The sequence below is a fragment of the Phyllostomus hastatus genome, unplaced genomic scaffold (assembly GCF_019186645.2).
Source record: "Phyllostomus hastatus isolate PE091 unplaced genomic scaffold, TTU_PhHast_1.1 phas_scaffold_78, whole genome shotgun sequence".
Lineage (NCBI taxonomy): Eukaryota > Metazoa > Chordata > Mammalia > Chiroptera > Phyllostomidae > Phyllostomus > Phyllostomus hastatus.
Genome location: NW_025334041.1, coordinates 91,078,633 through 91,222,811, shown reverse-complemented (window position 1 = coordinate 91,222,811; position 144,179 = coordinate 91,078,633). Strand labels below are relative to the sequence as shown.

Sequence of the window (144,179 nt, the reverse complement as noted above, 5' to 3'; positions counted from 1 at the left end):
TCTGACCTTTCTGGGTTACAGTAACTGCCCTCTGACAGCTGGGCCGGGCCCGTGGGAGGCACCCCAGGAGATCAGAGAAATCATTCAGGTCAAGATATTCATACCCTGTTCCCTTCCTCCCAGGTAACTGTGGGTTGACTGTGTCTCTCTTTCAAAAGCTACAGCTCCTCTGAGGGAGCCCTTTCCTATAACTATTGCTCTGGGTTTTATTACCTGGGCCTTCTCTTTAACTCTTAAGGCCTCGAAATCACACCATTGTTGCCAGTCCTAGACAAGGCACCATCCCGTTAGCTTCTCTTGACATTACCCTGCCTTTGGAAATATTCCCTTTGTTAAATGCTCCTCCCTCACCATGTTTAAGATTAAGACCTTGACTGACAGAATATCCCACCCATTTCTTCATTTTCTTTCAGCTTTCCAAGGTACTTCCATAAGCCTTTAATTTAAAAAAAATGATTTATTTTCAAAATTTTCAACTGCAGTTTACTTTCAGTATTATTTTGTATTGGCTTCAGGTGTACAGCAGAGTAGTTAGACAATCATGTACCTTACAAAGTGGTCCCCTTAATGTTTCATGTACCCACCTGGCACCACACATTATTATAATACCATTGTTGACGATATTCCCTATGCTGTGCTTTACATCCCTGTGACTATTCCGTAACTGCAGATTTGTACTTCTTAATCTCTTTATCTTTTCCACCCAGTTCCCCAGCATCCCTACCCTCTGGCAACACCACTTCGGTCTCTGCGTCTATGAATCCGTTTCAATTTTGTTTGTTTATTTTTTTCTTTAGATTCCACACTTAAGAGAAATACATGGTATTTGTCTCTGACTGACTTATTTCATGAGCATAATATCCTCTAGTTCCATCTATGCTGTCACAAATGGTAAGATTTCATTCCTTTTTATGACTGAGGAATATTCCATTGTATATATGAACCACATCTTTTTTATCGATTCATGTATTTACATGTATTAGGGGGTGCTTCCATATCTTGGCTATTGTAAATAACGCTGTAATGAACAAAAGAACATATGTTCTTTTGAATTAGTGTTTTGGATTTCTTCAGGTAAATACTCAGAAGTGGGATTGCTGCCATAAGGCAGTTTCATTTTTAATTCTTTGAGGACCTTATATACTGTTTTTTATAATTAACCCTTTAATTTTTAAAAGTGAACAAATGTGTCATCAACCAGGTTACCTTTGTACTAATATCAACTGGACTTTTATATAGGAGAAGATATAATTAGTAAAATGAACATATGGGAAATTATTCATTACCTAGCTCCATTTTTTTAATCAAAAGACAAATTAAGCAACAATAAACTTTTTTCTGTGAGTCAGTTTCCACTATGCTGGCAAAAATATAAAAGGTAATGAGATTACTAGTGCTGGTGAGGACACAGTGAGTCTGGCACACTCAGACTTTGTTAACAGATACAACCCTTGGAAACTATGCTAATTGATACAACTCTTGGAAAGCCAATCAGCAATATATTTTTAAAATCATTCACTGTTCATAATACCTTTTGACTCAATAATTCTTCTGCTGATAGTTCATCCAAAAGAAAAAATTAATAAAAATTAAAGGTCTATATTAATATTTAAGTTAATTGGATCATCATTTTATGGTTCTTTTGTCAAGACAATGATTATTTTATTTTCGACTGAAGAGCAGTGCAGACGCCTAATGAGGGTGTTATCCTCTAATCTGGCCTCCTTGCTGGGGAGTAGCACTACAAGCACTTACTTGTTCTGTGGCTGTAGGCACAGTAGTTTCTCAGAGAAAAATATGATTCTCTGTAAAATATGTACATGAGGTTGACTAAGGAGAGGACAATTGGCATGGAAACAGTACCAGAGCTTCCCTAACCACGTTCAACATTAACACACATTTCCCTGAGGTTGAAACAACTGAATGAACAATTATAGAGTTAAACCTTTATCTGCCATTAACTTCTTTTCAATACCAAAATATTTTCAGATTCTTTGCAGGAAAGTGCCTGTGACTTTTCTTTAAGGAACAGAATGATGAGGACACACATTTAAGGCCATTTATTCATTGGCTTTGTCTCCCTCTTGACTATCTGACTCCCTTGAAAGGGAACACTGTGTACATAATTGCTGGCACTGTTTTCCTTAGGAGTGTCAGGTCAAGGAAACCATGAAAGCTAGTCATCCACACTGATGTTTCGGAAAAGGTACACCATGGACTCCCCATTGTAGATTATTTGAATTGCCTCAGAAAGAATCAAACTGATATCACAGTCTTTATCCTGGGACATTGTAGCTTCTGCATCTCGTGAGGGACATTATTGGTCACCATCACCTTATCAATCAGACGAGGGCCTCTGCAGACAGGACACCATGAGTGGCCATGACATAGATCTCATAAGTACCTCTCTCTTTGAGGATCTCCACAGCTGCAACGAAACTTTCCACATCATCAATGTCATCCACCATGATTACTACGCTCCCACCGATGTGTCAGACTACAGTTGTTGGTGGCTTCTCTTTGGACATCATCAATGACAACTCCAGGCTGGGATGGACAGTAGCATTTCTGACCATTGGGGGAAAGTGATGCCCATCATCCATGTCCAGCACTGTACACTGAGCTTCTCCATGGGTTACAGCTAAACCCAGACAGAGTCTCTCAGAAGATGACTGGCCCTTTTTGCAGCATTAGGAGACTTAGCTACAATGACCACATTTCTGTAATTTAAATTTCTTCCTGGATACACTGAAGCAGGAAAGGTGAGGCTATAAGGTTATCCACAGAAAAGCTGAAAATGCCTTGAATTTTCTTTTGATGAAGATCCATAATGACAATGTGTTAAACCCACTTTCACCAGCATAGGTGCTAGGATCTTGCACACAATAGAAGCCATCTATCTCATCTTGCTTTGCTTGCAATGAATGAATCAATCATTCATTGGAATGAATGGTTCTAATAACATTTCTGGCACAGTCTTCAGTGTGTAAGCCATGATCAATAACTCTATCACAGCTGTATTCACATCTCTGGATATTGTCTGTATAATGAAAATATCTTGGCCATGAACAGACTTTTTTATCTCAATTCTTGTTTCTCCATTGGTCTCTTGATATAATGCAGACTTCCCAATTCAGCACCAAGGTGCAGTTCTGGAGGTCAGATGTTCTAAAATCAAGGTGTATTCAGGACTGCATTCAGGAGGCTCTGGGGGAGAATCCATTTCCTTGCCTTTTCCAGTTTCTAGAGGCCACTCGCATTCTTCGGCTCATGGTCCCCTCTCCCCTTGTTCAAAACCAGCAGCATAGCATCTTCAAATCTCTGCTTTGCTCTGATCTTCACTTCCATTGTCACATCTTTGCTAGATCATAATTTTAAATGAAGCAAACAACCACATTGGAAACAACTTAAATTTCCACTGATTAAAAAATTGTTGAGTAAATAAAATGATAAATAAGCAAATTAAGCTATAATGAGAGGAAATTCTTAGGGCATAAAGTTAAGTTCAAAAGCATTCAAATTGTAGTGATACTAAATGGAGCAATTTAAATACAAAGAATTGATTTTTTAAGATAATAGAAATATGGTTGATTATTTCTCTTTCTCACTTATTTTATCTATACAACTATTTTTAATAGAGTCAAAGGACACCTCACTAAGATAATAATAATATGTAACATAGCATAACATGTATACCATTATCTACCATTTTACACAGTATTACATTAGGCACTTATCTATAGCATGGAGGCAATGGAATCCTCATTTTATACATGAGGAAACTGAGGCTCTGAGAGGTTTAGTATGCTTGCTCAAGAACACAATGTAAAGAAGTAGGGCTGGAAGTCAGGCCCAAAGCCTGTGGCACAGGCTTGTCTGCCAGCTAGAAGATCTGCCAGGGAGAAGAGGATCCTGACTGAACCAATGCACACTTCTGGATGCCTTCCTCCCTGACATTCACAATACAGTTCATGGCTGTTCTGCTTCTCTGGCCATTCCTACTGAATTCCAGGCCTGGAATATGGGGTTTCCCATGGTTTTAGTCCTGGCTTTCCTCTTCTTCACACTTCATTCCTTGCAACACAGGGCATCCCAAGTTGTAAGCACCGTTTCTCTGTGGCTCTAGACTCCTTCATTCTCTTGCATTGGAAGCCTGCATTTCCAACAGCCTGGTAACCCCTCACATATGTGGCATCCCAATCAAAACATTCCCAAAGCCACCCAGGCTCCTATGTGATACCTGGGCCTACACCCAGGCTTGTGTGACACTCCCATGACTTTGTGACTGGCTGGTATCTTCCATTTGGACTGTGTGGCCTGGTCAGAGATACCCCCCCACCCTGTACATCCCACTGTTGGGGCAGCCAGGACTGTTCTCATCTTCCTGGAATGAGGGAAACTTCCTAATGTCCTGCCCACACCATTTCTCCAATAAAGACCTGTGCCCTCAGCAATGGCTCACCATGTGCTGTTGCTGAGATGTTTGCACAAAACAAAACAAAACAAAACAAAACAAAACAAAAGTGTCCAAGGCCAGAACATCCTCTTACCTCAAAATACTGACTCGTTCCCTAACTTCAACCTCCAATAGTTACACCTTCGTCCTCCTCAATAGGCCAGGCTTAAAACCTCTTTGAATTCCTCCCTGTTCTATGCCAGCCTCACATTCAATCACTTGCCAAGGCATGTAGATTCTTGCCTCACTTTGTTTATTTCATCCTTCCCATTTTTTATTCCCACTGCCTATATCCAAGAACTAGTCTCACTAACTTTTAAGTGGATTATCATAATTCTCACAATTAATCTGGACTCATAAATTCCCAACACTAATTTTTATACTACACACACACACACACACACACACACACACACACACACACACTTCCAGGCCAAACCCACACCTGTTGAATCTAGAAGTGCGATAAAGTCTAGAAAAGTTTTTTAATCCCAAGTGTTTCCGATATGTAGCCAAGTTGAGGAGCCCTGACCTAATGATTCCTTCCCTCTAGTTTTTTTCTTCAAGCACCCTCTTCCCCAAATCTTGGCCCAGGATATACATTGTTTTCAGAAATATTTCTACAGCATATGCTGATATTACTCTTTCTGAAGACCAGCAATGGCTCCCCACTGCCCCGGCAGCACCTTTCACAGCATATGAGTCCTTGCTAACAGGTATTATGAGAGGGGGAGGTCAGCCTGAATTAAGTTTAATCATCTCTTTAATGCATAACTCAGCTTTTAATATGCAATTGTAAGTGTGAGTTTTTGAGAGGGATATAGCATGTATAGTTTCCAAATTTATCTGACCATGAAACTCTCCTTTTATGAAACATCTTATTGTTTCAAGGTTCTAATGAAGCCTTTGGGAAAAGCCATCCTACAGGATAAATTCCAAACTCCTGAACCTGGCCTCAAGGTCCCCTGTAGTCAGCCCCCAGTCCATCTTTCCAGGCTCGTTCACACACAGGTGCCAACCACCCCACTCAGACTGAACTATTCTCTGTGGAAAAGGCTTTATTAAGAAAGCCAAACAGGAGTCCACTACTCTAGATTCTTGTCCTCTCAGTCCATAGGCCCATTTCTGTTTACCAACCTAAAATATATTTTCACATGATTTAAACTAGATCTTCGAGTGAAAGAAAAAATAAGTATAGGTTTCCCTTCTTTGCTAAAGAACAATGTCATTGATGCACACACACACAAGTTCACATGCACATTCACAGATGCACATATACTAAGGAAGTCTTGATTAGTTGGTGCTTCGAGGTATGAAGCTGACTTTTGTTCCTGGTGTTATTTGTTTACTAGTGAAATGTAGTGGATTGTTGGGAGGGGGGGAAACCTATAATATATATGACCAGGAGTACCCAGACAGAGTTCATCAAGTTAAATTCTCCCACTACATCTCTGCAGACAAATACCTTCTTGCTTTCTTTGATCACAGTGACCATTGAAAGAAACTCAAGGACTAAGAGAGAAATTTCAGAGACTTTTATTTTATTCTTTTGGTTAATCAATTCCTTGGGATGTTTGATAATTGATTTTCCTCAAACCCTAAGTGCAGTTACTTCTTGGGGCAACTGAGCCACTTTAGTTTAGAACCAGGACTCCTTAGGTAAGCACCCGACTCTGAAGAAATTGGGCAACATGAATAAGTAATTCAGTTGCATAAAATAGAAACCTGGCTCTAGTGGCTAAAAAAAATAGCTTATTTCCCTTGCTTGAAAATTGTGGAGGCAGCAACCCAGAGACAGCCATTCAAGGGTCCTCGATACCGTCAAGGACCAGATTCTTCTCAATTTTCTCCCCTGCCATCATTCACATGCAGCTTCTGCCCTCTCTATGTCCATGTTTCACTAAGAAAGGAGGAAGACTGAAGATCAAAAGGCATAGGCCAGCTTTTTATGGGGAAAACAGTGGCTTTTCTGAAAGCCTCATCATCTAGGCTTCCATTTAAATTTCATTGGTCAGAACTATGTTACATGATGACTTTCCTGAACAACAAGAAAGTCTGAGGGAATAGAGCTTTATAGCTGGCAAGTAGCCACTTACCCCAAAATAGGTTCTGTTTATAAGAACGAAGGGAGGAGTGGATAATAGGTAATCAGCTGGAAGTGTCTGACATAATAGAAACACAATCTACCTGCCCTGGCAGGCAGAGAGCCCTGATAGTTTCTATATGGATGTCACCCCCAAATCAGGCATCTAAACAAATGTCTGTGCTGTTTAACTGCCTATATTGCAATATATATATGCAATATGCAATATATTATGCAATATATATCACATAACTTTGAGAGTTCCTTTTATATATACAGCACTTAACAAATTGCTTACCAAGGGATTGCCCAATATCCCTGAGATCTCCTAGTTATTAAGCATTTAAAGCCAACTTTCAGCATATGAGATATAGATAATGATGTGTTCTGAAAACTGCAGTTGTCATAAAAACTGGTCTTGGAGAACTGCTTTTGCCCATGGACAAAAACACTGAAAGACATTTCAGTGATAAGTAGTTTAGAGAATCCCATTAACTCATGCCTTTCCACACAGCCTGAAGAGGGAAGGATTGTCTTCCTCAGCTTGCTGTTGCTGAATCCACCACCGTTTTTTAGTTGAAGCTTTTCCAAAAGAGTGCAGTGAGAGTTTACTATGTATTTAATGACTTGGATTTTAAAACCTGCACAGCTTCAGACCTGACCTTCCCAATGAGGCAGACAAAAGAAATGTTAACACCAAAAAAAAAAAACAGTGAAAAAGAACTAATCATTCCTTCCATAAAGGTGCAAGAGAAATAATCATTAAAGGCACAATCATTTTCCAAAAAACTTTATTGCTATTTCAGGCAAGGCTTTCCAGAGCTTTCCATGGTGTCGTGTGACAGCAACGCCAAGAGAACTGAGCTGGCATCCTTCCCCCGTGACTCAGGCCGGGTAGCGCTTTTCAACAGCACTTGCTAATCTTGTTAAATTGTAAGTGCCTCTTGGTTTTATGAGCCAGGCTCACTTTCTCTTCCAGCCCTCACTGACCTTGCTGTCTTCGTGTGGCTTGAGTGTCAACTCATGGAAGAAGTGTACAGTTAACTCTAGGACAACACCAGGCTGATGAATACGTGTAGGGCCTGCATCACAGGGGAGAGGCACAGGGACAAGGGCCCACCCATATCAAGTGCCCTTTGAATTCATTTCAGATCTGTCTATGACCAAATATCTTCTAGAGATTAGATTTTAGTGACTTGGATGTTGCCTTTTTGAAAAAGAGCTTGCCCTAGGGTTGGTTCGGCTATGTGGAGATACATCACACATGGGAATGGAAAAATGTATTTAGTTGGTCCAGCCACTCTGGACAGAAAGCTAGCAGTATCTATAAAACTATTAGATGTGCATATCCTATAATCCAGAAATGTCACCTCTAAATACTTAAGTGCTTTGATTTTTTCACAAGAACTTGCCTGGTTTTTCTGTTACACATAGCATTCTATGAAACAGTGCATTTTTTGATACCGAATCTTGGCAGAGACAAATGTCCTAGAAGTCAAGGTGGCTTCCAAAGGCAGTGTCTAAGGATGGAATGTAGGCATCTCGAAGTCCTGAAACAACCCACCTTTTGAGAGCTTTCTGCAATAAGGCTTATTTTCACTGGGTCCCATGCACTACGACCAGCTGAAAAGTGACTGCGGAAAGGCAGGTCAGAATTGGCAACAGGTCGTTAGGGTGCCTGAAGGGTTCCAAGGTACCTCCGCTCCCTTCTAGCATTGCTCTGCCCCCTTACTGCTAGATGGTGACCCTCCACGTTTATCCCTGCTTCTGCTTTCATAAGCCTGTCATGTTTAGGAAAAGAGTCTTCAATAGAATCCTAGAGTTCATAAAAAATTTGTTGGTCTCCCACTCCAAATACAAACCATTTACTCCAGGAAACCATTTACTCCAGGAAAATGAGCATGTGTTTCTCTGAAACCATGCTCATTTTCAAGAGGATGGCATTAAAGTATTCTACGTCCCAGATACATGAATACATTCTCTTCACATTCTTCCCATTTGGTTTAGTGTAATAAATCAGTTTGAGTATCTATTCTGAAATCTGCATCATGAGTTCTCTTGTAGTTGTAAATTAGATTCTAACATCTTCATATTTGCTTTGCTTTGTGAATTATGTAGAGTATTGTTATTCTATGGGTTTACAGGGCAAGTTTCTAAGACAGCTTTATGTGGTATGAATATGGGAAAATTGTGTTGAAATACCCATAAGAGAATGTGACAGAGTATGTGACAAGAGAAAGACCTGTTAACTTAAGGGTCAGTGACAATGACATAATCCCTTCAGTAGCAAGAATGACCTTTATTCAGATCCCAAGTAGAATCCTTTAATCCCTCTAGCTACAGGACGCATTTGGTCTGCTGGGAAGTTTACATGTCCTGTTGCTGAATTTTATCCCCGCTTACTATTTTTGCAGACAGCACTTCCTACCAAGGTTTTGTTTCAGCCTTTTGGACCATGTTTTCATATACAAATAAAGTAGTGCAGAATTAAAACAGAATTTCTCAACTGGACTCAAAGAGGGGATTTCACCAAACTCCAGAAAAGGAATGTCAAATCAGTGAATCCCGCTGGAGCTAAAGATCTTAAAGATAATGACTTCTCTTGCATGAGCTCTTCTAGACAAAAATAGAATTGCAAATGGGAAAATGTGTATTCGGAATCATCCAAAATAACACTCGTCATCCTTGGCCCTGGCCGGGAGCCTCAGTTGGTTGGAGCATGGTCCCACACACCAGATCAGTCAGGGCGCACACCTAGGGTACAGATTCGAGCCCCAGTTGGGCGCATAGGGAAGGCAAACTGCTCAATGTCTCTCTCTCACACGGATATTTCTCTCTTTCTCTCTCCCTTCCTTTCTCTAAAATCAATCAACATCCTCGTGTGAGGATTAAAAAAAGTTTTTTTTAAACTTGCTATCCTTGGATTTCCTCCTTACCTAAGCCTGGTCTTTAGAAACAAGAAGTCTAATTTTTAAAAAATATATAGTTCCCAAAATGGCGATGAAAAAATGCCCTGCTCTCACTGGGTTTCCTCCTTCCTCCCCACCTCTGTCCAAGTCCACATGTTTCTCCTTGAGGAGAAGCCCAGACCCCTACCGCTCACCTCCTTTGATGCCCTCCTGGTCTGTCGCAGTGTTGTACTCCCTTAGAGACCCTCTGAAGAGCGCCCAGGGCCCACCCTGCTCACACCTGCTGAAGCCTCCTTCCTTTACCCTTTTCCCAAGGTGCCACCTGCTTTGCCCTCGGGCCCTTTTATCTAGTATCTCACTCTTGTGACTTGCAGAGCACAGAACTGGTTGGCCTTTCCCTGTAGTCTTTCTTCCACCTACTCACTCCTTCCCTAAACTCCAAAGGGGACTTTCCTTCTTCCTATGCAGGAATTCAAGCCCAGTCATTGCCCCTCAGCATCTAGTCCTGATTCTTAAATTTTTACAAGCAGGGTTAATATTTGAAGGCAGTAGACAACCCCAAATTATCACCTCTTGATACTATTCTTAATAAATGCACCAATACGAAGTGAGACTTACACACACACTTGTACATACCACTTTCATAAGAACTAAATAAAAAACTAAAACACTAGGCCCTGGCTGGCGTAGCTCAGTGGATTGAGCGCGGGCTGTGAACCAAAGTGTCGCAGGTTCGATTCCCAGCCAGGGCACATGCCTGGGTTGCAGGCCATGACCCCCTGCAACCGCACATTGATGTCTCTCTCTCTCTCTCTGTCTCCCTCCCTTCCCTCTCTAGAAATAAATAAATAAAATATTAAAAAAAAACTAAAACACTAATGTGAGAGCACTTTACAATGTCAAAGTGCAATGCCAATATTGTTTTGTTATTATTATCAGGCTATCCTCAACTCTCCCTATGAAGCAATAGCTAACACAGCAAAGCTGACTAGTTAAGAGCTCTCATTCTGGAACCACACTGCCTGGGTCAAATCTCAGCTCTGCTATCTGACCTAGGACTGGCAAATTACCCAATTTCTCCATACACAGTTTTCTTGTCTGTTAAATGGGACCTATGAAAGGACCAGCCTCATAAGGTTGTCACAAGAGTTAAATGAGTTAGTATTTGAGTAGACACAGAGATGTGCTGCCCGGCTGCAGGGAGGATGGTCAGCAGGCAGACCACAGGTCTGGGCAACTCCAGTCTGTGTCAGCTGCAGAGAGCTACTCGGCCCGAGGAGGCCATGCCCTTCCTGGGGACACCTATAATTGGTGACTGAGCAAGGTGGGTGTATAAAGGTGGGCCATTCCGGTCTGATGCAGACACCCTGTCAAGCAGCACTTATCTCCGGCTTCCTGCCAGGTTGGCAGAGAGGCTTTGTGGAGCCGGTATTGCAGATCAACTTTTTCCTGCTTTCTCTCCCTTCTCTTCAAAGGCATTGTTAGTCCCTAATAAACACCCCAAGCTCTGTCTCAACTACTGCTTCCAGGGGACTTAACCTGAGAAGGCATTGTCAGGTATTCAGAGAAGTACCTGGAGCATAATGAACACTATGTAAGTGCTTGTTAAGTAAGATTAAAGAAGTAATCTAGAAAGACAGCACCATCATTGCTCATCCCTCTTAATGTTCAATATCAGGTTACTTCAAAGAGCCTCAGAGTCTACTAATCAGGACGGGGAAACAATAATACCACTAATACAGCTATTGTATTGCTATACTTGTGCTTTGGGCTTTTCCCCTCACCTTTATCTTTTCTGTGCTTATCTTACCAATTCAGTTTTAGCCACTTACAAGGGTATTTTCTAACATTTTAAATTTGGGTTCAACAACTTTGACTGTTGTCTAACATGAACTTACACATAACCCCTATAGCATCTACAATCCAGACTTCTCAGTTGTCACACGGCAACCCAAGGAGGACTGACTGTTCTCAGGCTGAGTGAAGGAGGGACATGAGTGGACTCCTCAACAGCTCTTCCTCCACAGATTTGTGGTTGTGCACTATTCATCAGTTCATTCATTTACTCACTCATTCGTTCAATCGGCAAGTCTTCACTTCTCACAGCCGGGAAGAAGAAAGGCAAGCTCCTCCTCTCAAGGCTCTTATCCGCTGGTGTGGAAAGGCCACACCAGGTAATAAACAGAACAATTTAAAATGGGGTAAATACTGTGGAGAAGATGGCTCCGCAGTAAAGAGCCCAAGCTAGGGCCTACATTAAAAAAGGCCTCTCGCAGGAGGTGGCATTTGAGTTAAGAATTTCAGGATGAAAAACCAGAAAAGTGCCTGGGGAACCATGGTCCAGGCAGGAGGAACAGCAAATGAAATGAGTGTGCTTGGCTGTTGGAAGAACACCAGGGTGGCCAGTCTTGGCTGAAGAGTAGTCAGCCAGGGAGGGTGTGGCTCCCAGATGAAGTTGGAGAGATAGGGCCAGATCCTGGAGGGCCTTAAAAGCCAGGAAAAGAAACTAGGGTTTCATCATAAATACAATGAGAACCACAAAATGATTTTAACAAAGGTTGACCTGACACAATTTATGTTTTTTAAAGATCACACTGACTAAACACAAGTTCAACATTGAAGAAGGGAACTGAATTACAATTTACTAAAAGATGTGGGCACTCACAGACCCCTGGGTGATATTCTATATTAACACTGTGTAAAAGTTTCTAAGGGCTTTTGGGTCAACCTGTGGATGTTTTATGAGTGGCTGTCAGGGCACTAAGGATGAACAACATTGTACATCAATAAAACCATCACTAGACCTGAAAAAACACTCTTTTTTGCTTGTACTCAGAAATTCTACCCATCCTCTCTTCTTAGTTGTAACTTCTCTAGAATAATTGTCAGCTATATCACTTTGGCTGGAAATGGGATGACACCCACTCTTTGATCTGTCCTGGCTGTGCCATCAAGCCTGTCAATGGTGACTAAAAAGAAAAGGGTGAATACCAGCCTCGTTAAAGACAGGAACTCCTGCCAAGGTAGGTAAAAAGGACATGTTAGTTTTTAATTTTCTCTTTTGGGTTGAGAACTGATTCACCAAACATAAGTATGGAGGAGAGTCCAGAGCTAATGGAAGGGTAGGCAGGAGGCTGAAGAGACAGAAGGGAAGCAGGTCAGCCTGCCCAGGAGAAAAGCTGGGATCACTGGGGAAAATGAGTCATTTGGGATCATGAAGTGCCATGCAACTGGTGTACGGGCCAGGAGTCCAGCTATGTGTGGGAAGATTCCAAACTGGTGTCAAAGACAACAACTATTAGCAGAGAAAGGTTTAAAGGATAGATATTAAATCTCTGCCTCAGTCATCTCAAAAAAAAAAAAAAAGACACGTTTCCTCTCTTCCCTTGAAGGAGCTTTCCCTGACATTAAATCGATGGGATTAAAAACAAGCACAGGCAACTACTTTGCTTCCTCTCCCCAAGTTACCTTTGTTTATTCCTGGTAATTAAAATGAGGATTGCCTTTTCCCTCTCTCCCCACTCTTCCCTGCTCTCTCTCTCTCTCTCTCTCACACACACACACACACACACGCACACCAGGCAATCTGAAGAAGTCACACCCAGCCAAAACCTCCTGAATTTATAGAATGCCAACTAATCCATAGGTTTGGAAGCAGCACTGAACCAAGCAAGACCAGAGTTGTGGATGAATGAAATGTAATAACTTTAATCAATATAGACTGCTATTTGAACTTATTCTGCAATTTAAAACATTTCTTTAACTCTTCATTTAATCTTTCTCTATGAGATAATCACTTGAACAATTCAGGTCTAAAATCAACACATATCAGATAAACTAAATTTAGACAGAAAATGTGGTCTCATTGGAGGTGAACTGGAACAAGCCTCTGAATTCAGAACATTTCATTTCTATTTTCTGGGCTATGTTGCATGTTGGTGAGGGAGCTCCTGGACCCATTCATTCTGAGTATTGTTAGATGGAAGAGATAGTGTACAGGGAGGAATATATAATATGAGATATTCCTTCAAAACTCATCTCTAAGAGGAGGGCAAATACTTTAAGTTCAAGTGTGTGTATGGTTGTGGTTGTTGTTGTTGTTGTTTTAAATAAAATAAATAAAGTCTGTTTTCTCTATCACTTTGGTTCATCAAATCTGGATGCCAAGTTTAAATCCCAGGTCTCTCAGGCTAGCGATCTGTGCAGAAGCGGCGTGGTGTTCATCCCGACTTTGACTTCGTGTAGTTCTCCTTTTGTCACCCAAACGTGATTCCTCTACAAGTCAAATTAGCACCTGGCAGCATGCCTCCCAAGTTTTGCTCTGTGTTAGTCAGGATTTCCACATGACTCTTACATCCGATCTTGATCTCTTTCTACCCAGCGAGTTTCCCTAAAACTACAAAACCAAGAAACCCTTTATGCCACTTAACAACAAGAAAATAAAGTCATGGAGGCAATAACAAGGAAAACTAAAAAGCAGCAAGTGAAAACAGAAATGTCATGGATAATGAGAAAAATGAAATTGGGCCTGGGGCACTGCCATCCAGACCTGTCGAATTCCTTATTGGCAAAAGGCGGGTGGAAGAACAGACCTGCCTCTTGGGATCCCTGAAAGGTGAGGCTGGGGAGAAGGCGCAGAAGAAACACATCTTGGCTCTCAGTAGATGCACAAAGCCCTGCTGGAAAGAACCTTAAAATATCTTTCATTCATGCCCCCAGTTCCGAAAGCTGGAAGCAGTGTCCCTTCTGTTACCCTGAGCTGAGCAGAATGCTCCCTGCTTCCCTGTCATCGTCATCGAGGGTTCTCGTTACCTTTTACAGGAGTGAGCTTTCTCCGGAGGGGGTGCACTCTGTCGATGTCTCAGACACGCTAATGGGCCCACAGTGACATCCCTGGGGCAGGAAGCAGCACATGCCTTTGAAGCCTTGAACTCCTCCCGGGAATAGGCTCATTATTCTTCAGCGTGGAGGTTTTCTGAAATCAATCCTTCCTGCGCTAAGTAATTAAAACACAAGCAGGAGGCTGATTCTAGTTTCCTCATAAATAAACCGAAAATAATGAAATGTTAGGAGCTGGCATTGACTGCCAAGTTTTATGGTTGTCCCCTAATTACTTTGCTACAACACAATTTGTGTGTATGTCCAACATAATGATTTGATAACCATGACCATTGTTCCTAAAATAATTAAGAACCTTAATCATGAATTGAAAGATAGGAAAATAACTTGATAAATGTTTACCCTCCTACCTAACTAGGTAAATAAAAGAGTGCTGAGTTTGTATATTTTGTGGCCTCCATGAATATTTATCACGAGCAGAGACTGGCCTGACAGAAACAATTACGGAAAGTTGGAAGCCTGGCTGGCCTGGAAAACCGTGCTGTGCCCTGTTCCTCAAAGTGTACTACAGCCACCCTTCGGGGTCTGGGCTGGGTGGCAAGTCAAACCACAGGATAAAGAAGGTAAACATTTGTGATGTTTTAATATTACTGTATTTATGGGTGTGGAGAGAACATTATGTTCTTACCAAAAATAAACACGGCAATGTTGTGGAACGGAATGCAAAATTCACACAAATTTTTGAATATTACAAAGGCATTATATCCACAGGTCCTCCTTCACTTCAGGAATTCTTTGTGGAACGTTGTGAAGTGCTCGTGTTGCGCCAGGAAACAATGACTTGCAAATAAAAAGGAAGGGGTTTTCTGATGTGCAAATTTCTACTCTAGATTAGACTGAATAAATTTCATGTCATATGTATAAATATGAATAATGAGAATAGCTGGTTCTATGCCCTCCCCCGCCCCCGACATTTGTTAATTTCTGAGGACTTTCTTGGTTGTCACACTGAAAAGGGGGATACTACTGGCATCTAGTGCTCAATATCCCATAATATACAGGACAGTCCCCACAATAAAGGATTTCCCAGCCTATAATGTCAGCATTGCTGAGTTTGAGAACCTCAGCTCTAGCCCATGTGTATGGGCTAGAAACACAGATAGAAAGCAAGTGGTCTGAAGGTCAAAGCCAAGCCTAGCGAATAAGGTCCCAGTGGAAGCCTAAGAAGACAGTGACAGTACAAGGGAAGGAGGCCCAAGTCTACCTGGACCAGTGCAGGAGACAAAAAGCAGCCTCTGGGAGCAGGGCTCAGCTGGTTGCCAGGTCAAGAGAAGAATAGGTTTACAATTCAGACCATGAACAGAGCTGCAATGTGGTCTTCAAAGACTTGCTTCTGTGGGTTTTCTGGAAGTTGCTGGTATGCATGTGGTCAGAGATATGCTGTCTCCTCCAGAAAGCTGACTTAGTCCTCCGAATGGGAGTGAATCCTTCTCTACCTACCAACCCCCAACCCCCAGTGCTAAGGCAATAGGTCTGAGGCCTTTATTATTTTACCCACCACTACCTTCTGCCTCAGTCGCCAGAGTGAACTGTAAGCTTCTCAAGGACAAGACTTGTGCATTTTTAAGTATCTCTTTTTTGGTCCATGGTATCATAGCCCACAGCAATGCTCATAGAATGGCTTCAGAATCAATGTCAGTGCTGTAGTCTCCTCCCCAAATAAGAAATTCTGCATGTGTACATTTGAATAAAACATTAAATAGGGAAGAAAAAGGTAGTGAACTACTCTTGCTATTTGGGAAAGTCGTTTGGCAAAGTCTATTTTGAAAAACCTGCTATGCTTCCTTTTTTATTGCTAGTCATCTGTTTGACGGCCTCCCCCCTTCTTTGGCCTTTTTAGCAGTTTCCAGTAGCAAGGCAGTGCATTGAAATTTTACTGTTGCATGTCATAAAAGGGTCACAATCTCAGTGATTGTTTTTAGACACAAAAGCCTGTAATTGAAGCACAGAGCAAAGTTTGTCTATCCATCACTGTACAACTAGGAATATGTTTTTAAGTTCTATAATTCATTAATTTGCTAATGACTTTTTCCCTGTAAAGGGTAGTTTGACTCCGCTTAGCTTTAATTTTAACAAAATATTCATTTAGGCTTTCTCCCTGCTCTCCATTTTCAAAATGAACCATTCCATAGATTGAGAAGAAATAGAGCATTTTTGGAATAAAAGGCAATTTTCCATGTTAAAATATTCTGGGCAGGTTTAGTACTTTTTATTCTACTCCTTATATTCCCAAAATGTAAGAAACTCATTGAAGCAATCTAAATATCTTTAAATCCCTTTACAAAATAAATCAAAGGGTTATTCTTCACCCCACAAAATCATTTATCAAAAGATTGAATCCAAGATTATTTTCATTCAGCAGCATCTACTCTCAAGTCCATTTAAATGTAGATGCTCCTTACACAGCTCTTCAGAAACTGGAAGGACTTCATCAGAGCCTAGAAGGAATGATGAACGAGCCCAACCCCTTAGCTGTGTGGTGAGGAAACTGAGGCTCAGAAGCCAACATGAACTTTCAAAGCTACCTAATGACAATAGCTAAGACTTACCAAGGGCCCTCGGCCTCTCACATCTTCACCACGTCCACCGTGTCGAAGCTGCCATTATATCTCACTTGAACTGGGCTGGAGCCTCTAAGGCCTGATCCTGCCCTGTCTCCTACACACCACCCTGCCCACAAAGGCAGGCCAGTCCACACAGCAGCCAGAGGGAGGCGTGCATATACGACAGAAGACAAACTGTGGCACTCCTTTGCTGAGAAACCTCCAGTGTCTGCCCAGCATTCCTGAGTAAAAGCTGGTCCTCACATGGTCTACACGGCCTATTCCATTTCCGATTACTTCCCAGCTGCACCCAACACTTTCTTCATACATTTCACCCCTAGGTCTTGGCCCTTGTAGTTCCCTCTGCCAGCAACTTCTTCCAGACTTCCAAATGACTCCCTCCCTCCCTTTAGGGATCTTCTCAAACGTCACTTTTCCATAGGTGGCCTCCCTGACCACCCTATGTCCTGTTGTCTAACTCTCTCTCCCACCTTACTTGCTTTACTCTTTTATCTAAAACCTTTTACCAGTTGACATATTATATATTTATTTATTGGCTACCTTTCCCCACTCAAATTTAAGCTCAACCAAAAATGTCCCAGATGGACCCCGAGTGCCTGGCACATGGCAGGCACTTAATATTTTTGTAGTAAGTGCTCACTACGTGTCAGGCACTACTCCAAGGAAGGTACAGGACCCAACTTAATCTCCCCAACAAGTGAGATAAGCACTATCTTCACCACCTTCACTGTTGCTTCTGGCTCCAAGATGAAGAAACTGACTCACAGGGGAGTTTAGTAACTTGCCACAAATCACCTAGCTAGTCAATAGCAGAGCTAGGATTTGAATCCACGACACACACTCTTTAACCATCATGATGTACTGTGTCACTCTTAGCTTAGCTAATGACAACTTCAATGACACCTGGCTCTCAGAACTTGATATACCCCGAAGTACACTTTTAAAATTTCAGTAGTTTTCTATAGCTGCCCAATATTTTTTAAGTAATCAATTAAGTGTGATTTTGAGCTAAAATTGGTAAACAAGAGCAAAACTGTGAGCCACAACTGTGTAGCACTTCAGTGCCTAATTCAGAAAACACACAGATGACTGTGGCTTACAAGCGTGTGCAGGTAATTCTCCCTACTCTACTGAGATTACCACAATTAGCTCTGGTCCATAAAGGGAAAGCTAAGACACAAAAGCCGCAGTGATGTTCCAGGCCACACAGCCAGCAACAGTGGCTGGCAGGGCCCCTCTGGGATTGCAGTAGGTCACACGTGCTCTCTACTTATTAGTGTGAAACACCCTGATGATTCTACAAAATGGAATGTTTAAGCCAAGATGTCACCATTATGTATGTTGATACAGCTTTATCTGAGAAGTTACATAATCATCTTAATGTGGACCAGCCATAAGGGAATTTGTGCCTTGGAATAAAGAGGGGTGCACCTCCTGGAAATCACTCCACAAAGATTTTCAGTGACAAGTTTATTATCCTACACCGGGCAGGTCTCCTGTAAAAATCAGGGTCCAAACAGAGGCTCTTTGAGGACAGCCGCTGTGCCCAGTTAATTTTGGTAAGACTCAGCCAGATCCCTGCCTGAAAGAGCCTTCAGGGATCCCCAGGCTTGCCCATCCTTCCACAGGTGAGGGAGGTCTGCTCTGTATCTCATCCCCTGGGATATAAAAGTGCCCACCGTGAATCCCCTCTGCCTCTGGCTGTTGGGACAAATATTTACTTATGCAAACCTACAGACCTTTCATTATCCTTCTACCCTAGAGAGCTGAAAGGCTCTTTCCTCCCACTTTTTTTTGGGGGGGTCGGTTCTCTGAAAGAAATCTCGAGCTCTGGAATAACACCCACACCTCCAGTCTTCAATAGACCTCGGCCTCCACTGCCCCACGTGCCCCAGGATACAGCGGGAGAAGGAAGGGGGTTGGCTGTAAGGGAGGGGCGGGGATGTCACAAGCACCTGCCACCTGGTAAGCTCCCTCACTTCCCCATCCCCACCCACCCTCACTCCCAGGAGGTCTGACTTGGTCCTGGCACCCCCACGCACCCCTACCCGAACAGGCCCGTCCCTCCCGCCCCAGCCTCCTGCCAACGTCCAATGGCCGAGAGGCAGAGCAAGCTGAGCAAGCCGCGGCAGCCCAGCCGGGTCCCCGCCCTGTTCCCGGTTCCCAAGCTGGGCCCCTGCGGCCTTTAAATGCCGCCCAGGGCCGGCGCGGTGCAGCCCTTGCCACCCTTCTTCTTCGGGCAGCGACAGCAGCACCCTGAGGCAGAAGGCAGCCCGACTCTTCAGCTGCGGTCAGGGCGGCTGCGGCCACCTCCGACCTCCTGGCCCGCGCCGCCTCCAACTCCCCTCCCCCACCTCTCTGGCTTGCCTACGGGGTCGGCGTGGGGCCCAGGCGCGCGCCCGCGCGCGTCCGTGTGTGTGTGCGCGCGCGCGCGCCCGAGTCATTCTCGGACCCGCGCCCCCGCCCGGCGCAGGACTACCCCGGGATCTGTCGGCTCGCAGAGTCTCTAGTCCCCCGACACCCGGCCTCCAGCCGTGCAGTCCGCCGCGCTCTGCAAGAAGATGGCGGGATCGGTGGCCGACAGTGATGCCGTAGTGGTGAGTGTGGCTGGGAGCACGCGAGGCGCCCCCTTCCTGAGGTCCCCTAAGCCGCGCCGTCTGCTCCAGCCGAGCTGTGGCGGAGAGAAACTGAGGCCCAGCCTGGCGCCCCCACCGTGGGAAGGCGCTCCGGTACCTGTTAGCAAGAGCCCTTGTGCGCGGCCGGCGTGAGAGCGGGAGGGGTGCCCCGGGCTGAGCCGGGGGCACCGCTGGCGGCGAGGGTGTTTGGGGGCAGGACGGGGGTAACTAACAGCCTCTTTCGCGCCGTGCAGCCCCCAGCCAGGTGTGTGCACGTTGCACGTGTGTGGGTGCGCGTGCGTGAGTGTATTGGGGCGCGCGCCTCGCGTCCACCCGCGACTGGGGATTCCCCCTTGGAAATGGGTCCGCGCCTGCTGCTCCCCAGAGAAGTTGAGCGCGGCCGCTCTGCTCCAGCCACGTCCCGGAGAACGGGCCTGTGAGACTGCGGGTGCGAATGCGTTTGAGGTTGGAGAGGGGCCTGCCCTTCTTCTGTGCTGGGCTCAGGCTTCCCGGTGTGCCTCGACCTTGATTTTGAGCTAGATCTGAAGGGTCTGGATATCTTCAGAGGCTTAGCTACCAGTTGGAAAGGACGGGTTTTGTTCCGGGGGTTTATGCGATTATTCAATGGACAGTGAGGCGGCAGCATCTGCAGACGCTGCCAGTATTCTGTAAGGGTTGTTGGATTCTGGCAGATCTGTGTAGGTTCTTCCTGGCACTCTCCCATACTCCGCACCCCCACTCCCCAAAACAGGAGCCTTTGGAAAGACAATATGTGTGATTCTATTTTTAGAAACTAGATGGTGGACATTTAAACAACTCCTTGAGCTCTCCAGTTCAAGCCGACGTGTACTTCCCAAGACTGGTAAATCATTTTGTTCTGTGCTCTGTGTCTCTGCCTGCATCCTGTTCCTTTCTAATTGCATTTTCTAATGGGTCAGGACCTCAGGATCTGAGGGCTTGGCCCTTCTCTTACAGGCTGTAAAAGTCCTGTTTCCCTTTTCATCCTTTGCAGATAGTTCCGTTTTGTGGGCATATCAAAGGGGGCATGAGACCAGGCAAGAAGGTGTTAGTGATGGGCATCGTTGACCTCAACCCTGAGAGGTAAGGCAAAGCTATCAGGCAGTTACAAGGTTCTGCCCACTGCTATTTACTGCTCCTCCTCTTCCTCTCCCTGTGGCCAGTGTTGCTAGTTGGAAGTGCCAAGAAAGTACCATGTTCCCATGAAAAGAATGTGTATGAATCCCAGCCATCATTTCTCCAGACAGCTATTTATATCAGAGATTATAAATATAGGCCCACATCATTTTCTCTTTGACCCTTGGGGAGGCCAAAAGAATTTTTTTAAATGGTTTTTAAACATGATGCTTGGAGCGAGAACTATCAATATAAATGAGAACCAAATTTATAAGATATTATTTCCCCTGGTCAATTTTTGGGGTGTTTTTGAGAATTCTGAAATGGATTAAGATACAGATGTGTGGGTAGTTTGGGGTATTTGAATTCCAAATGTTATCATTTTCAACACCACCAGAGCCTCCTTCAAGTAACAAAATATTGTGACTGGTTTGATCCTAATCTTCTCCATAGCTAGTCGAACCTCCTGTGTAAAGAGTAGTGTCCAGTCAAAAGCTGACAAACCCGGAGAAGAGGGAGAAAATGTGGGACATTGGGTAATTGTTAAATGTTGTTATATTCAACCCTGAATAAATGAGATCTTTACTTACCAGCTTTGCCATCAGCTTGACCTGTGGTGACTCGGAAGATCCTCCAGCCGATGTGGCAATTGAACTCAAAGCTGTGTTCACAGACCGGCAGCTACTCAGAAATTCTTGTATAAATGGCGAAAGGGGTGAAGAACAGTCAGCAATCCCTTACTTTCCATTCATCCCCGACCAGCCATTCAGGGTGAGTACCTCGAGTGCTTCAGCTCCAACTACTGGCAGGGCAATGATGTTTTCCTCCTCTGACATGTGCCAAGAATACTTTAAGTAGCCAGAATTTTTGCATGTCCAGGAAATTTGTCACTCGATGGTGAAAAAAAGATCAAAAGACCTCTGTTGATATGAATCAATGTTTGCCATAGTAGCTCTTGCTCTGCTTAGCCAATACATTCAGTAAATAAATCCATATTTACATGTCCTGACTGTTAAGAATACCTTTCCATGTAACACTTACTGTAGGACTAGGCATATAATACGTATCTGTCTCAAAATAGCTGATTGGTTAATAAATATTAATCTTCCCCATTTTCCCCCTCAGCCTTTAGGTAGCACTAAGCCTTATGAGTTGTGACTTTTTAAAGAATGTGGTGGTTATCATTTCATTTTCTCAAGCCCTGGCCCTGTCTTTGTTTCCCCCTCTGGGCTAAGTAGCCTCAGTCTGTTTCATTGTCACAGACTATGTGGCTGACACATTTCTCCTGTGGGCCGGGATGAGTATAAATTTTCTCCCCACTATCTCCCAGGCTAGAAGCATAGCCCAAACTTCCCATCCAGTTAAGCTGCATCAGCACCTTCCTCTATGAAGGACAATACCAAGTAAGAGATGCAAGTCAGTAACGTGTTAATAAAGGATTTACTGAAATGTCAGACCAGGTGATGAAGTTGTCCACATTACTCCTGGTTAACAAAAATAACAATAATAACAACTCAGTTAAAAGCTCTGTGTTGCATATACTACTAATAAATCAGAACTACCTACTTGTTGCTATTCATCTAGAAATTTACAAGGGCCTTATGAAGAATTTTTTTTTCTTTCCATCTTACAGTCTGGGGGGAGGGGGAATAAGAATCCATGACTTTTCACATCAGTGATAGACTTGAGATTGTTGTCCTTCTAATCACAGTCTGGGGAAGGCACCCCTAGTCATTATCCCTTCCTCTAGGATGGTAATGGTCCCTTCAGCTCCTCTTGACTGTGACAGTTTCTTAATTATGAATTTTAATGCATAACTCATGAGCGTGAGTAGACAGAGCTGCTGACTGCCAAGAGGAATATAATGCTCCCCAACAACAAAACTGAAATGAAGTCAGCCCTTCTTGGTGATATAATTTTAGTAACAATATGAATTAAATGTGACTAATATCACATATGGAATCTCTCCTTGCATGGTGAATACCAATGCTTTTAATAAGTATACAGCACAGAACCAGTGATTAAACTCTATGGTGAATTACTTAATGAAAAGAGGAAGAAAAAGCTTTTACCATATGGAATCAGTATTTCTGTTTGGCTTAACAAAGCCTTGTTAATTACACATCCTTGCTCCAATGGTAATTACTGTGTAACCTGTCTGCTTTAGTGTTTATCAGGTTTGAGAGTCTACACTATTATTACATGCTACTAACAGGCACCAGTTCTGCATTGTGAGGGTCTCCTCTGAAGATGGGGTAGACTGTTCAGAGGGATGACAGTGGAGGCATTAAGTGCCATGTAAATAAAGCTGTGCTACCTTCACTTTTCTAGAGTACAAAGAGAAGGGAGAAATGTTCAAGCATAAGCAATTTTTAATTTTTAAAAGATACTGAATAGTGTAGAGCAATGGTTGACAAAGTGTTTTCCTCCTTCCAGCAAAAGCAGCATCCCCTTGGAACTTGGTGGAAATGTCGATTTTTAGATCTTACCCTAGACCTACTAAATTGAAAAATTTAGGGGCGGAGCCCAACAATCTGTGTTCTAACAAAGCCTCTGTATGATTCCACTGCACTGCACTGTGTGAGAACCACTGATGATGTTGCCTTTCTTCCTCTAAAACGAAGCACTGTTTGTTTGTTTTCCCCAGTGGGGCTCATTGAAATTGTGAACTGAGGTTATTATTTTATTTCTTCCAGGTGGAAATTCTCTGTGAGCACCCACGTTTCAGAGTGTTTGTGGATGGACATCAACTTTTTGATTTTTACCACCGCATTAACACGTTATCTGCAATTGACACCATAAAGATAAACGGGGACCTCCAGATCACTAAGCTCGGCTGATGTTTAAACCACCTCTATTTCATAAACAGGAACAGGTGCCACAACTCTGACTGTTGGTCTGGAAGAAGTGTCTTGGCAACATCTGGAGACTTAAAAAGGAAACAAAAACAAAAGGCAAGCTCTACTGTCTCTTCTTTGCAGTTTAAACCCAAAATGACTTCAGCCGAGGTTTGCCCTTAAGAAGCTGTTGGCGCACAGACACCGAGCCCTTATTCCCAGAACAAAGTAATACATTTATGCTGGATTTTATTCAGACTAAACTGAAGTGGATTTGTAATGATTTGTGATTTGGTAGCAAGTTATCTCTTCAAAGGAAGGTGATGCTTAGAAACAAAAGTGCTAAAGACAAAATAACAGCAAAAACGGCACGCCGAAGCCAACTCATTCTGCACTGAAGTGGAATTGCGTCGCACAACCAACATCTTAGTCAGGGTATTTACATGGAATGTAGGCTGTTCGAGGTTTGTTTGGTTGTCTGTTTTTGTTTTTTTGCATAGCATTATGTTAATTCAGAGTTTTAAAGCTTTCTCATATTTATTTATACTCAACATATGTATTAGAGAATGATTAATATCTCAAGAAGAACAAGTTAAGAACTTTTGAATGTACAAATATCTTAGGTCCCAGGGGGGAAACTACATATCACAGTCATGAAACAGGTGGATTTCTGCCTTAAAGAATTGGCTCATATCCTCCAGACCCCTGCACTTAGGATCTCTTGATATAAATTGCTGTAAGTGCTTTTGGGAAGACGTTCCAGAATTTTGGTAAAACTGCTTTTTGAGTTATTGATAATTAATGTAAAATTATATTTACATTGCTTTTTCTCCTTACTGTGAATTAGCACAGTATTGGCTTTTTAAAAATACTCTAGCTATTTTTCCCTAGATTTACATAATGTCTCCTTAAGTTGCTGTTAAACTAATTGACAACATATGAGAGGTGATTGCATAGACAATTTTTAAGTGACTATTATATAAACTTTTAAGGAGATAATATGAAAATGATACTGGAATGCAGTGTAAAGCGGAAGCAAATGACCCCAAATAACTTACTTGCAAATAATTTATATCAACTTACGCTGTTAGCTCATCATATCACTTTTATTACGTGACCCTCACCAGTATCCCTAAGCAATGCCTTTGCAGCTTCAGAGTAGAAGATGCTTCCTATTTTGTTGGTTGGCTCTGCTGAGATACTAGGATAAGACAGGCTCCAGATTAGGAAGTGAACTGATCAGTTTATCTGAAAGGTTAACCCCCAGAACTCCAGGTCTTTGAGTCCAGCGAACAGTGTGAACGCTCCCAGTTAAGCTGTAGGAGATTCCTGCACCTGTGAAACTGGTCAGACAACAGTGCCCCTCCAGTGGGAGCCTGCAGTGCTGTCAGTGTCATCAAGAGTCAAGGGATGGTAGTGGTCCTGGGTGCTAAACTCCAACGGCATTGGCCCTGGAGGGAAGGCCCCTTGGCATTGTTTTGGTCAGGTAGTGGGGGGAAGGGGAGAAAGGGGTGCTGGGGTGGGGGTGTATTTATGTATAATTTAGGTTTTGTTTGTACAGCATACCACGTCATATTATGACGTGTCCTTGCCCAGCTTTGCTTTTGAGTTTTTTTACACAACATGCAGAGGCACTGAAATGGCCATGTCATTTCACGTGTCGAGAATGTAGATAGTGTTTCAGTACCAAAGTCTAAGAAAAAGAAAACTAAAATTTCAAATTTTTTATAGGTGATATATTTGGATTCTTCTAACCTTTGAAACTGTCTAGCACAGTTCCATTGTGTTATATAAGAAGATACTTTACCCAAACAAGACTGGCTGAGCATTGAAAAGCTTTATGGACCAGCTGACTTAATCAGCCATATTCAGCCAAGAGGGCTGTTCTGTGGCTCCAGGTATTTTCAAGCCTGTGGTTAACTTCTCATGGCTCACAAAGCCAGTAGATTTTGAGGAGTGTTTGTAGAGAAACTTGGAGGGTATCTTGAAATGTATCTGTAGGGGTTTGATTCTACTTATGGTGGAAGACCCCCACAGGAGGTTTCCCTTGAGTGGCCATCCATTCCCACCCACTGCATAATTCAGCAGAAACTAGAGGAGTTGGAAGTGTAACTGATTGGAATTGACACTCTGTACTCTCCACCTATCAGCTAACCAGTTAGCAGCCAAGCCCTTAGGCAGCTTAGTGTAAAGAGGGCTGTTAACCCTTCATTTCTCTATGAGGTCAGTGGGAACCTCTTTGTTAAGCCTCTTGGAATTAATCTAAATGATGTGATAGTTTGATTCAGATATAGGTAAATTAGCAGGGGCCTAACCCAGCAATACTGATCATTAGCTATAAACTAGAGACAATGTTCAAATGATGTTCACACCTTCTCATTGGCATGTGAGGTCTACGGTGGGAATTCAGGATACAAAGTGCAATTTAAAGCTTCACAGGAAAGCATCTGGGTGTGTAAGGAGTTATTTCTGACCAGAGCCTTCTTTTGCAATGTGACCAAAACCAAGCAGTGTTATAATAGTCAGGCTCTGGGGGAATAAAAGGCAGGCTTTAGACAATCTATCCATTTCTGCATCAAAATTGGAGTGAATGTTTATATCTGCATAAAAGTCAATAGAAGTGACTTCTACTTCTGGGCTATCCCAGAATTGTCTTAAAGTTCTTTATTATTATTTTTTAAATTTGAAACCCCATTTCAAATCTTGCCACCTTCAGTTCAAAACCCTCTAACAGATCACTCATAGAATTGATGGTGATTTGTTAAAATGGCAAATCTTTTCATTTGTATTAAAAAGAAAATATCCAAAAAGAGGGAGGGAGCCCCACTGCCTTGAGAGAAACAGCCTTGGCATTTTCTGGCATTAATGTAGAGATGATGTTCCTCCGACGGATATTTTCAAAGAAACACTTTCTTATTTACTGTGTGGTGTAAAATGTGCATAATATGTTCTTACATTATTATGTCACTGCTGAAAGTTATTTGCACTATAATAAAGACATTTTTTACAAAATGGTTTCCATTTGATAACATGCTAAATTTGGCACCATTGTGACGTACTTCCCATAAACCATACATAGCAGTGTTTCCTACTGTCACACTCACCTTCCTACACCACGTGTTCCCATGTCCCACATTGATAAACTGGTTGAAGGAAAGGAGATTGTCTCAGGGCCGTGAGAGACCTCATGAGTTTATGCTGTGTGTACAGTGGATTCTTTTACTTTCTTTAAATTTTTTTCCTGTTGCTATTTATCCTCCTTAGGCCTCCCTTCCCCTGCCACAACCACCAAACTGTTGTTCATGTCCATGAGTCCTTCTTTTCTCTTGCTTCCTCCACCCCCTCACTTCCCCCTTAGCTGTCCTCTGGCCATCTATCTATGAGTCTGTCTGTGTTTTGCTTGTTAGTTCAGTTTGTTCATTAGATTCCACATATGAGTGAAATCATATGGTATTTGTGTTTCTCTGACTGGCTTATTTCACTTAGCATAATGTCTCCGGGTCCATCCATGGTATTGCAAAGGGTAAAAATTTTTTTCTTTTTTATGGCCAAGTAGTAGTCCATTGTATAAATGTCCCATAGTTGTTTTATCAATTCATCTGCTGATGGACATTTGGGCTGCTTACATATCTTGGTGACTGTAAATAACACTGTAACAAACAAACAGTGCTTACGTTCTTTCAAATTAGTGTCTTGAGTTTCTTCAGATACATTCCCAGAAGACGGATCACTGGGTGAGAAAGCGGATCTGTTTTTAATTTTTTGAAGCATCTCCATACTGCTTTCCACAGTGGTTGCATCAATCTGCATTCCCACCAACAGTACAAAAGTGTTCCCTTTTCTTCACATCCTCGCCAGCACTTGTTTGTTGATTTATTGATAATAGCCATTCTGAAAGGTGTGAGGTGATATCTCATTGTGGTTTTAATTTGCATATCTTTGATGATTAGTGACATTGAGCATCTTTTCATATATCAGCCATTTGAACGTCCTCTTTGGAGAAGTGTTTATTCAGAGCCTTTGCCCATTTTTTAATTGGATGGCTTTTTTGTGGTGTTGAGTTTTATAAGTTCTTTACAAATTTTGGGTATTAACCCCTTATGAGATGTATCAGTAAATATATTTTCCCATTCAGTGGGTTGTCTTTTTTTTGTTGATGTTTCCTTTGCTATGCAAAAACCTGTTAGTTTGATGTAGTCCCATTTGTTTATTTTTTCTTTTGTTTCCCTTGCCCAAGGACATATATCAGACAAAATATTGCTCTGAGCAATGTCCGAGGTTTTACTGCTAATGTTTTCTTCTAGGATTTTTGTGGTTTTGGATCTAAAATTTAAGTCTTTAATCCATTTTGAATGTATTCTTGTGTGTGGTGTAGAAAGGTAGTCGTCTAGTTTCCTTTTTCTGCACTTATCTGTCCAACTTTCCCAACACCATTTATTGAATATACTATCTTTAGCCTATGATGGATTCTTTTTAAACACAATTTCATACAGTAAATTCATTATTTGGGAGGAGGGTACAGTTTTATGAATTATTTTAACACATGCCTAGATTTATATAATTATCACTTCAATCAGGATACAGAATTGTTCCATCACCCCCCAAAATTCCCTGTAGTTAAACCTTTGTAGTTAAACTTGCCCTCCACTTCTAACCCTAATTAGGCAACCACTGATTCGTTCCCCTTTCCTTTAGTTTTGCCTTTTCCTGGATGTCATATAATAAGAGGATCCTACAGTATAATTTTTTCAGGTTACCTTTTTCCATTAGCATAATGGAGATTCATGTCGTGTGTATCAATAGTTTTTCCTTGTTATTACTGAGTAGTATTCCATTGTGTAGGTCTATCTGTTTTTTTTAACCTCTTTCCTATTAAGGATAGAATGGATTCTTAATAAATTATAAGATACAGTCCTAGTACAATATATTAAAGAGCTAGACTGCATTTTGCTTGCCTTCTTTTTCCTGTGGTTTTAATGATTAGGAAGGAAACTTTATCCCTTGGCCATTTTACCAACAAGTAAAACTATGGCTTATAAGTTTTCCTAGCTTCAGTGACAGGTGCGAAGCACAGAGATATTTACTCACATGCTGGACCTAGGGTCCTACTTACACCTTAATTAGTTTTATTAATCCCTTTAAAAAAATTTTTAAGTATGCCAAGATGTGAGGCGGGTCTCATAGCTTTTTCAGTTAAAAATAGGCAGGGAGAGACCAGTTAAGGTGGGGACAATTTGCTAAGGCTGTTGGGCAGAGATAGGAGAGATTCCCCTACCCCCAGCCTAGCTAGCTGGGAAGGTCCCTTGGGAGATATGACATTGGCGAGGAAAATAAATTTTCCTCCCACCTTCTAAGTTCTTGCTAGGTTAATAATCAAATTAACATGAAACAGATTAGCAGAAGAAAACATTTAAAATTTATTACACTCAGGGGTGCCATAGAATGAGACTGGAAGATGCATTGAACAGTTGAGGATTGTAAACCATTTTGGACAAAAGAGAAGGAGGCAGGGGTTTAGGATTTCAAGTGGGAAGCAGGTCATCTACAGGCAGAAAGAACAAACATGTAAATAAATTTTTGCTGGGCCACCCATGCTAATGGGACACCGAGGCAAGCTTAACAAACAGGATTTGCTAAATTCCTTTCTTTGCCGCGTTTAGTTTATATGATGAGTCTAAGTGATGCGCCCCTTCCTTTAAGCAGGTAATGGGAAGGGTCAACAATTCTGAGTCTTTTGTTTCTTAATAACGAGTTTAAAATCAATATCCCAAAAGGCCTATTTTGGAGGGGCAAAACTTCAGTGTCCCTTTCATGTTATACTTGTTTTATGGCATCATTTCCGATTACATGGTGTGGAAGATATCCATACTTGGAGGCTCCAAGTGCCTCAGACACTTTGGACCTTCGTTTATTGAATGAGCTATGTCAGTTGCTGTCATAGGCACCCGGATACATCAATGAGTAAAACAGAGAAGGGTCTCTGGTGGTTTAAACTTCTTTGTGCTCAAGAATCACCCAGAAAGTCTCCTTACAGAGCAGAAGTCCAGCCTTACTGTTAAATGGGACCCTGCTGCTCACCACCCATAGAAAAGCTCTGGAGGCAGAGGTCTGCTGAAAAAGAAGAATGGTCAGTTACTCAAAAGCTACACAATTTTAAAGAATGGCAGGCTTCTGCCTCAGAGCCCCTCCCCTCAGAACACCCAGAGAAAAATAACCCTGCCAACTCTCTGCCCTACCAATCCAAGTCTGTGCCCAGAGTTTGTTCTTCCATTTAAAAAAATATATATCATACTTTGGGAAACCGCAGGCAGCTGCTGCATGATCATCCAGGCAGCTTAGTTTGCTCCTAGTCTGCATGCGCCTCAGGTCCGTGCCACAACGTGAGCGAGGGGAATAAAGAGGCCATGTTTCTCCCTACCCCCACTTAAATCCCCTGACCCGAAATTCAGTGCACTCCAGAAGCGTCTAGCTCCCCAACCAATACCGTACTTTTCCCAGGAAGACTGGCGGGTCAGTACCTCCCCCTGCTGTCAAGTTCAGAAATGGGTAGGAGGCCTTTTCCTTTCCTCAATCACCTTCCTGCAGACGTTGTTCACGGCCCCCTCCCAGTGAATCTGTGCCGGATGCTAGGGAAATCTGTCATTCTGTGCCCTGCATTTCCTGCAACCCCTTTCTCACTCGGCCCCTCCTCTGCCCCATGGTCTGGCAGGTCGATACAGATCTATTTGTATCATCACCCCTGGAAGATTGTTTCAGCAGATCTAAAGTAGGTCTCAGAAATGTGTATTTTTAAGAAACATCCTGGATGGTGTGGGTTTTCTTGCATCTCAAATTAAGCAGCTCTGCCCTCAGGAACTCCATAAACATTTACTAAATCAAATTGTTCAATTGTGCAGGGTCAGAAAATTCTGATCTGTGGATATCTTTATATGAAAACTTTATTTCAACACTGGGCAGGCAGCACTGCCAAAAAAAATCATGCAACTGTCATTGTAATGTTAAAACTGTGTGTCATTATCCCTGATTTAACCTCCTCCTCTTCTGCCCCTGCCTCAAATATAAAATACTGTAGTCAGTGAAAATGCTTTTCAAACGAGTTTTGTAAAAATCCTCCTTGTCTGAGTTGATTTAGGACCTCAGCAGCATCCTGACACCTACTTTAACAGTGGATGCTCTGAGGAAGATTGAGGTTCTGGGGCAAGGCTGCTTCCTCTGGGGTCGCATTTCAATTAGTTATTCATGCCACGGAGAATCTCCAGAGTGGAGCCCAATTGTTCTATGAGGCAAATATACAAAGTAACTTGGAACTTGTAAAGAGGACAGAGGGCAAGTGGTAATGGCCCAAATGAGCTGTTCGTAGCATTTTGAAAATGAGTTTAAAGTCTTCCTTTCACAAGAAAATGCAGCTGAGTTTATACAGGATAGTGCATGCTTGCCTTGCTTCCTAATCACCATGTTAATTTTATAATGATTTTTCTCTAAAAATGTCTTCAAAGAGCAAAGAATTGCCTTGTAAGATACATGCTTTTTAAATTTCTTATTTATTGATTTTAGAGAGAGAGGAAGAGGAGGGAAAGAGAGAGAGAAACATCAATTTATTGTTCCACTTATTTATACATTCATTGTTTGATTCTTGTATGTGCCCTGACTAGATATCGAACCTGCAACCTTGGCGTATCAGGATGACACTTTAACCAACTGAGTTATCTGGCCAGGGCCAAGATATATACTTCACAATTAATTAAAGTAGATGCACATATCAGGTCTCGAAATAATGCTCAACCAAGAGAGGAGGGGAAGTAATACCCACCGATGCTTCCACGTGCTTTGATGCAGCCTCCCATCTCGCGGGGAAAGGCAGTGACTAGGTGAGCAAACGCAGAAGGTGAGGAGGGAGGTGTGGTTTGATAGGGCAACACAGACAGCCCCTAAATAATAGGTTCTGAGAGGCTGCAAGCAGGCCCCAGGCTGTGGGGATGATGCAGGGCTTGGGGGGCCTCCCAAGCTTTCATGAGGGACAACAATAACAAACATTCGCTGATACTCCAGCACCTCCCTTTCTGTAGCTAATCTGTCATTAATTCTAAAAAGGCAGTAGCAAATAATCAAAGCTTACCTAAACAGTTGGTTCAGCAAACGGAGGAAGAGAGACTTTTTTGTTTTTTGTGAGGATGAGAAATGGGAACGGGAACGAGATACCCGGCCTCAGGGATTTGGAGTGTGTGCTCAGGTGGGTGTTTGAAACCTCCAGCCGTAATTCCCCTCTGGTAGGAAATGGAAATAATGACACGTATGATGTGTTTGGAGAGCCAGGGGCGACAACAGGTGGTGCAGGAATAAAACATTTCTTACAACTGGTAAGGCCAGATGAAATAATCATGATACCAATTTCTATAGTAATCCTCTACAATTTTGTAAAGAAATATTATTAAAAGTGTTACACCCGAGACTGGGTCTAATCCATTGGAATATGATTTTTATGTAATTTCATTGAAATCTATTTTACTTAAAGTCTAGCCTATATTTTCAGTATATTAGGTAATATATAGAATGATCCTTGAAAATTGTACTTAGAAATTTTTTTCTCTGCATTATTATAGAGGTTCCAACATTGCAGAGCACAAGTTTCTCCTAATACAATAAAAATGATATTTAGTTCAGCATAAAACAATTTTTAATATTATTTTAAAAAGTGAGATATGCACAAGAAAGATATGCAAAAGGGATGAGAAACTTCTGAAAACAATTTTTTCCATGAGAATCTTCATGGAGTAATGTGGTCTGTTACCCTAAGATTCAAATTAACTATTCCTTTGTCCCATATTTTAAAATCCTCAAATAAAAAAAAAACCCATACACGATATGGGACATAAAACCACAGTCTCTTTACTTGAGATGGTTAGAAATAGACACACTCTCATAAGCTCTGATTAAAGTAAAAATTTGGGGTTACTTCACAATTTGGGATTTTTTAAAAGGCAACTATCAGGCAAATGATGTAAATTCCTGACTTGGAAGTCCCCTTGCAATCCTCAATCCTGAAGTTAAAATCCTCAGTAACTTCAAAATTAAGTAAATGATTTTAAAAATTTCACTGGCTAAGTTGAAAGGGCAAATATTGACCTTTTTATATAGTTTGTGCTCTTAAAGTATGTCTATATAGTTAGTTCATGTCCATAGTTACTCTCTCCTGTAGACGAATCACTTATAATTGATGCTAATGAAGCTAGATATGAATGGAACACCTTTTTATGAAGGCACAGTATTAGACACTTTAGATTATAAAAATAGGTAAATGCCATATGCCACCTGCCCTTCAAGGATTTATGATCTAACTGGAAAAACAGGTCATGTGTATGTAAAATATACATAAGGATCTAGGGCCAGACTTAAGTGGGCAGAACAATGCTTGTCACAGGAGTTCTAGAAGACAGAGCTGGTGCATCACTGGGGCGACCTGAGAGGGTGTCTGGGTTGAAAGGGCTTCAGATGAAGTTCCAAGGGCCTGAGTGCCATTTGCACCCTGTGCTGAAATACAACTCACCAATTAGTATACACCAGCTTCAAACTTGATCAATACTTCAAGTATGGTGTTTTCCAAAGCTCAGTGACAAAGTTGAAATCTGGCCTCCCAAAGAAAAAGTCCAAGGAGGAGTTTGGTGTTCTTTAATTACAACACAAATTGTCAGGGAGTAGGTCTCTGGGAGAGAGGAGACCCTTTCTTTTAAGAAGCTCCAAGCCACTCTTAGAAGAAAACAGGCAGTAAAATCTCTCTTAGCAATACTTTTTTCTCTGATATATCTCCTTGGGCAAGAGAAATTTTTAAAAAATAAACAAATGGGGCTACATCAAACAGGTTTTTGCAACACCAAAGAAAACCATCAACAAAATGAAAAGACAATGTACAGATTGGGAGAGGATATTTGGCAATGATACATTCGATAAAGAGTTAACATCTAAAACTTATAAAGAATTTATAAAACTCAACACCAAAAAATAAATCAATAAGCAATCCAGTTAAAAATGGACAAAATCTATGGGAGAACTGTAGTAGCATAATCAATAAAATATATTTTTAAAAAATGGACAGAATACCTGAATAGGCACTTCTCCATAAAAGACATACAGATGGAAAATCGACATATGAAAAGATGCTCAATGTCACTAATCATCAGAGAAATGCAAATTAAAACCACAATGAGATATCACCTCATACCTGTCAGAATGGCAATCACCAATAAATCAATAAACAAGAAGTGCTGGCAAGGATATGGAGAAAAGGGAACCCTAGTACATTATTGGTGAGAATGCAGACTGGTGCAGCCACTGTGGAAAACAGTATGGAATCTCCTCAAAAAATTAAAAATAAAACTGCCTTATGACTCAGTGATTCCACTTCTGGGTATATATCAAAAAAACCCAAACTATTAATTCAAAAGAACATGTGCACTTTTATGTTCATTGCAGCATAATTTACAATAGCCAAGATATGGAAGCAACCCAAGTACCCACCAATAAATGAGTGGACTAAAAAGTGGTGATACACAGATGTACTTGTCCATAAAAAAGAAATGTTGCCATTCGTGACAGCATGGGTGGACCTAGAGGGTATTGTTCTAAATGAAATAAGTTGGTCAGAGAAAGACAAATACCACATGATTTCACTTATATGAGAAATATAAAGAACAATGTAAACAAACAAACAAAACAGAAGCAGACTCAGATACAGAGAACAAACTGATGGTTGTAGAGGGGAGGGGCTGGGGGACTGGTGAGGTGAGGGGATTAAGAAGTACAAATTGGTAGTTACAAAACAGTCACAGAGATAACTACTGCATAGGGAATATAGTCAACAATACTGCAATGTGGTAACAATATTTCCAGGTGGGTACTAGAAATATTGGGTGAACAGTTTGTAAAGTATTTGATTGTCCAGCCACTATGCTGTCCACCCAAAACTGATACAAAATAATATTGACTATAAACTGTAATTGAAATTTTTAAAAAAAAAATCAGATGCAGGGAAAAAAATGAAGCCTTGAGCAAAGAAAAGACTGCTTCATGGAGTATCTGTGGGGAAATTGTAACATAAATACATTTAATGTACTCAACTTCAGCTTCACACTTCGCCACCAAAACACAAAACAAAACAAAACAAAACAAAACCACCAGGTAGAGAAAAAAACATGCAAAACTGTGAGCAGTTCCACCTGCTCTCCCACTGAGAGAGCGGGCAGCCTGAGAATAGGAATGTGATGCAGACGTGCCTTTAGCGGTCTTGTTTGTTGCCTGCGTCTCTCTTAGCTGGGCCCCTCTCTCCTGGCACTGTTAGGCCACTGTTTGTTGACAGTGTTGATTTTCTTGTGCATGGCTCCTAAGCACAAACCACATCCTTCTTCTGATGCTCAGACAAAGAAACAAAGTTCTGCCCCAACGCTGAATGAAAAACTGCAGTGTTGGATTTACTGAGAACTTGTCTCCAAAGTGACCCCCTTCCTCAGTGATTTTTCCAGGGAAATTTTAACATGAAGCTATTTTTGCCTTGTGCGCTGACTTTTGTGCCTAACCCATGTGTGTGTATCCCCCATGGGTAGTTTTCTTGTTTGTAATTAATGTTCAGCTCCTTGATAGCAAAATCTACGTTATGAGCTCTGGCCCTAGACACAGGGCTGTCCAATACACTGCGGTGTTGGAGAGGTTCTGTCACCTACGTGGTCCACTAGCCACATGCAGCTTTTAAGTACTTACAGTGTGGCTAGTACCAACTGAAGATCTAAATTTTAACTTTTTTAATTTTAATTAATTTAACTTTAAATAGCCACGTGTGGCCCATGGCTACCATATTAGACAGTGTAGGTCTAGAACATCAGACCCTCTTGGGCTTATGTTTGGTCTAGATCTTGAGGGAATATTGTAAGTAGCAGAAGCTCCTGTTTGAACTTAAGCCATGTTCACCCTGAATTTCAGGAAAGTCTAGGCACTTTCTGAAGGCTACTAAACACCTATTTATATGAGACCAAGGTGTCTCCGGGAAAGAACTCATCCTAGAGGAAGAAAAAATCCACAGAGCAGTCTGTTTCGGGAAGGCAGGCAAGCTCCTGAAGAAAGTGGTAACTCTGTGGTCAGTGCCACGTTGTCACTCACACTGTCCCAGGTCCAGCTGCACCTGAATTCTAGAACAAGGGATGGCAATAAACACGCTGCTTCCCTGTGAAGCCCCTTCCCTGGAGCATAGATGGGTAGGGTGGAGGTCACCTGGCCAGCATTCAGTCACGCATCCAGCCAACACTTCCCAGGCATCCCCCAAGTGCCAGGCATGGTGCTAGATGCTGGTAATGGTGCTGGCAGCTGCCACAGCGCCTGCCTGGGCCTCAGTCTTCAGCCACCTCTATTGGGCGGTGAGCAGTAACACTGATGTCACTGATGAGCATCAGGAGCACAGCTGTCCATTCTGAATTACAGTGATGATCAGAAGTCTTTGGTTATTTTTATGACTAACATCATTGTACTTATGTGTTCGTCTAACCTGTAAGTGATGGGTCTCCTTTGAACACCCTTGAGTTCACCTCAAGCCAGTCTTGAAGGAGGAGGCAATGCTTTGTCCTGTCCTCAAAAAGCCAACCCACTCCAGAAAGCATAGGGAGCAAGAGATTTCACCGGCTGTTTTGTGGGAAGAAGAGCATTTCACCACACCACTCAACAAAGGAATAAAAACCCCTGGCAGACATTTTTTTCTCCTCAAGTCCCTCTCCAACCCTGTCCTAGGCAGCTTCTAAAGCTCCCCAGCTCCCCTCCTTAGGGACACCTTTGAGGACTGTAACATCTTTCCCAGGGGCTTTTGAAAGCATTCACCCCACAGAAGCCATTTTCTCTACAGGGAAAATTCTGCCCCAGAGAAAAATAAGAATTCTCTATTTTTTTCATTTGTTAGTTTCTTTTACACCTTGCATCACTTCCAAAAGAACTCAAGCCATCAAAAAGTGAGGACATCAAGACAGGTGGGGAGAAGCAGCATGCCTGAGCCTCCTGGTTCTTTCTGTCCTCGAGACTCAGGTTTAACGTATCCTCTTTTGTTCCCCCAACAACTTCATTTTAGAGAAGGTGCCTCCTCCCTCTCAATGTCTGCTTGCTTAATGTCCACCTCTCTAGCTAGATGGTCATTTCCACCAGGGCAGGCACCTTGCTAACTTTGTTCACCCGCCTCGAACATGTAGCGTGGTGTTTGCCACACAAGAAATGGGTCGATGTTTGTTGGATGAGTAAGTGGTAGCCACGATGCTATATTAGTTATTTATTGCTTTGCAACAAATTATCCCAAAATTTAGAGGCTTAAAACAATGATAACTACATATTATCTCACACAGTTTCTATTGGTCAGGAATTTAGGAGCAGCTTTAGCCGAGCGGTTCTGACTCACAGACTCTCTTGATGTTACAGTTAAGCTGTCAACCAGGGCTACAGTCATTTGAAGGTTCGTTTGGAGCTCTGTAATTAGGGTGCCTGCTTTTTACTTGAGGGCAATCATCTTCTCTCTACTCAGAGATACTGTGCAAAGGGAAAGAGCATTACAGCACATAGATTGAGGTTCAATTCCTGCTGCTTGCCAGCTCTATGATCTCCCTGTCTAAGTTTTGGCCAATCTGAGCATTTTTTTCCTCTTCTGTAACATAAGGTTATAAAAATCTCCTTAGCAAGATTATTGTAAGGATAAGCAAAAGAAAGCCCATAAGGCACTTAGCAGCATGCCTGGTGTGAAATGAGAGTTCAGTAAATGGTTGCTGTTAGAACTACATCAGAGTGACTACACCCTCACCTGATATTTTATATTCTAGACCTCAGCTTAGCCACTCTGAATGCTGACCTGAATAGGAGAGCTTGTCAAGTTATCATGTTGCAGATGAGCAAAACAAGTCCAGAGAGCTTAGGTGACTTGTCCACAGTGTGACTTTGCTCCTCACTGCTTGTCAGGATCCTGGACAGGGCTCTCTGAGGAGACTCAGCGGGAACCAGCCTGCGAGGGTGAGGAGTGGCCTGAGACGGCAGTAGCCTATCAGGGCTCCCTGAGGTCATCCTGGGGTGAGCTTCGACTCCGGTTACTGTCTTGGTCGATTCTTCAGAGGAGGTGCTTGTGCCTGACCCACCTCTCAGCGATGATTTGAAGGGACTAATTAGTAGCTGGTAGAACAGCAGTGACAGGGCATCCTAATTCCAGCAAGCCACCTGAGTGTATCCAGCAGCTATCACCACATGGAAAACAACCATTTAGGCCTTAACAAGCTTGTAATTCTGGAGAGTCCTGGGAGCCTTACTCATTATCCCATCTTTTTGTTTGTGCTTTGGTTTTTTGTTTGTTTGTTTGTTTGTTTGGTTGGTTGGTTGGTTGTTATGGGTTTGCTTTTGTTTTGGAGTGGGTTTTTTTTAAAGGTTTTCCTCACTGGGCAGTCTCCTGCTTTAATTCATCATTCATACTGTCACATCCTACTTTTGGGGTCAATATTCAGTCATTTGCAAATGTGAGATTATGAGACTGTATTTGCCTGGTTTCAACCTCCCTTTAATTCAGCTAAATGGCTTCCACCATTAGCCCAAAGAGCACACACTTCTTTTTTTTTTAATTCATTCTAGAACCTATTACAACCTACCCAGGGCTCTAGAAGTTCTCCTTTTTTCTTCTCTCTTCTACAAAAAGCAACTCCCTGGTTAAGTGATGAACAAAGCACCTGACCCTTCTGAGGTGAGGACAGTAAGATACAGTTCTCTGTCACAGGCTTTTATGAAAAACTCTGTATATGAGACAGCACCTGCCTCCCCAACATGAAAGTTAAGTGGAAGGTTTATCTGTGTTCACATTGCAATAGGTTCAAGATATACCCTACCCCCACCCCATGTCCTAAAAGAGAGAAAACTCCCACTTTGCACTAAGTTTGCTACAAGTGAAGTGTCTAGGCCAGGAGAGGACAATCAGACTAGTAGTTCTCAGTGGCTGAGTGTTTCGGTGGGTGGTAAACACCACAAAATCCAGAATATCACCATAGGTTACGCCTGAGGTAGCGTGTGCTGTTCCCACCAGGAGGGTCACACTCTGGAGATAAGGCCCTGCCCCCAGAAGGCACTGGGAAGAGTTCAAAGAAAGTGTCTGGAAGGACAGCATATTGGCCCTGTAGGACTGGGGCTCAGAGGCAGGTCTAAAGTGAGACAGGGAACAGACAGAGGCATAGAGCTCATTCTTGAGGTGATCTAAAGGTTGACAGTCACAGATGAGAAGGCTGAGGTCCAGGGAGATGAAGTCAACTAACTACTTAAACTCGCACAGTTTTCGAAACGTAGAGATAGGTCCAGAGCTCCTGCTTCCCAGGCCAGGACTCTTTGCAAGAAAAGAGCCAGGAGCAGGAGGAGGCAGCATGAGAGGCAGAGCTGAGGTGGGAGTTTCCAAGGCTGCTGGAGAGCCACGGGAAGGAAAGGTCTTGGGCCCTCCAAATACTTCGCATGTTTTCCAAGGATGACCCCAGTTTAGGGGATAATGAAGATGACCCTCTAAGAAATTGAATTTTGCTTCATGGGTAAGAAAAAACAATACAAAGAGATGGGCCTATTCTGTTTAGTTAGATGCTCTACAAAAGAAGGGGTGGGGTGAAGGTGAACTTGGAAAGCTGTGCAAATACAGCTGTCTGCTGGAAGCATTGTAGAGGGTTCAGATCTATAGCACCTCTACAGATTAAAAGAGAACAGAGATAAATTCATCATCTGTGGCACCAAGAATGGCATAGTTATCCAAAGATAGGTGCCAAGGGCCAACTTGGCCAGGTGTGCCCACTGTTCACACTCCCAAGAGGCATTGGTTTGCAGGGACAGCTCATTCACAGGTCCTGGGGTCTCCATCTTGTGGAGGACTGTTCATCCTTATGAAATAGGGAAGAGTAAGTGTTTCTAAGAGGCCTTCCAATTAAGTCAGACAATAAGAATATGGACCCTTGAAAGGACATGGGGTGGGGATAGTGAGGAAGACAGCTGGACCCCGTTTCCCTAAATGTACTGAGGCCTCCACTCACACCCTGAGCAGCCCATGTGGGGGGTGGGACAGCACAGAGTGAGAGCCTGGGGTGCTGCATCTGTCACTGAGGCTGAGGAGAATGGAGGGCACTGGATGCTACAGTCCCACACACATATTGGGTGTCTGTGGTTCTGTGAGGTGGATGTTTGTTCTCACAGCCAGAACTTCTAATTTCTGGGCTTCTCTTCACCACCATGCTCCCCAAAATATGAGCTCCTTAGTTTTCTAATAACTGATAACTTAATGTGGGTGGGAGCTGCAGGTGGTATTAGACATCAAGGCCAAGTGTAACCTAGGCCTTGAGGGAAAAGGTGCTAAGAATTGTAGCTGGGTAACTTTCCATCACTCACATCAACCTCCCCACCCCCCTCACTTTAGATAGTATGCCGCAGTCATAATAGACCCTAGAATTTTATTGACTGAAAACAACAAAGATTTATTTGTTGCTCATTGTTACATGTCTTATCCCAGGTTGATGGAGGGTACTGGGCTGCACATCACCCTCACTTAAAGATACAGGCTGATGGAAATGCCATCATTTAGAAAGTTACCAGTCACTTTGACAGTCAGTAAACACTGAATACATTGACCTAGTGTTTTTCCTTTGTAGTTGGTTTCCCCCATGGTATGGTTCTGCTGGAGGTCACAGGGCAGTGGAAAACCCAACCAGTAAAGACTCAGGAAACTAAGTCCCAATTTTAAAACTGCCAGTTACTAGTTGTGTGACCTAGGACACTTTGTACATGTTACAAACAGTTTCTGTGGCTTTGATCTTGGTCGTTGTGATGATTATGAGGCAGGAGATAGTCAGGAAGGAAACTCCAGAGGCCCCGCAGGGCTGAGGTAGAAAACATCTATACATGACAAAGACCCCCTAAGACGGGTTGTTCCTGTTTTCTGGGATAACTCTGAATCATGGAATGCGCCTGCGCACTACCTCTGATTCATTATAATATCATTATAATGAAATAACATTATGGGACTCCCTTCTCCAGTAGCCAATCAAGAAAATCATGGGAAACCACACATGCGCAGTACCTTTGAAATCCAACTCCTTGTACCTGCACAGGAAAAGCCCGCCAAAGACTAGCCAGGGAGCTTCTGCCCTATAAGAATAGAATCCCCCCCAGCCCACATGTTCCTTCTCTGCTCAGAGCTGGCCCACTCCCGTGTCCTGTGGAGTGTACTATCACTTAATAAATCTTCCCTCTTTCTTTATGCTATAAACTCTGTGTGTTCAGTTCAATTCTTTGTCCTTGATCACTAAGAACCTGGTTACCTGTGCACACCTGTGACAATTAGATTATCTTTAATGTGAATGCACTTTAAGACATAGGTTCTGTCATAACGCATTTTGGTTCTGAATTCAGTGATGGTTCTCAGGTCATTGATAGTGAGCCTGGTCAAGCAGGACTCAGGGCCACCTCCATTCCCAGGCCTTGTGGGTGGACTCACACACTACACTGCACTCGATGGATGTCATGTTCCTGCAGCCAGCATACCCCGTGGCCTCTGGTCTCAAAAGGCCTCAGCTCCTCGTGAAAGCATTGTAAGAAGTCCCTGTATTCATCAAACCACACTTTGTGAGCTTCAGAGTGTGTGAACACGGAGACTCCCTTTTTTCTGCTCCTTGTCAGATCAGCAAAGGACAGCTCATGGGACAAGAGGCTGTTTCAGATCAAAAGTCTCCTGACAGACTTCCCATGTACCTGCCAGGATGCCGCCTCCCGAAGCATCCGGATACCCAGGCCAATCTTTCCTGTCAGGAATCTCACCTGGACTGAAAGAACTGGCAAGCTTCCTAAAAGCATTTGATAAAGTGGAAGAGAACACTTAAAAAAATAGGACCTTTGTAAGTAGACACTCTCAAATAGTGCTGGTAGAAATGTGCATTGGAGCAGTCTTGTTGGCAGGCCATTTGGCAAAATGTATCAAAATGGATATGCCATTTAAGCCAGGAATTCCATTTCTAGGAACTTACTCCAAGGGAACGGTCAAAAATAGGCCTAAAGATTGAGATGACAGTTTTATTCTTTACTTCACTTTGATTTTATTCTTAAAGGTAAGTTTGGGGAAATGCCCCTGTATTTTAATCATAAAGTCCCCAATTTTGCTTACACTAGCTTAAATAGTCTCTGCTTCTCATAACTAACTCATAAACCTGGGGTGTGGGTTCTAACTAATACCCTTGTTCACAAAGCTTCTGCGAGAATCAGATAGGCTCACTTTATCTGAAACATTTGAAAACTCCTGTAGAAAGGTTGTCCCCTGACTTTGCAAAATTAGGGTAGGATCTCAGCATCTGACTGGTTTACTGTCCCCAAATTCAAACAATTCTACTGCTTTCAACCCCATCCTTTGTTCAAAGGTACGTGTTGCACCTAATTCCAGGGCTTTCAGTGTGCCTGTGGCTCAAAGTAACATAATGCTTAAAACATGCACTGGTTACAATAAGTAACCCTGGCTGCTGTACCAAACCAAACCCCAATTCTCAATGACTATGTGAAAAAAAAGTGAATGCCTAGCTCATGTGGGATGGCATTGGCAGGAAAGTTCCACTCAGCCTCATTATTTGAGAACCCAGGTTCCTTCTACCAAGTGGCTTTGCAGTTTCCAGGGCCACAGAGTTCTCCACCGGATCCTCTGCTTCTCAAGTGAGAACGTGGAGATCTGCTGGAAAGTTATTAAGGAGCCAGGCCTAAAAGTGGCATACCTTATGTCTGCCTGTATTCCACCATGTGGTGTGCAGTCAAATGGCCCCAATCTAACTGTGAGAGAGGCTGGAAAAATATAGGCGACCTACATGTCCATAGGGAAAAGCAAACGAGGCTTAGTGACCACATCACAGTCCTTGACTCCATTCCCCAGCCCCATGTTCTCCACTCCTGTTTTTAGTTGTCTCTGGCCTGCTGTCACTTACCTGGTAACACAAGGACTGACAAACAACTGCCTGTGGGCCAAATCCAGCCTGTGGCGGACGTTTGAAAACCAAGTTTTATTGAAACACCATCGTGCCCACGTGTTTACTTACTGTATCTGGATGCTTTCATGCCCTGTAGCCACCAAGCCTAAACTACTCACTACCTAGATCTTTACAGAAAAAATGTGAGGACTCCTGCCGAGATGCCTCAGCTCTCCAGATTCCAAAAGTGTGTTGTTCTCTCCCTACTGAGTGAGTCTTTCCCACTCCTGCTCCTTTGCCCCTGAGGGCCAGCGTGCTACACCGGGCAAACCAGCAGGTGAGCCCGCCTCTGGAGAAGGGTTCTAGTCTGCTAGGGAAGACCTGGGGTGCTCGCTTGTTCCTGGGGATCATTTTGATCTTTCTCATAATACTGTTGAAGTTTTTCATATTTTTAAGTTTAAGGAAACTCTACTTCCCTTTATTCAATGTCCAAATAAAACTTCTATATCACCTGGAAGTGCCATCTATGTTTTGAAGTAATAGGACGAAAAGCAAACAATGTGTATGTGGTCAATTAAAAGACAAAAACATGGTTTATAGGGAGAGCAAAAATTGGATCGAAAGGTGAGATATGTTAAGTCTTATAATCTACATCCCCACCTCTACCCCTCTAATATCATCTCATTGTCGCCACTGAAAAAGGCTAAATGCAAAATACTATTTATTGCCTAAATTGTGCTGCCTTCATACATTCAGAGATTATGTGTCACTTAGATTATTTAAAATTAAAAATGACTATATGTTGCTTCGCTGTCCTTTATGATATATAATGATATTAAACTTTGCTGCGTGATCAAGTCTTCCCAGATCCTTTTTTAAGAAAGATTTTGAGATTTCAAAAAAGCCTGCGTCCCCTCTCTAGTCTCTTGGGGTTCCTGTGATTCTCACCATTCAACTCCCAAGGGGTCTACTAGGCCCTTCTGTGGTGATTAGAGGAACAGAGGTTTAGTTTCAAAAAGCACCGACATCTCTCTGCCCCTCCCAGGATTCAGAAGCTGAGTTTGCAACCTCTGGTTTGCTGCCTTTGGCCTGAGCCCCAGGGCTGGTGGTGTGGAAGGGAACCGCGGGCTCTCTCTTCTCCGCCCACTGGAGTCACTGGAGGGGAAGTGGTGTGAGCACTGCCCTCCCACACTTCAGGGATCCTCTTGGGTTGGGACTGGAAGATTCGTAGGCCCTTCCCTTGTGCCCCACCTGAAAGAATAGGTCTAATCTCCAAAGCATGTAAGGATTTTTTGCTTTCTGCTTTCTGAGCCTTTTTCATTAATCCTGTTTTTCATGGATCATTGAGCCCATCTGAGAACCCAGCTTCCAGTTGCTCCTGCTGAGACCAGCCCTCTCAACTCCCCCCGCCCCAATTATCCCGCAGCATCTTTTACTGGGTCCTGCTAGAATGGAAGCTCTTGAGCACAGAGAATTTTGTCTCTTCTCCTAGAACAGTCCTAGTCCATATTAGGTGCTCAATAAACCTTTGTTGACTGAATGGGTGTTAGACAGATGATTTACCTCTATGACACTTAGACATGCCTCTATGTCTGCTTACTGGTGTTCCTTTAGAACTATGCTTTTCTAAATTTCTTAGTCAAAAGAGGTTTTATTTAGGTACAATTTACACACAGAGAAATGCACAGATCTTCAGTGCACAATTTCATGAGCGTTAAAAAATACATTTATGCAACCAGCACTTCCCTCAAGATTTGTGGTATTTCCATCACCCCAGGAAAGAACAATGCCTCTTGTTTATCAACCTAGGGTAGTACCTCACTTTGTGTGTATTCTCCTTCAGAGTTCGTACTTATTTTATCTCACCTTATTAGAAGGACTAGCGTCTGCCTTCGCCTACCAAAGTATAAGCCCAGTGAGGCTGGGATGCTGTGACCTGTTATGGCTCCTTCAGAGCCAGGCAACTAAATCAATGTTGAAGTACATACTCCTGGATAATCTGAAGACAAAGCTTACATCAAAGATGCACTGAGGAGCATGTGACCTACTTCTGAGTGTAGTGCTTGGGTGCAGAAACGTGGGGAGGCCATCCTGGGTGGAGGAGAAGGACAAGCAACAGGGTTCAAGAAGGGCTGGACAGTGAGACACAGACACCCCACTGTTTTGCCTCAGGTCAGATCTACTACTCTTGCACACCAAAGGACTCCCCTCACAGTCATTCAATGAAAGATAAGCATGCTTTACCTCTACATCAAACCTACACCCCAGGTTTGCAAGTTAGTGTTAGAAGTTCAACACATAATTCTTAAATAGACTTTATGTAACACTCAGGTGTTATGGCTGCACCTGACCGGATGGGCTCCTCAGGACATGGGCTAAGATCTGGAGTCAGCCTGCAGCAACATGGTGAAGAACACAGCCTCTGGAACCAGGTTGATTGGATTCAGATTCCAGCACCATTACTGAATTTGTGACCTTGTGTGTATTATTTGTCCTCTCTGTTCCTCAGTGTGTCCTCATTTGCAAAACAGGGATGACAAGGACAAGTTTCTTGTGAGGATTAATGAAGATAATGCATATAAAGAGTCTAGCACAGCCCAGCATATATCTAAGTGCTTAAAAAGGGAGCTCCTTATTAACAACTCTTGGAGTTGGATGAGCCTTACAATAACACAGCAGGAGCTGAGCAAAAACATGTCTGATCCATTCCAAGGGGGCCAGCTACAACATTGAAAAGATGTAGCATCAGCAGGTCATAGTCCCAACAGTGGAGAATCTGGTAGGAGGCAGCAAACAGCCCAAGGAGCAGGGACAGAAAAGCTTGGAATTCAGGGGCAGTTGGGATTGAAGACTAGCCTAGGAGAAATTCTCAAAGTGAATATGAAAACTGAAAATGGATGACTTGTCCCAGAAAAGAGACAGTTCTGCCTTCAAAACTCATACATGCAATTCTTTTCCCCAGTTATTGTTTTTTGTTTTTTGTTTTTTAACTAGGCTACATACCAGGTATGTGCTCAGTACTGGTGCACACACAAATACATCATTTGTTTGTCATGAGAAAAAGTTTGTGGCAATTAATAAAGAATCTTGAAAATACAAGGGAAGGAAAAAGAATTTGTGATACATTTCCACTTTAGTGGTTTCTGCTCAAATGTGATTCTTGGCTCTATCAGGACCGTGAGTACTGGGATCTGCTCCCTGTGTCCCTGCAGCCCCAGGCCGGGGCAATGCAGGCACAGAGGGCCGTGTCTCCAGTGAGAGCCAGGCAACTAAATAAATGTTGAAGTGCATACTCCTGGATAATCTGAAGACAAAGCTTACATCAAAGATGCACTGAGGAGCATGTGACCTACTTCTGAGTGCAGTGCTGGATGCAGCAACGTGGGGAGACCATCCTGGGTGTAGGAGAAAAAGCTTGGCAAATTGAAAAAAGAACAAAACAGGGTTCAAGAAGGGCTGGACAATGAGACACAGACACCCCACTATTTTGCCTCAGGTCAGATCTAGTAATATTTTCCTTCTTTCAGGCCGCTTTCTCAACATCACAATGATTAATTATTCATGTCTGTAGTCCCTATTAGAAGGACCCTTGTCAGGGAAAAAGCAAATGACCTTTACAAAATGTAGTCTTTCAAAGGTTTAGACCAAGGACTGTGCCCACTGTGAGGTCCTAAAAACACTTACTTCCCTTTGGCAGTTCAGCTGTGGCTCCCACGGCACCAAATAGCATTTCAGGGAAGTTATCTGTCTCTGTCTCTGAAACTAGGCCTGTAGTCTAGCCTCTGTTATGGGTTTTGCTTGTCCAGCTGATGAGATTTTATGACACTGTGTTAGTGAAGGAGTCAGAGTGACATCTGCAGTAGAGCTTCTCCACTCCGTCGAGTGTCTCAATCGGTGTGGCAGAGGTCAACACTAGGGTCTCCCACTTCTTAGTATGGAAGCTTGGGGCATTCTCTCTGGTCCCCCAAATGCCTGGTTGGCCTTCTCCACTGGGGTGGGCAACCCCCCTCAGTAAACAAAGGCTGTCACAGGCACCTGTGGGAGCAGATGGCCCTGTGTCCTCCCTGGCATGCTCAGCCTTTGGTTTATCACAGAAGCGATTTGACTTGGAAGAAGATATATCTTCTCGGGGGACTTGTTTAGCTGGCAGCAGGTCTGGTTAGAAATTTACCTGTTGGCACAGAAAGAAAAGAACAGAGTAATTCTGCAAAAGCTGTACAGTCAACCTGGTCCGCCCTCCCTGTGCAAGGGCCTAATGCCAGAGCCGGCCCACGCCCCACCTGCGAGAACGAGTGTGCTCACAGTTGGACAGAAACAGTGACCTGTGTGTCAGGAGGCAGTGTGCCGCGGTGGCGTGGCAGGCTTTGTTGTGTCTCGGCACTGCCACTGCTGCATAAGTGATCTTGGGCAAGCTATGGTAGCTCTCCAGGCTTAGTTTTCTCATCTGGAGGAGAGAACTAATGAAACCAGCCTCACAGAGTTTGGGAGAATGATTAAACGGGGTCAGTCATGGAAAGTGGCCTGCCAAGTGCTTAACACATAGTAGGCCCCCATGACTGTTAGTTGCTTAACATATTTCTCTCCCCTGTTCCTTGTTCTTGTCTGCTGGCTCTTATGAGAGCATGGAAAATGGGAAGAAAGAAAATGTATGAAGAAAAAAGGGCTAATCCAGGCAGAGAGAAAGAGCTGGAAGCAAAAGTCTGAGAAGGAAAGCCAGAACAATGATGGTATTTTGTGTTCTAGTAGTTTCTGTGGTGGGTGTCTGTGTTTTTCTATCTGGTCAATGTCCTTCCTCCCTGTACTAGTTTTATATTGCTGTATCAAATTACTCCAAAACTTAGCAGCTTAAAGAAATGCATATTTATTATCCCACAGTTTCTTTGGGTCTAGAACATGGGTATGGCTTAGCTAGATCACCCAGCTCAGGGTCTCTCACCAGGATGCAATAAAAAAGTTGACTAAGGCAGGAATGGGAAGAATCCAATTCCAAGTTCATTCAGTGGCCATTAGTAGGACTCAGTTGCTCATGGGCTATTAGATTGAAGGTCTCAATTCCTTGCTGGCTATTGGCCAAATGCAACTCTCATTTCCCTGCCACGTGAGCCTTTCCACAGGACAGTTTACAATATGGGAGCTGGTTTCCTCAGAGTGAGTAAGAAGGAGAGGGAATCACAGACTTTGGTAAAATGATGTCAGAAGGGATTTCTTTTCAAAGGGAGGGAATTGCATGAAAGCCTGGATCCCAGGAGGTGGTGATCACTGGGGACCCTCTTAGAAGGCTGATTACCTGACTGCCCTTCTGGTAAGAGCAATCCTCCTTCCTCTCTAAAGGTACATATGATTCTGGTGGGGCTTATGTTCATTATACCTGCCATTCCCACCTGGGAATGCCACACTGGGATAGCATGAAACCCAGGTCTGCTTGTCATCATACCACATCCACCTGGCTACAGTGATTGGACCAAGCTTGGCCAATCAGAGCTTTTCCTTGATTTTCTATATATTAAGAAAAGGAGACTGAGACCTCGTTGTCTCATCTTCAGTCACTAACATGGAACAACTTGGCATGGGGTTCCCCATGGCCATATCTTCTACCAACTATATAAAGAATTCCAGCTATACCAGAAACAATGGGAGCCTTCACGTTCTGAGGGAGAGAAAAAAGATTTGAGATTAAACAGAAAATAAACATAGAACAAAAATAACAAAAATAAACCAGTGACCTTTTTGAATCCCTAAAGTGAGTTCCACCTGTGAAAGCAAAACTCCCTTTTTTGCTTGAGACACTTTAAATTGGATTCTGTCTCTTAAAGTAAAAAGAATCTTGGTTAATTCAGCCTCAGTTTTTACATCTGTAAAATCAATGAGCTGAGATAAATGATCTCCTCTTTTTTTTCATACTCCAGATTCTAAGATTCTTACTTAAACTGTTTGATCCTTTATAAAGAAATAGATTTTTCAAAATTGGAGAACACGCAGGAGGAGCAGCCTGAAGAAAGAGGCATGCATAAGAGGGACACAAAGACCATGTCTGCCTTCTTCGTAGGCAAGGCTCCAAGTTTTAACTCAGTACTTTAAAAATGTCACCAAAAATGACTCCAGCCTCTAGTGGCCCAGGGTGAGGCCCGGACACATTTCTTTCACATGCTGTTGGCACTGTGATAGCATCATAGCCAAGGGCATGGGCTCCCAAGGCAGTGGCCTTGGGTTTAATGATCATCATAATAAAATAATAATAACAGCTAATGTTTAGTGAGAGCTGACCATGTACCTGGCAGTATCTCAAATCCCAGCTCCCTGGCTTAGTAGGTGTGTGACCTTAGGCAAGTGACTTAACCTCCCTAAGCCTCTGCTTCCTCATCTGTAAAATGGGGGTAAATAATAGTTGCCTTCCTCTGAGGCTTTTGTGAGCATTGCACAGGAGTTGATGTAGGTGAAACACCAAGCAAAGTCCCTTGCACATGCTGCTCTTCTTCAAATGTTCGTCCTTGCCTCATATACCCAGCTCAAATGTCAACTATTTCACACTCCCCCCGCTGCCCTCCACCTCCTCTATATTCCCACATCACTTTACTCCTGCCTGCTTTTCTCTAACCTGATATTGGTCCTGTATTACATTCACCTACTCCTAACTCCTGGCAAACCATACCTTACTTATCTTTGCATTTCTGAAGCCTAAATCAATGCCAAACACACAAAAGGATCTCAACAAATTTACATGGATTGCTAGACATAGTATTTATCAGTCTCTGGAGAAGAAGAGCAGACAGTCTGATTGGTATATGGCCACACCTTTTGGTTTCAAGGCCTCATTGGGTGTTAGGAACTTTTGTCAGGAGAAACTCTGATCTGTGGCTGTAAAACTGCTCCTCAGATGAAACACTAATTGCTCAAGTTAAAAGTAACAACTCCTCACAACTGGCAGGCCAGCCCGTCACGAACCAGCGTGGAGGCCCGTGTCAACAAGTGCGGTACTGGGGGGTTGGAAGGTGACCAAAGACACAGTAAACACAAGGTTGCCTGGGTGCATAAACATAAAGCCAGCTTCTCTGCACCTCATCCCTGAGACATTTCAGACTCAGCATCGGTAACACCCACAAGTGGCTACTTGTCAGCTCCTGTCAAGTGCAAGGCAAGGGCCAACCACCCCGAAATGCAAATATTAAGGATGAAAAGACAGTAACAGCAGTTTTTTTTTAAAGATTTCATTTATTTATTTTTAGAGAGGGGGAAGGGAGGGAGAAAAAGAGGGAGAGAAACATCGATGTGAGGGAAAAACATCTATCAGTTGCCTCTCGTACAAGCCCCAACCAGGGACTGAACCTGCAACCCAATCATGTGCTCCAACTAAGAATCGAACCAGCAACCCTTTGCTCTGCTGGATGACACCCAACCAAATGAACCACTCCAGTCAGGGCAATAACAGCAGTTTTTATAAGGAGCTAAACAATGAGTGAATGTTCAGAAAAAGGTATTTTTCTAATGTGAGTATAAGAGAAAGGCCTGTGTTAAAAGAGGAAATATGTCTCCACTTCTGAGATCACATTCTTTTCTCCATATAGAGCTGGGCAGGGCTAGAAGGGAAATCTACTTGGGATTACTCACCCAAATGACTACTGAAAGGCCACCTATCTATGGGGCTGACCTCGTGGTACCTCATTTCTCATTAGTGTGAATCTTAGGAAAATAGTGCCAAGTGCTTTCGGAATGTAAAAGGAGACTGGGGAAGGAAATTAGAAGCATGTCTGGTTGGAGAGGCGTGAATAGGGGAATAAAAGGTTTTAAATACAGTTTTGATTCCCCTGTGTTGATTGGAGTTCAACTCTAGGGCATGGTAGGGCTTGCAGAATGACAGTGGGTGGTCTCCTACATGACAGGAATTCAAAAAACCTCTCTTACCCCCAATTCTTCTCTTCGAACTGTTTGTTTCTCTTCATCCACTCATTTGTCTATCTATACCTTGTCTTATTCTTGAAAGCAGTGCAGCTTCATAATTGATAGGCACTGGGGAGCTATCAATGGATTTTAAGCAGAGGAACTCCATGTTCAGATATGATCTTTAGATCACCTGGAATCAGTGTTAAGGATAGAATTAGAGAAGAAAAGGCTAGTAGCCATCCGGATGAGTCCCAGCTAGAGGCCGTGGAGGGGAGAAGATGCAGATTATTTAAGAGGTAGAATGATCAGGATTTCTTGGCTGGGTGGATGTGTATGGTGGAGAGAGAGTAAAAATAACAAAAAAGGTTCTTGTTTACATGACTTTGTGAATGATGACACCACTAAAAGTAGATTCCTAATACCGGAAGAAGACTAGTTTTAGAGGAGGAGTGATAAAAACTTGAGGAACTGCTTTAGTGGAAAGTACCATATAATGATGCCTCAGATTTCAATCCTGTGTCCAGTTACCAGTGTAGGGGACAGAAAATGTTGCTAGTGTCAGTCGTTGCTCCAATGATCCATTGTGAGTTGATCTCCCTGCAATGGCTTAAAGTGCTCTGACCTACATCCACAGCTCATCCTACATGCTGATCATGCCCTATGGCATGATCACTGCGGTCACCAGACACACTTTGTGGGAATGGAGCAGTACAAGCCTAGGTGCCCCCCCCCTCCAAGAGATCCAACCAGAAGGCTTCTCCTACTGATAGCGTACTAGTGTGGTGCCATTTTCACATCTTCTGAATATCTAGAGGTTGGACAGAAATCTGCTGGTAGTGGAAACCCGAGTACATAGGGGTAGCTGATCTGACTGTGTGATTGTCCTCAGGCCTTGCTTTGAGTCTCTGCCCAAACCTGACCTCCCAGCCTGAGGGATGGAGAAAGGAGAGGAATCTTTTCCAATCAGCCTAGTCCTCTCTCTTTTCTCCCCAAACACCTTTGGCCCATCTCAGGGTCTCTGCTGTGCCTTCCATGTCACCAGAATACGCCGTAATTCCTTTCCTACGCTGGGCAACTCTATTCCCCCCTGCAAGCTTCCTGAAAGGGAAAGGTATCATCTGTTGAAGCAGTCTACCTCTGCACTGGGTAGGCTGCCTGTTTCGGACTGCTGTACAAATAGAAGGCTTTTGTTTAACTTGGGAATTTTTTGTGTATTGCTTATTTATTTTTTTAACAAAAATTTTAAACAAAAGTTTGAGTCATCTTGCAATGTAACAGATTTCTTTTGAAGAAGGAGAAGGAGGAAGAGGAGAAGAAGAGGAATGCCTTGCTTGTAGCTAAGAGCTAAAGGAAGAAAGGTAGAAGCTCCCCCTGCTGTCCAGTTTTGCCCCTGCAGCCCTCTGCGGGTCAAAATGCTTTATTTAGTCTTTGTAATAGTCCTAAGTGGTTTCACAGGGGAGAATCATCCAACTTCAGAATACTCTTGCTGTCAGAAACAATGGTCAGTGTCCCTGTGGACTGATCATGTCAAAATTTGCCCCATCGCTTTCTGTCCTTTTTTCTCACTAGCTCTTGCACAAATACTCAAGGCCTTCATTTGTTGGTTTGTGAAACATTCATTCGGCCCCAACGCTGAGCTAGCATTTTGCTAGCAGTGGGGACAGTGAGATACACTCCCTGCCCTCGGGAAGCCTTCATAGACAAAGCTGCCTTCTTCGGGGTAGTAAAGCCCTACCCTGCCCAGGTTGGGACCATAGCCTAACAGGGCTCCCAGGTCAAGGCCCAGGCCTAGGTCTATTTGGCAGCCTTAGCATTTATCTATGATTTTCAGGAAATAAGAGGATTTCATCAGGAGTTAACTTTACAGTTAATCCAGCCCTTCCTCTACACAGAGGCAGAACCGGGTTGCCCCCTACAGGCGAGGCCCCACCCAGGTGATCGTCTTCTCAGAGGGCTCCTCCCACTGGGGCGGGGTGTGGGGGGGGCGGTACAAATAGATCAGTGTGGCTCTTCACATGATCCCCAGACACAGCATCACCTGGGAACTGTTAGAAATATACATTCTCAGGCCCCACCCCAGCTTCACAGAAAGGCAACTCAGGGGGTGGGGCCAGCTATCTGTGCTAAATTAGCAAGCCCTCTGGGGGACTCTCAAGTTTGGGAACCACTTGTCCAGAGAGAGGTGTGGCCACTTCTGCTATCTAGTCCTACTGGATAGCTTGGCTTCCTGAGGCTTGGCCCCTCCTGCCTCCTGGCGTCTCAGAGGCATCTATTGCATACCCCTCCCCTTTGCAAATGAGAACAGTGAAGTGAAAGAATGCCTGGTCTGCTTGAGGAAACCCCGTCAAAGAATTTCCCCCCAAGCCAAATTACCTAAGAGGAAAATGGAGGCCAGTAAAAGTGACCCTTCTGGAGTTCCTCAGGTGTTAGGGGCGCTTCACTGCCTGGTGTGTGGGCCACCTCTCCCAGACCTCAGGGCTCTGGGCCCACAGCACAGGCTCTCTCCAGACCCCTCACTTTGTCTTCCTGTCTCCTCAGGTGTGACAGTGCATTCAACTTTCTCTTCTTTGATCATGCTGGGCCTGCCTGCCTCTCACTCCGAGATGGGACATGAAGGGTCCAGAGGTGAAAGGATCACAACAGGATTTGGCTTTGTTCTTAATCAGCCTCCAGCATGTAAAACTACTTGTCAACCACAGAGAGAGAGGAAGTCACTAAAAAGACAGGAAATGTTTGAGGATGGAAAGGTGATCCCCTCAGCCTGGTCAGAGGACAGAGACGTGTTTTCAGATAAATTGCCAGGGTCTTTTAGGCAGACTGGGATTAAGGAAATGTTTTGCCTCTCCTTCCCTGTAATATTCACGAGTGTTGATTTTCTAGAAGAGAGATGGGAGGAGGAGAAAAGAATAGCCTCTTTATTAATATTAGTGTCTTTGTGAACATCTTCAAAGGGGTTGGGTCCCAAAGGGGAGGCTGCACTTTGAAGACACATGTTTCTCTCAAAGGACAGAAAAACCATTGCTGCCCCTTCTAACTACTGTCAAATGAAACTTTGCTCTCAGCCACAGAATGCCTTTCTTTCCTTCTCTACTTTTAAGTTCTTCAGTTTCAAAACATCACCATCTCTAGCCCAGTGGGCAGGAGGGTAAGTGAAGAGACTTTACATGAAGAAAACGCTAGCCTTTCTTACCAATGTGGAGGAGTCACTTTCTCAGGAGGCTTTAATTACAGGCTGCAGCTGAAGGTATTGAGGAGCAGTGGGGAAATCATCCAATGATAGAAGAGCAATCCTGCTTCACACTTGCAGTGGGAGCTCCTCCCACTCCAGCCCTCTTGGGAGGTAGGCTTTATGCAAGCCTGTTCCATCCAGGGGTGTTTTAGCAGGTATTGGCAGCATGACTGGATTTTGAGACTGGAATTAAAAGAAAAGAGAGAATCTTGCAGCTGGTATGGGAAGGGGTGCTCAGGGTGTAAAAGGCACGCTTATCACACATACACATGCACACAGGCACACTCACTCACACTCAAAGCTAATTATTTGGTTTGCTGGGTATTTCATCTCCTCATCCCAAGAAAGTGACCAATCTATATTCCTTAGCCTCAGGGACACTTGCTTGGTGGAATTCTGGTGTTTCTAGAAAATAAACGCTTTTCCTGGCCTAAACAAAAGAAGTTTAAGCTTGTTGAGGACATCGTATTACTCTGGAAGTGGACAGTGTTTAGGGAAGGGCTGAACTGGAGGAGGAAGAGGATTCATGGGTTGTTGGATGACGGGCCTGTGCTCTGTGTTCTCTCAAGGGTCTAGGGATACAGCAGGGCCTGCCAGAGGAGTGATGTGCCCTGAGAGGCCAGATCTAGGTCTGGGCTACTCATTTTACACAAAGATAGTACAGCAGTTAAAAAAAAATCAGATGGCCTGAGTTTGACCCTGAGCTCTGCCAGTTGCTGGCTCTGTGACACAGGATAGTTACTGTCCTGTATGTGCCCAGGTATCCTCATCTGTGAAATAATGATTATTTTTGCACTCCACAAGCATTTGTTCAGCTATTTCAGGTACTGTTCCAGGGGCTTGGGAGGCGAAATAAACAAAGATCCTCCCCTCATGGAGCTTGCATTCCACTGGAGGCAGACAGACAGAAGACACTATTACTATGTAAATCATGCAGCAGAGTATGTTAGAAGATAAATGCAATGGGGAGAAAAGTAGAGGGGGGGAAGGGATGGGGAGTTGTGGGGGCAGGGGGTAAGGCATGGATGCAGGCAGACAAGATAGGCCTCACTGAGAAGGTCATATGTAAGAAAGACTGGAAAGAGATGAGGGAAAATCATGAGTTATCTGGAGAAAGTATGTTCTAGATCAAAGAGTAGTTGGTACATATGAAATTATTTATGTAAAGCACAACTACTTCCTGGCACTGTAGTAACATTCAATAAATATTCATTGTTGTTGTTGTTATCTTCATGCTCAAGTGTGGCCCAGCAGCCACCAGACATCAGGGTGTGGTGTAAGCTAGGGAAGCATCCCCAGTAACCAGCGTTCTGTGCACTGGGGAGCACCCCTCCAGATGTTTTGCTCTGGATAGGATCCGCAGGATTTGATCTGACTCTGGAATGAGGAGAGGAATCTCTAATGACGCCTAAGACTGGATTTCCCACCAGTCCTACCAAATGGGGACTCAGGATCAGACTCTATTATGATCTGAAGAAAATAAAGTAGCATAGCCTTCTAACTTGAGTGGATAACGTAAGATTCTTACCCATCCCAGAGAAAAATGGAAGGCACTAGGGAAGGAAAAAAAGATATAGGGTCTTGGATTGAAAGATCAAAAATATCTGAAGCCTTTATATTATCAGGTAAATATGACTTAGTAAGACATGGAACAAGAGACGGGGGAAGGCAGACAGAAGTTGGGGTCAGAAGGAAGAAAGGTGCCGAGAAAGACCATGTTGGAGGACATATCTGGACACACCCAAAGTAAAGTGGCAGTGGCTCTGCCCAGGGGCACGTCCTAAACATGTGGTCATGTTGCTGGTGGAAATGGTGTTCTCTCACAGGATTGCAAGGAAGGCACTCCAGAGACCCGCACATGGGAAGTGTAGCACGGTAAGGTTTTCCTGTAGAAGCAAAACCAAAGGACTGCCCCTGGGTTCCCAGTGTCCCACCTCTGTTTGTCCCACCTTGGAAAAACTTCAGCCTTGTCTTTGTCAGTCCCAGAACAGGGCCAGTGTCCAGACTTCTTGTGCCATTGGTTCAGTCCCTGTCTCTGTCCGGATCTAGTTAGCTTAGTCTGTTCCCCATCGTGCTCCACTGGCTGGCACTGAGCCCAGACTGCTGGACCCCAGGTGGGTACTGGGGCTGCATGGTTGCTATGTAGAGAAAACACCCAAAGAAATGGACCAAGCAGTGTTACCAAGCTAGAGCCAGAGCCATAGTTAGAATGAGAGTGTGCTGGGGTTGGGGGGAAGAGAGAGAGGGAGAGAGAGAGAGAGAGAGAAACTTTGTTACCTTGGGTTTTTCATTATCTTGGGCTTGGGAAGGACCAGGCTCTTCTTCAGACTAACCAATCAACTTCCCAATCTTTGGCAGGCTGGCACCAGATCCTCCCCCTTACCATCCACCTCCTAGATCTTCCCCGCAGTGCTGTGTTCCTCATCCAATCCAATCCTTTTGCCAAGCTAGACTGACAGGCCTCTTTGGTCACCATCTTGGCTCCTGTGCCTCAAAGTGGGGGTACCTCCCCCTGAACCATCTTAACTTCTACTGGGCATGTGCCCAGCAGAAGAATTTCTCCTGCTGTTTTCATTCCTCTGTCAGGACTGATCCTTCCTGCCTCCTTCAGGGATTCAGGCCCCAAAGGTGGAGGATGCCCTGGGGAGTGTGTGAGGCTGTAACTTCCTAGTGAAGCAAGTAGGCTCAGTGTCCGTTTCAGCTCCCCAGCCCATTAGGCTCACTCAACAATGTCTGGTTCCCTTTATGTCCTTCTTTTATTACTACCTAGCTACCTATGCTAACAGCCAGAACAGCCAACCCTGAAATGAGGTGGGAGCAGTAGACACCCTAAGTCAGAGGGGTTGGTGGTGATAGGGGTAGAGTGTGCCTCCAGGGAACCAAGTTCACCCACAGTCAAAAATGCTGGGCCTCCATAGACTTCTATGTTAGAATTCTGAAATGTGAAAATCCTGAAAAAGTCTTTTGTGCTTATGTACCAGGACCCCCTCCTTTTTATAAATGAGGAAACTGAGACTCAGAACACGAAGCGGCTTGTTCAAAGTCACATTATACTGGTCAGGGCTCTTGTGTTCACAGTGACAGAAACCCAAATCAAACCGCCTTAATACTCAAAAGGGAATGTGTTGGCTTGTGTAACTGTGAATGAGGAAGGATAGAAAGAAGTCAGGGAAAGATTCCATCAAGTGGAGTGAGGAAGCAGGAGCTGCCACCCTCTCACCAGAGCCCCCACCTTTGGGCCTGACCAAAGGGAAACGGTTCATAGTTGGTGGTTTTACAAGTCACAATAACAAGGCCCCCTCCCAACCAGAAGGAAGAGACAAAATCTGGAGCCACAAAACTTGAAGACAACCCACCCCCACCCTTGGACACACATAAAACCCCAGGAACTAGCTGAGTAGTACACAACTCACTCTGGATTTGGCCGGCATCCACTTGGACGTGTACTTTTTGCTTCTTTCACAGCAGTGCCCATGCCCTGGCCACTTTCTGTTTCTCTCCCTAAGTAAAATTTGCTTTGTTCTCATTCCAATTTGTCCTTGAAATTTTTCCTGGATGAGGCAAGGACCTGGAGGTCATCTGACACGTGAAAGTACCCGGACCCTGCCAACGCAGGGCCAGCCCCCGGCTGGAAGCAGTCTAGCAACAAAAAGACCAGGACTGGTCTGCACACCAGGATGGAGACAGAAATTTGAGTGTGAATGAGTGAATTGGGGACTTATAGCAGAGACAAGATGACACGCACACTGCTGTCAGTGTTCTGTGAAGACACAGGCAAGCATGAGGCTCCCTGGAATTTACAAGACTTTTCTTAAAAGTCATTGTGGTCCATTTCCCAGAACAAAATAAATCAAATGTCTACTTTGTGGGAGGCAGGAAACTGCTTGTAACTCTAAATGGCACTTTTCTCCAAGGTCAGGGCAATAACGGTCTCGTAGAGAAATTGTAAACTGATGGCCTAGAAACTGAATCAAATCTCCAACCAAGCTTTGTCTGACCCACATAGTGGGGTGTTTTAAAAAATGTAATTACTTGACAAATAAATACCGAGCATTTTCTATGTGCCAGATGCTGGTATTCTAGGCGCCTGGCTTGCAAAAGTGAACAAATTAGGACAACGGCCCTGCCTTTGTATGCTTCAATTACAGTGGTAGGAAATGGGTAGGCCAATCAATAGGTTTTGTAAATTATTGTTCATTTAGAAGGTGATAAAACAGTATAGAGAAAGAAACCAGGGAAGGGGGAGAGACTATAAGATGTGATAGAGAGGGTGTTATAATTTCAAAGAGGGTGGTCAGGAAAGGCTTTGTGGAAAAGGCGTCATTTGGACAAAAACCTGAAGAGAAAAAGAGCAAGGCTTGCAGTGGCCTAGAGGGAGAACATTCCAGGCAGAAGGACAAAGAAGTGCAAAAATCCTTGAGACAGAAATACATCTATGATGCTTAGGAAATAGTAAGAATATCTGCCTTTTGTTTTGGGCTTTGTCTTCAGTTTTGTTTTGTTTTTTTAATCTGTATGAGCTGACAACATTAAAAAATTAAGGGATTTTATGTCAACATCCAGGTTTCTAGCTCTTTTTTTTTTTTGGAAAAAAAAATAAGGTTAAGATCTGGTAATGATGACCCCAAAGTACTGCACAAGAGAATGAGCTCAATCTGAGTGGCTGCTCTTTTCTGTACGAGACGCCCATCCAATGCTGCATGGTCCTCCTCCCCACTCCCAGGCCCTTCTCTCAGTCCCACTCTTAGCTACTTAACTCATTTCAATTGCCTGCTGTAGGTCAAACCCCTACAGTTTTAAGCCCTTATAGTCTCCATAGACTATGTTAGGCTAGAGTCACTGTAAACCTCAAGAGTTCAGTGGCTTAATTTAACAAAAGTTTTATTTCTTGTTCACCCAAAATCCATCAGGGGTGGTTGATTGTTCCAGGCATCTGTCTTTCTTGCAGTGACTCTAGTAACCAGGCTACTTGCACCTTGTGGCTCTGCCATTTCAACTTGTGGGTTTCATGGTCACCATAGATGAGAAGAGAGAGTACAGAGGGGACACGCGTGCCCTTAAATGCTTCACCATGGGAATGAGGCACAGTGCTCCTGCTCACATGTTATTGGCTAGAACTAGTCATGTGGCCTTGCCTAACAGCAAGAAAGCTAGGAAATGTAGTGCTTGATGTGTCCCAGGAAGGAGAAAGAACCAGATACAGGTAAGAAGTCTCTTCCCTACCTTATTTAAAACTGTGTTTGAAAACTGTCTCAGCCAGAGTCACCTGGCTATATCTATATGATGTGGTGTCACTGAATTTTCCAGAGAGCTGAGTTAGCCAGCTAAGTGGCTAATTTATCTAAGCAATCTTCAATAAATTAAACATGACACAGAAGCCAAGTGCATGAGCTCTGGATTCAGACATCCTCTTTTTAAATTATGACTCTACCATTGCTAACAGTGTGATTTCAGCCAGGTTTTTTTAACCTTTCTAAACCGGTTTCCTTCTTCTTTACCTGAGGTTAATAATGAGTATATACCATATAGGGTTAATGTGAAGATTAAAAGAAATTATACATACAAGGTACATTGAAGAGTACTTAGTAAGTCTTTGGTAAGTATCCATTGCCTTCAATAAATGTTAATATTAGTATTATGAGTTGTTTTTAAACTTTATATTATTAAATAATTCCAGAATGATACATTGCAAAGGTAGTGCAAAGAATTGCCATGTACTCTTACCAAATTTCCCAAATATTAATACATTATCATCTTAATTTTATTATTCTGTCTCTATACACATGCAATTTTTAATGAAATTTTAAGAATAAATTACAGACATTATGTCTGTTTACATGCAAAATTTCAATGTGTATTTCTAAAAACAAAGACATTGTCTCACTTAAGCATAGCACAAGTGCCAAAATCAAGAAATTGATTGGCATTAAAACAATATTATTAGCTAATTTATAAACTTTATGCAAATTTCACCAATTGCCCCACTAATTTCCTTTTTTTCAGCCCAAAATCAAATTTGGAATTTTATGATGTGTTTAGCTGTCATGTTTCTTTAATACATGTTAATTTGAAAAAGTCCCTCTTTGTTTGTCATGACCTTGACATTTTTTAAGAGCACAGGCTAGTTGTTCTGTAGAATGTTCCTCAGGTTGCATTTGTCTGGTGTTCCCTTGTAATTGGATTAGGTTATGCTTTTTTTTTTTTTTGGTCAGGACCATTCCAGAAACCGTGGAGTGGCTTTTCAGCACATTACGTCAAGGGGTACGTGATGCCTGTTTTTCCCGTTAATGGGGGCGATGTTTCCTTTGGTCACTTGGTTAAGGCTTCTCCATTGTAAAATTGCTAACTCGACCTTTTTTATAAGTCTCTTATGGGAGATGTTTTGTTATTACATAAATATTCTGTCCCTCATCATACTTTTGCTCACTAATTTTAGCTTTTATTTATGAATCTGGCCTAAAGCAATTATTATTGTGGTGAGGGCCAGTGGCAATTTTCTAATCCCATTATTCTTCCTACACATCCTCATTAGTTATCATTACATACAGTGCATCTTGAGCCTCTTAAAGAAATAGGCCCTCAGGTACCCGACTAGGAAATCTACCATTAAATTAAAGGTCACAAACAATAAAAGAATGTAGTAACATCAAGGGACCTATGAAATGAGCACTATTCTTTCTATAGAAACTGATAATATAATTTCTAATATGTATTTATGGGGCCATCATCACCATACAGTGTTCCAAATTGGTGAATTAGGGTGGGGTTACTTAATACAAATTTGCTTACCTTTCAAAATTATCTAAAATACACTGTGCCCCCCAGGACCTAGTATACTCTTGGTCACATCAAAGACAGTTTCATTGAGCTTTCAGAAAGCATGGGAATGAATGAAAAATCAAGTGTAGAGAAACTGAGAAAAGAAGAATCAGCCTGAAGGGGAACCTTGGGGTAGTTTGACTTTTATAGCATATGTAACAGATGAACCAGTGACAAAGAAAGGCCAGAGAAGGAGAAATAGCGTGGTATTCTGGTAAGAATCTAAAGAAAGAGAGAGCTTCTAAGGTCATCTTCTGTTCCTGTGTATAGTCTTTGATTTGGAATAACTTGGATTCTTCAGATTAGAAAAATGTGGGGTAAATATTATCAATATGCCTAAATTCATAAAGTAGGGGGAAACCTCCCATGACCTGTGGGGTGTCTGTCTAATTCCTGTCCTTAAAATAAGAGCCACATGGCCATTGCTCTACCCCAGCAGTGCTGTACCCAAGCCCACCAGTTTGTACAGAACTGCTGTCCTGGCTCTGACAGGAGGGCCTGGCAACTCTGCCCTCTCCACTGTCCACAATGAGAAACAAAGTCCAGCTTTACCTCTTCCATGGCTGTTTGCAAAACCTGCACTTCCTTTCTGGACTCTCATTTACTTCTTTCTCATGTTCTAATTTCTGCCCACAGGGCCTCCCCAGCATCCACAGATGAGAATAAGTCTACCAAGATATGATCTGCTTGGGGAGGAAAGGTGGCCAATCTCTCAAAGGGGAAGGGCCAAGAACCTTTTCCTCAATGAGCTTTTATTGGGTTCATTTTGCACAGGAATACAGGTAAAGCTCATCAGTCATTTCCAGGCAGTAAGGATCAAACAATAGATAGCATACAAAGAACTACAAGGGCTTATTCTGAGTCAGGGTCTATTAGCTAAAGGGCTATAAAACTTTGGGAAACAAACTCATTTTCTGCTTGGACCCTTATCATTTAACTCAGAGCATTCTTAGCAAAGCAGGTTTCTCAGGATTTTATGTATTCTTTCTTAGGCCTGATCACCCAGGGAAACCCGCCCTTTCCAGCACAGGACTGCACTGCTCTCTGTCATTGTTTCAGGATTAAGTCAGGCAGGGGAAGTAAGGCAGCCAAGAAATTAGGAGACTTCTTCCAGACAGAATGAGGACTCAGGCTATGCTAAAACTGAGGGGTGAGGGTCCATCACCCCTTTTGCTATAGCCCTCCAAATCCTTCCCTGGGGCCCCCGTCATCATGCCTGTCTTAGGTCGTCCCTCCTTTGAGGAATCTTATCCATCATTGGCTAACCGATCATGCATTGGGGGCCAGGCAGGGTGAAGTAAAAGAGGCAGAGGTGGTGCCCCTGCCAGGGAGATAAGCTTTGTCTCCTTAGTGGCTTATGGTCTGAAGGGGGCTCACTCAGCCTTAGCCATGGGGGAGTTACAGTGTCTGAAACCAGGCAGGGTAGTTCCCAACATTTAATTCCCACTGTCTTTCTTTTCTAAGTATGGCCCACAGTCAGGAGTGTCAAGGGTTACAGAAATCAGCAAGATGAGGTCGTTGGAAGTGGCGTTTAAGCAGTTCATTGACAACTTTTAAGAGGCCAGCTTTAATAAAAATTGTGATGATTCCAGATAAATTCACTATCACTTACACTTTCCAGACAGACAGGTTAGCCTAGTCATGGTATAGGTTTTTGCAGTCAAGACATTAGAGGAAGAAACTAGAACAAAACATGAACTTGAAGATGCCAGAAAGAGGGAGACGGAGGTGGAGATGGAGAATTGGTCAAATCAAGAATCCCAGAAAATGTTAGCTTTGGAAACAATGATAGGATGTGGCTACTCTGGAAATGGGTAGAAAGAATGAAGGAAAAAGCAAAGACTAGATGATTATGCAGAAAAAACTGAGACAGTGGAGACACGAGCTGAGGCCTTGACATTCTCAGCACATTAGTTGTACAAGTCATCTCCAGCTCGGGAGAGCTCCTAAGTTCTTTGGAAAGAGTGAAAAGTATCTGGAACAGCTGCTTTGAAGAATTCGATAGAGAATCAAGAGGAATAAAAAGGCTGCTGTAACAACAAAATGACTTAGGAATCTGAAAAACAAACATGCCTGGATAATGCATTGGGTACAAACTGTTTTCCTCCAGAAAAGTCTTTACAAGTCCCTGCTGATTGTAGAGCTTGTTGGAACATCTATCTGAATGTCTGAGTCTGATAGAAATCTTTGGCCGACTAACTAATGGCTGGTATAACTATTAGCATGCACTTCTCAATACCGAGAGAAGCAAAATTTTCTACCCACATTAAGCTATTAAAATCCTAATTATCCCCTTGGAGACTGGCCCTCTCAATTTTAGAAAGGCTTGCTCCTTTACAAAGAAAGGAAATCACACACATACTCATTCATATACACCATGAATAAAATAAATCGATCTTCATTTCCTCATCCAGTAAATATTCTAAGTCACCCCTTGACACATTGACTTTCTGGTAATCCCATCATTGATCATTCCAAACAAAGTAAGCTTTCTACCCATTCCAGTGACAGCAGCAGCTGGTTTTTATTGGAAGATGCATGTATGTCAACTCCAGAGAACATTTACTCCGGCTCCCTCTGCCTCTCCTACCATTGTGTGGCCAATTGTGAATGAAAGGTCAGTTCCTTTCCTCCTGGAATTTTGTGGAGAGACTGAGAAACTCATTTCCTGTGGAAATGAAGGCTGAAAGCCCTGGCAGGGAAGAAGACAGTTCTCCAGAGAGGAGTAGGGAAAGGTTGGCAGGGGGAACAATATAAGAGACTCATGCCAGAAGCAAAGTACTGAATGTCGAAGGTACCTTCTTCCAGTCCCTCAAGGGCTTCTCTGTGGGCTTGAGCTCTCAGCAAATGGCAGTCTATGTGAAGCAGCAAGCAGAGTTGCCCTCACTTGGTCCTGAGAACAATGGCTGAAAAACTCAGCCTGGAAGGCACCAGGTCGAACAGAAGCCCGATGGCAGGTTGCCCACAGGGGAACCCAAAACCGAGCGAAGGTTGGAAGAGGTTCGGGAAGCACAGCCATGCTTTGACCAAAGAGTGAACATCAGTAGAAAGAAAGGGAATTAAAGCCTTCCTGTGCAATCATCCCTACACAGAAGTTTAAGTTCAGACACTCAGATATACTCTACAAAACTGAGAATTTCCATCATTTTGCTTTTGGAAGGCTGGTGTTAGATTGCAGTCAGATGTATAGTTTAGTATATACAGATCATATCATATTACATGTGGCTATAATTGTTAAAGCTACTTTGCTGTTCGCAAAATGTCCTGAGTAGGAAATGACCGTCTCCCCAGACAAGTGATGACTGAAGGAGCTGGAGTTACCATCACATCCAAAACCATGTTGGAAACCCTGCGACATATTACCCTTCCTTCCACTTCTACCTGACTCCCCAGACAAATCCATCAAGAAGCCACAGCATTATCTGTCGCAGCATTATCTATCACAGCAAAACACAGGGAAGACACTTTAATGTTAATCAACATGGAAATTGGTTTTAAAAATCATGGTCAGCATGTTATGGAGTACTATGCAGCCATGAAAAAGAAAGGGAAAGCACTGTGTGAATTAATAGGTGAAAATGTCCATATTGTTCAGTTAAAAAAAATCATTTGCCCAAAACTATGTCTGGAGTCAGATGATTTCATTTTTATAAAATAAAATAAAAATTATTCCTTTCTTGAGACCCCAAGGGTATACTTGAGGAACAATAAGCAGCCTATTTGGCTAAGGCCCAAGACTCATCCTGCTGGGTTGGGTTGAGTATATACACACTGAGTGAATCTAGAGGTGGTGAATCACAGCCAGTTCTGGCTCAGAGAGGTTGGAAGAAGGTAGGTCTAAGAGAAGGATGGACAGGAGCAAGGAAAAGACAGGAGAGATGCTATAGGGAGAGGTACTACTTGGGGGAAGTGTCCTGCCAGCTACTATTCAAGTCATGTAGGGCTGTGGTGTGACAGCCACTGCTACAGCCAGTCTTTTTAGCTCAGAATTTTATATATATATATTTTTTTTTTCACATTCTGGAAAAACAAAGCTCATTAGTGAGTTTTAGCTTTATAAATTGTCATAAGAACTCTTATTTGTTTGTTTTAAACCACTGTAGAAGGAAGATAACAGAGCTAGTGTTTGCTGCCTTGAACACCAGAAACCTCACTGTGTGTTCTTAAAGAAAAACCCAGAGAAAGGTGAGAAAGAAGGCAAAAATGCTTTGAACTTAATGGAAGTTCATGTACACATCCCCATGTGATTAATAATAGGTAGTTTTGTACCAACATCATCTCCTACAATTGTTTCATTATCTTCCAGGACTGTCAAAGGCTTTATCACGAGCCTTTATGTCCATATAAATGTGGCAGGTTTGCATTTGATATGGATAAGGCTCTGTAGAAAAACCATTCGACAATAGTGTTTTTATCCTTTTATAATTAATGGGAAAATCTGTACCTTGATGGATATCAGTGCACAGACAAATTTATTCCAATTTAAGGCCTTCATTACTATCCCAGTAGTCAGATCACAAAGGTCCTCATTTCAGCTTCCTTATCAGCAAAGAGCAGGGCATTTAAAACATAGCATCAAATAAACAAAATATTTTAGATCTAATGATTTGTTTCATAGGTCCCATTTAATAAGAACGGATTCCCTTCTCAATAAAAAATATACTTCTGGATTTTCTGTGTGTTTAATTTTTAAATACAATATTTTCTGAATTACCCAAAATGTTTACAATACTTTTTAAAATTTGTGACCATAAAAATTATTTACAAAAAAAAAATAATAGAGCCAATAACAAACAGACTGGTTTTAAGAAGCTTCAGTCTGTATCCTGATTCCCTTCTGCTGTGTCCTCCCAAGGAAATGTCAGGGTGGCCCCTCAAGTGAGAAAGCTAGTTTTAATGGTGGGGTCAACTTTGATGACTGGTCTGCCTGGCTGAGCTGATGGCAGTTGTTGACATCCCTGGAAGAGATCATGTCATCTCAGCAGTTTCCACCATTTGTTTTTTGTTGTTGTTTTTTAAAGTACCTCGGTAAGAGCTTCAGTTGCCGCTAGCTTCTACTCATTTTGTCACCATAGCCTCTTTTTCCCACAGAAAACAGAATATGAAGTGTCCAAAAGGTTATTTCTCAGTTAGGGTCGAATCAGAGAAACAGTAGATCAATAGGGGCGACTTAATACGGAGAACCAGTTACCAAGATGTTGGAAGAGCTGAGATTCCAACAGTGACAGTGCTGCCACGCAGGGATTAGCAACAGCGGGAAGTCACCACCTCCCCTAGGCAGGGGGGAGAAAATTTTTTACCAGGGCTCAAATCCAGGGCTGCCTGGTGAGAGATGATTCCACAGCCAGAGAGTCTTTCTTAGAGGAGCTGGACCACGCAGGAGGGCACAGCCCCTGTTGCAGAGGCCACTTGATGCAGATAAAGGGGATGGAGGAGAAACACCAAGGCTTTTCCATTCCACCTCCATCTGACCTCTTACCTGTGCCTCTGATGAACTGAAGCTACCCAGAGGCCCCTGGCAAAGGAGCCTGGGGAACAAGCAAGGGACCATTGAGGCACCATGTCCATTCTCAGTTTGACCCACTCACTGTCGCCTGCCACTTGAATTGTGCAGCATCTTCTAACTTGTGAGCAGTTTTCACACAGTCTCCACACTGCTGCTTAAGACTCCGCAGTGGCTCCTCAAGATCCTCAAGTGCATTCCAAGCCAGCTTCACCGTCCTCCTGCTCTGATCTGGCCACCATGTGGCACTTACCTCTTCTAATTGCTGTCTTCAATTCTATGCTGTCGTCAGACTAAACCTTCTTTTCTTTTTAGACTCAACCTCCTTATAAGTTAGTTTTCTTTATGAAATTTTTCAAAAATCCAGAAAGCCATGGAGAGTAATATAGTTAATACCCATGTACCCACCATCAAAAAATAGGAAACTTTGCACAGTCAAAGCCCACTGTGTGACCTATCCATGATTACTCTCCCCTCTTTGATCCACAGCCAATGAAAACTACTGTCCTAAATTTGATGTTTTTCATTTCCAGGTATGTTATAATGATTTTATTACATATGTTAAGCATCGCTTAATGTTAAATGATAGTGTAAGCTTTTCAGATATTATATATAGATAATATATTATATATCTTCTTTGGCAACCTTTTTTTTATTTAATATTATACTTAAGAAACATATACTGTTTATTTATACATGTAGTTCATTCATTTTACTATTCTATTCTATGTAACTGTACAAGAATTTATCCATTTCCTTGAATGATGATGTAAGTTGTTTCCAAATGTTTGCTATTATAAACAGTGCTGCCATCAGCATTCATATTCATGTCTCATTATGCTGGACTTGCAAGTATTTCTCTGAGACACACTTCTGAAGCAGAGGTCCATGGGGTAGGTACCATTCATTTTGAGGGTATTGGCAAATTGCTCTCCAGAAGAGATTCCTACCAGCAGGAAAATAAAAGTTCCTGTTGCTGTATGTTCTTACCAACATTCAGTGCTGTCAGTATTTCTTTTTTAATTTGGCAAACTAATACATGTTAAATTATGTTTTACTGTGGTTCCAATATTTTTTTCTGATGACCAGCAAAGTTGGGAATCACTTTATGGCTGTTAGTCATTTGAGTTTTCTCCTTCTGTGAATTACTGGGTAACATTCTTCACACTATGTTGGGATGTTTACCTTTTCCCTTTTTATTTGTCTGAGTGGACCTGGAGGCGGCATAGCCAGAGCCACTCATACTCAGCATTGGTGGATGGCCTGGAACCTATGACTTGCCTAGTAACAAATTTCAAACACTTATTCGAAAGGACAAAATAAAAATATACATTTGGGGGAAGCAGGGAAAGGGAGTCACTATATTTGTTCTGAAGAACAGGTATCATTAGAACATTAAAGACCCGTTAATGTTAAATTTTAAGGTCTTTGATTATGGAGGGACTGATTCCTCATCACAGGCCCCACCCACTTTTGGGCCTATGCAGATGTTAACATTATGCTTTACTTACTACAGATATTTCTCTCTTTTTAAAACATAAAATATGGCAGACAAAACTAAGACCTCCCCTCCCAACCCTTCCTCTTATCTTCCCAGAAATCAGCCCAGCCTCCCAACCCATACCTTCCTTTGCAGAGCTCTAGCTCTATTGTCCTAAGGTTTGCTTTTAACATTTCTCATGCATGTTTTTATATTGTAAAAGAGCGCATGTACTGTTTTATGTTTAAATTTACAGGGACAATTTCATGCTATATGTATCCTTCAGGAACTTGCTTTTGCAATCAACCTTGTTTTTGAGATTTATCCATGTAGATCTAGTTCATTCACATTAAATGTGAATAAGCACATTTTATTTACCCATTCCCTTACAGGCGAACAGTTACATTGTTCCAGTATTTTGCTGTTGTAAACAGAGCTGCAATGGATATTCTTATCCTCACTCGTTGGGCACAGATGCTGGAAGGATTCATGGGAGTTATTGGCATACATATTTTCTGAACTTCTTCATAATGAACTCTGAAATGACTAAATGAATATTCTACTTATTAAAATAAAAATAATTATTCAAGGACATAGCTACCATTCTATGAATTTGTGTGGTCTCGAATGTCTCTGAATAGGTATGGTTTGATCCTTAAGGGTATATTAACCTAAAACCTATCCTAAGATAATAGATAGTACTAAGTCAGTGATAATGATTAATCTTTTCACCTTAAAAAAAGAAATAGAATTTTATGGTATTATCTGGCCCTTATTTGTCTTTTTACGTGTACATTCTATCCCCCCAATTAGAACATGAGCCCTTTGTCAGAAGTGACTGTGTGTTAGATTCCTTAGAATTCCAAGCAAGTAGGAGGGTGCACTTTGTAGAGTTTAAACCCATTGGTATTCAAAGTGTACACCTTAAACCAGCGCCCTTGGCATCACCTAGGTGCCTGTTAGAAATGCAGAATCTTAGGTCCCAGACCTACTGAGTCAGGTTCTGCATTTTAACAAGAGCTCAGGTGACATTAAAGTGTGAATAACACTGGTATAAATTAAATGTTCCCCGGACCTTATCAGTTGGTGTGGTTCATTATGATTGTTTTAACCTTAACAAGTCATATTCCCTACTCCTACTTTACTTGTTTTCAAGGACCTTAACCATTACTGTACCATATGATGCATTATCCAGCATGCTGTAGGGCATAGAAAAAGGGCATTTTCAGATGGGTGAGTCAAAACATCTTCCTGAAGGAGTTGATGTCTAAGCAAGTCTCAAAGTCCTCATAGTCATTAACCAGTTAGAGAAGGGAAAGGTGTTCTAGGTGGAGGGAGTCAAGGGAGACAAAAGCATGCATACTTGAAAAAGGTTTAGGGAGCTCCAAGTAATTGAGTGCATGTAAAGAAACAGCAAAACAGGAAGCTGAGAACAGATTATGAAAGATTTTATTTACTAAGCCAAAAAGTTCTGTTTTTATCATTCAGTCAGGCTGGGAGAAACTAGTGAAATGTTTTTGGTAATAAATGACACAATTATATTTGTAACACAGATAGGTCACTCTGGAAGCAGTTTCAAGACTATGTTTGAAAGAGGCTGGACTGGCAAAAAACTGACAGATGGAAGGGGGCCAGCTTTGCAGAAGTGACTCACAGACAAGGTTGCCCTTTGTGGCATAACCGTTTAGGATCTATGGGACTGCAGATCTTCATAGATTGCTGACCTGTGATGGAGCTGACAAGAGTGAGCTTCAGTCACTCTTCTCCAGGTTGGGTGTTGTAAAAGATGATTTACAGGCGCTTTGGTAAGTCAGTGCTCCAGTTGCTCAGGATGAACACATTTCTATGGAAAGTAAGAGGCTTAACACAGGCAATGCATTGGAGACATGTGTGCTCATTCATTCACTAAACATTCGAGTATCATATGTGTATTATACCTATAGAAGAATAAAAGCATCATGGTAAGCTCATAAAGCTCCAAAGGGCTGGGAATCAAAAACTCCAGTTTCTTAGTGCATGGATTTTATAATTTCACTTTTATACTTGAGTATAACCCAAGATTGAACCCTGCTTCACCCCATTCCAGGAACCACTTTGAGAACAACAGGGAAGGAAGAACCCTGGGAAGCCTAGAACACTGATCCACTTGAACCCAGGCTCAGGAGTCCCGAGATGAGCCACAGTATTTGAAGGTACACCATCCTCTTCTCGATGCTACTTGTCTGTCTCAAACTCCATGCCGCTGAAGCAGCAAAAAGAGGTGGGTTCCATCTCCTGTTTGGTAGGGATAGAACACCCGTGAAATGACCACCACATTGACAACAACTGACATTTGGTGAAACTTATTTTATCCTAAGCCCTGTATTTAATACTTTATTTACAGCATCTCACCTATACCCCATGAATCCATGAGGTAAAAAGTGTTATCTTTTTTAAAAGATTGTATTTATTTATTTTTAGAGAGGGAAGGGAGGGAGATAGAGAAACATCAATGTGCAGTTGCTGGGGGTCATGGCCTGCAACCCAGGCATGTACCCTGACTGGGAATCGAACCTGCAACACTTTGGTTCACAGCCCGTGCTCAATCCACTGAGCTACGCCAGCCAGGAAAAGTGTTATCTTTAACAATGGTCTTATTGAATTATAAAACATATAGAAAAGTATATAAAACATACCTATACCAATCTGTAAACTCCTGGAGGATAAGGAGTATCTTATTCATCCGTATGCCCCCCTAAGCATCTGGGACTGAGCCTTAAAATACTACCTAATATTGTTAGGTGGTTAACTAATAAACTAATAGCCAAAAGAAAATAAATGGTCATTTGTCTTAATAGTTCTCAGTTTTTGTGCAGTTCACTATCACCTGTGGAACCTTGAATGACACAGCTGCCCACGCCCCATGCCCAGAGATCCTGATGCAATGGGAGAATCTTTCATCAGTAGCTGGATTTTTGACCATACCAATATTTTCACTCACTTTTAACTTCATGCTCTTCTTCAATGAAAAATGTTTGCATGAACTTCACTAAATATAAGGTTAGAAGCTGTGTGATAAGTATCTATCATCTTTTTCCTTCTAAAATGATTTTTCTTATACAACTCCTTTCAAATACTTAAATACTCTAGGGAATATCAGTAAATGGGTTTTTAAACCCACACTTTCAACATTTTTACATCAAAAAGGATGTACAAACCCACACTTTCCACATTTTTACATCAAAAAGGATAGCTACTAGGTTGAGAAAGAATCCATTAAGATTATGAATAGCAGTAATATCCAAAGAATTTACAGTAGTATTTTATAACAGTAATACTCTAAACAGCACTCTAAAATGTGCTCTATTTTTATTAATATTCTATTATGACAACACTGTAAGTGTAACGTTTTTGGAAATGATGTCTATTTATGTCCGGAACTGTTATAAATATACCAAATTTCATGCCATCAATTTCATTTATTCAATTATTCATTTATCCCACAAATGTTAGATGAATACTATACTAGGCACTAGAGATACAGTTTAGAAAATGGGACATTATAATGGATATGATAAGAGCAATATTACACATATACACAATACACTGAAGGGGCTTAGAAGAGAAGCAAAAATTTAAGCGGGTCGGGGAGAATATGGAGAAGACATCTGTGAAGGTTTCCAGGAGGTGTTTTTCTTGAGCTTTGAATTTTACCTTAAGAGGAAAAAAAACTCCTAGGTTAAAGAGTATGTGTCAGAGTTCTTAGTCATAAGCAACAGAAATTCACATTTGTTGATTAACAAGAAAAGTAATTTGTTAACTGGGGAAGTAGGGGAAGGGTCAAGTCAAGGAACATGTATAAAGGACCCATGGGCAAAGACAACCACAGGGTGGCGGAGGATTGAATGTGGGAGGTGGGGGTTGGGTAGGGCAGGGGAGAGTAAGGGGGAAAATGGGAAGAGCTGTAATTGAACAACAGTAAAAAAAAAAGGTAATTTGTTAAATATTATGCTAGGCAGCTCAGAATTTCCTGCATGACTCAAGAACCAGGCTCAGAGTCCCTGCAGCCAGAAGCATCTCCCAAAGTCATGCCACAGGTATAGTCCAGTGAGGATGCTGCTGAAGCTGGTATAATCAGTGCCACTGACCCAGAATGTAAAACAGCAACTGGCCCCTGCTGCCTCAGAAGTTTAGCTTTGCTGCAGTTGCTACCGTCACTGTCAGAAAAGTTCTCAGTTGTTCCTGCTTTCATGTGTCATTAGTTCCTAATTCAAAGTCTGGGGAGAGGTTTCTGCTTCACACAGCCTAGACCACATGCTACACCTAGCTGCAAAGGAAGCTAGGAAAGTGTTTGCCTAGCTTCCTTTGCTGCATAACAACCACCCCAAAATTTAGTGGTTTAACCTCGAGAACCATTATTATATGTCAGGATTCTGTAGGTTGACTGACCTCAATGGGACAGTCCTCCTCCAAGTGGTATCTGCTGGGTCTAAAATTATCTGAAGGCTCATCTGCCTAGAATGTCCAGGATGGCTCATTCATATGGCTGGCTGTGGGCTGGAAGCTCAGCCAGCTACCTAATACTCTGAGCTACTTAATATCATTTCAATATTTTTTAAAGTTAATCAGCCAATGTTGACTGGTGGAGCATTATTTGGTTAAGGAAAAAACAAGACTGAGAAAGATGGAACTTGAGCAGGTCAGTTCTCCTCCATAGGGCCGCATCCACAGAGACTGGGCTTCCCACAGTGTGGGCTCTCAGGGAAGTTGTATGTCTTACATGCTGTCTCTCTTCCAAGAGGGAGCATTTTAAACAGCAAAGTCAGAAGCTCCAGATCTCTTAATGCTCAGCCTGAAAAGGTTCACAGCACAACTTTCACCCATTCTATTGGGCAAATCAAGCCAAAGGCTAGCATACACTCAAGGAAAAGTGGGATAAACCCAATCTCAAAATGTAAAGAGTAGCAAAAAAATTTTTAAAAATCTGCAGTTGTGTTTATTTCCCCACACTGGCACTTTCAGTTTTTTCACTGGAGAAAGGCTTTGTCTTTCACCTGGATACATGAGCTGACAATTTTCCCAAACATAGGAAACAGGTTCAGATGGTGAGTTCTCAAAAAAAGAATTAAAAAGACAATTGTTCACTGTCAGAAGCCGGAAGAAGGACACTCCAAGCAGAGGAGATGGTACTGGAAAGTCACAGAGAGGGCTTCAGCTGGTACTGCCACTTAAATAGTGCACTACTAATAATGCAGTTCCCACTGTTTTCTTGCTAACACTGCATTAGAAGAGCACCTTGTTGAGCAGAGTTGTAATTCTACTGTGTTTGCGCATATTAGAGGGTTTAAACTCATTACCATTGATTTGGAAGTTGCAGTCCTTGTTCGTTTTCTCCTTTCTACATCTTTAAAACCCTTTACAAGATCACTGTTAATGCAAGCTCCTCCAGAATTGGAAAGTGCATTTGACAGTGACTGCCTAGGGAATGCAGTAATTTGGAAGTAAACGTAAGGGAGATCCAGACCTCATCTGTACACTCGGATGTTTTTCAATAGGGCAGAAAAGCAGAAAGAATAAACAAGTATCAACCACCTAGATTTGGTTCAATCAATTGCTAGCATTTTGCCACATTAGCTCTTTCTCTATGTATATGAGGATTTTTGGTGAATCATTTTAAAGTAAATTACACACATCATGACATTTTAGGCACCTTTAAACAGTAAGGATGTCCTCATACATATTAATAATTTCATCGTTATATCTTTAAAAATTAATAGTAATTTCTCAGGAGAATTTAATGGCAGTCCATATTCAGATTTCCTCAGTTATCCCCCAAATGTCTTTTATAACTGGTTTATTCAAATAAGGATCCCATAGAGAACCCCACACAGCATGTGGTTGTTATGTCTCTTAAGTCTCTTTTCATCTAGATGATCCCTTCTGAAGTTTTTTGTTTCGTAGAATAATCTACATACTAGATTGGTATGACTGATTCTTTGTAGTCTGGTTTAACTTGTTCCTCCAGTATTTCCTGTAAACTGGAGGGCAGATTTAAAAGTTTATTTAGATTCAGGTAAAATATACTTGGCACGAACACTTTGTACTCCTGCTATCTCCTTGCTGCTGCGATCTGCTTATTTCATCCGTGTTCTCTGCACTTCACGTTGCATCACATCAGGAGGCCATTGTGTACAGCTGTCTTTGTCTTTTAGTCTGGGGAGTGGGGAGCAAAAGTAATGAACGGCAGGAGGGATGAGGCAAAATAGTCTAAGACAGGGTCAGAGTGGAACTGAAGGTGTGAAGAGAAGTGAGACCCAGCTCCCAGGGATACTGTGTGCTTCTGGATTTTTAGCTTTGAGCTGACTGGCTCACCTAAGAGGAGAGTCACTCATCTTGATAGTGTTAATGGAGGCAAAGAGCCTGGCTAGGATCTGAGGACATGTCCTCCTCCTGTACCTCGGAGAATAGGAAGGTCCCAGCAGAGACCCTACACAAGTCTCTCACGCCCTGCTCTGGGAGAGGTCTGGTCTGATTTCCTAGTTGGAAAAGTACAGCAACATTTACTTCATGGGATCTCCAGAACAATAAGAATTAATGGTTTGGTGCACTTAATATGTGCCCAGAGGCCAGGACACTGGAATTGTTGCCTCTGTTAGTTCTCATGAGCCAGTGGAGGCTCAAAATGGCAGTAGGGAGTTTTCTGGAAAGCTTGGGTGGCAATTTGTTTCCTGGATTGATTTTTAAGCTTTTGGAAGCAGTAGCAGACACTTGAAGGACCCAGGATTCGTGACCCACTGGATGGGTTTATCCAAGACAGTACAGGAGCAACTGGCACCTTCAGGGGAATCTGGGCCAGAGTTTCTCAACCACAGCTCTACTGTAGTTTTTGGCTGAATCATTCTTTGTTGTGGAAGTCATCCTTTGCATTGTAGGATGCTTAGTGGCTTCCCTGGCCTCTACCTCCTAGATGCCTGTTACACCTCCACTCAAGTTGTGACAGCCAAAAGTTAATTAATTTTAAAAGACATGGGAGTAAAAAGGAGAAAACTGTATTTGAACAATGATTAAAATAAAATTTAAAAAATTTTAAAAGACAAAATAGAAAAGTAATCAAGGATAGGATAACTATAAAATCATTGAAGAATATGATATGTAGCAAAGCCTCAAAAAAGGTAGTAACAATTAACTATTTAAGTATTTTTCTAGAAACAGTCCATTGATTTAAGAGAATGTTATTCATTCAACAAAAATTATTGTCATCAACCATGTGCCAGGCAATGTTCTTGAAGTTGGGAATATAAAAAAGGATAAGACAGATAGAAATCCCTGCCCTTGTGGGAGTATAATTTGCATAAAACTATCTTTGTCACATTTCTCTGGATCCTACTACCACACAAAGTTAAAGACAGATGTAAGTTTTCCATAAAGATAATAGTCTAGTTCAGCATTGTCCAATAGAAATAGAATTTGAACTACACAGGTGATGTAAAATATTCTAGTAGCTACATTTTTAAAAGTAAAAAGAAACAGAAGAAATTAACTTCAAAAGTATTTAATCAAATATATCTGACATATTTTAAAATGCAATCTATGTCTTTAAAATATTAATTTTTGTACTAGGTCTTCAAAATCCTGGGGCACATCTCAGTAAAGACTATGCACATTCTGAGTTCTCAATAACCACACGTGGTCAGTAGCTTCCATATCAAACAATGTAGCTCTAGTTATTTTTTTAAGTAGCACATTTAATTAGCCAGTGACTTCCATGATGGTCATGTCAACAGACTAATAAAGCCAAATAAAGAGGAGTCAAATTTAGGCACTAGCTCTTCTTCCCCTACATTTAGGAGATGTCCTTAGGGTCCTTACTCTAAATGTTATGTATTGCAATATTAATTACCGCCAGAAGCCTACCCTTAAAAACTTGATTTCTGGGAAGCTCTATACTGACCTGACATATTGAATATTTGTCCAGAATGTTCTAGCTACCCAGTAGTCTAGAAAGTATCAAAATATTACACTTTAATTTTTATCATTTGTGCAATAAACTTGATAAGGAAGTCCTAGAAAGACCAATGGGAATGATTAAGAAACAAAATCTCTGTTGCTCATCACATTTTTACCAAGTGTAAAATGGTAAAATGCCCATAAAACCAGCAACAAAAACAATAGCAATAAAAATGTTTAATTGAATTTTTATTATAAAACAAGTTTCCTTTTATACTGTTACTCCATATGATTAACACAATTTATATCTAACATGAATGTTTATCTTCAGCATATCTTACATTATAACCATAACCAGCTGAACATATAGAAAACATGGGTCCCAAATACTTTTGGTTTTTTATGTGCTTTAGTTAAGAAGAGAAGATTGTATCAAAGAAGAAATAATGTGGAGTAAAAATGGAGTTTACTGTGTATTAGGAACATGAAACCTAGTTTGCCATTCTTAACAATCCAATTGGATGACTGAGGACACAATTGTCATTTAACCTCTTAGAACATTATGAACCTTACCCATAAAATTGGCGAGGGAGAAACTGCTTTTTTGGACTAGAAGGTTTCTCAAGCTGCTGAAACTTTTTCAAGGCTTAAATCTATATGCATAGTATTTTAGATTATAGTGAAGGTTGTTCAAGTTATTAACTATACTCACTGTGAGAAAAAAACTCTATTAGAAAATAATTTAAACAAGAAAATGAGAAAAATGTTTAAATGATAAAATGGGGCAAATTTTCTTTTACCCATGAGGAAATCGAGGGAGTGTGATACTACTCTTCTATAAAGTGAGAAGGCCAAATGGTGAATCAGGAGATCAAGGTTCTAGTCCTAACATCATCTCCAACGTTTTAATCTTGTACAAATCTCAAAATCTGTGATTATGCCTTCTGTAAAATGTCATTAATAGGCTCTACATTGATCTGTATGAGAATCAGAAGAGGTAATATACTTAAAGGCACTTTGAAAAGTTCCACGAATCTCAGCTTTTAGCCTTAGCAGATACATCGGGAACTATCTCTAAGATGCTGTTCATAATTCGGTTTTAAACTAACTTGTTCTGGAAAAGTTATTTTTCACCCATGAAAAAAACGAATATAGAACATATTCATTTTTGGAAAATGTTCAATTATAGAATATATCACAGGATTATAAAACAAACATCCATGTACCATCCACCTAGAATTAAATGTAAATGGTTTGATCAAACATCAAGTTGTACACCTTAAATGTATACAATTATTTGGTCATTATATCTCAATAAAGCTGGAAAAATATAAATGGTTTGTCACATTTACATCAGATTTTTAAAGATATAAAACATTGCAATTATAGATAAAGTCTTCTTTAATACTTTCTGACCAATTCCATACTAGCCCATAATGAATTTTGTGTATATTATTCCAGTCCATAGTTTATACTTTATAATAAAATGTATATTCATAAATAATAAAATATTGGTTTATTTATAAAGTAACATTCATTATAAAATTCATATTTATTCATTCTGAAAATTAATTCACCTTTGTTTTTATAATCTAACTAGACTGATACTTATAGCTCTAGTTTAAGTGCTGAATAGTAATCCACTATGAATATATCACAATTTAATTATCCACTAAAAAGTGTTATTTAGCCCTGGCTGGTGTAGCTCAGTGGATTGAGCACAGGCCTGCAAACCAAAGGGTCACTGGTTCAACTTCCAGTCATGGCACACGCCTGGGTTGCAGGCCAGGTCTCCAGTAGGGGGTGTGTGAGAGGCAACTACACACTGATGTTTCTCTCCTTCTCTTTCTCCCTCTCTTCCCCTCTTTCTAAAAACAAATAAATAAATTTTTTAAGTACTATTTAGCCAGAAAGCATTTACTGGATTATACAATAAAATCATAGAAAAATATTTGTATGTGGAAAGGGCCTTGGAGATCACCTAGTGCAGTGTTTCTTAAGCTGGTATTCATAGACCCTCTTCTATTAACAAGCTTTAAATTTAAAAAATTTGAGTGTCTGTGGGATGAATATTTTCTACAGAAAGGGCCAAAGCTTTGACCATGTTCTCAAACAGATATATGTGCTAAATACAGTGGTTACTTGCCTAATAAAGTTGAGAATCTGTGGTATAGCTCCTTTCTCATTTGACATACATAAGGTCCAGAGAGGTTAAGTAATTTACACACAACCAGTGATTTTGAAAAAATAGTGATTTGAATAGAACTTGTTCATAGAATCAGATCTATATGTATTGCTTTTCTAGAGCAGCATATTGCCGGGGTTTGGTGCTTGCTTGTTTGTTGATTTCTTATACAATATATGAGAGTTTAAGTTTCTTTCAACTTTGAGTCTATAAAGTACAATTTTATTTTTTATTTATTTTAATTATTATCCACTGCTGGTGAGATGATAAAATTGGTACCTTCTTGCATTACTGGTGGTATTGTAAATTGGTATAGTCTTTTGAGAAAAACTTTGAGATGATGAAGTGCCAATAAAATATACACAGACTCTTGGCTCAATCATTTTTATATTCAGAAAAAAATCCTAAAATTGGACAAAGCCATATGTAAAAAATGTTCATCAAAGTATTATTTGTAATAATGGAAAATATCTACTAAGAAGATAATGGATAGATCAGTCTGTCTACTGCATTGAATACTATGTAGGCAATTAAAATTAAGGTTTTATAAAATGTTAGGCAATAGTAGGAAATGCTTACAACACAATGTTAAGTGAAAAAAAAAGGAATACAAAATCAAATGATAACAACTTTGTAATAAGTCTGCACAGAAGAAAAACTAGAAGTAAATACAACAAATAATAACTGATCATAAATGTTTTTCTTTTCTTGATGTAAAATCTTGGGCAATGTAGCAATGGTCATAATTTTTAAAAAGTAAACACAGTACCCAAATGCAATGAATTTTAATAAGTATATTTCCCACAGATTCATCATCTTAAAAAAACATTCAGAGATGAAGACTTTCCTTTTGTAACACAATTTCATAAGCATTGAAATGCTGTCTTCAGAATTATGGTAAGGTTACTAACTACAATTGGTTGATTGTATACACAAGTCACTTGGCCAGATAACTACTCTATTTCCATGTACAAAGGTGGACACTGACTTTTTAATTGTCCTTAACAGAACTGACTGCTGCATTCACCTAAAGTAAATCATCATTTTGTGATCATATGTTATGTATGATGTCAGAAATATATTTTTCCTAAAGCAAGGTTTTCTTCTTAATGTTTTTATGTTTAAATTCCTTATTTCAGTTTAAACAATTTCTTAGTGTACTTTCAGCAGCAAGATTTTGTCATATGTTTTTATTCTGCTATTTCTATTGAGTAGAGATATCAAATTAAAACAGGCATGTGTCATCTAAAATAATTTCCAGTTTCTCTGCGCGCGCACACACACACACATTTTTGTTTCCTTCCTAGTTAATATAGTAACCTGTGTGTGTATATTCAAGCTTTCATGAGAGCTAAACCAGCAGGGGGCGAAATACAATAGGAATAAATTTGACAAGTCCTATATATTTTTCTCGCTTTATTGACTGAACAATAACCAAAAATCCCGCACAGCCACAGAGCAATTGGTACTCCAATTTAAAATGATGTATTCTACGTATGTCTGACAGCGACTGAGTTGTAGAGACAAATGCGGGCCTATTTTAGCGCTCCAAGTTAATTTGTCTAGAACATTGAAGAGGCGGGATAAACCATGATGAACTGCTTTTGTCCTTATCTTCACCATTCGTGTAATTCCTACACTCAAACGGGTTGCCACTTGATGGTGGCTGAAGGTGTTGCTTTTCATCCTTGTTTCTCTGTATAGCTGTTGGGCTTTGCCTGTTTGAAAATATTTTAAATTATCCAGATCACCGGTGCAGGTTTGGGAAATGTGAGCAGAAAGAGCACACGAGCAGGGCTCGTGATTTGCAGGGTAGGACCCCTGGCTCGTCCCAGACAATAATAATCCTTGTAGCCTTGTAGTCTGATTTTTATAGTGGCAGGTGTTTTAACAATTCATGATAAAGGCGGGTGGGGGGGTTTATAAAAATGTAAATGGCCAACTGCTCAAGACTGATGATTAAAAAAAGAATCTGTTATGACCTCTGCTAAAGAAATGCAGAAATTGATTTGATTTCTTTAGTTTCATTGGCTATTCTCCCGCAGCATCTATAAAAAAACGATCACTGTCTCCATCCGTTAGCAAAATCCCCAATTTTTGTTGTTGGCCTCGCAGACGATTTGTCAGTTCGGCGGCTGTATTCCCTCTTGCTTTCCATCTTAGGTTTCATTTATAACAATCTCTTACTTGTTAAATATCAGCTTCCTCTTCTGTCATATGAAATCAAAAAGAGGAAGAGACTTTGACGGTGAATGAAAAAGTCGTTTTTCGGGGCGAAAAGGACAAGCCGATTTGTGCTCCACAGATTTTTGAAGATATGGTCCTGTATACCAAAACCTCTGCAATTTTATTTGGAGAGCAAAAGACTTAACTGGGTATCGAACTGAAGGTTAACATCAACAGGCTAAGAAACACTGTCCCTCGTCCAGAGCGCGGCCCCAGCGGGCGGCGGAGTCCGGAAGGACGGTCTTCGCCCCCACCACAGCTTGGTGACTCGCAGGGAAGTAAAGAAAAGGGCAACTTGCCCTCACCCAAAATGGCGGCCGGCGCTCTGCGCGACGACGCCTGCGCGGGGTAGCTTTCTGTGACACTAATTCCCTTAGAGCGTCCTCCCTCGCACACCCCTGCACCCACCAGTGCCCGGCCCGACCCAGCCGCCTGCGCCCGGAAGTGACGTATAGGCGGCAGCGGTTCCCCCGCTGCATGATGGGAGAGTGTGTGGAGTGGGCGGGGGGTCTTCGCGGAGGAGGAGGAGGAGGTGGAGGCGGCGGCGACGGCGGAAGAGGGCGGAGGGTAATGGGATGGGGGTTCCGCGGCAGCCCTGAAACTCTGGGTGGGCATCCATGGCGCTGCTTCGCTGACAGGGCTGTGTGTACCTTGCCTTCCGCTCTCACCAGCTCCGCGTCGGAATAGCCGGTCCTTCCCCGGGGAGCCAGTTTCTCCCCGGCCTCCTGAGCCATGCCCATCGCGGCCGCCCCAGACGAGCCAGGTAAGCGCCACCGCTCCTCTCCCCCGGCCACGCTTGGGGGAAGAGGGTGAGGGGACCCAGCCCACCTGCCAGACCCTCGCCGTGGCCGGGGGCACCTGTCTACCGCGGAACCGGAGGCTGTGGGGAGGTGCTGGCTCTGCGGGCCTGCGGGCTTCGGGCTTGGGCTCTGCCCTCTTCCGCGGCGGGTGCGCGGAAGCCGGCGGCGGCGCCCGAAGCGCACGGCTTCCTCCTTGCCACCCCAGGCACCTGCCTGCAACAGACGAGCTGTTCTCACCCCCCGGCCGCCGCGGTTTGCCCTGCCCCTCCGGCTTTCACCTGCCCTCAGGTCCGCGCCGGCCGTTCCCTCCCGGGAGCTGTTGAGAACTTTGGGGCTTCGCGGGTGCTCCCTCTTTCCCCCTCCTCCTCCTCCCTCGTGACAGGTGTAAACACTGCCTGCTTCGCCCAGGTTGGAGGCCGGCCGCGACCGGAGTGTGCTGCTTCCAGTGGTCCCCGAAGCAAGCGAATTTTGAATACTCCGACGGGCGAAGGAGACGACCCCAAAGCTCACGCATCCCTTCCTGAGAGGACTTTTTCCGCTCCCTTCTTGCACTGCTCAAGAAACAATCTTTCTCCTCTCCAGATTGCGTTCGAAAAGTTGGATCTTTATTCTATAAACGTCCAGTTTGGCAGGTGCTAATGTCTGCTTGGGCTGGGGACAGAGTATAGGGTGAACGGTGGTGGGGCCCTTTCTCCATTAGGAAAGTACTGAGCATGGCTAGATTTTTCTTTCTCTGGTGGTTTAATTCAAGTTATAGCTTGGTTTCTCACTGAATCTACTGTGGCAGCCAGGGAAGGATTAACTCCTAACTCATATATGTAACTATTTTTTACTAGGGATACATGAGGCAAAAGCAATGGTTCCGTTTCAGAGTTCTCGTTTTAGGAGAAGAAAAGTAGAACTTTACTTTTGAACTTGAATCTTTCTTTTCACTGGCTACATTCTCCTACTTCCGATGTGGGGGGTGGGGGGGTTGGAGTTTGGGAAGGAGAAACAATTTAATCTTTGATGTTACATTTAACCTCTTGCTTTCAGTTAAACTTTTAGACACAGATATTTGCTAAGCTCTAGGTGAAACAATGTGTCAACACTGTTGTGTTGATAAAAATATGTACAGTTTACCTACATTTTATGCCCTTTGCCGGTTTACATGTTCCTTTTGGTAATTACTTTTAACTCTTTGCAGAAGTGCTATATATGTTTAAACAAAGTATCAATGGTGTTCCTCTAAATTGTGGCCATGAAGATATTTCACATGGATTAAAAGACAGATCCTTTGTAAAACATATAGCCCAGTAAATGGCACCTAGTAAATGCCTCATTTGTTCTAATTCCTCTGTTTATGTATCAGTTAGATATGTTAATTTATCTTCAAAGCATATTTTTAAGTCTTAAAAAGTCTCTTGAAAGAAATTGAATAGATTTCACGTAATGTGCAGAGCATTAGTTTTGATGTTTTCTGATTTTTTGACCTAGAGGCTGTGATAAAATAATTCCACATCAAAACAAAGATAATGTACCTTTAATTGCACTGATAAATTTTGCAGAATCCAATTGCCTTTATGAAAATCATGTATCTAGGCGAATCTTATTGTAAAATATCACTTTAAATATTAATTTATACTTTAATTCAGAGAAGTAGTGAAATTTGAGTATCAAAAGTGTTTTATTTTGTATGAAATATAAAGTGCCTCCTGTAACAGTTTGAGAAGTCTTTGTATAGCATCATGTTGATAGATTACCCCATCTCTCCTAACTCTACCCCAAAATTCGTAAGTTATAAATTATTTAAACCAGATGTTTATATTCTAAGTTAATGTTACTGACAATTTGTAAGTTAAAAATACTTTTCCCCTTCTATGCCTGGTACTTTCACTTCTTCTTTAAGTAGGCTAATGAACCTTTTCTGCTTAAACTTTATAAGTATTTCTAGTTTTCATGCAATTTTGAAACTATCTGGCATTATATGGGTTATATATCCTTTTGGTGATTAATGTTTTCTCAATCCATATATATGCACATGCTGGATATATACACATACATATACAGTCATGGGTCCTTTGCAACTATATAACTACTAGCACTGATATACGCTACTTGGTATGAGTGAGATACTTTTCTAAGTAACATATACAGTATATTAACTCATTTAATCTGCATAATAATTCTATAAGCTAGTAGGTGGCATTATCCTCATTTTCAGAGAGAAAACTAATGTTAAGTAACTTGCCTAAAGTCAAACAGTGGGTAAGTGACAGCCAGGTTATAATATGTTACCATGTATCTGGTTTTTATATATGCAGAAATGTACAGTATATTCAGGGAATCAAGGACTATGTGGCAAAAGTATAAAGACATGCATGGGAATGATAATGGCAAATTAGAATAAAAGTTACCTCTGGAGAACTAGAAAGGAATAAAGGATCTAGGAAGGGTCCATGGGTTTCCAACCATAACTTTACTGTCTTTAAATCAGAAGCTGATTTGGTAAAAGATTAAGATTCAACACAATTAGGTGGTGGCTACTTGGTCATTCATTACATTTTCTCCCCCTAAACTTTGTTGTCTGCTTAAAATCATAATACAATTAAAAGTTCAGGTTTTTCATTTAAAAAGCTATATAAAGTATCACTCTGTTTTTCAGCATAGTATATTTTAAAACAGGACAGAAGGAGTTGTTACTCTTTTGTGTTGACTTCCTTTTAAAATACAAGAAGCCTCTAACTTAAAAGTATTTGAATTAAGAAATGTAGCCCTCTCCAGGTTCCTCTGTAGTAATTTTCCTTGCCTGGGATCTCCTCTAATTACTGGCAGCCCTTTCAGTGGCCCTGTATCACACTCCTGGTTTCTATTTCTGGCCTTATCCTAGGATAGGGGCTTATAGGTCTGGATTAGACCTATTCCCTGGGAAAAGAAAAAGGTCTGAAACTATACAGTAGTGGGGAGATGAGAATCATTGCTCATTAGTTTTGGAGGAGTGAAAACAGAAGGAAAATAGGAGATTTAAGACTCTTTCCTATCATTCTTCAGTCACCACCACCCCATTCTCAATAACTTAAGTAAACCTTGCAAAGATAAATTGCTAATGAATTAAATATCTGTACGTTCAAAGCCTAATTTGCAAGCACTATTTTGATGAATAGTTACCAGAGGAAAATCAAGTGGTAAATTAGAATAAATTCACATATGTTCTGTTTATATAAGTGTTTACAACATGCCAGAAACCATTTCAACTAAGTATCTACTAACACCCATGGTATTTTCTTCTCGGCATTCATACAGCAAGTACTTACTGAGCACTTGCTGTGTGTCAGGCCTTATTTTACCTGGGGACACTGAAATAAACAATCAGGGAAAAAATTAGCCCTCACATGCTTCAGTTCCTTACATGTGTATGCACACATGCATGTCTGTATGTGGATAGACAAAATATAGATAGCAGATGATGTTAAGTATTATGTAGAACAATAGAGTCATTTTGGGGAGATCAGCAAGTACAAACTTTTTGGTTGAGTCAGGGTGGGAGATTGGTTGGACTTGCAGTTTTATGTAGGATCAGTTCAGACAAGGCTTAAGACCTGAAGAAAGTGAAGAGAATAAAGGGGAAAGTGGTAGAAGTATGCCTGTAATCAAGATATTGCAAGCAGAAGAGTGGTAGGTGTGATCAGAAAGTTAGAGGACAAGAGGGAAGTGTTGTAGGGGCTTTGTAGACATTCCACTGACTTAGGCTTTTTACTGTGTGAAATGAGAAACCATCGAAGGGTTTTTGAGTAGATATGTGACTATCTTTTAAAAGGATCTGTTTGGCAAGAGTGGAAGTGGGAAGATTCCATTAGGAAGGAGGTGGTTATAGTGATGCAGCTAAGAGATGATAGTGGCTTGAACCAAGATGGTAGTGGCAATAGAGGTGATGAGTGGTAGGGGGAAAATGGGGACAACTGTACTTGAAGAACAGTAAAAAAAAAAAAAAGTGGTAGGACAGTTTCTTGAACTGGAACCTTTTAATAATTTACCTATTGCTAAACTTAGAAAACTTACCCAGGGTTTCTACCTCCTGAAAATTCAAGTCTGTCAGCATACCACTTTACTCCCTTCATATATCCTACATTCTAACCAAACTCTATTACGTGACTTCTTGCTCCTTGAAAGTTGCCACATGCTTTATCTTTAGCGCCTGCTGTTTCCTCTCTCAATTAAAATCCTTCCCATTTCGAATTCTTTCCTTTATGAAGGTTTTTTCTCTTTTCACTATTTTTCCTCTTCCCAATCAAGTGAGATCTTTTTCTTAGAATCCTTATAGACACATTTTAGTTCATATGTTTACATTCTGCCTCACATTGTTTTTGCTGTTTTCTTGTATTGTACCCACTAATCGTTAGTTTTTTAGAGGCTGTGACTCCTTTTACTCATTTCTGCTCCTTATAGAACCTAGCATTTTTGTATGCAGTAGATGCTGAATAGTGGATGTACATATTTTTTTAATTTTAAAAAATAGTCTTTTAGTACAGAAGCATTGTAGAAAATAGAAAAGAAAAATCATAATTCCACTACCCAGAGATCCCCAATGTTAACAGTTCAGTACATATCTTTTCACATGTATATATTTATATATGTTCACTCTTTACCCAAAGGAAATCTTATTGTACAGATGGCTTTGTAGTTTTGCTATGTTTTTGTTTTTAGTCAGCTAGACTCTTCTTGCCATCATAGGAAATTTTCATCTAAAATAATATTCAAGGCCATATTCAAATTCTTACCCAGCTGATCCAAGAATGTTGCTTTACAGCTGATTTGCCAAAATTAGCATCCACTCCGTATTATATTTTTATGGTTATTAAGATTGTGAAAGGATAATATACTTATAGAAAATTTGGAACATAAAACTAGTATGCCCCTTGATGGCAGTGGCTTATCTATTTTAATGTCTGACCCAAAGTAGTACAAGTAAGAGGAATAATAGAGGACAAATATCACTAGTCATCACACTACAGAAAGATAACTGTTAACATTTTGGTTTTCCTTTACTTTTTTCACTCCCTATAGATATATGCCATCCAATTATATGTGTGTATATACTCATATAACATATATGTAGGAACCAGGCATAGATTATTCTTTTACTATTAAATTGTGAGCATCCTCATGTTATTAAATATTCTTTAAAACATGACTGTTAATGACTGTGTAGAATGAAATCCAGTGAGTTTCCAGTTTTCTCTGTGATTTCCTACAGATTGCTTGGTTTTTTCCAGATTTTACTCTCATGGAAAAACATCTCTCTGAACACATTTGGGTGTAAATCTTTAACTTTGTCTGTAGTTATTTCCATAGAACTGAGTCTTAGAAGTGGAGTTACTAAATAAAAGGGCAAGCCAGTTGCCTTCCAAGAGATTCTAATAACATTGCTATCCGCAGTGGTTGAAAGTAGTTATAATTCTGTAATCTCCTCAGATGATCAGTAATTGTGCTTTTTATTTGTTTTTTCAAAAGAACAAATCCATTTTATTTATTTACTTCTCAATGAAGTTTAAGTCCTTGAGGGGTACGATTACACAGATTCTGGTGTCCAATGGCCTTAGCAGGAAGGTTGCTTCAGAATTTATCACAAGCCGTGCTACTGTTTCCATGAGCACGAGTTACCTTTCCCCAGGTGACTCTGCTGCTGTTTAGTTGCCACCAAGAGTCACTGTATTATTCTTTACTTTGTACACATAAGCACATCTTTTGCCTAGGTAGAATTCAATTTCATCTTGAGCATAAATACCTACAATTTTTAAGAAGAGCTGTGTGCTTATAGCCAGCAAAAATTGCCTGGGACCACAGCCTTGCAGACATATTTGTCGTCCAGACATATTTGAAGTCCTGTTCCCAGCAGGCCTTCACAGGTTCCAAGATGATGGGGAAAAAAGTAAATGTGTAGTTTTTAAATTGTTTACCTGAATTTTTACTTTGGATTTAGGCTTTTCAGCAGTGTAGGATGTTTACATCATTTAGATAAGATCGGATGTGTTCAAGGTGGTATGGCCATAGACTGTAGGCATTATTTAATATTTTTGAAGGGTTTAAACATGAGATATGTCCTTGTTAGATGTGAGGTTAAAATTGCTTAATACCATACTCTTTTAAAAATAACTGTGACTCTGTTAGCAAGCTGTTTAAGTATAAGAAATAGAATATTATTTTTTAGAACTATGTCATCCATTACCAAAGCCACCAGCCACATTTGGCTCTTGAAATAAAGTTAGTCCAAAGTAAGATGTGTTTTAAGTATAAAATACATACCAGTTTTTGAAAACTAATATAAAATGTGTAATATTTTTACATTGATTACATGTTAAAATAATATTTTTGATACTTGGTTTAAGTAAAATATGTTATAATTAAATTCATCTGTTTCTTTTTTAACTGACTACTGGGAAATTTAAAATTGTACATGAGGCCTATATTGTAAAGTGAGCAGTGCTCCCCTAGAGCATGACACTGACTTATTTATATCTGTGAAGAAGAAATAGAAGATTAACTACTTCACTATTCTAGAAAGTAGGTAGTGGCTTCTTTTTTTTTGAGATTTTTTAAGGATTTTATTTATTCATTTCCAGAAAGAGGGGAAGGGAAGGAAAAAGAGAGGGAGAAAAACATCAGTGTGTGTTTGCCTCTCATGCACCCCCCGACTGGGGACTTGGCCCACAACCCAGGATGTGCCCTGACTAGGAATCAAACCCACAACCCTTTGGTTCACACGTCGGCACTCAGCCCACTGAGCCACACCAGCCAGGGCAATAAGTGGCTCTTTAAAAAATCCCTTATACATTTAAGCCTGTCAGCATGTTTTTTACACTTTACAGTTTGCATAGTCATTTTTCAAATTGTAAGTGCTTGATTACAAACTATAAGTTACTACAGTTCTTATGCTCTAAAAGAAATATATACAAGAGGACTTTGGGGAAGATGTTAGGAAACTTACCTGAGGAATTGATCCTTCATCTAAGAATTGAAGGATATGTGGGAATGTTTTAAGCAACGGGAATGTAGTTGCCAGGTCCCTCGGCATAAAGAATTTTACTCTCTTTGCCTTTGAAAAACTGAAAGAAGGTCTAGCTTAGAGCTTTGAAAACAATAGGGGAAGGGAGGAGGAATATGTCTAAAAGAGATGGAATTGGGTTTAATAGACTGTGTTAAAGATTTTTTTTTAGATATCACAGACATTAGCCATGATTAGATTGACTTTGAAAAATAATAGTCAGACTAGATGATAATGGCTGCTTAGACCAGAGTGGTATCAAAGGTAGTGGAAAGAAATATTTCAAAATTAAGGGATTTATGGCATAAAAATTTATTCTTTAAAGATAGCAGAGGATGGGGAATGCTTAAGTTTCTGGCTTTGTAAATGGATGGGTGGTAGGGCCACTCTGAGTTAGCTCTGGTAGAGGGCTAGATTTGAGGAAGAAGAGCTCTAGCTCTTATTGTTAAGCTCAGGTCGAGATCTTAAGGAATTCAAGTGGAGAGGACTAGTAGAGAGTTGGCTTGGCTGGACTCATCTCAAGTGTGAGGGTTGGGCTGTAGGGATCAGTCTAGGAGTCCTAGAATGTGGTGGTTAAAGCCTTACGTGGATAAGATCGTTTGGGTAAGAGTTGTGAGAGCCTGGATGAGACCTGCTGCCAATTAGAGTGTGTTTAACACTAAGAAAATTTGTAAAACATATACCTCAAACCAAAAATCAGTATCTTGATTACGGGGGAATACTAGATTCCTAAGATCACATTAGATTTGGTATTGGAGTCATCAGCAATCAATAAGGAAAAACAGATAAAGAATTGGAAAGAAAAAAGTCAGGTGTCCCAGTTGCTTATAATGTGACGGTATGGGGTACAAGTACCAAGAGCTTTCAGCTTTATAAACAGTACCCACCAGTTAGAAAATAGAAGTAGAGAGAGCTTATTTTACATGAGTAGGCAAAAAAAAAAAAAAAGTATAATGCCTAACAATAAATTTACAACAAATGTAAGAACGCAGACGTTGCTAACAAATTTTTATATTAAGTAAAATTGACAATTCTGGTAACATGAGGCCATCCCTAAATCACATGTTCTTATTCTTAAAATGTTAACTTTAAGTACTTTTCAAAGCAAGATTTCTATGAGTAGGATCTTTAATATTTGCATGTCTTACTGAGACCACAGTTTCTTTGAATTGATGAAATGAATGTTTCTACCTCACCCACCCTCCCTATTAGGTATTTTAGTTGTTTTATTCTTAGTTATTGCTTATGTTTTATGGTACTCTGTTTTTGTTTATTTTTGGTTTTGTTTTTTGTTTTCTTTTTTGCTGTGATTTATCATCTCCCATCTTGTTTATTGGGAGGATGTGGAAGTGTTGACGTGGAGTATTTGCAGATAAAATACTTCTGCTGCAGTGGCATTCAAAATATGAAGCATTGACTTATTTTCTTAAGGCTTTTGTTTTTAGTAGCTATTTATAAAAAGTAGCAAACCTATGGTAAGAGATTGCTTAACTCTTTGTACACTGAATGTGTGTAATAGCATCCTTATTCCTTAAAAAAAAAAAATTGTACCAAGAGTTACAGGTATCAAAATCAGATTTTCTCTTACCTGAAGCCCAAACAGAATGTTTGAATATTCACTACTTTTTACTATACTTAAGTCACCATTTCTTCTCATTCCTTTACATATTTCAGACTATTTCCCCTACATCATAATGAGCCAGCAATTGATAGCTTTCTGTATCATTAGGTTTCAGAAGTTTACTTGAAGCACAGTGCAAGTGTTAACACCTAAATAAAAAGTGCAGATTTTAATCAGATTACCAGTGACCTTAGTTTCTAAAAGTGGAAACAAGTTTCTGTTGTTGCTTACACTCATTTCTTAATGCTCAACTACAAGTGAAATTGTGATTAATTTTTTAAATGTTTTTTCCAAGAATTGTATGCCATTTAAATCATACACATAATTCTATGTTTCAAGGATTATTGCAGTAATTTAAATTTGATCCTTTATGGAAATTTTCCAAGTTTCATTTTTAAGAAAAGTTTTGAAGATTTAGTGAATTTTTTATATTTGAAATCTTAAGAGTGTTAATTCTCTTAGTGATAGTTAAGTGTGTATGACAGAACTTTAAGAAATTTGTACAAATGTAAGGGAAAACTTTTTAAAAGAAAAAGTACTATTTCATTGATTTACCTTTCTCAGTGAGTTTAGCAGTGAAGTTAGAGACATTATGTCATCCTCAGAATTATAAAGCCCAGTGATATTCTTATCTTCTGGAAGCTTAACACAGTGGTTCTCAGTCTTCATTTAACATCAGAATCACCTTTGAAACTTTTTTAAAAATGCAGATATTAAGATCCATATTTAAAATGCATCTATTCTATTTTTTAAAAACCATACAAAGCTAAGATTGAGAATATTATAGTCTCCTGGAGAGACAAACAGGGAAACAAATTTGATTCACTTTGTTAAGTATAATGAGAGAGGTAGATATAAAGAAGAATGCCTAATTCGGACAGGCAGCCCAACATAATGAAAGGAACCCAGGCCTTAATGTTCCTTAAATGTACAGAAAGTAAGCCCTACTTTCCGTACTTACTCTTTGTGGGACCTTGAATGGATAGTTGACCTTACTGAACCTGTTCCTTCATCTGTAAAGTGGATGGTTGGAATTAGATTAGATAATGTTTGAATAAGCACCTTGCACAGTACCTGTCACATAGTGGCTTGATCAGTATTGGTGTTCTCACTTCACAGAAAACTTCATGCCTAAATAGGGTTTTGAAAACTTACCCTATGGGTTCTCTGGACAGATAAGAATAAGAAATTAGAAAAAATGGCATACGTGACAATTTGGAGGTAACATGGTGCCAAAGGAGGAATTAAGGGGTACTTTTCTCCAGCTGGAGCAAAGAGGGAGTATCTTAGCTGTTTTGCCTAAGATAAGGAGTTTCAAGTGGATTGCAGTAATCCTGACCAAAAATAATGAGGCCCTTAAATAAGGTAGTGCTAGTGGAATGTTAGATATAGTCAAGAGATGTTAAGGATTTAATTTGGAGTTGATTTAATTTAGAGTTGATTTAATTTGGAAAGGGGACAGAATAGAAGGAGCAGTCAGGAATAATAGATTTCTAGATTTAAAATTCAGAATATTCTATAGAAACAAATGGTTTTGATTTGTTTTTTGAGTGGAGGTTAACTTCAGCTTGGGAGATGTCTTTGGGACATTTAAGTAAAGATATTCAAAAAGGCATTTGGGTGGGCAGATCTGGAGTTTGGGCAGCCCACAGATAGAGGTTTGGGCATTACATGAATATAAAAACAAAAGCTGGGTGACATCTCTCAGGAATAAGAACATTGGGAGACCAAGGCCATTGGGAGGCCAAAACATGGACATTTATGAGCAAGCAGAAGCAGCAGATCCATTGAAGGAGGAGAAAGGATTTGACAGGTAGGAGGAAAATAAATAGAGAATGCCTCTTAGAGATGCTGTTTTCACTTAAAAATGTATTTTAGACACCTTTACCTATTAGTTATATAGCTTTGTCTTTTTTTAATGGCTGCACTTTTTATTTCCCCTATCCCGTGTTGATAGATATTTAAGTTGTTTTCCATTGCTTTTTAAAAAACAAACAATGCAGGAATTAATAATTTTGTGGAAATAGCTTTTCGTGCTTGTGTGAATGCATCTGTAGGATATGTTCTTGAAGATGAAGTTGCCTAGTTAAAGGAATGTGCATTAAAATTTTGATATATTACTAAACTGCCTGGAATTAACTATGTACTCCCACCAATAGTATCTTTCTTTTTATCTTTGAAGTGGCTTGCTTCCTAGGTTGAAGGTAGTAGAATTTGAATAATAAATATTTTTTATTTATTACTTTTATGCAAAATTCTTTAAAGGGTAAAGGAACACTTTTATCAAATTACTTGTTTCATTCAAATAATGTAATTTAAGAATGCACTTTCTCTTTGTAAGCATCAGATCAAGATGGAGTTCTTGGTTCTAAAAGAAGCTCTGTTTCCTCCTCTTTGGTGCTGGAAGCAGCGGTTGGATTTAGAGGAAGTGGATCAGAGGAAAGAGAATGATAGCATTACTGTGAGATGATCAAACCTAGAACAAAACTGATGCATGCAAACAGTTCTTGTTGTTGTCATGGACATACTGATGTGACCAATACAATTTCTGTGCTAAGAGTTTTTACATAAATATTTTGAGTTTTTTTTCTTTTTGTAGCAAACTTTAAGCAATGACTATTCTTATAAAACTGATCACTGGACAGTTAGTGGCTTGAAAAATACCCAAAGTGGAAATACTGCAGAAGTTTAAGTTACCAAAATTACACTGCTTACATAATTGAAAGGTAAAATATATATGGACAAATGTCCCGGCTTTTTTGTTTTGTTTTAATTACTTACCTGACATTGTTTGCAACACCTGTCTGGAAGGAACCACTGCCTTTCCCCAACCTCAGTGATACTAATAGTATTTGTGGGTAAATTGACTGTTAGTTTTTTGTCATTCTCTCTAAATTTATCAGTGTCCCTTTCATCAGGCTATGCCTTTTTTTTCTTTTTACTTTGGGTTGTGACCTGTTTCTGGTTTGTAAAATCAATTTAGGGGGTCACAACGAGATTTTAAGACAAAATGAAATAGAACTACAGATATCAAGAGTGCATAGAGAGTAAGGGTAGAAAGTTTGGTGAAACTTTTTTTTAAATGCACATAAGTATATCTCAGGTAATCATGGGGGTATAGTTTAAAAAGTTCTCTTTATAGGACAGGCTAATTCTCAAATGATTTCTAACCAAAGGTATAATGGTGCACTGCAAGTAATAAATATTACCTGTTTTCCTTTTACCCGTTGTTAGTCTTTCTACTCTCAGGAGAAAGTAAAACTTTAAACCAAGCAATAACACCATTAAAAAGTCAGCCAGCTAGAAATCTGTTTGCCATGGGAATTCCTTTCATAGTTTTCATGAAGTTATTGGTACAGGTAGACCCACTTTTGGTTTTACCTGTATATACTAATCATGAGCACTATTTTGGAATGTGTTTATATTTGATTTTTCAACTATACAAAGCTTTTGTTTTATGATAATTCGCCCCAAGAATGCCATTACATGTAATTATGTGTGGATAATTTATTGACTGTTTTTAAGCTTGGTTCAATTCTGGTTTCCTTCTGTTGCCTCACATGTCTCTAGGTCATTTTTTTTTCTCAGTTGGTGGGTGGTCAAGAAACAAATTAAAGTAAAACTAATTGGCAAATACCTACTAGTTTATGAGATAAATCTGCTGTTACATAGGTCATATTTTAAAGTCAAATTGATATGTTTTAGATTATCTAAGACATTGTCTGCTTCCTTCCTCATTAGCCCAGATAATTGAATTCTAACTGCATTTGGTTGTAATTTTATAACTTTCAGTAGATGTTTTCTTTTCTAAAAGGTGAGTTGCTCTCACAGTAGGTATCTGTAGTATAAAGAGTAGCACCATCAGAGGAAAGAGCAGCTGCCAAAGGCCTGCCAAGTTGTACATACTGTAGTTACAGACTAGAGTGCTGTTTTTAGTTAAGAACTCCCATAAAGTAGGTTGTCCTGGTTTGTTTGTTTGCTTGTTTTCCAAAATTCCCTGGGATCTTGAGGTTTAACTCATCAGTCTTGATCAGAATACTAATTTAAAACTTTACAGCAAGAAATTTCTTTCAAAGCATGTCAGCTAATCATGTTGGCTGATTGCAAAATCTGTGGGAGAATTTACATGAAAGTACTAAAGAAAGTTGCTGGAAGCATGGAATAAGAGCAAGAGAAATTAGGTGGACTGTCCAGAGTAGCATCACACTCTGGTGACACCAGCTGACACCTCCACTTACACTGAGCAACTGCCGCACACCAAAGCAAGATACTTATGTTACCTGGTCTATTAAAAATACGTGAACAATTTTTTGTCCTTTAGCTGTTTTTTTTTTTTTTTCCTGGCTTGCATGTGAGTACTACCCCTCTCAATATATTCTTTCTTCAGACACATTGCAACAAATGATTGGACTTGCTTTCATATGTGTCACATTTCAGGCCAGCCTCTCTCAGCCTAAATTTAAATATTTCCTATCTTTTTTGGTGGAGCACTAGGAGACCAGAGCTAGGGTTGTAGAAATATAGTGAGGGGAGCAGGGCAGGAGGGGGTGGAGGAGGAGGAGACTGTTCAAGAGTAACCAGTGGAATAATGCCCCAGCAAGAACAATAGTACAGTAATGTATTCAGTTCCTACTATGAGCCCAGGCCCTGAGGATTCGAATTCAACAACAGAGGCCTATGTCTGCACAACATTTCCAGTCTTTTGAGCTCCTCAACTAAAGTAACTCTTGTAAGAGCAGTTTCAGTGGAGTGGTACAGTGGAAGCCAGATTGTGCTGGGCTGAGGAGTAAATGAGAAGTTAGGAATATAGTGAATAGACAGGGCCCTTCAAGAAGGTTGATGGTGAGGAGGAGGAGAGCTAGAAGGGCACCAAAGGAAGAGGTTTGTTTTGTTTTGATCTGATTTGTCTGAGGATGGCTGAGTCTTGAACATTTATAGTCTGATGAGAAGGCATCAGTAGTAATGAAGAAATTGAAAGAGCCCCCTGAGCAAGCAATTGAGAAAATAAACTGAATGTCCAGGGGTTAACTCTAAACAATATTGTGGAAGTAGATTTTAGTGAAGGGACATGAAATTGAAGTAGTTCCTGCTTTTAGATTGTAAAGTTTTGGGAATGTTTGGGTGGAAATTAGAGTGGCAGTTCATTTGCAATAATACAGTAAGAGCAGAGAGTACTGGGCACGGGGGTCAGGAGAGAACCTGTTTCCCAAGAGCTAATGCGTCTATCCTCATTGCTGCTTCTGTTCTGTTGCCTTTGTTATCAGCAGTTATCCAGTGTGATTTATTCAGTTTCAGTTAGAAGTGCCTTTGAGGAAAAAATAGCTAGTAAACTCTCAAGTATGGTCAGTTGATATGACAACTTAAGGTAAAAAACTAGTGTTTTTATCTTGTTTAATTTTTACTGTGAAACTATGCAATCATAAGTAAAATAGCTTATGGATTTGCATAAAAAGCTGAAATACACAATGAAAGAAAAGCTCTTAGGAATTCTTTAAAACTAGCTTCTATAAAATGATAACTCATTGCTTTTTAGCAACATTCATTGAAGAGCAAATGTGTGTTACTGATCATGTTGTCATTTACATGTATGTGATATTTGTACTTTTGTGAATGATCCTTATTGACCTCAAAACCAGGAAGACAAAAACTTTGGTTGTCACTTTTTGGCAGTCTGGCCTTTTGAGGCTAATCTGTATAGGTATAAAGTTATTTTGCTGCTTATTTTCATTGTTTACTACATTTTTACTATTCTGTACATTAATATTGAAATGAGATTCACTTCTTAGCATTTTTGTTGTTTATACTTTCTTCATATTAGCTGGTAAGCACCTTTTTTCCTCCTTCAAGTTTTTTGGAAGTGTTAACCTTTTTCTGAACAAGTCAGTAATCTTTTAGAGAAGACCAATTCTAACATTTGCTGTCAATTATATCAGGAGGTAATGCAGTAAGACATTTTTCAGATACTTCATTTGCTTGTGACTAATTCACCACTTAACTAGTTTTATTACTGTGAGGGATTATTTAACCTTTTTAAGCTCTTATTTCTTCATCTGTAAAATAATGATAGTAAGTCCCTCCTCATAGTGTAGTGTGAGGACTAAATGAGGTAATTAATGAGTGCTTTTCATAAGGTATCCACACACAGTAAGTGCTGAATACATACTGACTTGATATTGGTGTAAGCAGGATATGCTATTTGTTAACAGATGTTTTAAATAATACATATTATTATGCAGTTAAGGACATAGTGATATATTGATACAATTGATATCTCTGAATGCTTTGGTTTTTGTTTTTGAATTGACAAATTCAAAGGAATTGTGAGATCTCTTAAAAATATTCATCTTTGGGATTGTGGAAGTTTTATTAAGTAGACAAAGTTTGCCGCCTCTGTTGAAGTGGGGGAGGATGGTAGTCCTGATAACAAACAACAAAACCTTTCTCAATTCTTTACTAAAAGGCATCTATTTTTAGGGCTTCTCCCTGTTTTGTCAGCCACCAGTTGAGCTAATATGCTGAGGACAAAGCACTTAAAAAGAGAAAATTTAAAAAATCATTTTTTGTAGATACAGATTTTAGAGGCATGAAAACTTTTTTGACATTATGGTTTAATTATCCCTAGATATATTGAAAACTAAAAAGTTAACTAAAATCCAAAACTTTACAGGGCTCTTAGATGTTTTCTTAGAAGAAGAAGGACTCTTCTGTTTCTTTATGACAAAATTACCTTTTTAAAAATTTGTTCTTATTGAATTTATTGGGGTGACATTGGTTAATAAAATTACATAGGTTTCAGGTATACATTTCTATAATAAAAGATGACTCTTAAGCAGGAATGTAGGCTGGGCAGATTCATTGACAGTACATTTTGATAGTATCTGAAAACTCCCATGAGGATATTACAATAAAGATTTTAGTAATATGAACTTATGTAATAATAGGAAATGTTTGTGGTGCAAATTGATATTGTTAATTGCTTACGTGACATTTTCACTTAATTTTTCTAAATAAAATACAGATTTTTTTTTCTTCACTCACCAAATGATTTAACAAATGACTAATTATAAACCTCAGACATATTGTGGTAGAAAGGTAGTGATTTTTTTTCTGATCCTTTAAGTAAACCTTGCTATTATAGTCTGTACTGTATACATCTGTAACATAACTTCAGATACAATTATTTGCCTCTTTTTTTTTTCTTACCATCACCCTTCCTGCTTGGGTTCTCCACACCCATGCATTCCCCATCCCAGTCTCCATAAAAATAAATTTGAAGTGAAGGGTCCTTGGTAAAGCTGGATTGTATAATGTAGGTGTGCTTATCTGGCCTTGAAAGTTGATGTACATATGGATGCTGCTGGTGCCCTGCAACAAAAATAGGAGTTTCTGTGGTGAGTTTTTAGCTTGTCTAGAAGTAACTTTTTATTCAGTGTTTGATTCTGGGGGACTCTTAGAGGGCCTTCCTCTGTGTCTTAGAGAAATACATAGAATCCTTTCCATCCCCAAAAGTCACCTTTTTAGAAGTGTTTATTCTTGTGGACTTTCCTTTATCAGCATAGTACCTACAGTCAGTTTACTTCAAGGTACTGGTAACAACTTCTGTGTTGCATTATCCTATTCCACTTCAGAACTTCCATCTTTTAACTGACTGGTCCCTGGAGTTGGTTCAGATGTGGTGGTCTTGGTCTTTTAACCTTAGGCATTGTTTCCTATTTTCTAGGGTTTGGTTATAGAAATTAGCAATGGAGTCAACTTCATGTATCTTTAGCATGGTTAGTAGTATTTTTCTTAAATGATTTGTTCTTTCAGTGACCTTTTAAAGTATTTGCAGAGTCATGTAAATGTTTGTGCCAACTAAGCAAACATTGGCTCAGATTTTGTTAAGGATAGATTATGATTTGAGCCACAGACTTGGTGAAAGTTAAATGTGATAAGTTGATCTATTACTGAGGACACAGAACATACCACGTGTTGAAGTTCTGTTTTCTATAATTCTCACAACAGCATTGAAAGGTAAGAACTGCTAGCCCCTTTTTATAGATAAGAAACTGAAGTTCAGAGAAGGTAAACTCTTAGTAAATCAGGAAACTGGAATCTGAACCTAGGATCCATTTTACTCCAAGTCCAAGATCTTTCCCCCGTAACATGCTGCCTACCATTTGAGACATACATACACAAGGCCTGTCTGGAAAAAGTCCAGCCATTGTTAATGTAACAAGAATGGTTTGCACAACATTGATGTAACCTGGCATCTAAGGAGAGTGGACTGGAATGTGCATGCATGAACAGTGATGACTTTACTGTGCTAGTCAGTGGGGGCAGTAGAGGCTGTTGAGTGAGCATGTGTACTGTGTGGCCATCACAATAAAAATGACTGAGTTAATAGAGCAACAAATCTGTATCAAATCTTCTACTAAGTTTGAACATTCCTCCATGGAAACTATTCAGATGATTCAGAAGGCCACGGCTATGGGATACTGGTGATTGGCAGCTTCATCCCAACAACATGCCTCTTGTGCATCATGAGCAGAGTTTTTTGGCAAAACATCAAATCACCCAGGTGACTCAGTCTCCCTACAGCCCAGATTTGGCACCCTGCAACTTCTGGCTTTTCCCAAAACTAAAATCACCTTTGAAAGGGATGAGATTTCAGACCAGTAATGAGATTCAGGAAAATACGATGGTGCAGCTGATGGCAATTGGGAGATCTGAGTGAGGTGCTGAGGTGCCAAGGTGCCTACTTTGAAGGGGACTGAGGTATCATTGTACTATGTACATTGTTTCTTGTATCTTGTATCGTCTTCAATAAATGTCTCAATTTTTTATATTACATGGCGGGATACCTTCTGGACAGACCTCATATTTGCCCTATATCTCAGAATAAGGCAAGATATAAATAAGTAAAGTTTTTAAAAAATAGAATAGTGTGTCTATAACTATGATTATATATCCACATTTATTTGTAATATAGTTGCTGTTAATCTAAGTATGTTGAATTTTCTAAGAAATAGTTTTTGTTTTGTTTTTTAAGATTTTATTTATTTATTTATTTTTAGAAAGGGAAGGGTGGGGAGAGAGAGGGAGAGAGGGAAACATCAATATGCGGTTGCTGGGGAGTCATGGCCCACAATCCAGGCATGTACCCTGATTGGGAATCGAACCTGTGACACTGGTTTGCAGCCCGAGCTCAATCCACTGAGCTACACCAGCCAGGACCTAGTTTTTGTTTTTTACTGATTCATAACCATACATATAGCAAAAACACACAAATCTTTTAAGTGTACAATGGGGTGAATTTTTACAGATATTTGTGCCTGTGTGTCACTACTGCCAAGATCAAGATACAATATTAGCCAAAAAAAAAATATATAATATTTGCATCTAGCAGGCTCTTTTTTTTCCCCTTCCAGTCAGCATTCAACCCCCATAGGTAACTACTATTCTGAATTACCACCACAGATTAGTTTTGCCTATTTTGAACTTCATAGAAATAGAATTATACAGCATGTTTTTTGTGAATGGCTTTTTTCACACATTATTGTCTGTGATAGTTATCCATATCATTGCCTGTTGTAATAATTCATTTTATTGCCATGTATCTCATTGAATATATATACCATGGTTTATTTTAACCATTCTCCTGTTGATGAGTATTTGGACAGACTTACATGTCTCTCAGTGCATATATGTCCTCACTTCTGTGGGTTATATACCTGGTACGGTTTTAGTAGATACTTCCAAACAGTTCTCCAAATGAGGATACCAGTTTATACTCCCATCATTAAAAATGAGAATCCCAGTCGCTCTTTGCCATCAGTAGCTATGGTTAAAATTGTTTTGTTTTAATTTTAGCCAGTTTGATGTATGTGTGGTGGTGTCTTATTGTGGTTTTAACATGTATTTCCTTGATAACTTTTCATATGCTTATTGGCCTTTGGATATACTCTTGTGAAATTCCTGTTCAAATACTTTGGCCATTTTTTACATTGGATTGTGTCATATTGATTTGTAGTAATTCTTTACATATTCTGGGTGTGAGTTCTTTGACAGTCACATGTATTACAAATGTCTTCTCCCAGGCAACGCTTGCCTTTTCACTCTCTTAGTATTGTTATTTTGATAAACATATGTTTTTAATTTTAGTGAAGTCCAATTTATCAGTTATTTCTTTTATGATTACTGCTTTCTGGGTCTTGTTTAAAACATCTTGCTTTCCCTAAGGTCATGAAAAATAATCTCTGAAATAATCTCCTAAAAAGTTATTTTACCCTTCACATTTAGGCCTACAGTCCAACTGGAGCTGTTTCTGTGTAAGATGTTAGGTAGAATAAAATATTTCTTCTTTACTTGTGAAAACATCTGATTGATCTAGCACCATTTGTTGAAAAGGCTATGTTGTGCCCTAGTCTCTATGAAGATGTGATTTCCCATGGACAAATCTCCAAAGTACAGGCGATTTCCCTAAATTCTCTATCTTCATACTTTAACTACCTTTAAGATAACCCCATTTACTCCTCAATCATGAGAGCCTCATGTCTACTATTTGTGTATACTATGACTTGAATCTTTTCTGGATACCCCCATTACTTGTTTACTCCCCTCTAGTAGGTCTTGGAATAAGCAGAGATAAAAATAGCAAGATTAACACACATCCTTCCCTGTGCATGCACATATTTGTACGTGTTCAGGATATAAAGAAATTGGACCACTGATTAGGACTCCTTGTGGTATGGAGTAAATAGTCCATTAAGAAGGATGAAGAAACATTTATTGAGTTTGTTAAGTAGCTCATCTATCCCTTTTTCTTTTTCCTATTAAGTAGGACTAACTATATAAAGTCCATATTTTCTATGTTAAAAGTTGATATGTCTAAGTCAAGCTTAACAGGTAAATTCACTATACAAATAATGTGTCAGTTAGTAAGTAATACTTCAATTAACAAATATTACTGAATTGGCCTGGATATAGAAGAATTTTCTGGAATGATTTGGGCCTCCTTTACACTGATTGGCTGGCATTCTTGGCTGGAACTTGGGAGTGACACTCTCGCAGGTTTCTGAAGGGTAAGTGGGGCCAGAGCCAAGATCTGCTGAAGGGGAATGTGCACCCAACTTCTTCCATCAATAGGTGACACAGATTTGAGAAATACGGAAATGATAGTAGTCTGGGAAGCTGATAGAGCCTGTTGCATCTAGAAGGAAAAATAGAGAGTGTACTTTGCCAAGGTGTGACAGGAAGAAAAATTACTCTCTGAGTCATTGGTTTGGTTCCAAAGTCCCTTATACAGATCTTGGTATTTGTCTTAATATCCAAGTTTGAAATAGGCCTTAAACCAATAAAATTTTATTTTTTAAACAAAAGTTTTAGAAAAAGCAGTAGGTTAATAACTATGAATAGATTTTACTAAAAACAAACATCACAGGTGGTTCTTCAAAAACAAAGTATTATGGGAATGTAAAATGGTACACCACTCTGGAAAATACTTAACCACTTTTTGTATTTGTTTGTTTTTTACAAAACTAAACATGCACCTACCATAGGGCCCAGTAATCACATTCTTGGGCAATGTATCCCAGAAAATTGAGAACTTATGTTCACACAAAAACCTGTACATAAATGCTCTTAACATCTTCATTGTGTATACTAGTTAAACATACATTAATTAGTATATTATTAATGTAGTATACACTAGTATACACACTATTTATAATAATAAAACACTGGAAATAACCCATATGTTTTTCAGTTGGTGAATGGTTCAACAAATTGGTATATTTGTATAGTAGAATACTGTTCAACAGTAAAAAATGATTTGATCTATTGATACATGCAGCAACCAGGATGGACCTTAAGGGAATTATACTAAGTGGAAAAAGTTAACCTCAAAAGGTTACATACTATAAGATTCTATTTATATAACACTCTTGAAGTGACAAAACTATGGAGATGGAGAACAAATTAGTGGTGGGACAGGGATGGGATGGGGGAGTAGGAGTAGTTCTATATCCTAATAGTGGTGGTAGTTACACACATCTGTGCACCAAATAAATTGACCAGAACTACACACCAATACAAAGGGTTGCACGGTTTTGTTTTGTTTTGAATGATAAAACTGAGTAAGTTCAATAGTCTAGTTAGTAATGTACCAACAAGGTCAGTTTCCTGTTTTGCTATTTTACTAGAGCTTATATAGGTACCACCATCAGGGGAAGCTGGGTGCAGGGTGCCCAGGACTATACTATTTTTTGCAACTTTGTTAGTCTGTTATTATTTAAAAATAAAAAGTTAAAAAAATAAGGTATGTTGCACACCAGTGTTCATAGCAGCATTATTTACAACAACTAAAGGTGGAAGCAACCCAACTATCCATCAACAGACGATAGTTTATATACATACAGTGAAAATATTCAGCCTTAAAAAGGGTGAAATTTTGATATTTGTTGCAACATGCATGAACTTTGAGGACATTATGGTAAGTGAAATAAAGCCAGTCACAAAAGAACTGATACTGTATGATTTCACTTATATGAAGTACCTACAGCAGTCAGATTCATAGAGACGAGGTAGAATGGTGGTTGCAGAAGCTGGGGTGGGGATAATTTTTCATGACTTGCTCATTTCTTTCAAGTAACTCTCAGTGACTGACCAGTCATTGACCCCAGAGATCCTTTTCAGAATTTTGAAGCCTTTCTCTACTAACCAGCTGTATGACCTTTGAGAAAGTTGATCATCAGTTGGCCCCATTTTCCTCATCTCCAAATTAAATTAACATGGCTTCTGAGGTACCTTCTCTCTAAAACTGCAAAATCATATGAAATTTTATCCTGAGAGCTGGAAGAAAGTGGTATTTTTTAGCTTGCAAAACTGGTTGAATTTTACAGTAAACATTTCCTTCATGTATCTGACTGGCAACTGTGAATTGTAGGAAGTAGCCACTCATTGTTTATGAGCTAATTTTACTCTAGGACTTTGGTTGTTAATCCTCCCTTTGCTTTTAATGTTAGTCTGCCTGTGGTACTTTTGACAGTTTAGTACAGAGGAACAGAATAACCCAAACATATATTCCATTTAAGAGTTAAATGTATTTAGAAAAAGATATAATAAAATAAAGGATATGGGAAGGATTAAATAAATGAGATTATATTAATTGCTTGACTGGGGAAAAAATTTACTTAGATCTTTGCTTTAGATCATATACTAAAATAAGTTATAGATGTTTTAAAATTAAATGTTAAAAAATAAACTCAAAGTAGAAAAAAGGTGATACTATGTATTAAATCTTAAGCTTATATGGTAGCAAAAAATCAAGAAAATTATTAATGAGAATATCAATTTGGTTTGACCCTTAAAAATTAATTTGGGAAAACAGTTTGGCAGTTTCTTATAGAATTAAACATACACACTATATCCTGGCATTCATACTCCTGGGCACTTATGGTAGAGAAATGAAAACTCATATTCTGATAATAGCCTGTACATAAATGTTCATAGCAGCTTTATTTGTAATTGTAAAATATGAGGAACAACCAAAATATCCTTCATGGAGTGAATGGAGAAACAAAACTGTGGTACATCTATATAATAGAATACTACTTAGCAATAAAAAGGAATGAACTATTTTTTATGTATTTTATTGATTATGCTATTACAGTTGATGAACTCCTGCAACTTGACCTTATCTGGGAAGCACTTTATCTGTCCTTTTATTGTAAAGATAGCTTGGCTGGATAGAGTAATCTTGGATGTAGGTCCTTGCCTTTCATGACTTGGAATACTTCTTTCCAGCTCCTACTTGCCTGCAAGGTTTCTTTTGAGAAATCAACTGCTAGTCTTATGGAAACTCCTTTGTAGGTAACTGTCTCCTTTCCTCTTGCTGCTTTTAAGATTCTCTCCTTCTCTTTAATCTTGGGTAATGTAATTATGATGCACCTTGGTGTGTGCTTCCTTGGGTCCAACTTCTTTAGGACTCTCTGAACTTCCTGGACTTCCTAGAAATCTATTTCTTTTGCGTGATTGGGGACATTCTCCTTCATTATTTGTTCAAGTAAATTTTTGATTTCTTGCTCTTCCTCTTTTCCTTCTGACACCCCTATGATTCTGATGTTGGAATGCTTAAAGTTGTCCCTGAGGTTCCTAAGCCTTTCCTCATTTTTTTGAATTCTTGTTTCTTCATTCTGTTCTGGTTGAATGTTTATTTCTTCCTTCTGCTCCAAACTGTTGGTTTGAGTCCAGTTTCCTTCCCATCACTGTTGGTTCCCTGTACATTTTCCTTTATTTCACTTTGCATAGCCTTCACTCCTTCTTGTATTTTGAGACCATACTCAACCATTTCTGTGAGCATCCTGATTACCAGTGTTTTGAACTGTGCATCTGATAGGTTGGCTATATTTTCACTGCTTAGTTGTATTTTTTCTGGAGCTTTGATCTGTTATTTCATTTGAGCCTTTTTGTCTCGGCAAGCCTGTTACTTAGTAAGGGGCAGAGCCTTAGGTATTTACCAGTCTGGGCAACCCAGGTTACTGCCTTGTGGCAGTATATGTGGGGGGACAGATCTGAGAGGGAATAGTGCCACTCCCTTGGTTTTTGGCAGGCTTGCAGTCATCTCCCCTGCCACCCACAAGCAAATTGGGCCCTTCTGGTACTGATTCCCAGTAGGTGGGTTTGTGTACATTCTAGGACCCTGTGTGTCTCTCCAGTGAACTCTCCTGTGAGGCTGGGAGTTTCTCCCACAACCACAACCCCCATAGGTTTTTTCAGTCAGGTTTTGAGGCTTTATTTCTCCACCCTGGAACCCTGAGTTGTGCAGTCTGCCTCACTCCACAGTTGTTCCTCTCAGTTTATCTGCACATAAATGTGGGACTACCTGCTCCTCCTGCTACCTCCTTGCCACAAGTCCTTTCTGCCCTGGCTGCCCATCTCGCCCCCCTACTGATCTGGATGAATGTTTCTTCTTTAACTTCTTGGTTGTCAGACTTCCATACAGTTCGATTATCTGGCAGTTCTAGTTATTTTTTGTTTTTAAATTTGTTGTTGCCCTTTTGATTGTGCAAGGTGGCAAAGCATATCTACCTATACCTCCATCTTGGCTGGAAGTTCAGGAATGAACTGTTGATACATGCATGAACACGGCAAGGGCATTAAGCTGAGTGGAAAAAGACAATTTCAAAGGGCTACATGTTGTATGATTCCATTTATATAACTCTCTTGAAGTAGCAAAATTATAGTGATAGAGGACAGATCATTGGTTGCCAAGAGTTAGGATTTAGGGAAGGATGTGACTATTAAGGGGAAACATGAAGGGCTTTATATTGATGAATATTATTAAAGTATTTTTGCAACAGTTCTTATCCCAATTGTAGTGATGGTTACTCAAAAAATCTAATGTATACATGTGATAAATATCCCAGAAATACACACAAAGGAAAAAAACTGGTGAAATGTAAACGGGTTCTCGAACAGAGTTAATAGTGTTGTACTGATGTCAGTGTCCTGGTTTAATCATGTACTATCATTATTTACCATATTATTGGGGGGAAACTAAGTGGAATATATATAGTAACTTTCCATTTCTTGTGCATCTTAAATGATTTCAGAATTGAAAATTATAAAAAAGTAAATTGTGGTACATGCAATGAAATATTATTCAATGCTAAAAAGAAATGAGCTATCAAGCCATGAAAAAACATGGAGGAACCTTCAATGCCTATTAGTAAGTGAAATAATCCAATCATATAGTATGTACAGGCTACATATGTTCTGTATGTTTCCAACCATATGACATTCTGGAAAAGGCAAAACTATACAGACAGTAAAAAGATCAGTGGTTGCCAGGGTCAGGGGAGACGAGGGATGAATAGGTGCAACACTCAGGACTTTTAGGGCAGTGAAATTACTCTTATGAAACTAAAATGGTGGACACATGTCTTTACACATTCATCCAAACCCGAGGAATGCACACCAAGAGTGAACCCTAATATAAACCATGAACTTTGGGTAATAATTATGTGTTGATGTAGTTCATCAGTTGTAACAAATACCACTCTGGAGGAAGATAGTCATAATAGAGGAGACTATGCATATGGGAAATCTCTGTACCTTCTGCTCTTTTGCTATGAATCTAAAACAGAAAGTCTGTTCAAACAAACAAGAGACCAGAATCAACCTGAGTCAGAAATGAACATTGAAAAGCAAAGCAAAGAATATCTGTAGCAATTATTAGCAATAAAAATTTTATGCCTTTTTTTAAATGATTTTATTTATTCACTCTAGAAGGAAAGAGAGGGAGAGAAACATCAGTGTTCAATTGATACTTCAGTAGGTTGCCTCTCACATGCCCCCAAGAGGGGACCTGGCCCGCAACTCAGGTATGTGTCCTGACTGGGAATCAAACTGGCAACCTTTCAGTTCACAGGCCAGCAGCACTCAATGCACTGAGCCACACCAGCAAGGGCTTCATGTCTTTTATTTATAAAGAACTCATACAAACTCTTAAGGTAAGCCCTGAGTGAACTGGAAAGCAAGTGCCCCAAAAGAGAATTTTGTGGATATATTTTTATAAGTGTTATTTGAAACTTTCTGGAATCCCCAAATTTAGCAATGCACTATGCATGCTCTTGGAAACATACACTAGAAGAGGGAAAAAATTTTGGCCTATTATTATAGCTGTGAAAAGTAATCTCACCAAAGAGGAAAATAGTTTAAAAGATACAAAACAGAGTATTGTAAATTTGCATTGTTTTGAAGTAGCTTAGAGAATTTTGAAAGATCTTGTTATATGCAATCTATTCTCCAAAAATATCTCTTTTTTCCAGGTATAAATTAATTGTTTGAAAGCAGCTGAACAATGGAGCCAGACATCATTCGAATGTACTCTTCATCCCCACCACCACTGGACAATGGAGCCGAGGATGAGGATGATGATGAATTTGGGGAATTTGGTGGGTTTTCAGAAGTTAGCCCCTCTGGTGTAGGATTTGTTGATTTTGATACACCAGATTATACTCGTCCCAAGGAAGAGTTTGTACCTTCAAACCATTTTATGCCAATTCATGATTTCTCAGAAAATGTGGATAGCCTTACAAGCTTTAAGTCCATTAAAAATGGTAATGATAAGGACATCACTGCTGAACTTTCTTCTCCTGTGAAAGGACAGTCGAATGTTTTACTCTCTACCACCAGCAAAGAAGTAATTCCATCTAAAACTTTAGGTTCTTCCAGTGATGGCAAAGAAAGTCCAGGAAATTTAAATAAAATAACAGAGCAGAGACAGAATGTTGGAACACCTGAAAGTTTCTCTCCAGGAGATTTTAGAACTGATATGAATCTTCATCAAAACAAGCAGTTAGAGAGCTGCAATGGTGAAAAGCCTCCTTGTCTGGAGATTCTAACAAATGGGTTTGCGGTATTAGAAACTGTAAATCCTCAGGGAACAGATGACCTGGACAATGTAGCAGATTCAAAAGGAAGAAAGCCTCTTAGCACTCATAGTACTGAGTATAATTTAGATGGTGCACATAGTCCCACTGAGGAATTTGCAGATTTTGCCACATTTTCCAAAAAGGAAAGGATACAAGTAGAAGAAATAGGATGTGCAGTTTTAAATGATACAGAAGCACTAACCATTCAGGAAAACAATAAAATTAATAGAGTCAATGAACTGAATTCTGTAAAAGAAGTGTCTTTAGGTAGAAGCTTTGATGATAAAGGAGACATTGAGGGAGAGGATCAGGTTTGCATTTCAGAAACAAGCATGAAGAGTAATGGAGGTTTCAGTAATAAAAAACAAGGCCTTCCAGCATTGCCACGGGATGAATTTTTAAATTCAAGTATTCAATCAAATGCTTGGAGTTTGGTAGACTCAGCTGATAATTCAGAAGCCAGTAGGATAGAACAATGTAAAACTGAGGAAAAACTTGATTCATTTACTTCTACATGTACTGATGATTGCATGGATTCTATTAAAACTTTGGATGTTGAAGATAAAGTTAGTTCTTCTAAAGAAGAAAGTAGGAAGTTTACTGATTCCCAAAGCCCCAGCATTGATCCTACAGAAGAAAATGCATTGGATGATTCTACCAGTGTAAAAAATGGTGATAGTAGCAACAACTTTGTGACTTGCAAAGATACCAATGAGGATGATTTTGGTGACTTTGGCACAGCCAGTGGCACAACTCCACCTTTTGTTACTGGTACTCAAGAGTCAATGAGTGATGTCACTTTTGAAGAGTCCTCAGAGCACTTTCCACATTTTAGTGAACCAGGTGATGACTTTGGAGAATTTGGGGACACACATGCTGTTTCTTGCCAAGAGGAAATTATATTTACCGAGTCAGACCGAAGACAGAATTCTGATAGTTTTTCAGAGGAATGTAAGTTGGCAAGAAATTCTGCAGGAACGGAACCTATTTCAAAACTAAAAATTGGGCAAGAAGGTGATTTTGGAGATTTTGATTCTGTGCCAAATAGTCAAGATGACTGCAGTGCTTTTCAAGACTCTGATGATTTTGCAGACTTCAGTTCAGCTGGTCCTAGCCAAGCTGTAGATTGGAATGCTTTTGAGGATGGACAGAAAGATAGTTGCTCTTGGGCTGCTTTTGGAGACCAGCATGTTGCTGAATCTCATCATCGAAAGGAAGCCTGGCAGTCACATAGGACAGATGAAAAGACTTATACTCTGGAAACCCCCAAAATGCACAGTGTCCCTTTAGCAACTTCCCAAGGAGCAGTTGCTGGTGGCCACTTACAGGAAACAGCTACTTCAGTTCAGGTATTTACTGATTTTCTCTATTTTATATGACATATGCTGTGGAGGCTTCTAATTTAGCTTTTCAAAAAAATATTTTAAAATTGGGTACCTGTTAAGGAGTTTATGATACATAATACTTGCCTGATTTGTAGATCAGTTACAGTTTTACAAGCCTTTGATAAACTTGAAATAGACAGTCCTACAATAATGGTTGGTAAAATTTTTCTTTATCTCAATGAGTTTTTTAATATTTAAAGACATTCATCAACTTGGTTTTTTGATGAATATAAATATAACTTATGTAAAAATTCACTAATTAGCTAATTATTCCAGTCAATTTTTCAGCTTAACAGTGATTTTAAAAGAAGGTTAAGCTGAGATTTAGAAGGCTTTTTTTTTTAAGCTTCAGAAAACAGTTTCTTAATTTTGCTCTATCAGAGACCTAGGAAATTGGAGTACAGTTTTGATAGCAGAAGAGAGTAATCAGAATTTGAAACTTCAGCCTGTGCTTAAAAAGGCTGTAGGGACTTGAAGGATAGAAAAAGAATTTGAAAAAAGCCGATTCAGACCTCATACTTTAAGAGCTACCAAAAGACCTGGGGTAAGGGTGTGAGAGAGAGATTAAAATTTAGACTTCGTAAGAAACAACCATGACTGACTGACTATGGTTATATTTATTTGCTTATAATTTCTTACAAAAAGGTACATTTACAGTTCCTCTTCTTGTTGAGTGGGAATGTCAGGAAGAATATTTTTCATTCCATGTACTTTATCCTCTTCTGGTCTAGTCTCTTTCAGAGAAGATTCATTAACATTTATTTTAACCTAAAATAATCCCTAGAGGTGAAGCTTGATACCCGAGTTGCTTTACCTTTCTTCAACCTCAGGGGTGTGAAAGAGAACACTTGGAAATAACTGCTTTATGCAGACAATTGACATATGTAGCGCTGGCCCACAGGCTTATTTTAAAGATACTGAGAACAAAATCAGAATCTGTAAATTCTACATCTCCAGTTATTGTTTGCTAAGCAAACCATTTTTAATTGGAAATATTTCCAGAGTCTGAATGTTAATTGAAATGGTTATACACTGTTGCTTTAACACCTCTAATACTTTAAGGTATTGTCAAAATTATGGTATTACCAGTTGCTGTACACAGCTAATCACTTTTCATTTGACTTTGAGTGTCTGAATAGCTTGATTTACTAATTTAGTTATTACATGGTTTGGCTAATATGTGTTACTTCTGATGAGGAATTCATTATTGAGGTAGAAGCTTAATAAGGAGTGCATTAATTATATAATGCAAAGCAAAGACTGTTGGTTTTGACCTAATTCTTTTCCTGTTTAGTTTCATCTTACACAAGTATAGAGTAACACTGGTATTAGATTATCATTCATTTATAGCCTTAGAACTTTCAACATTGTCAGATAATGAATTTTTAAAGGATCACTCTAAAAAGGAAAATTTTTTTGCACCATACCAGTTGATTGAAGTTATTTATTTACAATTGGATAACAATACAGGAGGTAATAAAGTATGTGGGCCTTAAGGAATCTTACAGATCTGAGTTTGAATTTTGACTCAGCCTCTTACAAGGTTTATGATTTAGGACAAGTTACCTATGAACTCAGTTATCTGTAATGTCTACTTCAAAGGACTTTAGTGAAGATAAAATGACAGTAAATTTTAAAATGAGTGAAAAAAGTCTACTGAAAAAATCAGAAGTTTGTGTATGATTCTATTTTATAAAACTGTATAGATGTGGCAAGATGCACTAAGATTTCTGAGATTTGTTTAGCTCAGTCCTCGGGTTTTTATTTTTGCTGAATGGGTTATACAAAATGAGCAGAGATTGGAGGTGGGTGATAGAATGGAGAAACTGCTGGAAAGGGCTGGAAGAGAACTTTGGAAGAAAGTTGAGGTGGAGAATAACGGGTAAGCCCTGCTAGTTAAGTGAGTAGTTGGAAGTGACTGTCATTCTTTTTCTGCTGATGTGAAGGAGGCTTGTGGCCTGCAGTTTCTTCCTTATCAGAATCGGCTGGAAAAGTCCATTAGTTTTCTAGGAGAGGATTGAATTATTAATACTTTTTAAAATGTTTCTCATAGTTAATGAGAAATGTTGCAGACAGCACAGAAACCCTCAAATAATTAATGACAGTAAACATTATGTTTTTTAACTTTAAAATTTAAAATGACTCGTTCCTTTTCAATCTTAACCTGGATGCAGCAGCTCTCTTCTGAATAGAGTACTCTCAAGTGGTTTTGTGCAAATTCTGCTTTAACAAAATGTTGCATAAGTCTTAGAATTCAGAGCTCAGTTAATTCAATTAAACAAACATGAGGAATGATTCTTTGTTTTGTGAAATCAGACAAAGAGTGTAGTTGTCATTTCAGATTTCTTTGACTTTTCACATTTGGTATGTGGCATTGTCCAGGTCCCTATTTTGTAGTACTTTCCTTTTTTCAGCCTACCAAAGGATATCTTCACCTTTTCAATAAAATGTATTTTCCTTGGGTCGAGGGACAATCAGTTATTGCAGCTTTATTGAAGTGATTTGTTACTTAGGGGAAAAATCATCCAAGAAGAAATCTTTCAAAGTTATAAAGTGTTGTTAGACAAACTAATTCTTAGGTGTGGATCCAGCAAGCCTCAAAGATGAGTTTAAACCTTGATATAAAAGCCATATGTGACCACTTCTTGAAAAATATTCTTCCTCTATAGTGAATTTTTTTTGAGAACCCAGAGTTCAGTATTATTCCATTCTCTTGTTAACATTCTTATAAATTGTAAACACAAGCAAACAATGGTATCCGTTCTTACTTTTTGGGCTAAGATTTAAAACAAAACAAAATGACAACGAAAATCAAAATCCCCCTTACTTTCAAAGCTTTCCTTTTTTCCAAAAGACCATCGTGTATACTGTTTTACAGTTCCCTCCCTCCCTCCCTCACTCCTCTCCATGTTTTATTTTTTCACCTGTTAATGTTGCCAGAAAGGAACCTTGACTGAGGGCCAAGATGCCTTTTTCTTAGATGTATAGTAAAGGAGATAATGTCATAAGCACTACGTTTAACTTTGAACTTTTGTATCGCTGTGATGTTATTAGAGAATTTAGATAATTAGTGAGTAATTTTTTTATATTAATTGGCTGTAGAAAAGAAAGCTATGAGTCATTCTTTCTTATTAGCCATCTAATTGATATTTCTACTAGGAAAATATTTTAGATGAAGATTTATTTTGAGAGCTTTAAATATTAAGAGTATCACAAAAAGGAAAATGAAGAGAATCACTAATACTTTGGCTTATGTTATTTTGAGATTAAGTTATTGGTTTGCTCACCAGAAAGTTAGCATTCTCAAACTGAGTGTAACTAATCCTATATTTTCACCTTTGTTTGTTAATTATCTGCCTAAATTATATGCAAGTTTTCCTTTATTTGGAGGACACTTGAATTTATTACTGAAAACAATCGTAAGCAACAAAAGATAAAAACTTCTAGTTATAAAATAAGTAAGTCCTGGGGATGTAATACAAAGCATGGTGATCATAGTTAATAATACTGTATTTTATACTTGAAAGTTGCTAAGAAAGAAGATCTTAAAAATTCTAATCACAAGAAAAATTTATAGCTATGTTTTGATAGATGTTAATTAGACTTAACCGTGGTGGTCATTTTGCAGTATATACATGTACAATCATTATGTTGCACACCTGAAACTAATAATGTTATATTCCAATTACAGCTCAACAAACTCAGGTTTTGGCCTTATAGCTCTTTGCTAATCTGAAATATTTGGATGGAAATTCCTTTTGTTATTTTTCCTTCAGAAAATGTGAAATTCTGGACTATGACTCCAAAATACTGTGTCTGACATAAATAACACCTTTTTTTTTTACAAAATCATAAGCATGTAATTCTGTAACATAAGAATATCACACTGAAGTGCACCATATAACATTTGAAGTGAAGTGTTCAAATTAAAACTATAAATTATTACACCCATATTAATTACTCCACCAACCATGCTGAAGCAGGCATTACCTCTGCTGGGCCCTATAGATAGAAATGCTTTATTACATTTATCTAGAAATGATGCAGAAGGTGCAAAGCATTTTTTTAGAGCATGGTAAATATCATATTCATCACTCTTACATAGCTTGAAATTAGGAATTGATAAGTATACAATTGTAGGTTGTACAATACTTGATAACTTACTTAATATTTAATGGTGTTGAGGCATAAGGTATCTTTTTAAATGGAAGATTAAGTTACTCAGTGGATTTTACGTTTCTTCTAAACTTCCACTTAAGAGCAAGACCTAATGCTATCAATATTAAAACTATTAACAACAATCAACTACTGTTCCTAAGAAAGAAAGGAAAGCTAACTAGAAATATGTTTAAAGAATTTTAGGAATTACCTTAAATTCAAGATATTTTAAAGGAGATACACATTCGAGTGGCATGAAATTCAGAGTCTAGGACCCTAGGTGTGCCGATCTTACACACCACTTTGAAAAACTGAATGAGACTTGTAATACACTTAATCTGCTTATACTCTAGTGTAGTTGCTTATAAAATAGAAGTGTATTAGTTAGTGTTTTCCAGAGAAACAACTAAGAGGATGGATGGATGGATGGATGGGGGAGGTGGGGTTGGGGGACAGGGGTTGGTGCTATAAGGAATTGGAAATTAGGAGACTGAGAGGTCCCAAGCTCTGTAGTCTGCAGGCAGTCTGCAGTGATTGGATAAGGTCCACTAATACTAGGAAAGACAATCTGCTTTACTCAGTCTACCAATTGAAGTGTTAATGTCATCTAGAAACACCTTCACAGACATACCCAGGATAATGTTTAATCCATTGTCTAGGCACCTCACAGCCCTGTCAAGCTGACACCTAAAATTAATATGGGAACACTACATGTCTATATATAGCCTTCAAGATTTTTAGAAAACTTGTAACCTGTTTGTGACTGAGGCATACCAGTTGGGAAGCTCTTTATTAGATAATATGACTTCTTTTCACAAGTGAGTAAAATAAAAATGGCTGTTTATATACTCTAGGGCTTTCTTCCTCCAACCGGACAGAAGGTGTGACAGAACTGGGAGTGAGTCTAAATGAATTCATGCATGATCCTTTGCCCCCATTGATGAATTAAACAATTGGTTAGTTATTCATTTCTGCTTTCCCAGAAATCCTATCTGGTTTGAAAACAATAAAAATGTAAAGACATTCAAGGTAATAAGGGACCCTGACAGGAAAACACATATGTTTGAAATGAGAAATGCTCTAAAAGCCAGTGAACCTTTGGAGAGTACACTGGCTTTCCAAGGCCACATAAGACTTTTGTAAGCCTCTGCCCCATAAAAGAAATTTAAAATTTTATTTTATGATATAAAGATGAGTATATTAATATTAGATATTAAAACATTGTCATAAAGCCCAAAAGTTATTGTGGGCCCTAGGCCCTGTGCCTACTGCGTAAGTTGGTCCTGAGCACAGGATAGTGCTTAAAAGCAGTGCCCTAGAGTCCCAGTGCTAGATTCAGATTCATGTTTCAGCAGCAACTTGCATTATCCCCTTTCACTGAACCTCAGATTTAAATAAAGTACTTACTTCAAAACTCTGATTATGAAGATAAAATGAAATTGTGCATCTAGAGGTATTTAGCACAGTGTCTTGCATATAATAAATGCTCAGTAAATGTTAACTGTTACTGAATAATCTCAGAAATGAACTTCTTGGAAAATGGTTTCCAAAAGTACAAGAAATAATGTTGCCAACTGGGTTGGTTTTTTGTTTTGGGTTTTTTTTTGGGGGGGTGGGGACAGAGGAAAGCAAGAGAGGCAAACAAGAATTTGTGTTGGAGTGCCCCTACTTCGGGCTATATACTCACCCATCAGACTTTTGAGAGCAAAGCTGCTGCTTTGGGCTAGTTTCTATTCTCAGAATAGTTTTGACAGGTAGGAATTCTTCTGAGCATAAGTGCTCTTCTGTGCGAGTAGCAGACCTGCTCGTTTGGTTTTCTAGACACAAATAGAGAAAACAAAAGGGAATCTACCTTGAGGAGCATTTGCCTTTCTACCCTACATTTATTAGAGCCCCCACTTCTTAAAAATGTTTAAGCCTTCTTAAAATGGCTAGATGTGCTGCTGTTTGCTAGACTTAGAATGGGAGACTTGTATGAATTGAAGGACATGACTAAGTTATATAAACTGGTATTCAGCTAACCAGTCACCAGTTTTCCTAATTCCTAGTTTAAGGGAGAGCTAATGACTACTTTTCCTCTTTGATTTTTGAGACAAAGCCATTTAAAATTTAAGTAATTGGTAATGAATATTATTTTATTTAGTTACTATTATAACCTCAGCTAAAATTTAGTACGCTAAGTGTGTGCACTTATTTGCTATCCTCACATTAATGTAGAATGCAGCACTAACTCTTTAGTAAAAATTTTCATTTTGCTTTGTTGAAAAGTATAAATTGTTGTGTTAAATGAAATAGTTTGCTTTTTAAAGTGTATTCATCACCTCAGCAGTTAATAGTTGAATACCTTATTAATGGCTGGCAATGTTTGAAAGACCAAAAAAGTGGGTAAAAACTAAAATTTAATGAAAAGAAAGTAGGCTTTATTTAGCATCTGGCTTTGGATCAAATCCTTGCTGTGCAACATACCAGCATGAGACCGGTTAGTTATTTTAATCTCCCTTAACTTTAGTTTCTTCATCTGAAACATGGAAACTATAATACCTATCTTTCAGGGTTTCTTTTAAAAGATTAATCAAGTAATAATATATGTAGGGCATCAAGCATAATACCTTAAAAGACATTCATTCAGCTGTTATTTATACATGTTATAATTATATAAATATATCTAATCTGTGTACTGAAATGATTTAGATGGCTTACAGTAATATATGCTTTTGTAAGTAGAACGCATATGCCCCCTGCAGTCTTAAGTGAAAGGCTTTAAAAAAAATCTATTGTACATTGATATAGTCAGTATTCCTGTGCAAACTGTACTTAGGAACCTACATACTAGGCATTCAAGATAAGGCATAGTCCATGACCCCAAAGCTCCTGTAATTTTTAGAAATTGAATTTAGAACTGCTTTGATGATAACATAATATAGTGGTTAAAAGTGCAGAGTCAGAAGCTATACTTCCTAGGTTAGGAATCAGCTTCCTCATGTACGTAATATTCATGACCATAGGCAAATTAACTTAACCTCTTAGTGCCCCATTTTTCTTATCTAGAAAATGGGGGCAATAGTATAGTTACCTCCCTAGTATGATGGTTCTTTTTTTTTTATCCGGAGGACATGCTTATTGACTTTTAGAGATAGGGGAAGGGAGAGAGAAAGAAAACAACAGAAACATTGATGTGAGAGAGAAACATTGATAGGTTGCCTTTTGTACACACCCCAACCAAGAACCAAACCCACAACCGAAGGTTTGCAGAATGATGCCCAACTGAGCCACACTGGCCAGGCAGCCCTCATATAGTTCTTTTGATGCTTAAGTGAGCTAATATTTGTAAAGCATTTACAATAATCGTGGCACATGGTAAGCACTATGTAAGTGTTAAATAAAAGCCATAATGTGCTTTAAGAGGCTTTTGTAGTTTCTGGCTGTGTTTCAGAAAGCAACTTTCTATGTTTTCCTGAATTTAGGCCCTCACTCTTTCCTGGACTGGGTTATACTGATACTATCTGCTTTACATGTGCTGCCTTACCTGCCTAGGGAAACTAGAGCTAAACCAGTCTGCTTTTACCACTAATTCCAAGTAATAGCATTTGAAATTTTACATACAAGTCCACATGTACTGTAACATGTTAATAAATATTACTGTTCAATTCACATCTTTTTTTCTGAGTTAATAAGCTATGTGGAGTTTAAAATTTGAGCAGTGCCCTAATTTAATCAAAAGCAGCAGTAGACTTCCTGTTATGGCTAGATATACTCTATTTAAGAACAAGAGTTCATATCACCAGGATAATATAGCTAAGGTTCCTTTTTATGTATGCCCAACAGAATAAACCCAAGTTTAAGTAACATTATACTTTATTGACTCTGGTTTTGATGTGATATTAATTGCATTACTGATTTGGTTTAAGGTTGTTGTATGTACTTAACTATCCTTGGATGATAGTGTTTGGGAAAAATTGTACATATTTTAAAACACTTCAAGCTACTTAATTAAAAAAAGAAAACCAAAACATTTACCAATACAGGGGTGTGCAAAAGTAGGTTACAGTTTAAGTATGTAAAACACAGTTTATTCTTATATTATTATTTATTTTATTATTGTATTATTTGTTTGTATTACAACTATAAACCTACTCCTGCTCACCCCTGTATAACAGTTTTAGATCTCTTATCTCATGCTCAAATTTTATATCCAAAATAACAATTTTTTAAAATTTAGTATATGATTATAATTTATTTTGGAATATCTGCTTCTTAAAAGAAACCTGTTTGGTCGCGACAGAAACTGTTCTTGTGGTATGTTGTTTAACTTGTCTTCTGAGCATTATGTTAGTTACAATCTTTTACCTGTCATACTTACCAAGTAACTTCGACATTGTTCTATCACATTTTTGAACTTTTAACTTGACTGTACTTCTTGGAAAGTAAAGCACTCTTAAACACATGTAATGTGTGGTTTATACATTTTGTATTTCATAATGTGATCAAGATTTAAATCATAAATGCCAACACATCAACCAAAATGTTCATCAGTTTCCAAAGTTTAATATTCATAGATAGTAGCAGTAACAGGTTCTATTTTGTTTTTAAATAGATCTTTTTAAATTAGTTACTTTTTTCCAACTCAATAGGAGGATCTTGGGGAGGACACAAAATATTGAAATTATTTAATTTCATGTTGTAATATGGTAGAAATTGATAGATGGAGGCAAGTTTTTTTCATAATGATTTAGAATGCTAAATAATTATAGAGAAACATTCTTAATGGGATTTGAACCTAGTTTTAACATTTTTATTCCCTGGCAGGCCACTGTGTGTATGTGTATTATCTGTGTAATAATATAGTAGTGATAAAACTACCACCTCTTGAGCACACACTAGGTGCCAAGTACTTATCCTCTAGTTTGTCATGTACTCTCTGAGGTAAACCCTTCGATCTCCAAGTTCATAAATCCAGAATCTGAGTCTCAGCCCCTTTAATCCACAGATTTCTATTAAAAGTGTTATAATTACATCAACCATTTACTAACTGGAATTAACTGGAGTAAATAAAATGTGGGATTACTTATTACCATGAACAAGATAGTAGAGTAATAGGAAACTCCTTTCAGAGGATGCCTGTTTACCACCAAACTGGTCTTGTGGATAGTTGTAAAGTGATATACTTTAAAAAGTAATATGTTAGAGGAAATTTAATTTTCATCAAAATCTTTGTTAATTCTGTTAGCTACTTTCTTGTTGAATTTTTAAGGAGTTCCTCCTTGTGTTAGACAGCGCTGTTCTGTCGGTGGACCCTGGTGACTTGAATCTTTGTTATTTGTTTATTGCTCTACCTCAGTGGGTGAGCCTGTGGCCTGGGAGGCAAATCTGTCCTGCCGCCCATTTTAGGACATAAAGTTTCATTGAAACACACCCACACTTACTTGTGTATGGATGGTCTGCAAAGCGGAAAATACTTCCTGACCCTATTTAGAAAAAATTGCCTGCTTCATTTAACAATAGATGTCAAGCTATTTAATGTAGTATCTAATCCTAAAGATAAAAAGAACTTTCTTTTAAAATTTCCATGTAATTTATATCCTTAATGAGAAAAGGTTGGGGAAGAAGTAAAAAATTGAGGTGATTAGATTAATAATCTTTTTCCTCAAGTACTTTCCATTAAATTAAGAACTTGCTCACTGGTGTACCTAAAACTTGTTATATATAATATTGCCCAAATGATTGAATGCATTTGGGGTCATTTCTTCCTTTGATAAATTTTTTTCTATCTCATTAAAAGGCTAACAAAGAAGATATCAGAGAGATTCTGTTTTAATTTACAGACATAAAATTTGGTCTTATGTGAGTTTTTGTTTACCTTCCCTACCCAGGAGAGGCCAACACTCCTCATGTTTCCAATTAGATGGTTATCTGATCCCTTTAAAAGTATTGTCTGCCTATTCCTTCTATTGAAGCTTTAAGCATGGTCCCCTTGACACACTCAAGTTTCACAAGCCTTGGGATCTTGAGCCTACTTGTTACTGGAGGTTTCATAATTGATACTGAGAACTTTTCTCATATCATAGACATTATAATAAAGATTTTAGAGTAACTTGCAGAGATAGCAGGGAGTACCCTGAGACTATGCATTGTTAGTTTTTGCTCTGATACTGCTTTCAAAAGAGAGTTAGTTGGGAAAATATATTTGTGAGAATTTTTCCTTTTGGTTTTCATTTTCCTGTTTGCTGACTATACTAAACAACAGAAATCAAGTGTTAACCTGTTTGCATTGCTTGGTAGGAAGTACCACAGTGATGTGGTATTTTCTTGTACACTGGGTATCATTTTCAGAAGTACACTTAATCTTCCAACAAGCTTTAACTTATTAATAATTTGTACTCCTATTTGATGTTTAAGCAGTAAGTTGATCTACTGTTCAATTTTACATGTATCTAAAATAGGAAAGTGGGAATAAATGTTATTGTAGGTTTGCACATGTAGAATAAACCTAATAGTACCAAAAAAAAGTTAATCTAAATCTAATAAGCTTTAATTAATGCAAATACTCCAAATGCCAATGTTCTTGGAGAACATACATGGGGAATATGCAGGTTTTGCCTGGGGGAAAAGCAGCGTTTTATTCAAAAATACATACACTCATATACATGCCAAAAAAGAGTACACAAATGAAATTTCTAAAAGATGACACTGATCATCAGAGTAATAAATGAGCTAGTGAATTTCTAAGTAAAAATTGAGTCATTCTTTCATACTTTGGTTTGTTCTGTTAGCAGTGGAGTTTCAAAATTCAAGTTTATGTCCATAAAAAAAAGTTTGTTCAACTATAATAGAATACCTTACAAGCATCCAATCTTATTGTTCCCAAATCTAGAGTATGTGAGTGGTAATAAGAAGCATCCCAGTGTGCTGTAAAGAATATGGATGCTGTCTGGTATTTGTTTTTATTTTTGCTTATTCAAAATTTGACATTGCTCTTTCACTTTATAATTGGGTGATAATTTCTTCTTTGTAGATTTTTCTAATGGATTAAATAACATGATGTTTCTAAACTGCAAGGTATGGTGCTTGGTGTGTAACCACATTTATTTTTCACCACTGTATCGCCATGATTATTTTAAGTAATCATTTAAAACAGCTGTTCTGTGAGTCGTTGTGCTACCTGACTGGTAGTTTCTCTGAGGGGGTGTGTGTATAATGACAAAATTATGACATTATTAAAACTGGAGAAATGAAAATAAACTTTTGGGGTGTGTTTTGGTACAGACAGCTTTACTAAACCGCCTGGAGCGAATTTTCGAAGCGTGTTTTCCTTCCATACTTGTACCTGATACTGAAGAAGAAGTTACTTCCCTGAAGCACTTACTGGAAACAAGCACTTTGCCAATAAAAACAAGAGAGGCCTTAGCTGAAAGTGGGTAAGTAGTAGACAGTTGTTAGATAACATTTATATGTGTTAATTTCAACTGTTGTAATTTATAAGGTTATCTTAAAACATTAAGGTTCTAAAACATTGTGCTAAAGTTTAAAAAATTACATTGTGCTAAAAGACATGATATTTATATATTTAATCCTCACCCAAGGATGTTTTTATTGATTTGAGAGAGAGTGGGAGAGTTGAGAGAGAGAGAGAGAGGGAGGGAGGGAGGGAGAGAGAGAGACGTGAGAGAGAGAGAGAGACGTGAGAGAGAGAGAGAGAGAGGTGAGAGAGAAACATTGATTCATTACGTCCTGTTTGTGCCCCAGCCAGGGGTCAAACCTGCAACCAAATAAGTATGTGCCCTGACCAAGGATCAAATCCACAACCTTTTGGTGTATGGATGACGTTCCAGCCAACTGAGCCGTCCAGCCAGGGCAAAAGACATGATTTTTTAAAAAACCTCTCTGCTTCTCCATTTTTAAGCTCGCTTGTGCTCTCATGTGCACGCTCACTCCCTCTCTCCCTCTCTCTTCTCTTTCTCTCTTTCTATATATATATAATCAGTATTCTGATCACTCAGTCTTACATATTATTTTTTGACTTCATAGTATGATAGATGATAATTTAGATCTTATATCTACCATTCTCCCTTTATCATCCCAATATATTTATAGGTTTCGGTTAAATTTTTATTTGGTATTTTCATTATTGTAATCATGTAAATAAGGTTCCTTGCTTAGCCCCTATTTTCTTTATAGTACAACTTTTTCATGGACTTAATAGTTGGCGCTCTTTTTCCATTTCTAAATCTTTCCCTACTAGTCAACAGCCTGTTAATACAGTTTTACTTGTGATCCAACCTGTCAGGATGGCCATTCCATTTTTTTTTCTAGAGTCCTCTATCTTCCTTTCCAGGCCTCTTAGGCACACATCATCTTGGCAACTTCCTTTCACTTAGATCCCATTTTGGTCAAGCATATCCTCTAATAACCTCCTGATTAAAAAATGGTACATAAGAGATAAAGTTTTACTTTGTTATACTCTCACATTAAATTTATAATTTAGTATCTTTTGTTGCTGGTATTCTGAAATTTTGCAATGAAATGAGTCTTTATTCATTCATTGGACTGAGCTCTGGGTAGGACCTTTCAGTGTGGAGACTTCTGTTCTTCAATATAGGGCATTTTTCTTGTAGTAACAGTTACCTTCCCTCCATTTTCTTTCTCTGTTTTCTTTCTAGAACTCCTATAAGTTATAAACTGTTAGAGGGTCTAGACTGATTCTCTAATTTTAATTTCAATGTTACTCTCATTCCTAGATTCTTACATTTTATTACTTTCACCTCTGGAGACATTGTCTCCCTCCATGGGTCTCTCCTTTGTCCGTCTTTGTGACCTCAGTATTTCTGGCTTGGTCTTAAGTATCTCTTAATTTCATTGGAGATGGAGATTATTTTTGCTTCTCAATTTTTGTTTTGGAGTGATATCTGAGGAGAGAAAAGGACACAAAGGTTTACATTTTGCCAGCTTGAAATTGTTTAGATGTATTTTTTTTTTATTGCTAGTTATACAGATAGTTCATACTCTTAGACCCAAGAATCTTTTTCCAGGAGATTCATTCTAAGGAAATAAGGAAATAACTCAATAACAACACACATCATAAAATACAAGGAGATACTTTTGCCTTACAATAAGAGCTGAACAGTAAATCTTACTTAAAGCTGTAAGATTATAGCTAAATAAATGACGGTGCATATGTCTTAATAGGACATTACACAGCCATTGAAAAACGTATATATGTAACGGGAAATTCTTAAAATCTGAAAAAAGAATACAAAATTATGTATGTGCTATAATTACAACTGTGTTTTTGGAGATCAGGACTCAAGGAACAAATACAAATATTAAATGGCTGTAATAAGAAGGTGGAATGCTGAATTGGTTTCTTTCCTCCCTTTAAATACTGTATTTTGCCATGTATAATGTACAGTTTTTTGCCCAAATTTTTAAGGAAAAAATAAGGACATGCATTATATATGGATATAATCATTACATACCATGTGTGTAATAATGAGTATAATAATCCCATGTATCATGTGCACAAAAATGTGGGTGCACATGATACATGGAAGCACTTTATACAATGCAAAATATATATATGTCTGCTTTAGTTTGTAAAAAACATACAGGGTGAATTTTTGCTTGGTTACTAGCATTGTTTCAAATGAGTTTAACTTAGTTACTTTTCTAATGACTGTAAGTGTTGGCTGTTAATTTCATTCCAATTAATTGTTATATATTCATGATAGCCTCAAGACTAATTGGCATGTATAATATTTCACAGTCACATTAAAAGTAGAATTCATGGTGAAAGCTATTGAGTAAACCATTATTGGTGGCTTGATTGTGACCTTTTACAGGGAACTGCTGGATGTATGGGCCGAGCTACAGGATATCCACGATGCACATGGCTTGAGATATCAATGGGGTGGCTCCCATAGCAACAAGAAGCTTTTGTGCTCCTTGGGAATAGACACCCGAAACATTGTGAGTTTGTTAGTATCTTGGAAAATCCTTTAATCAACCTATGGACGTTTTAGATGGTTACACTTCTATTCAAGCAGTGATAGACTAGCTCCTCAGAAAAATAAATATTTGTTGGTTTAAATGTTCATGTGTTTTAAATATGCTAACTTTTAAACATAAATCTAAATTTTTCTCCAGTCAACATTTCCTATTTTTAGAAAAAGTTGTTTAATGTGTTTTTTTAACTATAAAATGAAATAATTGGACTAGGAGATCAAAAATACAACCCCATATGGGCAATTTGACAATTTTTTCAATTTATCATTTATAATGTATATAGTAAAGCATTGCAAGTACATTTTGGAAAGCATTCCATTATATGACAGATCATTCTCTAAATTTATGTTCTTTTTCTCTAACACATGTGTGTAGCTCTTCACAGGCAATAAGAAGCAACCTGTTATAGTGCCCATGTATGCAGCAGGATTGGTAAGTACAAAAGTTTTTCTGTGTGTACTTATCATTACTGCATTTATTCTGTGAAATCATTTTACATAGTATGACATGGAAAGTATTTTAAGGGCATTTAGTATGGGAACATTAAGGGGATAAATATAATATCCTTTTTGATCTCATAAATCCCTTTAAATCGTGATCCAAGGATATTTTTCTGTATTCTATTAGTTACAGACTTTTGTTTTAGATTGAAAGTCACTTTTATTTTAGTCCTATTAGTGCTCATAAGTCTTTGTAAAATTCACCTCTAAAGGTCTCTCTTTTTTCTTTCTTTTTTCCTAAATTTGCTTTTAAATAGAAGCTGAAATATCTGAAGGTTTAGGTACCGTTTGTTCTAGTCCAGCTGTGATGAATTTAAATCATGAAATATTGAGATGATGGATGTACATAAAAGCTTGGAAATACCAAATTATAGTAACTAAAAATGACCAGGGCACATAATTGATCCTTACCTTTTCCATTAATGTTTTAAATGTGTTGAATTTTTTTTTTTAGATATGCCAGGTAGTCCAGGATAACTGAGGAATTTTCATTCTGTACCTTATCAAGATTCAGTCACATTTTAAAGTTGGATATGTTTGTGGTTTTTTTGTGTGTCTTTGAGTTATTGGTAAATAAAAATGCCGAATCTGTTTAACTAAAACTATTTTTAAATTCTTTTGCCAATAACTTGAAAATAAGGGAAAATACTATGTTTAAGAAACAAATAAAAAACTAAGAAACTCTTGGTGTGGAATTTAAATTGTAGCCCTTTGTGTGCATGTAAAAATGAATTTGCTGTGGAACCTGACGTTTCTTTAATCTAAAAACTTTCTGTGAATAAGCTCTAATTATTGATATCAAATTAGACTGTTTTGCTTTGTTCTGTTTTTGTAGTTTTGTTTGTTTTGTGGAATTGGACAAAAACCTTTTTTGTGCTCATTCTTAACAGTTTCTGCTCCTTAATAAATAATTATCTTGTATTTTCAAAACACCTTGATTATCCCTATACTCTTTTCTGTTGTGAGTAAATATAATCCAGATCATTTTGCTAGCGTTTGGTTCTTTATATGCTTCTAATATGTTTTGGTTATATATGATGCTTCCTTTTTTCTCAAAGAGAAGCATTCTAGAAGTTGTTATTGTCTCATTCATTCAGTAGTAACCTACTTAATGCTTGTGTGTAGGCTCATCACATTAGCCAGTTCTTGAAGTTTGGTTAGAAGTTAAAGACAAATATTTATGCTTTATTATCTTTATTAGTAATAATTTACCATTTTTATAAACTTTTAATATACCAAAGTTGACTTAGTGAATGCATCATCTCATCCATTTTGGAGATGCCTTACATTTAGAAATTTATTCTTTTCATCACTGGGTTCATATTTTAATTATACCTTAATTTTTCCCATGAAGCATGCGATGTTCAGTATTTTTTGATCTCATCTTCTCATTTGGAGGAATAGTATCTGAAATGATTATTTAAGTCACTGGTTCTTGGACTGTAATGTGAAATGCTTGGAAGACTTGTTAAAAACACATTGCTCTTGGACTTTAATGTGAAATGCTTGGAAGACTTGTTAAAAACATATTGCTGGATACCACCCTCAGTTTCTTATTTAGTAGATCTGGGGCGAGGCTCAAGAATTTTGCACCTCTGACAAGTTCCCAGGTGATGAAAATATGCAGAAACTACTGATCAGGGATAACTTTGAGAACCACTGGTTTAGTGATCGTTCACATTTAAAAAGTTGACTAAGACTAGTAATTGCCAAATGCATAGTTTCCTTGTGAAAGGGCACACTAGAAAGCCTGTATAATGTACGTGGTAGTATTAGACCATGCATTCATGAATTCAGTCTGTAAATTGCTTTAGGTAGCTTATGCCCTATTTTTAGAGAGAGGGAGTTCTCCTGAAAACTTGTTTTTAGAAATTTACAGACTCTAACACTATTTACTTAGTGGCTTTAATTCTGCCCAGCCCCAACCCCTAGCTCACAATAAAGGGAGATTTTTATTTGGGTCTGATTGATAAATATTCAAGAGGTTATCAAGTATTATTTTAAATTGTGTAAAAGCTTGGCTTTTTTCAGGCCAGTAACCTGGATTATTACCCATTATTATTAGTGTTTGGTAAAGTGTTGATGCGAAATGCTGATTTTTTCTCTTTGTTTCTACATTCATTCTGAATGTCTTACTCAAAAAGTATATTAGATTTTTACACACCTAGTAGAACATGTGAGACATTTTCCCCACTGAAAGGGATGTGTCTCTGCTTTGCCAGTCCAAAGAACTAAGTATTAAGGCTCCCATTTTTTAGTTGAGCTAGAATCAAACACTAAACTCACAGTGAAGCATGTAGGTGTCATCACATTTGATAGCATGTTTTAAAATCAGCTCTCACTTCTCCAGGCACCACCATGGTGTAACGTGTATGAAGGGTGCCCTCTCCTGCAGATTCAGTGTCTGAAACATCACAAAATTCTTGCATTATTAGGGCCAGGATCTACTATACTGCTCTGCTTGCCTCTTAGACTCTCCCCTTCCCCACCACCACAACTTGGGGTTTTGCTTTTATGTGGCAGTGATAACCAGGCACTTTGAAACAAATTTGATTTAAAATACAAATTCTTACCTCAAAAAGTTTGTGTTCCCAAGGTATTATTGTGAAACGTTTCCCATCATTGTGCTGCAAGATTTTCTCTAAACAAAATTTACAGATGGTTCCTTTTGTTTTTAGTGACTTTCCAAATGACCTGTTTTTTCCTTTCTGCTTTTTGATAGATTAAATTTCTTGTAAAGTTTGTAAGTTGATATCCGCCCCCCCCCCCCAATTAATGGCTAATACACCTTTTTCAGGGTATGCTAGAGCCCACCAAGGAACCATTGAAACCACTATCTGCTGCAGAAAAAATTGCTTCCATCGGTCAGACAACCACCATGTCACCAGAAATGAACACATGTGCATCTGACCAATTCCAGGTAAAAATATCTGTGTGTGGATAGATTCATGCATAGCTATACTCATATGTCCACACACACTGTTGTTTCCCTTGATATATAACTTAGTTTTTAAGGTATTTTAAAAATTTGACTTCTTAATGGATGTGATTTTTTATTACTTGTTAAGTAACGTTTCTTGGAATACAGTGAACAAATTATCTTTAATTTCCAAGAATAGAAAGGCACAAATTGAGGACTGGCTGGTTATGGGTAAGTCCTTTAAACCTATCCAAGCCTTAGTCTCTTTCCCTGTAAAAGGAAGACTTTGAAACAAGCATCTCTAAAAATCCCTCACAGCTTGACCATTGTATGGTCATACATAATTACTGACACACAAATCTGGTAAGTGCTGGATTTCCAAAAAAATGGGATCAAGTTTGCTATTATGTATTTTTTCTTGAAGCTTGCAAAATTTCATAAAGTAACAAAATTTGGGTGTGTTTATTACATCAAAAACTGTTGTTTGGGGAGTTTGGGTGAAATTGTTACTCAGGTTGAAAATGATGCGATATTTAATAAAAGTCTATGAAATAAAAAAAAAGAAAGCTCTTTTACCTTTCTTATTCTTTACCTCCTAAGCACATTTAAGCAAAAATTTTATTTTAGTCTAATATGTATAATATTAAAGCCTCCCCTCTCACTTTTTATCTGGGGAAAAATAGCCATTTTAGTTTGCTTCAAACCAAATATCTGATTTGATATTTTTCCCATATCAAATCAGAAACTGATTCAGTGCTGGTAAAATACTGTTTTTCAGAAGATTGATATTTTTAAGTGAATATTACCATTTTGAAATCATGTCCTTGCTGTGTTTGTCATTTTTAACCTAAATATCATCTTCAGTTGTATCTAACACAGAAGTGTATGCTTGGACAGCCTTTCCCAAAATGTGCACTCCATTAAATACTAACCTCAGAGAAGTGCCACTAAAAAAGGGTTTCAGGGTGAAGTAAGTTTGGGAAATTACTTCATATCATACCCTACTTGGAGATTCACAACACACACATTAAGGACTCTGAAAAACCCTGTAGTAAATAACCCTATTTAATTTTAATGCATGTCTCAAATTAACTTAGCCACAAGACCTTTACTGTTGGGACTAGGGGAAAAGAGTCCTAACACCTGTAGCATTAATGTTTTGAAAAACCTACTTTAGAAAATAATGATGTAAAAGCAAGTTTCTGCCCTTTCAAGTGTGTTTCAAGAAATATCTACTATTACTGCTGTGTGCCACTGTGGTTTATACCTGAGCATGGCTTAAAATCCCCTTGAGGCTCAGTTGGTTGGAGTGTCATCCAGAAACCAAAAGGTTATTGGTTTGATTGTCCGTCAGAGCACGTGCCTGTGTTGCAGGTTTGATCCCTGGTTGAGGCAGGTGTGATCCCCAGTCCAGGTGCATATAGGAGGCAGCCTGTCAATGCTTCTCTTTCTCTCTTCCTGTCTTTCTAAAAGAATGAAAAAATGTCCTTGGGTGAGAATAAAATATAAAGAAAAAAATCCCTTTAAAACGAGTTTACAACTTGCACTGAAACCAGTTTACAGCTGGCACTGAATTCGTGGACAAGGAGGCCTGATGCATAAAATTCCTGGCCTCGATGTCTAGACAACAGGCAAGATTGCTTGGGTAAAACGTCTCCATAGAAAGATCTGTCCTTCGTTACCCTCCTTTCATTGCCTTCTGGATATCAACTGCTCTCCCAGGGCTGCCTTCTCTAAATGCACATTCCAAAATCACTTCTCCCACAGCACATTTCCACTTCTGCCTTAATCAACACTCTTACTCTCACAGTGCTGGTTCATTTACTGAAAATGGTGCTGTTCTCACTTGAGGCCACTTGTTGCTAGTTTTGCTTTTCTCCTTCCCCCATTTTTCTCCATCTATCCACTTCCATGTGTTACAGCCCCATAAACTATTGTTTATTTTATCAGGGTTAGCTACCACCCATCATTTTTGCCCCTTGCTAATTTGATTGATCTTATGTGTTTAATTCTAGTCATATATATCTTTATTATATAATACAATAATAGACATGACTAAAAGTAGGCTAGATGCCCTAATACGAACATGCTCATGTCATGAAAGACTTAATGTGTGTTAACGTAGTGGAGGTTAGTTGCAGCTCCATGGTGTGTTGCCATTTGTATTCATGAACATACGCCCTTATGTACTCGTAATCAAAGGATTGGTATCTCCCCATTTATAGGCAAGCATAGAAATTTCTAGCAACATTTAAGCATATCTAACTTTTTTGTTAGAAGATGGAACTTGGTCTCTTGCTACTTATGTAAAAAAGATCTTTTTAATCTTTTTATTGTTAGTGCACATATTTCTTTTTTTTTAAAGTACATACATAAATAGTGAATTTAAAAGTTTATTTTATCCTTTTTTTGCTATAGTTTGTGATCCTTAACAGCTTTAGTTTTTAGGCTTTTCTGAGAACCAGTGAAAATAATATTTCCCAGTAGAAGCTGTTCAAACTTATTTCTGAATTGACTTAAGGCTGTGTAAGTCTTCATTCTGACATACACATACTCCAACAGATTTCAGTATGCATATCAGATTTTGTGCTGAGATGCCTGACCTCCATCATTAAATCATATGATCTTTGCTTGACTCCATGCTCGTGATGCAGGTTAAAAGTTTTACAGACATCTAATATGCATTGTAAAGAATTTCTTTATACAAAGTGCTCTTTTTCACCGCTATTTTTTGGCATGCAACATGTATGTTACTTTTACTTTACTTTTTGGCCATGCAGTGATGCTGTTATGTCTTCCTGCTAGTCATAGTTTTCAGTGAAAAAGCTATAGTCTTTAGTGCTAGAAGCTTAACAAAATGTGTGTCAGGAAAAAACTGTTTAGTATCTTATTAAAAAAAAAATATATATATATGTATACACCAAACCTTCCTTTCATAAAGTTTTTGTTTTTGGCAACACTAAACATTGACTTTCAAACTTGGCATAGTTGCATAATTCTTATTATGATTACATACTTTTTGATCTGTCTATTCTAGCTCAATTTTGGTACCCACTGAATTTTTTGTTCTTTCTTGTACTCATTAATCTTGTAGCCACTGCATCTCTTCTTTAGGAATTTTAATGTCTTACCAGCAACTGTTAATGGTATTTTTTTCTGAAGATACTTTTAACTGAAAAGAAGCTGTCTTTTCAGTACACATAAGCTTATGTGTACAAAGCAATAGTGATTCCTTTGGGGTCTTTTTTCCTTTTTTAAATCCTTATCCACTGAATTTCAAGCTCACACTATCCATAGTGTCATTACTGACTTCCATCTTAGTCAGATCAATACTTACAACCACCCTTTATTCACTGCTGAGTACACTCAACTTTCTGACTAGCATTTAATTCACTACTCACCACTAACAAAATTCCTCTTTTAGGCTACTTGATGGGGCCATTTCAGTTGTGAATCAGAATTTTAGAGTTAGAAGAAAAAAATTATTATCTATCATTGTGCTCTCCTTTTACAATAAGAACATATTTGGAAAGGCTAAGTGATACATACCCACCCCAAATCAGGGGTACAGCTAAGACCAGAGAACCTAAGTCTCCTATCTCTAGTCTCCTTTCCTTTTTTTTTTTTGCTCTTTTTATGACCCTGTTTTGTCTCTACAGTAATCATTCATACCACATTGCTTCAAGTTGTTCTAAAATGCTTTTTCTCATCAATGTCATTAGCCAAAATTGCTTAGATGTCCTATTTTTCATCAGTCTCATTTCCACAAAGTGTTGATTTGTGTTTAACACCTCATTATTATACAGGGTGGGGCAAAAGTAGGTTTATAGTTGTGAGTACACAAAACACAGAATTTAGTCTTGTATTATTTATTAATTATTGTATTGTTTTCTATATGAACAACTGTAAACCTGCTTTTACCCTACCCTGTATTATTGGCTATGTCTTTAAAATGTCATACACCTGCATGAGAAGCTAAAATTCTAGCAAATCACTGGAATATTTCTAAGTCCAACTGCTTGACATCATTTAGATAAAACATGTTAATGAAAGAGCTTTGCTCCATTTATCAAAAAAATTTTGTTACTGCATAAACTGGGTTTTGTCCATTTAGTCAAGGTTGAATGTAACAAAGGTCTCACTGATATAGGAGGAGAATATTTTAAGTTGAATCTGTTGGAATGCGTAGAGTTTTTTGTTTGTTTTTGAGGTCAGCTAAAGAAGAACTTTTCTAAATGGTGTTTATCAGTCTTGTAAGCAGGTTATAAACTAGATTTTCACCAGCATTTTTTGTTAAAATAATTACACATTCACAAGAAGCTGCAAAGATAATACAGAAAAGGTGCCTTGTGCCTTCACCAGTTTCACTCCTGATTATATCTTACATAATTACAGTATAATATCAAAACCAGCAATATGACATTTGTAAAATATGTGTGTATAGTTCCATGGCATTTGTATCCTTCGGAAAGATTCATAGAACCACAACTGCAATAAAGATACAGAACTCTTCCATAGCCACAAAGAACTCCCTCAATATGCACCCCCACTGTCACCACCTCACCCCACTCCCACAACCATTCCTAACCCCTGGTATCCACTGATGTTAGCATTTTGCTGTGTTTGTTCCCCCCCACCCTGCCCACCCTCCAGTCCTGACCTGATCTGGGGGCGACAAGATACTTGTTGTAACATATGTATCATTGGTATTCCAGTTATCAAGACAATTGTTATTATAATATTATGATTTTAGACTTTCAAAAATCTTGGATTCATGCTCCTTTCCTACGAGGAACAGTATCTGTCTACACAGAAGAAAAAATGAGTACAAAGTTTTAATAGTATTTACCTTAAAATACAGTGTGTACATATGCATACAGTAAAGGAGTACAAAAAAAGATAACATGTCAATATTAAGAGTCTAATAAAACACAGGGTTATTTCAGTAAGTGTTGATAACACCACCTCAAAGTAAAAGAAGAAAGAAAACCAAAACCCACAATTTTTTCTCATTAAAAATAGTCCTAAAATAAAGTGATACTCATTTTAAAAAGGTTTTGTACTACTTTTCATCTTATGTGTACAATTTGGAAAATTGTAAAGAACCAGAGACTGTGGACTTTGAACCTTTTCATTTCATGTATAATGAGACCAACTAAACTAACCATACATGGTCATACAACCAGTTACTTCATAGTTGCTCAGTCTCAACCCAAATTTCCTCATTTTTAGTAGGGTACCTTTTCTATTGTATTATACTCTCTGTTAAGAAATTTTAAGTAACTAGTCATTTAAAGTTAATCACACTAGTAAAAAAGTCAGTGACTTTTTAAAATATTTTAATGTGTTTATTGTAATCAAGCCAATAGTTTATGATTTGAGAGTATATTGAAATCTTGACCTAGAAACAGTCCATAAATACCTGTTTGAAATGTAAAGATAACTCCATTTCTCAGAAACTATTTTAATGTTAACAAACTGTACCGTTTATAAATTTTGCAATTTCAGTTTGAGTTAATATTTGTAGATAACCTTCTGAAATTGTAAATTACCCCAATTTTGTCTTTAGGTAATTTATTGTCTGATTATCTACCTGTAATAGTTGTGTTTGTGTGGTTTTTTTAAGGATTCTTCATTTTGCTACAATTCGTACTGATTAATTTTGATTTTTTGGTTTTCAACTCTAGGAGTCTCTACCACCCGTCCAGTTTGACTGGAGTAGCAGTGGCCTTACTAACCCTTTAGATGGTACGTCTCTCCGTAGAGCCTCTAGCACCAGAGCTAGAGTTAAGAAAGCTACAAAGTTCAGACAAACTTCTCTCTGCTGATTTCCTTTTTTGTTTAAACATAACTTCTTATTCTTATCTTTGGAAATTCAGGCTTTCTTTCTGAATAGTAATTGCTCAAGAAATTAGCCATTACTATTATTAACATTAGTAATGTCCAAATATAGGTAGTAAGTAGCTAGGTAAAATTTTAGTTTCTTTATCTTAAGTCAAAAAGCTTCTTTATTTTTTACAACTATCTAGGTAGTTTAAATGATATTTTAGGTGAGATCAATTTCCTTGAAATTAGTTTCTGTAGTTTTAATTTATAGAATTTTCTTGGATGTAAATTCTTGCGACTAGAGGCCGCTTTAAAGCACAAAGCACAATTAACCAAATACAGTGTGCAAATAGACCCATACTTACCGACTCAAAGTAGTTTTCAGATTTAATAATATTTTATAGAGCACTTATATGCAAATGGAAGGTGAATGATTTCCATGATCCTTTTCTAAAACGTATCTCAAAATACTTGTAGGTAATTCCAGAAATACTGGTTTTACTCATGGTTTTAAGAGAAATTCCTGAAAAAGAAATAACTTATTGTAGTTAATGTGGGGTCTTTGAAATAACACAAAATGCAAGCTTTCCAGTGTGCCGACAGCACAAGTTTTAATTGCACCCTGAGATGACAATTACTCTTACTCCTGTACTTCATCAGTCGTTTGAGCCATTGCCTGAACACCTGTCATTCTGTCAGTTTTGCCATGGAGTGGGGGTCCTGGGATATTGGGAAAGCATCCGATTGAATAACAGTGCTGAAGGAAAGCCTGGATGAACCTTTTGCTGTTGTCTGGTGTCTTAATTTAGTCAAATCCTCGTGCTTTTTTATTAACAAACAACTTCTTTAAAAATGTACACTATTTCTGATTGCTGTTGCAGAGTTAAAGGGGAACAGTACAGCTTGAGGTTGCACATCAGGGTAGGGCAGTTATGACATTCCTTATTATGTTGCTTCATTTTAAACTAAATTAATGCATCTCTGTGTGTCCTAAAACTGAAAACTTTGTCACTTTTAAAAACATATTAATTGGAAACCAATATTACTAACATGGAAGATTGATTTGGGCATGTACAGTGATTTAATATTGTGTTGAAATACAAGTATTGTTTCCCTTTAACGGGTATATTTCCCCCTTGGTCTTTCTGGTATGGCTTCGAGTTTGATTGAAAGAACTGAACTTCTAACTAAAATCTTACTAAGTGTTAAATTATTTACATTGTACATGAGAAAATGTACATCGAATTAAATTGTTATTTCCGAAATGTCCTTAGTAATGAAAAACTAATACTGTACACATTGTTTTAATGTTGATTTAAAAATATGTAATGACTACTAATTATAACCTGCATGTTCAAGTGTGTGTCTTACCCCTTTTTACACATAACCCCTCCTCCCTTGGCTTACCTTCTGTGTGGCTGCCTACCAACACGGTCACTGAATTTCAAGCTAGTGGAGGTTCCACTCTCCTGAACCTTGATTTCTTTGGGCCCGTGGATGACAGTAGCTCTAGCAGCAGCACCACAATCCCAGGTCAGCAGAGTGTTAAAACCACAATTATAGTTTATTTACTAAAAGCATGACCACATCACTTGACTTTCCTATAAACAAGGAAACAAGTAGATTGTTTCTCTATGATGTCTTTCTAGTACTTTTCTTTCACCTATCTATTGTATTTTCTAGTCGCTGACCATAGCAAATGACTTACATGAGATGTATTTTACGGAAAGCTTTCTCAGAATGTACTGTTCAGAGCTCAAAGTAGTTTCTAGGAATAAAATTGCCCTCATGTCCTTAGTTAAAGGCAGGGGTTTTTTTCCTGTAAATGAAAAATGCAATATTTTACATGCTTATTTTTTTAAAGCATATTCTATAAAGCCATTTGAAAAAATAAAAGTTTAGAGATATAAGAATATTTTAGTACACAAAGATGACTTTACGTTGTAGTGCTTGTGATAGTAGAATCTTTACAAATGCTAGCATTCAATTAGTTGTTTATTAGTGCTGCTGAATGTACAATTAGGTTCCAAAATGTTGGAGTCTAGCACTTCATTATCTAGTCCAACATAGAACTATTGTTGTTTTTATGTAGCTGTTAAATAGAAAGTATACTGTTAGTTTTCCATGTGGAGGACAAAAAAGTTACAAAAGTTAGTAGTAGAAAATAGTTGCTATGAGATACTAAAAGTTAGAAATTAAACCTTACTTGGAGTGCCTGTTAAATTAATGTTCAGCCCTGCAAAAGTTCAGTTCATTGACCAAAGAACTAATGTACTTTGTCATTTTCTAACTAAATAAAAGATTAAAATATAATGGCATTTTTATGTTTATGTTTATATTTTATTTACTACGATTTTAATGACTCTGTCATCCCAACTTGTGATCTGGTAATCATGCCCATTGATGATCAGATGCCACTGGGGTGCTATATATAGATGTTGATGCCCAGAATGCATAGCGAGGATCCCTCTGTGTCCCCACTAGTGTCCAGTCACAGCCAGTCTGGTTCCTGAGAATTTGCTGGGTTGGTTCTATTCAACTAGATAACCCTGCCACCTACTTCCAGCAGTTTTAGGTGCCATGATGGGAAATGGGGGAGCGTAAATCAGTCAGCTAAGGGTCAGCCTGGAATGAGGATGCCCTTCTCCAAGGTCTGGTTTTGGAAATCTGATCCTGCTCTAAGGAAGGTCCAAGGCCATTTGGTAGAATGACTCGGTTCCTCAAATTTAAGCCCTGGTTATCATGTTCATTGTTTCCAAGATTTGCAAGCATGTGAAAAACACAATCTGTATCTGGTTTTGAGTTCAAAATGATATTTCACTATTTACTTACATTACTTCTAAATACACTTGATCTATGGAATGACCTGGGTGAGCTAATTAGTTGTTTTTAATACTTAATGGGGAAAAAGTGTGTATTGATTTCCTTATTGCTGTAGTCCCAAGAATGAATGACCAAGCTCCCATTTTTAATTTCCTCTCAGCTTTGTTTTGTCATGACTGTATGTATTATAATATAAACAAGTCCACTATTTTTGGATGCCTAAAAATCTGGTTTAAATTTAATTTTTGGTTACATTTCAAACTCTTGTTAAAAACCATCCATAGGAATGCAGATAATCTAACCATATGAAGATGTACAGAAATGACCTGATAACCAGGCTCAGTATACACAGCTAGAGAAAAGCAAGCATTTCAGAAGCTTAGAGCTGTGATGGAAGTGAAATTAGCATGGTCAAATGCAGTCCTCATTACTTTGGAACCTTTTAAATATTTTTGTTCCATATTTTCATTAATATGCTCTAGCTGCTGTATAAACTTGATTACTACAAAGTTGCTTTGGCTTCTTTTTATTGCTATTGGGTTTTGTTAAAACTTTCCATCGAGCTGCAGTTCTTGACACCTTCCTTAGTATTCCATTTCACCACTTGCTTGCACCTTTTCTGACTTGTTTCTGGGAAAGTCATTTTGTCTTAGCTTGCGGTTATTTAATTATTTGTGTGTGAGACTTAGGAGGTTGGCATAGAACTTGGTTGGCTAGCTTTAGTTATGTAACTAAACTGTGCCTCATTAAGGTTTTGTTTTTTAAAAAAACTCTTCCATTAAAAAGAATTACTCTCTAATTATTAGTATAGAGTAGGTAATTCTTTTGTTTTTGAAAAATGTAGCCACAATGCTATTTTTTCTTTTTTTATGAGTGTTTGTTTTGAGCTTCGGGAGTTTGATTTTTTGTTGTTGTTTTTTAACTCCTACTTTACTGTTTGACAGCTGAGTGGCCAGTATTTTACAAATTCAAGTAAATTTTTACCAACACTTTTCCTGTTGCCAGTTAGAATGCAATTTATTCGGCATTATTCATTAGACATATCCTGAAATTTTGTAGTTACTTAGAAGCTAACCTGTCACAGTGGAGGAAAGAGATACTCTGGGTTCATGTGGTCCCTTTACAGGCATCTGTAATTTTTTTGTAGTTTAATTGCTGCCTATATTCTTAGTATTATAAAAATATAAAGAAAAGGCCTTCTAGTATATTTTGAAACTGCTCCTTAATGAAATATTAAGAACTTGGGAGAGTCAACAAACATTTTCTATAGCCTTCCTCCCTTGTTGGACATGGTAATTGTGGAAGCTGCTTCTGCTTGTTTGATTTCTCTAAACATCTGAGATCTCTGTTTACATCTGCTAGTCATCTGCAAAGTTGGTTAACAGAAGGCAGTTTCTGGGTTTTTTCCTTAATCTTGAAATATACCAAAAGGAAAAAACTTGTTAATAGCAATATGTGCATTTATATTTTATGAGCTGATCATCAGGGCTTTTTTAAAAACAATAAGTAACGATTGATAAAGCTATAAGAAATTTTTCAATTATACCCTGAAACAGCGGAACTTTTTCTCTCAAGTAATTTGCTGGGACCAAGAAGACTGTACAATTAAGAGATTTTTTTAATCTGATTATCTTTATTATCTAAAGTTTAGCTTGAGTTGAAATATTTAATTGTTTTTTCATTGTTCTCATAGTCATATTTAATATAAATGTGTATTTGAGATATAAAATACATATGTATAGTTTACTAAAGTCATATAAGGAGAGGATTTTTGTAGACTTTTACAATCTAATCCTCTGACATAATTTTATTTTGAATTTGTTTAACAAGATATTTGAACTGTTAGCTGCTAGAGTTAGATATGAGACTATAGAAATATAATTAACTCTTGAGGCAATTTTTATTTTATCCGGAAATAGTTATTTTTCACTTTTTCTGAAAATATTATATCCTACTACATCTTAGAAAGAACAACATGGTATATAATTTATCTTTAGTAATAATTTGATGTTTTGAGTAATATCTTATACCCTCAGATTGTCAGAATATTTAAACTAACCAAATCATTTACCATATTTGGAATTTTGTATTAGTTTCCAAATCTTTTGGTGTGGAAGAAAATAATGAAGGAAAATGGTCAAGAAGGTAGGAGGAAAGGGAGATTCAAAAAATGAGGTTAATCAGTTTAAAAATTGAGGTGTTCTATTGTATAACAGGTCATGTGCATTCTGTTGATAAGATGTTAACTTTCATAATTCAAACTAATCCAAAATTGAGAGAGTTTTCTATAGCAGATAGAATTTTCAGAAGTGTTGGATGGTGTTATGTTAGATAAAGATTATATTTATACCAAAGAGGAATTTTGAAAGTATTTTCCTATTTTATAAAGACTCAAAAGTAGATTTTGTAATTTAAAAAACAAATATAATGGTACAGTGTAGTAAAGATGTGTTATGCTTGTAAAAGACTCAGATGTTTACAGAATAATTGCCTTTTGCATCTTGGATTGTGGCTAATTGAGTGACCCATTGCAGCTCGCCACCACTGACTATCATTTTATACTGTAAGGTGTGGATCCAGAGTTGTATGAGTTAACAACTTCTAAGCTGGAACTCTCCACCTCAAGCCTCAAAGTGACTGATGCATTTGCGAGACTCATGTCCACAGTAGAGAAGACAAGCACATCTACCAGGTAAACACTTAGTGATTATTACACCCTGACTTTGACTTCTGTGTTGAAACAGCCCAAATGGGAAAGCAGATAAGTTTGCGGGATTTCATTATATTGTATTAAAATTCATTTAATGCCTAATTTCAGAAAATAGTATCAAATGTTTAGTTATGAGATACATTAGACCAGGCTATTTCAGAAGAGACTGACTAGCAAGGGCTAACAGATGTGGTTTTTTTCTCCCCCACCTCCAACTTTGTAGAGAAGAATTCTGCTTGTTAATTCTAAGTATTGAGATCATAAAGCCACTGTAAAAACATTCCCTCTTTCCCTTCATAACTTACTGAGACCTTTTGGAAGGAACCCAGCCTCACACTCCCAGAGTCAACAAGGCTAATCTTTTTACTTCAAGGTTAAGATAGGGTGATGGCCACTATTTATTTTCTGAATTTTTGCTAATGTGCAGCACCTCTGGTTGCTTCATCAAGGTTTCTGGGAGCCCCTTCACGGCATGCCTTTAGAAAAGCAGTTATCTCAGTGTCGGAACCAGATACAGGGAATGTCATGCGGGCCTTGTGTTTAGGATATTCAGGACCTTTAACTTTACATAGTCAAGCACTAGAATAAGCCATTGCTTTGGCACGTTAGCCATAAGAATAAGCCAGTTCCTAGTAAGAAGCTAATCATAATGAGCCAGATTACTGCAAAAGCAAGTATTGATTGGCATACCATCTCTGCTGTCCCAAGTCCATGATACATCTGCATTTTAAAATGTTTGAATACCCATTCAACAAATATTTATTATTAATGCTGTCAATATGTATAATTATAAAAAGCCATTATTATTTGTTTTATAATTATAATTATGGATACCCTTAACTTTTCCTGAGGTGGATTTGTAGCATGCATGTGCTTATTTGTCCAGATTCTCTCCATTGTTCTCATTACCCCTTTTCCTTTGATGTAATGCTACTTGGCACTGTTAAAGCCTATTAGTAAGTGAACCTACTTGTAAGTGAAGCCATTGTGGGTGTTGTGCTTACTTTCTAATTTTTTCTATTCTCAAATAAATTATATTTTCAAATTAGTATTTCAAATTGAAATTCTTCTCATACAATTTTCTTACCCATTTTTTCCTATGTATGTTAACCAAAAGCTAATGCATGTTTAACTTTTAAAAAACCCTGATATTTTTATTATTTGGGCTTTACCCTGCTATTTTTACTGCAGTCTTTTGTAGGAACAATCATACTGTTTTCCTTACCTTTTTTCCTTTGCAGTCTCACTGAAAGAACAAGTTAGAGTTTTGGAAGTCCCAATGATGAGAATTCATTCTTTGCACCATTAGGAGGAGCTCTACACCACATTGTTTAACTTGCTCTCCTAACTTTTTAATTCATCCTTGAAATATGCTGTATGTACACAAGGGAACTTTTCCAGCTCCTCTGTCACTTCAAGAAGTTCAAGAAAATATTGTCATTTTTTCCCTTACTCTGTGCTGTTATGGGATGAACTAAAGTATAGTGTGTATCCTAGTGACCACCATTGTTGGAGCTCCCTGAATTACTCTCTACTACCTGTTCAGCTCTACATTTATGGAAGGAACTTTTTTTGATTGATTAATTTTAGAGACAGAGAAAAAGACATTGATTTGTTGTTCCACTTCTATACACATTCATTGATTGATTCTTGTATGTGCCCTGAGCAGGGATCAAACCCACAACCTTGGTGTATCAGGATGATGCTCTAACCAATTGAACTACCCAGTCAGGGCTTCAGCTCTATATTTAAAACACAATAAATTGAAAAGGAAATAAGTTGTCAACTTAGTATTTTCTATTTTGTGGAACTGTTTGAAAATGGCGAGAAGTGCAAATATTTACAAGTCTTACAATTAGAAGGAAATGCTATAAAATGTCCCCATGAGTGCTTCTCAGTTGTGCAGGGAAGAGAAAAGGGGTGGCAGATATAGCTTTAGAAAGTGTTTTAAATGTCTCTGTTGTTTTCCTTCTGTTTTATTTTTCTTTTAGCTTTTAAGTAAACTATAGAGTATAAAACTCAGCAAAATCTTCTTGGCTCTTGACAGTGCACAGAAGATAGAGTAGAAGAGCACTGAGGGACTGTAAAGTAAGAAAAGGTGAAGAAACAGTGGTCTAGGTAGAGGGAATTTGACATGTAACAAACAAGATCCCATACTCTTCTAAGTGCTTTTGCACGTGTGAGAGAAAGTACATGTGCTCTTCTCTTTCCGTACATTGGCTGTGAAAGTGACTTCTTATTTTTAAAGAAATGGAAGTTTTTAGTTTTAAAATAGCTTCATTTTCTTGCTTACCTCTTCTAATACAGAGAAAAAATACTTCCTCATTTTAGTCAGTGGGTGGCCAGCTAGTTAGTAGCCACAGACCTGTAATTAAGTTTATACAAGCCAAAGAAGTAGTTGTCAAAAGGGATACATCTCTTTTTTACCTTTTAACTGAGATAAAATCCACCCTTCTCCAGTGTACAATTCAGTGGTTTTCAGTAAGTTCATGAGGTTGCACAGCCGTCATGACTGTCTAATTCCGGAACATCTTTTCACTCCTAAAAGGAAACTCATACTCACTAGCAGTCACTCCCTACCTGCCACTGTCCCAGCCCCTGGCAACCAGTAATGTGCTTTCTATTCTATTGTTGGCATGGCCGTACTTCTTGCAGCAGTTGTCAGCACAGGGAATGCAGGTAGACATAACACTTGTGACAGATTGTCTTGTCACAGTTGTACTTCTGGGTGAACTAGCAGAGGGAGGGCTTGATGATGCCACCCCGCAGATGAATACCGAGCGCAGGGTGGACTCTTTGAATGTTGTAGTCCAAGAGCCTGCGGCCATCCTCCAGCTGTTTGCCCACAAAAATCAGACACTGCTGGTTGGGTGGGATGCCCTCCTTCCATGGATTTTACTTCTAACATTCTCAGTGGTGTCACTGGACTCTACCACGAAGGTGATGGTCTTGATGGTCAGGGCCCTCACAAAGATGAGCATCTCTGCGTCTGCTGGGGAGGCTCCTCGCCGCCTCGCTGGAGAGAAAGAGCAAAAGTTTCTTAATTTTTCTTTCGTTGCTTATGCTTTAGATGCCATATCTTAAGAACTTAATGCCTACTTCAAGGTCACAAACATTTACACCTAGGTTTTCTTTCAAGAGTTTTATAGTTTCAACTCATAGATTTAGGTTTTTGATCCATTTTGAGTTAATTTTTTTAATGTGGCATGAGATAGGGATCTGACTTTGTTCTTTTGCATCCAGCTGTACCAGCACCATTTGTTAAAAAGACTTCTTCCCCCCCTGGAATGGTCTTGGCACCCTTGTTGAAAATCATCTTACCACAAATGCATGGTTATTTATGGACCCTTGATTGTATTCCTTTGACAAAAAGGATAAATCTCAAGAGAATATACATTGAAATTAGGTCACTGCCTTTGGCTTTGAGAAAAGGTCATGATATAACTTTCTATTTTCAGATTCTTCACAAGCATTTTTTTGTATTTTAAGAAAACTAGATCACATCAGTACACAGTGACTACAGATAAACACACAAAGAAAACATTTTTCATATTTTTAAATACAGCTTCATATTGCCTCCAAGGAGTGCCTCTGAAATGAGGCAGTTGATAGAAACCCTCGATGATCTTTACCAACCATTCCTCGGTTGGAAGTTCCTTCCTTTCCCATACCCCAGCTATTCTCCACAGATGAAGTCCGTTTAGGTACAGTGTTGTTCCTGTTTTTAAGGACCTCTTACCATTACAAAAACAGCAATAACATATATTGTAGAAAGTTAGAAAATACAAGCCAACAAAAATAACTTCCTACTGCATAGTCTTTCAGCTTTTTTAATGTAAATACACATGTCTTTGTGTTACTTTAACCAAAAATGAGATTTAATAGTCCACACTGAAACTCCTTGCAACCAGTGATCTCCCTCTGTCAGTTTCGGCAAACTTTCATCTCATCTATCCACAGGCTGTATTTAGATTTCTCTGACAACATCCTTTTTCTCTGCTTTGTCCAAACCAATATTCAGTCGAACACTGTTGCACCTGGCCGTTACGGCTCTTAAGCCCCTTCTAACCTAGCATGTCTACCCTTGAAGCCTTTTGGTTTTCAGTTTTATAACACTAGCTTATTGAAGAAGATCACTCCAGTTGTGCTGAAGAATGTCCCAACCTCTGGACTTTTCTGTTTGCTTCCTTCAAGTAATACTTAATATATTTCCCTATTCCCCCTTACTTCCTTTAAACTGGATAGTATATCTAAAGGTTTGATGAAGTCAGATAAACTGTTTTGGCTAGAATAGAATCCATCATAGGTGTATCACATCAGAAGACACATCACGTCTCATTGACTTCATCGTTGGTGACGCTAAGATTAACCATTGGCGAGAGGCTGACATTTTCCATTTTATGTGTTTTTCACTTTGAGACTAAAAAGTAAACCGTCTCGTTTTACTTTAGGATGATGCAGATACCCAATTTCCCATCAAACAGCCACCTAATAGTTTTGCCACCATTTAAGTACAATTAAATGTAGATTCAGTTGGGAAAAAAATAAGTGCTATTCCTTTCTGCGGAAAAACTCTAGAAGTGAGTTCATTATTGGTCAGGGTGCTCATGGTTTCACTGTGCCTAAAGCAGACCTGTGTCCCCCTGAAGAACATTGGTCCTAAAAGTCTGATGTTTGATTTTTCAGTCATTCTATAAAATCTTTTGATTTTAGCCTGAATTTAAAAGTAGTAACAGAAAAGCCTAGGTATAAAAAAAAATGCCTGCATCTATCTTTCTTGCATCATCTCCCGACTTTCTGCTAGTCATCCCCAGAACAAAGAAAGTATTTAGGTGGCGGGAATAACCTGTGTCACACCTAACAGAGTACCAGCTGTCTTTATCATAAAAGAGATCAGGGTCTCTAGAGTTAATTATTTTAAATGAACTTTGGTCTAAAATTAGTATTTTTATCACTACAACTATTTCTTTCAATATATTTAACCTCCTGGAAAAAATAAATGTCGGATTACAATCTTATGCTCAATTCGAGCCACATTTAACGCCCTATTGGGATTTCCTGTGGCTTGCCTGCTGGGAAGACATGGGTCACCAGGAGTTATTTGTACCTGTTCTAGGCACCAAACTGCCCATTTCTAGTACCTGGGGCCATTGTAGTAAAACAGACTTCATCTAGAGAACCCACAGGATTTTAAAGTTTCCCCTCTTCCTAAGGCCCTCCTGCCTGTGTATGTCCTCAGCATCAACGGCAGCCCCAGTGGTGCCACTTTTGAACCAGCTGTCTGCATCCCAGTGGGGCTGAGATGGGTGTTTTTGAGCTGAGGGCTTTCTCTCCTGGAATTCCCCATTGGGGGTGAAGAGCGCCTGAGGTTAAAATGACTTACAGGGTCTTGTGCCAGACATACTTCGTTTTATGTTGAGGTAATTTTGGTAGTTTCACTGGGAGCAAGGGGAAGTCCAGTTGGGTGGAGTGCTATTAGGGCTTCTGAATTGTATTTCTGCTTAATAACATTTTAAAAGTATGCCTGGGTAGATTCCCCTAGCCTTAGCAGTAAAGCTGCGAGCTGTACACGGGTGCACATGAGTGTCTGTCTGTACATACTAGCTGTAGCAGGCATCGTACGTCAGGCACGCATCCTCATGAGAGATGTGGCGTCTGGCCTGGGGAGCACATGGCACAAAAGTATTATGAGGTTCAGGAACTGGCAGAGAAAAAGATACTTAAGTCTTCACCGGTTGCTAACTGACTACCCTGAGAGTGGACTTTCTCCCATTTGATCTGCAGCAAAGTCACATTAACACACTCTTCATTTTTCATTTGTCAATAGGAAACCGAAAAGAGAAGAGCACCTCAGTGAAGAAGCCATCAAGGTGATCGCTAGCCTTCCTGACTTAACGTTCATGCATGCCAAGGTGTTGATGTTCCCAGCCACGTTAACACCTTCCACAAGCTCCCAGGAGAAAGCAGACTGAGAACTGAGAGGAATTAGACAGTTCCGATTGCTTTTCCTTCCCTCCATCCCTTCCCTACCATCAGAAGCATACCTGCTGTAATTAAAAAATAAATTTCAAGTTCAGCTGATTTGTTGGTAAGCCACACTAGAAAGGTATACATAGTAATGTATATTTATTTACATACTGAAGTCCTAAATTTATATTAGAAAAAAAATGTAAATAATCGGGGGTGAACATTTTTGAAGATTTATTCTTTTTGTGTTGCTGGGGTGTATACATTTATGTCTTTGTGAAATACACTGGCGGTGTCCTTCTTACAAAACTTTTGAAATAAAAAAAAGAAAATTAAAAACTCAAATCTCCACTGTCTGTGAAATCCCCTTCAGTCTTTTCAGATTGCGTTGAATGTCCTACTGATTTTTCATATCATATGTCAAATTACCTTTGCTGTCATAAATAAGCTCCAAAGTCATCGTTAAATATTTTTTTTAATTTTGTGTGTGTGGTGGGTTTGTTTCAGACCTGGCTTTTGTTAGCATTTTTGTGCTCTTTTTTAATCTTTTCAATCTGGCGTATTGCTGTTCGACCTTTTGCAAGGCACCTCATCAATTGTTCCTTTGTTATAGGGTGTGGATCATTGTCAGAACTTGATTGAAGGGGTTTAAAGGGATTTTGTCTGTTTTAAATCAGTTTGGTTTGGAGAAGGACCAAATTATATGAATGTCTTACCATGAAATTTACTTGTTACTGATTTTTTTGTTCTGTCATACCACTATTTTTTGAGGATTTTGCACAGTGTAAAATGACATAATCATAGATTGCTATGGTTCAGGCTGTATATACAGTAAAAACTATGGGTTTTAAATGTTTGGGGAAATTCCTATGGAAAAAAGAGAGAGATGTAGAAGAACAAGGGTAATGTGCATGCCCAAGGTCTTTTGAGATTTCAGTGTGTAAATTTCCTTTTAGCTTACACAAAAATAAAATAATTTAAAAGAAATTTAGCCCGGTGTCTTTGTACTTTGGTATCTGGGAAAATGTAGTAAGTTTGGGTGTTAAGTTTTATTCCATTTTAATGTATTTCAGCCCACAGGAAATAAATTGGTAGGGCTTCCACTTTGTTGAAACTAGGAAGAATTCAAATCTGGTCCGTAAGAATTGGATCAGTCCTTTTAGTAGCTGAGCTGCTTTTATGTAGAACATGAGATCATAAAAGAAATTCCCATGATTCATTATAATGTATCTTCATCAGAATTAGCAAGGTGAAATAGGGATATGTAGGGGATATTATTATTTCCAAGAAAATATATACATGAAATTAAGGTAAGAAGAAAATTTCTAAAAAGTAA

At 39.1% G+C, this 144,179-nt stretch overlaps 2 protein-coding genes and 2 pseudogenes across 5 annotated transcripts; 2 read left to right on the top strand and 2 right to left on the bottom strand.

Moving 5' to 3' along the window:
- Positions 1-2,176: 2,176 nt before the first annotated feature.
- On the bottom strand, positions 2,177-3,133 carry LOC123811324 (annotated as a pseudogene).
- Positions 3,134-19,048: 15,915 nt separating this feature from the next.
- On the top strand, positions 19,049-26,509 carry LGALSL (galectin like). Its single transcript, XM_045828450.1, has 5 exons — positions 19,049-19,508; positions 20,317-20,388; positions 20,539-20,627; positions 21,254-21,431; positions 23,357-26,509. Exons 1-5 carry the CDS (start codon positions 19,473-19,475, stop codon positions 23,498-23,500), a joined length of 519 nt encoding a protein of 172 aa, XP_045684406.1. The 5' UTR covers positions 19,049-19,472; the 3' UTR covers positions 23,501-26,509.
- Positions 26,510-80,203: 53,694 nt separating this feature from the next.
- AFTPH (aftiphilin) lies at positions 80,204-143,834 on the top strand. 4 transcript variants are annotated; one of them, XM_045827177.1, is made up of 11 exons: positions 80,323-80,459; positions 80,905-81,128; positions 105,950-107,904; positions 119,362-119,513; positions 121,935-122,061; positions 122,473-122,529; positions 125,395-125,517; positions 131,205-131,265; positions 132,793-132,876; positions 136,735-136,858; positions 142,704-143,834. In XM_045827177.1, the coding sequence occupies exons 3-11, from the start codon at positions 105,982-105,984 to the stop codon at positions 142,846-142,848; spliced, it is 2,796 nt and encodes a 931-aa protein (XP_045683133.1). In that variant the 5' UTR covers positions 80,323-80,459; positions 80,905-81,128; positions 105,950-105,981; the 3' UTR covers positions 142,849-143,834. The 4 variants fall into 4 exon arrangements, with proteins under 4 accessions (XP_045683132.1, XP_045683135.1, XP_045683133.1 ...); XM_045827176.1 differs by lacking the exon at positions 80,905-81,128 and having other exon boundaries at positions 80,204-80,459; XM_045827178.1 differs by lacking the exons at positions 80,323-80,459; positions 80,905-81,128 and adding an exon at positions 104,732-104,847.
- LOC123811163 lies at positions 139,364-139,857 on the bottom strand (annotated as a pseudogene).
- Positions 143,835-144,179: the final 345 nt, after the last annotated feature.

Excerpts from the sequence above, each read along its gene's own strand:
- LGALSL (XM_045828450.1), top strand. The coding sequence starts at position 19,473 with ATGGCGGGATCGGTGGCCGACAGTGATGCCGTAGTG. Across the intron at positions 20,389-20,538 it reads ACGTGTACTTCCCAAGACTG|ATAGTTCCGTTTTGTGGGCA; the intron begins GTAAATCATTTT and ends CATCCTTTGCAG. Across the intron at positions 21,432-23,356 it reads TCCCCGACCAGCCATTCAGG|GTGGAAATTCTCTGTGAGCA; the intron begins GTGAGTACCTCG and ends TATTTCTTCCAG.
- AFTPH (XM_045827176.1), top strand. The coding sequence starts at position 105,982 with ATGGAGCCAGACATCATTCGAATGTACTCTTCATCCCCACCACCACTG. Across the intron at positions 122,530-125,394 it reads CCATGTATGCAGCAGGATTG|GGTATGCTAGAGCCCACCAA; the intron begins GTAAGTACAAAA and ends CACCTTTTTCAG. Across the intron at positions 136,859-142,703 it reads AAGACAAGCACATCTACCAG|GAAACCGAAAAGAGAAGAGC; the intron begins GTAAACACTTAG and ends ATTTGTCAATAG.